The following is a 144179-nucleotide window of genomic DNA, read 5'->3' as shown; positions in this document are numbered from 1 at the left end:
AGAAACTAAAGAGGATACAAATAAATGGAAAAAGGTCCATAATCATGGATTCGAAGACAATAGTGTTATAAGGGCAATACTCCCCAAATTAATCTACCAACTTTTAACACAATCCACATAATAATCCCAGCTGACATTTTTGTAGAAATTGACAAACGAATTTTTAAAATTCATATGGAATTGCATAGCATCCAGAATCGACAAAGGAATCTTGAAAGAGAACAAAGTAGGAGCTCTCACATGACCCAGTTTCAAAACTTGCTATCAAACAATGTTAATCAACACGATGTGACACTGGCAAAAGGACAGACATACACATGAATGGAATAGAACTGAGAGTTCAGAAATAAAATCATGCATCTATGGTCAACTGATTTTCAACAAGGATGTCAAGACCATTTAATGTGAGTATTTTCAAAAGAGTGCTGGATTTACTAGACAGCTACACACAAAAGAATGAGCCCGGACCCTTTCCTCACACCATATGCAAAAACTAACTCAAAATAAAGACCTAAGTATAAGAGCTAAAACTATGAAGCCATTAGAAGAAACCAAAGAGTAAATTTCATGACCTTGGATTTGGCAAAAGATTCTTGGAATATGACATCAAAAGCATAAACAACAAAAGGAAAAATAAAGTGGACTTTATTAAAATTAGAAACATTTGTGCTTCAAAGGATACCATTGAGAAAATGAAAAGACAAACCACAGGATGTGAAAAATTATTTGCAAATCATATACCCGATAAGGGACTTGTATACCAGATATACAATGGACTTTTACAACTCAATAGTAAAATGACAAATAGCTTAATTTAAAAATTGGCAAAAGATTTGAATAGGCATTTCTCCAAGGAAGATGTACAAATGGCCAGAAAGCACTTGAAAAGCTGCTCAACAACATTACTCATCAGGAAAATGCAAATGGAAACCACAATGAGATACCATTTTGCATCCACTAGGAAGTTAGAATCAAGTGCCAAATATAACAAGCATTGGCAAGGATGTGGAAGAATCAGAACCTTCATACACTACTGGTAAGAATGTAAAATTGTGCAGACACTTTAGAAAAGAGCCTAACATTTTCTCAAACATTTAAACATAGTTATCATATTATACAGCAAGTCCACTCCTTGTATATGCTCCAAATAATTGAAAACAGGTATTCAAATAGCTGAATACAGATGTTCATGCAGCACTGTTCACAACAGCCAAAAGGCAGAAACAACTCAAATGTCCATCAACTGATGAATGGACAAATAAAATATGATATATCCATACAATGGAACATCACTCAACCATGACAAATAATGAACTATTGATACATGCTATAACATGTATGAATCATGAACACATTATGCTAAGTAAGAGAAGTCAGTCAAAAATATCACATATTATATTATTTCATTCATATGAAATATCCAGAATTGGAAAGTCCATAGAGACAGAAGGTAGATTAGTGGTTACCTAGGGCTGGAGAGCTAGTGGAGGGTGAAAGCAATAATAGCTAAAGCACAGGGGGTTTCTTTCTGAGGTGATTAAAATGTCCTAAAATTGACTGTTATGATGATCTCATATATCTGTGAATGTACTAAAAACCATTGAATTGCAATTCACCACTTTAAATGGGTGAATTGTGTGGTATGTGAATGACATCTCAATAAAGCTGCTTTCTAAAAAGCAGTGCTCTATTTTTTTTAAGTTATTGGTTTAAAACACAAACCAAAATATATATCTACAAAAGGAATGCTATGTTTCTTTCATTAATCATTAAATTTAATATTATTAACAATTTTATCACCCTGGAGAGAAATCTGCAGGTCAAATTACCTCATTTGAAAATAATTCCCCAGTAAGCATGATAATTCTTTAGAAATTGGAACTAACTATAAATTAAACAATTTCAAAAACAAAACTATAAAAAGCATTTACATTCTGTTCACTGCACAGATATTGCATTTAATGTGGCATGTGGGCACATTTAAGTGAGTTTGATATAATGCGAGGCAGGATTTCCAAAAGTAAGTGTTAGGAACTAACAAAGTCTTAAAATGTCTCTACTTTTACCATGCTGTTCCCTACAGGCACATGCCCAGACCCTGTTTGCCAGTAAAAGAGGCTTACTGATTTCAATGCCATTCCTCTTAACTCACGTTTTGGTTTCCAGGGACTTTTAGCTCTTGCTTTCTCTTCCAGGTTCTGATCAGTAATTCTTTATTTGGTATCCTTCATACACTGACGTTTGTACTTTCATATTAGGAATAAGGAAAATGTGAGCAGATAAGCCACTAAGAAATTAGCTCATTTTCATGCAAATATCTTTGTGTCAAGAAAAAATTAATTAAAGGACCATTCTATGGATTACTGAAGTGAAATTGGGTATGGTATAGAAAATTATTCTTCCTTGAGGTAAAATTTTAGCTGTTTTAGTATTTTTAATTTGGCCAATCACAAACATAGAAAGGTAAGAGGGATAAGGGATCTAAACCCCTTATCTTTCATTTATTTGGTTGTGTGATCTTGAACAAGTTGCCTAACTCTTTGAACGTGAGTTCCCTTATCTGTAAAAACATGGAATAATAAATTTACCTGTCTCTTAATAAGGAAAACCAAGAATCTGCCTAAAAATAGTGAGTAAACAAAAAACTTTTCTACCTTGAAATTCTGAAATTCAATGTAAAATGACAATGTCAGTGATGGCACTATTGAACCATTCAAGAAAAGTTGCTTGCTCCCTAGCAACTAGGCAGATTTATTTTCTGCTCTAAATACCAGAGATAGATCACCAACTACTGGAAGTCTACATGTGTACCATCTCTACTCCCTCTCACTCTCCAACCCTGTGTGATACCTAATAGAATAGTTCCAATAGAGCTCCCTGTGCAAATTGAGAAGAAGAAACTCTAGAGCAGGACAATCACTGGAGTACATCTGACAATAAATAAGCAATAGTTCCTCAATTTTGCTCATAGTAAAAGAATATGTCTGGTCATTCCTTGCTTTTTGGTGTACTATTTAACCTTCAATCTGCATTATGTGACACAAATACTTTGAAAAATTAAAATCTGCTAGAAACTAATTACTTGATTATAGGCACGCCATCCCTACTGAATTAATTAATACATAAACAAAACAGAAAAAAAGCTAAAAGAAGGAGAAAATGAAAGACCAAGTTATCCTCAGGTGACAACTAAAGAAAAAGCAACTTAATCGAGGTCAGAAAAACATGTTAATGGAATTGTTGAGCGATGTCTTCTAAATGTTTAATTTGCCAAATGTGGTTTTGGTTCTCTCTCAATTTACATTTATTTTTATTCCTCACTTTCTTTCACACATCAGCTTTATGAAACTGCACTGTACCTATAATGGAATGGTGACAAAAATTTTCTAATGGAGCATGGTAAAGAAAATAGGTTTTGATTCTTAATGCACCTACCATGTGCCCTTGAAAAGTTAAGTTTTAAAGAGCTAGCATCAGAGAGAGCTGGGGCTTAATTTATTCAAGTCACTTTCTAATGCAGTCTGGAAATAAACCATGTGCGTGTTTGCTTTTTTGTTTTTATTTTCCCTTCTGCAACTAAAGACTGTATACTTCCTACTAGAGGAGAAAGAAATCAGTTAAAGATTTGAACTCGTCTTTATGGTCAAAATGAGTTGTGAAATGATCTGTAGCATATCTTCAACCAATACATCAGAATCTATAAATAGCTCTTAAACCTAAAATGTATTACTAAGTGTACAGTTCAGTAGTATTAAGTATGTTCTTATTGTTGCAAAAAAATTGCCAGAACTTTTTCATCTTGCAAATCTGAAAAGTCTATACTTATTAAATAACGTGGCTTTTCCTCTTCCATTTAGCCTCTGGTAACTAACACTGTACTATTTACATGAATGTAACTGCTTTAAATATCTCACATAAGTGGAATCTTATTGTGACTTGGTTACTTCACTTAACATGATGTTTCCAAAATTCATCGATGATGTAGCATATGATAAGGTTCTTTCTTTGTAAGGCAAAATATTCTATTGCATGCATATGCTACATTTCGGTTACGCCTTCATCTGTTGATGGACATTTGGGTTACTTCACCTCTATGCTATTATGAATGATGCTGCTATTAACATGGGTTTGCAAGTATTTCTTTAAGACCCTGCCTTCAATTCTTTCAGATATATGCTGAGAAGTAGGATTCCTAGATCACATAGCAGTTCAATTTTTGAGGAACCTCCGTAGTGTTTCCTGTAGGGTTTGCACCATTTTATAATCCTACCAATAGTGCACCAGGGTTCAAATATATCCACATGCTTTCCAACATGCGTAATTTTCTGGGGTCTTTTTTATAGTAGCCATCCTAACGGGTATGAAGTATTATTTCATCGTGGTTTTGATTTATATCTCTCAGATGATTAGTGACATTGAGCATCTTTTCATATGAATGTAGACCACTTGTACTTCTTCGTTGAAGAAATGTCTGCTCAAGTTCTTTGCCCAATTTTTAATCAGGTTATTTGATTTTTGTTGTTGTTGTTGAGTTGTAGGAGTTCTTTATATATTCTGGATATTAACCTCTTAACAGTCATAGAACTTGCAAACATTTTCTTCCATTTTGCCAGTTGCCTTTTTACTCAGTTGATTGTGTGCTTTGACGCACAAAAGTTTTTGATATAGTACTATTTGCCTAGTTTTGCTTTTGTTGTCTGTGCTTTGTGGGGGACATATCCAAGAAATAATTGCCAAGTCCAGTGTTATGTTATAAAGCTTTTTCTCTACATTTTCTTATAAGAGTTTTATAGTTTGGGATTTTACATTTAGGTCTTTAGTCCGTTTTTCATTAACTTTTGTATGTAGTGTAAAAGAGGGGTCCAACTTCATTATTTTGCATGTAGAGACCCAGTTTTCCCAACACTGTTTGTTGAAGAAACCGTCCTTTTCCCACTGAGTCGTCTAGGCACTCTTGTTGAAGATCATCAACTATATAACCAGGGTTTATTTCTGGGTTCTCTATTCTATTCCATTGATTTATTTGCCAATGCCACACTCGGTTTTTGTTTGCTTGTTTGTGTGTTTGTTAGAGACAAGGTCTCCGTCACCCAGGCTGGAATGTAGTGGCATGATTATGGCTCACTACAGCCTTGAATTCCTGGTCTCCACTGATCCTGGCGCCTCAGCCTCCCAAAATGCTATGATTACAGATGTGAGCCACTGAGCCCAGCCCAAAAATAGTTCAAAATTTAAATCTAAACCTAAAAAGTTAAAAAGTATCTCTTAATGGGGGGACATGCTATTGACATTTTTTCTGAAGTAATTCTTTATTATTCCTAATTATTCTTTACATCACAAAATGTTTACCATCCCTGGCCTTAGGAATTAAATGCTGCTGACAGCAGCCCCCTACACAACCAATGTTTCTTCCCATGGTGAATAGTACAAAGCTTGGTTTAGAGCTGCTGCTAGACAGTTCAGCAGCACGCTACAGGTCAAGGTTAATCTCCACATTCAGAAGGCTAACAGTGTTTCTGCTCTCTTCAGTTTGTTCAGCTGTTCCTCCTTCAATGGCCTTTGTTCTCAGGTTGACCCCAGAATAACAATGGCTGCAGAAATTCTAGACTTCACATTTATGCCATATTGTCCACAAGAAAATAGCATCTCTGCCCCAAGGTTTCTATCCAAATCCCAAGATTTGTTGTGATTGGACTCGTTTGATCACATCCCATGAGCAAAACAAGTATCCAGAGGGACGCAATGCTTTTATTGATCTAGTCTTGATTATAGGCTCCTCTGGTAGAGTGATGGATTAAGTTAGTGTCCCCAGATAAAGGTGCAATCCCCAAATAAAAATTAAAGACTATTGTGAAGGGGACAAGTTGGTAAATAGACATTGAAAATATAACTAACAAATGTATATTGTAAAAGTTCTACTCAAAAATGCCAGTTCATGATTTTTTTTTTTTTTTTTACCAATCAACAATAAGATTTAAAAAAACTTGCACCAGAGTAAGTCAACTATGTGAATGAGCAGACTCCTTAATTTAGTTAGTATTTATTTTATAATAAAACTACCTCCAATGAAATTGGCCTCTCGTGCCTCCTGATATGATCCACTGGGAAAATAGTTCATCACTTTTGTGGTATTCCTAAAAAAATGCATACATAACATGAATCTAATCATGACACAACACCAGACACATTTAAGTTAAAAAGCATTCTACAGAATAACCAGTGTGTATTCTCCAAAAATAGACACCGTATTCTCCATGTTATAAAAGACAAAAAGGAAAAGAAACTGAGGAACTGCTTTAAATTAAACGAGGCTTGAGCAAAGCAAGATGGCAGAGTAGAAGCTTACACTGTTCACCACCCCACCCCCCACATGCTGGAACACCAAATTTTAACAACTATCTGCACACAGAAAAGCACCATTACAATAACCATAAATCAGGTGAGCAATCACAGTACCTGGTTTTAACTTCATACCATGGAGCAACCACAGTATCTGGTTTTAACTTCATATCATGCCCTTATTGAGGTGGGCAGAAGAGAGAGTCTTGAATCACAGATGCCACCCCTCCCCCTTCCCCTGATAGCAGCTGTGTGGGGTGGAGAGAGAATCTGTGTACACTGGGGAGGGAAAATGCAGCAGCTGAAGGAATTTACATTGAACTTACGGCTGCCCTGTCACAGCAGAGAATAAAGCTGTGCTGGGTCAGCCAGTGCCCCCACATGAAAGGAGAATTTGGACCAGCCCTAGCCAGAGGGAAACTGCCCATCGCAGCAGTCATAAGTTGAATTTCTTGGCAAGCTTTGCCATTATTCCACCATGGGCTAAAGTGCTGTGGAGTTCTAGATAAACTTGAAGAACATTCTAGGACACAATGTCTGCAATTCTTAGGCAACTCCTACTGTTAGGCTGGGCTTAGAGCCAGTGAATGAGAGTGGCACATGACCAAGGGAGGTATCAGGTGGCATGGCTAATGGAGGGCTTATGCTAACCCTCCCCCAATCCCAGGCCATACAGCTCATAGCAATAAAAGTGACTCCTTCTTTCTGCTTAAGGAGAGGAGAGTGAAGAATAAAGAGGATTTTTTCTCACATCTTGGACACTAGTTAGGAAAGGGGACCAGGCAGAGTTTTGAGGCCTCCATTCCAGCATTGAGCTCCCAGAAAATATTTCTAGACACACCCTGGGCCAACCAGGAACTTGCTGCCTTGAAAGGAAGGAACGAGTTGTGGCAGGATTTGTCACCTACTGACTAAAGAGCCCTTGAGCCCTGAATAACCACCTGCGATACCCAGGGAGTGCACTGTGGGCCATGGGCTCTGAGATGTGCTAACTCAGGGGAGACCCCATATATTCCCAGCTGTGGTGGCTATGGTGAAAAACTCCTTTTTGAGAAAAGCAGAGGGAAAAGTAAAGGGGACTTTGTCTTGCACCCTAAGTACCAGGTCAACCATAGTAAAATAGAGCAACAATCTGGCTCTTGGGGTTGCCAAGTCCAGGTCTTGGCTCTTAGACAGCATTTCTGGACCTGCCCTGGGCCAGAGGGGAGCCCACTTCCTGAAGGGTGAGTCTAAGGCCTCACAGCATTCACCACAAGCTGACAGAAGAGCCCTTGAGCTTTAAGCAAATGTCAGCATTGGCCTGGCAGAATCCCCCACAGACCAGTGGTGGTGGTGGCCACAGGGAGACAGGAGCTCCTCTGCCTGTGGAAAGGGGAGTAAAAATGGGAAGAATTTTGTGTTGTGGTTTGAGTGCCAGCTTAGCCACAGTAGAATAGAACATTACATAAATTGCTAAGGTTTTTTATTCCAATCCAAGACCACATCTCTGGACATGCCAAGCATTTGGTGGAAGTTGCCACACTGAAGTGAAAGGTTTGGAGTAAGGCCCAGTGCTATGATGGTTTCATGTTCGACCCAGTCCCAGTGGTGGTGACCATAAAGGTGCTTCCATCACTACATTCCCAGTTCAGGTGGTTCAGCACAGAGAGCAAGAATCTGTATATTTTGGGATTAAAAAAAAGGAAAAAGAACAAGTGTCTCTGCCTGGTAATCCAGAGAATCCTTCCATATCTTATCCAAGGCCACCAAGGCAGAAACTCTATGAGTCTGTAAAACTCACAGCATTACTTACCGGGCTTGGGGCCCAGGTGCCTTCAAATCCCTGGAAAGCCTTCCCAAAAAGAACAGGCACAAACAAGCCCAAACTGTGAAGACTACAATAAATACATAACTCCTCAATGCCCAGACACCAAAGAGCATCTGTAAGTATCAACACCATCCAGGAAAGCATGACCTCACCAAATTAACTACATAAGGTACCAGGGGCCAATCCTGGAGAAACAGAGATATATGACCTTTCAGACAGATTTAAAAATAGCCTTTTTACTTGAGTCCAGGAGTTCAAGACCAGCTTGGACAACATGGCAAGACCCTACCTCTACATAAAAATAATATAAAAATACTCAAAGAAATTCAAGATAACACAGAGAAGGAATTCAGAATTCTATCAAATAAATTTAATAAAGAGAATGAAATAATTAAAAAGAGTCAAGAGGTAATGCTAGAGTTGAAAAATGCAATTGACATGCTGAAGAATGCATCAGAATCTCTAAATACTAGAACTGAGCAAGTGTAAGAAAGAATTAGTACTCTGCAAGACAGGCTATTTGAAAATATATAGTCAGGAGACAAAAGAATAAGGAAAAAAGAAGCATGCCTACAAGATCCGGAAAATAGCCTCAAAAGGACAAATCTAAACGTGTTTGGATATAAAGAGAAAGTAGAGAAAAAGGTAGGTAAAAAGTTTATTCAAAGTAATAATAACTGAGAGCATCTCAAACCTAGAGAAAGACATCAACATTCAAGTACAAGAAGGTTATAGAACACTAAGCATATTTAACCCAAAAAGACTACCTCAAGGTATTTAATAATCAAACTCCCAAAGCGGGATGGGGGGATAAAGGAAGGATTCTAAAAGCAGTAAGAGAAAAGAGACAAATAATATACATTGGAGCTCCAATATGTCTGGCAACAAATTTTCAGTGGAAATCTTACAGGCCAAGAGAGAGTGGCATGACATACTCAAAGCGCTGAAAGAGAAGAACTTTTACCCTAGAATAGTATATCCAGTGAAAATATCCTTTAAGCATGAAAGAGAAATAAAGCCTTCCCAGACTAAAAGAAAAAAAAAAAAAAGCTGAAGGATTTCATCAGCACTAGACCCGTTCTACAAGAAAAGCTAAAGGGAGTTCTTCAATCTGAAAGAAAGGGATGTTAATTAGCAACAAGAAATTGTCTGAAGGCACAGAACTCACTGGTAATAGTAAGCACACAAAATAATATGAGTAGCACAACACTGTAAATGTGGTGTAAAACTTTTCTTGACTTAAAAGACTAAAAGATGAACCAACCAAAAATAATAACTACAAAAACTTTTCAAGACATAGTGCAATAAGACATAAGGAGAAACAATAATGAAAAAAGAGGGGGGAACAAAGTTTAACTGTAGAGTTTTTATTAGTTTTCTTTTTGCAAGATTGTTTCTTGTTTATGCTACCAGTGCTGTCATAAGTTTAAAACAATGGATTATAAGATAGTATTTGCAAGCCTCATGGTAATCTCAAGCCAAAAAACATACAACAGATCCACACAAAATTAAAAGCAAGAAATTAAAGTATACTACCAGATTAAATAAACTTCACTAAAAGGAAGACAGAAAGGAAGGAAAGAAGGAAGAGGAAGAGAGAAGACCACAAAATAACCAAAAAATAAAGTAGCAGTAGTAAGTCCCCACTTGTCAATTAAAATTGAATGTAAATGGTCTAAACTCTCCAAACAAAAGACAGAGAGGGGCTGAATGGATGAATAAACAAGACCCAATGATCTGTTTCCTAAAAGAAACATACTTCACATATAAAAATACATGTAGGCTGAAAATAAAGAAATGGAAAAATATATTCCATACAAATGGAAAGCAAAAATGAACAGATTCACTATACTTATATTAGCCAAAACAGATTTCAAGACAAAAACTGTAAGAAGAGACAAAGAAGGCCATTATATAATGATAAAGGTATCAATTCAGCAAGAATATATAAAAATTGTAAATATATATGAACCCTAAACTGAGCCACCCAGATATATAAAACTAATATTATTAGAGCTAAAGAGAGAGATGGACCCCAATATGATAACTGGAAACTTCAACATCCCACTTTCTTCATTGGGAAGATCTCCCAGACAGAAAATCAACAAATAAACATCAGCCTTAATCTGCACTCTAGAACAAATGGACCTAATAGATAGTTAGAGAACATTACATCCAATGGCTACAGAACACATTTTTTTTCCTCAGCACCTGAATCATTCCCAAGGATAGACCATATGATAGGCCACAAAACAATGCTTAAAACATTCAAAAAATTTGAAATAATGTCAAGCATATTCTGTAACCACAATACAATAAAGCTGCAAATCAACAACAATAAGAATTTTGGAAACTATACAAACACATGGAAATTAAACAATATATTCCAGAATGACCAATAGATTAATAAAAAAATTAGAAGAAAACTGAAAAACTTCTTGAAATCATGATAATGAAAATATCACATATCAAAACCTATGAGATACAGTGAAAACAATACTAAGAGAGAAATTTATGGCTATAATTGCCAACAGTAAAAACATGAAGAAAAATTTCTACTAAATAAAGATCAATATTAAAGAATGAGAAAACCAAGAGCAAACCAAACCCAAAATTAGTAGAAGAAAAGAAATACTAAAGATTAGAGCAAGAATAAATAAATTTAAAATGAAGAAAAAATAAAAAATATCGATGAAACAAAAATTGATTTTTTGAAAAGATAAACAAAATTGACAAATACTTAACCAGAATAACAAAGAAGAAATAACCGAAATAACCAGAGTAACCAGAATAACTAAGAAAGAAAACCCAAATAAATAAAGTCAGAGATGAAAAAGGAAACATTATGACTGATACTGCAAAAATTTAAAGGATCATTAGTGGCTACTATGAGAAACTATATGCAAATAAATGGAAAAATCTAGAAGAAATTGAAAAGTTCTTAGACACATACAACCTACCAAGATTGAACCATGAAGAAATCTAAAACATAGGCATACAAGCAATGAAATTAAAGCCATAATAAAAAGTATCCCAGTAAAGAAGAGCCCGGGACCCTATGGCTTCACTGCTGAAGTCTACCAAACATTTAAAAAATAACTAACACCAATCCTACTCAAACCGTTTTAAAAAATGGAGGAGGAAGGAATATTTCCAGATTCACTCTATGAGGCCAGTATTACCCTGATAACTAAACCAGACAAAGACACATAAAAAAAAGAAGGAAGGAAGGAAGGAAGGAAGGAAGGAAGGAAGGAAGGAAGGAAGGAAGGAAGGAAGGAAGGAAGGAAGGAAAGAAGGAAGGAAGGAAGGAAGGAAACCACAGGCCAATATCTCTGATGAATATTGATGCAAAAATTTTCAACAAAATACTAGCAAACTAGCAAACCAAATTCAACAATACATTAAAAATATTTATCATGACCAAGTGGGATTTATTTCAGGAATGCAAGGATAGTTCAGCATACCCAAATAAATCAATATAATACGTTATCTCAACAGAATTAAAGACAAAAACCATATGATCATTTCAATTGATACTTAAAAAAAAAAAAGCATTTGATAACGTTCAACATCCCTTCATAATAAAAATCCTCGAAAAAGTTTGGTATAGAAAAAACATACCTCAACTTAATAAAAGCCATATATGACACACCCATAGCTAGTATCGTACTGAGTGGTGAAAAACTCAAAGCTCTTCCTCCTAGATCTGGAGCATGACAAGGATGCCCACTTCAACCACTGTTATTCTATGAAGTACTGGAAATCTTAGCTAGAGCAATCAGACAACAGAAAGAAATAAAGGGTATCCAAATTGGAAAATGAGAAGCCAAATTATCCTTGTGTGTAGTTGATAAGATCAGATACAAAAGCAACAACAAAAAAGTAGCATTTCTATATGATACCAACATGAACAATATGACAAAAATCTGAAAAGTAATCCCATTTACAGTAGCCACAAATAAAATTAAGTACCTAGAATTCAACTTAACTGAAGAAGTGAAAGGTCTCTGCAATGAAACCTATAAAACATTGATCAAAGAACTTGGAGAGGATACAAAAAAATGGAAATACATTCCATATTCCTAGATGGGAAGAATTAATATTGTTAAAATGTCCATACTACCCAAAACAATCTACAGATTCAATGCAATCCCTGTCAAAATACCAATGACATTCTTTAGATAAAAAGAAAAACCAATCCTAAAATTTATACAGAGTCACAAAAGACCCAGAATAGCCAAAGCTATCCTAAGGAAAAAGAACAAAACTGAAGGAATCACATTACCTGACTTCAAATTATACTACAAAGGTATAGTAACTAAAACAGTGTGGTACAGGCATAAAAATGGACACGCGGAGCAATGGAATAGCACAGAGAACCAGGAAACAAATCCACACACCTACAGTAAACTCATTTTTAATAAAGGTGCTAAGAACATACATTAGAAAAAAAGATAGTGTCATCAACAATGATGCTGGGAAAACTGGATATCCATATGCAGAAGAATGAAACATGATCCCTATCTCTCGCCTTATACAAAAATCAAATCAAAATGGATTAAAGACTTAAATCAAAGACTTCAAACTATGAAACTACCACACAAAAACATTGGGGAAACTCTCCAGGACATTGATCTGTGTAAAAATTTTCTGAGAAATGTCCCATAAGTATAGGCAACCAAAGCCGAAATGGACAAATGGGATCACATCCAGTTAAAAAGCCTCTGCACCACAAAGGAAACAATTACCGAATTAAGAGACAACCCAGAGAACGGGAGAAAATATTTGTAAACTACACATTTGACAAGGGATTAATAACCAGAATATATAAGGAGCTCAAACAACTCTATAGGAAAAACTCTGAAAATCCTATTTTAAAATGGATGAAAAATCTGAATAGACATTTCTCAAAAGAAGACATACAACTGGCAAACAGGCATATGAAAAAGTCCTCATCATTGATCATCAGAGAAATGCAAATCAAAACTACAAAGAGATATTACTTCATTCCAGTTAAAATGGCTTTTATCCAGAAGTCAGGTGATAACAAATGCTGGCGAGGATGTGGAGAAAAGGGAATCCTCATGTGCTGTTGGTGGAAATGTAAATTAGTACAGCCACTATGGAGAAGAGTTTGAAGGTTCCTTGAAAAACTAAAAATAGAACTATCATGTGATTCAACAATCCCACTGCTAGGTATATAACCAAAAGAAAGAAAATCAGCATAGAGAAGAGTGATCTGTACTCTCATGTTTATTGCTGCACTGTTCATAAATAGTCAACATCTGGAAGAAACCTAAGTGTCCATGAACAGATGAATGAATAAAGAAAATGTACTTACACACAATGGAGTACTATTCTGCCATTAAAAAAAAAGAGAATGAAATTCTGTCATTTGCAACAACATGGATGGAACTAGAGGTCATTATGTTAAGTAAAATAAGCCAGGTAGACAGAAAGACAAACACCACAGGTACTCACTTATTTGTGGGATATGCAAATCAAAACAATTGAACTCATGAAGATACAGAATACAAGGCTGGTAAGGGTAGTGAAGGGGGTGATGATGGGGATGGTTAATGGGTACAAAAAAAGACAGAAAGAATGAATAAGTTGTAGTATTTAACAGAACAAGAGAATTATTATTGACTATAATCAATTATATATTAAATTATTATTATATATTAAATACATTAAATTATTGACTATAATCAATAATAATCATTTCCCCTCAAATGATTCAGATATGTGTGTCCATGCATGCACACACAAGTGCGCATAGAGGCACACAGAGAGAGAAAAGAAGCAAATGTGATAGAACAATCTTCTCTAAAAGCATGTGAGAATTTGTATTAGTCTTATAATTCTTCTGTAAACCTGAAAATGTTTATTTAAAATTAGAATAAAACATAATTTCAGAATCCATAAAAAGCAGCAATAATGGATAAGTTCCTACTAAAATAGCAGATCAATTTGTTTAAAATTCATGTTATTACTTATAGTCAATAGTAATTATTGACTATAGTCAATAATTGAATTGCTCATTTTAAAATAAGTAAAAAAGTATAATAGGATAGTTCGTAACACAAAGGATAAATGCTTGAGGGGATGCATACACAATTTTTCATTATGTGATTATTACATATTGCATGCTTATACCAAAACATCTCGTATACCCCAGAAACATGTACACCTACTGTGTACCCACAAAAAGAATATTTTAAAGGAGGCTAAGGAGATGTGACAACTAATGCAACCTGTGATCTAAGATTTTTTTTTTGCTACAAAGGATGTTACTGAGAAATGTAAAAATTTGCAGGTCTGTAGATTAGATTGTGGTGTTTGGTCAATGTTAGCTTCCTGATTTTGTTAACTGTCCTATGGTTTTATAAGAGAAGGTATTTGTTTTAAAGTATTTGATATGGCTTGGATTTGTGGCCCCACCCAAATCTCAGGTCAAATTTATAATCTCTAATGTTGGAGGAGGGGCCTGGGGGAGGTGATTGGATCATAGGAGCAGATTTACCCCTTGATGTTCTCATGATAGCGAGAGTCAGTTATCACAATATCTGGTTGTTTAAAAGTGTATAGCACCTCCCCCTTCACTCTGTTTCTCCTTCTAGGCCACATGTGATGTGCCTGCTTCCCCTTTGCCTTCCACCATGACTGTATGGTTCCTGAGGTCTCCCCAGCCATGCTGCCTGTACAACCTGCAGAACCATGAGTCAATTAAACCTTTCTTCTTTATGAATTACCCAGTCTCAGGTAGTTCTTTATGGCAATACCAGAATAGACTGAAACAGTATTTAAGTATAAGTAGGCATCATTTTTAGAGCTTCCTCTCAAATGATTCAGATATGTGTGTGTTCATGCATGCACACACAAGTGCACATAGAAACACAAAGAGAGAGAGAAGAGAAAGCAAATGTGGTAAAATGTTAATTTTGAAAAATCTTCTTTAAAAGCTTGTGAGAATTTGTTGTATTAGTCTTATAACTTTTCTGTAAACCTGAAAATGTTTGTTTAAAATTAAAATGTAATTTCAGAATCCATAAAAAGCAGCAATAATGGATAAGTTCCTATTAAAATAGTCAATCAATTTGTTTAAAATGCATCTTATTACTTTAGCTATTCCCTCAAAGTCTTATTTTTGGAATAAATAATTTGATATATGTTATAATTGTGCACATGTATGAAGAAAATCAACCATTTGGAATATATGTGCTCTTTTTTTAATTGGAAGCCAGAAAAACAGACATATAAGTGCAATCCTAGAATGTGGATACTGAAAACTTTGCACTCATTTCATGAAATCTGGGTCTGTAAATGTCTTTTATAATTTTCATTCAATAATACAACTTGAACAGATACATATTTGGGGCATCATAACATTTCTTCACAAAAGTCTTATGATCTGCCTTCACTACCTTCTGTTATTTAGCCTTGTAGAGAAGAGGCAACTTTGATTCTTGTTGTTTGTAGGTAACCTGGTATTTCTATTCTGTACTTGTAGGATTTTTCCCTTTATCCTATTGTGGTATCCTAGGAAGATATTTGTTCTTTGTCCCCAATTTTTGGACCCTTTGGAGTGAAGAGTGTGTCTTTTGTATGCTAAGGACATGACTTGAAGGGAAGGCACCAGATGGCTTCAAGATTTGGCTGGTCTCCAAGAAAACCAAGCCTGGATTAGAAATTGAATTTTCAGTTCCATCTGAAACCTGCAAGGAGAGCACACAGACTGGAGATTGGGTTAATCACCAATGGCTAATGATTTAATTAATTATGCCTATGTAATGAAGCCTCTATAAAAAACAAAACAAAACAAAAAAAACCCTAAATGATGGGGTTCAGAGAGTTTCCAAGCTGGTGAGACACACTGAGATGCTAAGAGGGTGGTGCACCAAGAAAGGGGATGGAAACTTTACACCAGCCACCCTGACCCCTATACCTTATCTTAATGCAAGTTTTTCATTTGGCTGTTTCAGAATTGTATGTACACTTTGTAATAAACTGATAACATGAGAACACTTTCCTAAGTTCTGTGAGTCCTTCTAGAGAATTATCAAACTTAGAGTTGGGGAGTGGTCACAAGCCCTGGTGGAAAAGAACAACAGACAGAAGTACCCGAAATCCTGCATGACCTCCTGGATGGAGCACAGACACCCCACCAGCCTGGACCAGTCAAGCTTTAATGTAAAAGAGAAGTAAACCACTGTGCTTTTTAGATCTCTTTGTTACAATTTCTTAGCCTATGTCCTACCTAATACAAAAAGGAAACTTATTATAAGGAAACATGGAAGGACATATAAAATTAAATCTAGAAAATCGTAAAGAACTAAACCTTTGTCTGACTGTCTCTGGTTCTCACATCCCCCCTGGCAGCATGTAATATTTTGTCTCTATTTCTTTTTGCATGCCTATGTTATCCTGCTGCCTCTACAGATTGGCTTTTTATGTTGTCTATATAACCTGTAAAGAATGACCATCTCACTGTCCCCAAGTTTGCATGTTCCTCCAAGTCTATCTAGTTTTCTTTTCAGCCCAATTCCAAGTTAACAGAAGAATGCAGTTGTATCAACTTGGGACTAGCACCTACCTCTGTCTTAAACTACAGTCCCAACCGCTGTGTCACACAGATCAAACATAGTTGTCAGAGGGCATGAAGAATATAGTAATTATAGAAATCAGGTCATTGCAAACTTAATCACTTAAAAAGTATAAAATCTGTCTTTCTGCACTCTCCCTCTTTCATCATTTGCATACAGAGGTACTATACTCAAACTATCCGCTTCCTCGACCTCACCATCCCCATGCTGTAGGTAAATAAGGACCGAGGTATTGAAATTGATGTAACTGTTCCCCTCATATCCTTCAGCTTCTAGCCACATGGAAGGTATCCTCTCTAAGAACCCTTAAATTATTATGAGTAAATCTAGTTTTGGGGTAGATTTCCAGGTTTTCACTGGAAATTAAATACAGAATGCCCAGTTAAATCGGGATTTCAGATAATTTTTTTTAGTATAAACATATTCTAAATGTTGTGTGAGACATACTAAACATTTTTGTTGTTTACCCCAAATTAAAATGTGAGTGTCCTATACTTTTATTTGTTAAATGTGACAACGTTAACCCGTAAAAATTGTTCTTTTTCCTCAGCTTCAGAAGCTTCTTCCTGTAACGTCCTTGCTCTACAGTGATACTATTTTTCTCATCTTTTTCTAGGATGCCTGGATTCCACAGGCTCAAATGCTGCTTTCTCAGAACAAAAGTTATAGAACTCCTAGAGTTCAGTAGTCATGCCCTTCCAAAGAGGTTCCCTAGCAGGCCATCCCTGTTCTTTCTTTCACTTTGCTGCCATGATCCAGGGCTTGCTTTATTTTCCCTCAGGGGCCGGGTCCCCAGCCCAACCCCAAACCAGCCAATATCATCATAATTTCTACAGAGATAACACTTGTTCATAAAGAAAACAGAACAGATTTCTTTCTCTTTGTCTGAAGCATTTCCATACCCAGTTTCTCCTTTGCTTTGCAAAGGAGAAAGGAGGCTGCTTCCCTCTTAGGCTGAGATGGGATAGGATCCAGGGATTCCATCCCATCAGACTGAAGAGGTTAGTTCAAATGTCATTTCATCTCTGCAGGGCCACTTTCACTTCCCCAGTGCCATTCCACCAACAGCCTTTGCTGCAATGCTGGAAGGCCTTTGGTTTACTACGTTGGTATTATATGACTCTAACAGCTGATTCTGCACCACAAATCAATCATCCTGAAAGGAAGCTCCCAAATGTAACCCCAGCATCATGCTTCTTTTTCTGGAATGGGAGTACCATTCCTAACAAAATAAATTGAGAATCCAGGAAAATGTTCAAGTAATGCTTTACTTCCAGCAAAACAATAAATTCCAACTCACCAAGAGCTCATGGGCTGGTAGAATTAAGGAGTGGTTTTCCTCGTTTATTCAACGTGTTAGAGAAAGTGAAGGTGTTTACTCAGGAGAACAGGCTATTATGAAAAGACATGGTAACTGATACTTGTCTTCAGAGATCAGGTATGAATTGTCTCCTTATAAAAGGAGACTTGGGCGCAGAATAAAAGTTATTGGGATATGGATTTGATTCATTATCTTCCTCACCTTTTTCTACCCTGAAATACTGATCCAGGAATTGTGATACAGGCTATAATGAGGGTTTCTTGGATGAAGTTCGGAATAGGTGAAATCAGATTGAAATTTGTGTTTCTTGTTCTACGTGTGGCAGGATATTTATATTTGAGGAAAGACAGCTCTTTAGTAAAAATGCATTTTCTTGGGCTTTCAGGTTATGCAAAGCAAAAGAGAAACTGGGTATGGAAATGCTTGAGACAAGGAGAAAGAAATCTGTTCTGTTTTCTTTATGAACAAGTGTTATCTCTGTAGAAATTATGATGCTATTGGCTGGTTTGGGGTTGGGGTGGGGACCCGGCCCCTGAGGGAAAATAAAACAAGCCCTGGATCATGGCAGCAAAATGAATGAAAGAACAGGGATGGCCTGCTAGGGAACCTCTTTGGAAGGGCATGACTACTGAACTCTAGGAGAAACGGTGCTTCTTTGTTTTAGGATTTCCTTTTTTGAATTATAGTCTCATATATGCTTATCTATGCATATATCATCTCATAATAAGCTTGAGTAAAGTTTTTATAAAATGCTACAGTTTTGCTATAGGCAATTAAAGGTTAGGAGTCATGCCAATCTTTGAGGCATACCTAAAGTAGGAAGCAAACAGTAACCAGATGAAGTGTTTACAAGAATATAATAGGTGATGACTAGAGAAGTCAGAAACAGTCTTTTTGTGGAGAAAAGTGAGCAACAACCAGCTAAAAATAGTATGCTCATGTTTATTGAGCCAGACATTTTCGAACTCACATGTTCTAAACATTTTCACAGGTTATCTCATATAATCTAGGGAATATTATTATTCCTGCTTTCTAGGTAGGAAAACAGGCAAAAAGATGCTAAATAACTCGATCAAGTTCAAACAGGGCAGTAAGTGGCAGAGCCAAGGTACATATTCTGGCCGCCTTACCTCAGAGTCAGTAACCTCAACCAATATAATATCCTGTGTACATGCCCTCCCACCCCCTGCGATGTGGGTGTGATATTACCCTCTCCCACCGGATTTTATGAACCACCTCGCGTGGCGGGGCGGGGGAGTGTGTACATCCCTTCCCTGTGATGTGGGGAGTGATATCACCCTCTCCCCCTACCCGGATATTATGGACCACCACCCTCCACGAGGTTGTCCATAATATCCAGGGTGAGACAGGGTGATATCACTCACCACATCGCTGGGGGGTAGGGTGTTGTACACCGATCCCGCGAGGTGGTTTGTAATATCCAGGGGGGAAAGTGTGATATTACTCCCCATATCGTGGGGAAGTAGGGTGTACACCCTCGACCACGATATGGTTTGTAATATCCAGGGGGGAGAGGGTAATATTACCCCCCATATTGTGAGGGGGGTGTACAATCCTTTGCAATACCTACCTTGGAATTAGGAGTAAACTTTTCCTAGAATATTTTGAATAATTTCATGGGGTGTACACCTACTGTGACATTAGGAGTAACATCTCCCTAAAATATCACAATTAATATCACAAGGTGTAAACCCACTATGACATTAGGTGTAATATCTCAGTAGGATATTACTAATATAACTGGGGGTGTACCCCGTGTGATATTAGAAGTAATAACATCTCCTTTGGATAATACAAATAATAACAATAATTACAATAATAATATTTAATATGATATTCATAATACACTAGGGGAATCTTATTCCTAAAGTCACACTGTGTATACACCATGCGTGTACACCCTGTGGTATTATTCATAGTATCCTAAAAAAATGTTACTCCTAATGTCACAGTGGGTGTACACTGTGTGTACACTCTGTGATATTATTTGTAATATCCTAGAGGGTGTTATATGGGTGTACACTCTGTGATATTATCTGTAATAACTTAGATGATGTTACATTTAAGGTCACAATGGGTATACACAATGTTTGTACATCCTGTGTTATTATTCATAGTATCATAGGAGGATGTTACTCCTAATGTCACGGTGAATGTACACAGTGTATGGGTACTCCCAGTGATACTAAAAGTAATATTCTAGAGCGGTATTACTCCTAATGTCACAGTGAGTGTACACCATGTTTATACACACCCTGTGATATTATTTGTAATATTCTGATGAGATGTTACATTTAATGTCACAGTGGGTATACACCCTGTGATATTATTTGTAATATCCTAGGTGGATGTTACCCCTAATGTCACAGTGGGTGTACACTATGTGTATACAGTCTGTGATATTTTTTGTAATATCCTAGGGGGATGTTACTCCTAATGTCGCATTTGGTGTACACCATGCGTGTTCACCCTGTGGTATTATTTGTAAAATCCTACGGGGGATGTTATGCCTAATTTCACAGTAAGTGTACACCATGTGTGTGCACCCTGCAATATTATTTGTATAATTATAAGGGGTGTTATTCTAATGTCACTGTGGGTGTACACCATATTTGTACACCCTGTGATAATATTCATAATATTTTAGGGAGATTTAACTACTAATATCACAGTGGTTGTACAACCTGTGTGTACAACCTGTGATATTATTCATAATATCTGGGATATATTACTTCTGATATCCCAGTGAGTGTACACCCTGTGATATTATTCATAATATCCTAGAGAGATATTACTCCTAATATCACAGTGTGTGTACACCCTGTGATATTTTTCATAATAGCATTGGGGAATAGTACTCCTAATGTCACAAGTGATGTATAATCTGTGATATTATTCATTATATTCTAGGGTGATGTTACTCCTAATGTCACAGGGGGAATACAACCTGTGATATTGATCATAATTTCCTAGGGAGATGCTACTTTTAATTTCACAGGGAGTGTACACGCTGTGATATTATTCATAATATCCTAGTGGTTTGTTACTCCTAATGTCATGGGGGTGTACACTCTGTAATATTATTCATAATATTTTAGAGGAATGTTACTCCTAGGGTATGTATACCCTGTGATACTATTCGTAATATCCTAGGGGGATGTTACTTCCAATGTCACAGGGAGTGTACATTCTGTGATATTATTCTTTATATCCTAGGTGGATGTTACTCCTAATGTCACAGAAGGTGTACACCCTGTGATATTACTGGTAATATCCTAGGAGGATGTTGTTCCTAATGTCACAATGGGTGTACATCCTGTGATATTATTCATAATATCCTAGGGAAATGTTACTTCTAATTTAAAGGGGGTTACATGATATGTGTGCAAACTGTGATATTATTCATAACATTTTAGAAGAAATGTTACACCTAATGTACACAGGGTGATGTGATATTATTCATAATATCTTAGGAGGATGTTACTTCTAATGTTACTGTGAGTTTTCACCCTGTGATATAATTTGTAATATCCTGGGGAGATAATACTGCTAATATCACAGTGGGTGTACACCCAAATATATTATTCATAATATCCTGGGAGATATTACTGCTAATACCACAGTGGGTGTACACCCGGGATATTGTTCACAATATCCTAGGGAAATATCACTCCTTATATCACATGGTGTACCCCTGGGACATTATTCATAATATCCTGAAGAGATATTACTCCTAATATCACAGTGGCTGTACACCATGTGTGTACACCCTGAGACATTTTTCATAGTATCCTGAGAAGATACTACTCCTAATATCACCATGGCTGTACACCATGTGGGCACACCCTGGAATGTTATTTGTAATATCCTGGAGGGCTATTAGTCTCCTAATATCACAGTAAGTGTGCACCATGTGTGTACACCATAGGATATCATTCATACTATCCAGGGGAGATATTACCCTCATAATATTACATTGGGTGTACACCATGTGTGTACACTCTGGATATTATTCATAATACCCTGGGGAGATATTACTTTCCTAATACCACAGTGGGTGTACAATGTTTGTGCACAATGTGGGATATTATTTATAATATCCTGCAGAGATATTACCCTCCTAGTATCACAGAGGGTGTACACCATGTGTGTAACCCTGGGATATTATTTGTAATATTTTAAGGAGATATTCATCTCTCCTAATATCACAGTGCTTTTACACCTTGTTTGTACATCCTGGGATATTATTCATAATATCTTGGGAAAATATTACCCTCCTAATATCAAAGTGAGCATACACTATGTGTGTACAACCTGGAATATTATTCAAAATATTCTGGGAAAATATTACTCTCCTAATATCACAGTGGGTTTACACAATGTGTGTACATCCTGAGAAATATTCGTAATATTCTGGGGAGATATTACCCTCCTAATATCACATTACACCCAATATCGCAGAGGGTGTACATTCTTTCTTTGATATTATTCCTAATATACACGGGGGAAGAAAATGATATTGCTCCTAATATCGCAGGGGTTGTACACCCCGCTTGTAATATTGTTTCTAATATGTAGGGGGAGAGAGAATTGTATTACTCAAGATATCTCAGGGGGTGTACCTTCCCCAATGATATTGTAATTAATATCCAATGAGGAGAGAATGACATTACTTTCAATATTGCAGGTGGTGTACACCCCTTCTGTGATATTGTTCCTAATATCTAGGAGGGGAGTGGATGATGTTACTCCCTATATCACGGGAGATATACACCCCCCTTGTGATATTGTTCCAAATATCCAGAGGGTGAGAGGATAATATTACTCCCAATATCGCAGGGGGTGTACACCTCCTTTATGATATTGTTTCTAATATCCACAAAGGGAGAGGATGATATTACTCCCAATATTGCAGTTGGTGTACACCTTTTCTGTGATATTGTTCCTAATGTCTTCAAGAGGAGAGGATAATAGTACTTCTGGTATCCTAGTGCGTGTACACCTTCCTTGTAATATTGTTCTTAATACCCAGGGGAAGAGATGATGATATTACTGTCAATATCGCAGAAGATGTACACTCCTCCGTGATATTGTTCCTAATATTTAGAGGGAGAGGGAATAATATTACTCCCAAGATCACAGGAGGTGTACAACCCCTGTGACATTGTATCTAATATCCAGGTGGGGAGAGGATGGTATTACTCAAAATATCACAGTGTGTGTACACCCTGTGACATTATTCATAATATCTTAGGGGAATGTTACTTTTAATGTCACAGGTGATGTATAACCTGTGATGTTATTCTTTATATTCTAAGGTGATGTTACACCTAATGTCACAGGGTGTGTACACCCTGTGATATTAATTGTAATTTTCTAGGGGGATGTACACCCTGTAATATCATTTGTAATATCCTAGGGGGATGTTAGTCCTAATGTCACAGTTGGTGTACACCCTCTGATATTATTTGTAATATATTAGAGGAATGTTACTCCTAATTTCAAAGAGGGTGAACACCTTGTAATATTATTTGATATTCTACGTGGATGTTACTCCTAATGTCACAGAGGGTGTATACCCTGTGATATTACTGGTAATATCCTAGGGGGATGTTACTCCTAACATCACAATGGGGTTACACCCTGTGATATTATTCATAATATCCTAGGGTGATGTTACAACTAATGTCACAGGGGTTGTACTTCAAATGGGTGTACACAAATGGTATACAGCCACTGTGATATTAGAAGTTACATCTTCCTAAAATATTATGAATAATATTGGTGTACACACACTGTGATATTTGAAGTAATATCTCCTTAGAATATTACAAATAATATCACAGAATGTACACCCCCTTTGACATTACAAGTTATAAACCTTTAGAGAATCACAAGGTGTACGCCCCCTGTGACATTATAAGTGATATCACCCAAAGATATCACAAATTATATCACAGGAAGTACAACCCCTGTGACATTAGTTGTAACATCACCCTAGGATATTATGAATAATATCACAGGGTGTAACCCCATTGTGATGTTAGGAGTAACATCCCCCTAGGATATTACCAGTAATATCACAGGGTATACACCCTCTGTGACATTAGGAGTAACATCCACGTAGAATATCAAATAATATTACAAGGTGTTCACCCTCTTTGAAATTAGGAGTAACATTCCTCTAATATATTACAAATAATATCAGAGGGTGTACACCAACTGTGACATTAGGACTAACATCCCCCTAGGATATTACAAATGATATTACAGGGTGTACATCCCCCTAGAAAATTACAATTAATATCACAGGGTGTACACACCCTGTGACATTAGGTGTAACATCACCTTAGAATATAAAGAATAACATCACAGGTTATACATCACCTGTGACTTTAAAAGTAACATTCCCCTAAGATATTATGAATAATGTCACAGGGTGTACACACACTGTGATATTTTGAGTAATATCATCCTCTCCCCACCTGGATATTAGATACAATGTCACAGGGGTTGTACACCTCCTGTGATCTTGGGAGTAATATTATTCCCTCTCCCTCTAAATATTAGGAACAATATCACGGGGGAGTGTACATCTTCTGCGATGTTGACAGTAATATCATACCATTTGTGTATACAGCCACTGTGATATTATTCCTAATATTCTAAGTAGTAATTACTTCTAATATCCTAGCGGGTGTACACCCTGTGATTTTTTTATGATACTTTTGGGAGATATTATGACTAACATCATAGTGGGTGTAGACAATAATATCCAAGGGAGATATTACTCCTAATATCACAGTTGGTGTACAACCTATGATATTATTTGTAATAGTTTAGGAGGATATCACTCCTAATATCACCATGGGTGCACACCCTGTGATATTATTCATAATATCCTAGGGGGATGTTACTCCTAATGTCACAGTGGATGTATATCTTGTGATATTTATGGTAATATCTTAAGGGGATGTTACTCCTAATGTCACCAGGGGTATATACCCTGTGATATTATTTGTAATATCTTAGGGGAATGTTACTACTAATGTCACAATGGGTGTAAACCCTGTTATATTATTCCATTATTCATAGCATCATACTGGGATGTTACTCCTAATGTCACGGGGTTGAACTCACTGTAGTATTATCCATAATATCTTATGGGGATATTGCTCCTAATGTCACAGGGTGTGTACAACTTGTGATAGTATTCATAATATCCTAAAAAGATATTACTCCTCATGTCACAAAGGTAGACACGATGTGATATTATTCATAATACCTTAGGGGGATGTTACTCTGAATGTCACAGAGGGTGTACACTCTGAGATGTTATTCATAATAAATAGGTGAATGTTACTTTTAATGTCACGGGGGTGTACACACTGTGATATTTTTCATAATATACCAGGGGAATGTCACTCATAATGTCACAGGTGCTGTACACCCTGTAATAACATTCATAATATTGTAGGGTGATGTTACTACTAATGTCACAGGGAGTGGACACCATGTGATATTACTCCTAATATCCTAGAGGGATGTTACTCCTAATGTCAGAGGGGATGCACACCCTGTGATATTATTCGTAATATCTTAGGGGAATGTTACTTCTAACGTCACAGAGGGAGTACACAATGTAAGTATACCCCCTGTGATATTATTTGTAATATCCTAGTGGGATGTTTTTTTTTTTTTTTTTTTTGAGACGGAGTCTCACTCTGTTGCCCAGGCTGGAGTGCAGTGGCCGGATCTCCATTCACTGCAAGCTCCGCCTCCCGGGTTTACGCCATTCTCCTGCCTCAGCCTCCCGAGTAGCGGGGACTACAGGGACCCGCCACCTTGCCTGGCTAGTTTTTTGTATTTTTTAGTAGAGACGGGGTTTCATCGTGTTAGCCAGGATGGTCTCGATCTCCTGACCTCGTGATCTGCCCGTCTCGGCCTCCCAAAGTGCTGGGATGTTACTTTTAATTTCACAGGGAGTATACATCATGTATGTACACCTCCTGTGATAATATTGAAAATATCTTAAGGAGATGTTTCTCCTAATGTCATGGGGGTGTACACCATGTGATACTATTCATAATATCCTAGGGAGGTGTTACTCTTAATGTCACAGGGGGAGTACACCGTGTGTGTACACCCCCTGGGATATTATTTGTAATATCCTAGTGGGATATTACTTTTAATGTCACAGGGAATGGCACCATATGTGTACACCTCTTTTGATAATATTTGTAATATCCTAAGGGGATGTTACACCTAATGTCACAGTGGGCATACACCGTGTGTGTACACACCTTGTAATATTATTTATAACATCCTAGGGGAATGTTTTTCCTGACGTAATGTGTTATATTATTTGTAATAACCTCTGGGGATTTTACCTTTAATGTCACAGGGGTTGTATACCATGTGTGTACAACCCCTGTGATATTATTCATAATATGCTAGGGTGGTATTATCCCTAATATATTGATGGATGTTACTCTTATGAAACAGGGGTTGTACACAATGTGTGTGTACACCACAGGGGGTGATATTAAACCTAATATCCTAGGGGAATTGTCACAGGGCTTGCATACAAATGGTGATATTATTCATAATATCCTAAAAAGATGTTACTCCTCATGTCACAGAAGGTGTACACGATGTGATATTATTTGTAATACAAATGGTGTACAAGCCCTGTTATATTATTTGTAATGTCCTATGGGGATGTTAATCTTAATGTAACTTTGGGTGTACAACATGTGTGTACCCCACCTGTGATATCATTCCTAATGTTTTAAAGGGATGTTACTCCTTGTGTGTACAAGCCCTGTGATATTATTTGTAATATCCTATAGGGATGCTAATCTTAATGTAACTTTGGATATACAACATGTGTGTACACCACCTATAACATTATTCCTAATATTTTAAAGGGATGTTACTCGTAATGTCACAGTGGTTGTTACCATGTGTGTACACACCCTGCAATATTATTTGTAACATGCTTGGGAGATGTTCCTCCTGAAGTCACAGGGGTGTACACATATGGTGTGCAATACACTGTGATATTATTTGTAATATTTTAGGTGGATGTTACTTCTAATGTCACAGGGTGTGAACACCGTCTGTGTACACCACCCATCATATTATTCGACATATTCTAGTGAGATGTTACTCTGAATATCACAGGAGCCGTACACCATATGTGTACATGCCCTATGATATTATTCATAATATTCTTGAGGGATGTTACTCCTAACGTACACACAAGGTGTACACCCCCTGTGATATTATTCGTACTATCCTAGGGGGATGTTATTCTTAATGTCACAGGGGATGTCCACCATGTGTGAACACCCCCTGCAATAGTCTTCATAATATCCTAGGGAGACGTTACTTCTAATGTCACAGGGTGTGTACCCTATGTGTGTAAACCACCAGTGCTATTATTTGTAATATTCTATGGGGTTGTTACTCCTAATATCACAGAGGGTGTACACCATGTGTGTATACCCTCTGTCATATTATTCATAACATCCTAGGGGGATGTTATTTCTAATGTCACAGGGGGTGCGTGATATGATTTGTAATATCCTTAAGTGATGTTACTTCTAATGTCACAGGGGGTGTACCCGATGTGTGTAAACCACCAATGATATTATTTGTAATATCATATGGAAGTGTTACCGCTAATTTCACAATGGATTGCATGATGTGTGTACCACCTGTGATATTATTCATAATATTTTAAGGGGATGTTACACCTAACGTCACAGTGATGTTATTCATAGTATTTTAGGAGGATGTTACTCCTAATATCACAATAAGTGTATGCTATGTGTGTACACCCTGTGATATTAATCGTAATATTCTAGGGGGATGTTAGTTCTAATGTGACAGTGGGTGTACACCATGTGTGTACATTCTGTCATATTATTAGTATTATTATAGGGGGATGTTACTTCTAATGTCGCAATGGGTTTACACCATGTGATATTATTTGTAATATCTTGGGGAGATATTACTCCTAATATCACAGTGCGTGTACACCCAAATTTATTATTCATAATATTCTCGGAGGATATTACTCCTAATACCACAGCTGGTGTACACCCTGGTATATTATTCTTAATAATATCTTGGGGATATATTATTGCTAATATTACAGTGGGTATACACCATATGGATACACCCTGGGTTATTATTAGTAATATCCAGAGTAGATATTAGTCTCCTAATATCACAGTACGTGTACACCATGTGTGTGAACCCTGGGATATCATTTGTAATATCAGGGGAAGATATTATTCTCCTAATATTACATTGGGTGTATATCATGTGCATACACCCTGGATATTATTTGTAATATCCTAGGGAGATATTACTTTCCTAATACCACAGTGGGTGTACAACATTTGTGTACAACCTGGGATATTATTCATAATATCCTGCAGAGATATTACTCTCTCACAGAGGGTGTACACCATGTGTGTACACTCTGGGATATTATTCATAATATTTTGGGGAGATATTACTCTCCTAATGTGACAGTGCGATTACATCTTTTTTGTACACCCTGGGATGTTAGTCGTAATATCCTGGGGAGATATTACTCTCCTAATATCACAGTAGGTGTTCACCATGTTTGCACAACCTGGAATATTATTTGTAATATCCTGAGGAGATATTAGTCTACTAATATCCCAGTGTGTTTGTACACCATTATTCGTAATATTCTGGGGAGATATTACCCTCCTAATATCACAGTGTGTGATATTACACCCAATATCACAGAGGGTGTACACTCTCTCTTTGATATTGTTCCTAATATCTTGGGGGGGGGACAATATTACTCCTAATATAGCAGGGGTTGTACACCCCCCTTGTAATATTGTTCCAAATATTTAGGGTGGGAGAGAATTATATTACTCAAAGTATCGCAGGGGGTGTACATTCCCCAGTGATATGGTTCCTAATATCCATGGGGGAGAGGATGACATCACTCCCAATATTGCAGGTGGTGTACACCTCTTCTGTTATATTGTTCCTAATATCCAGTGGGGGAGTGGATGATGTTACTCCCTATATTGCAGGGATATATACCCCTCCTTGTGATATTGTTCCAAATATCCAGGGGGTGAGAGGATAACGTTACTCATATCGCAGGAAGCATATACCCCCTTGTGATATTGTTCCTAATATCCACAAGAGGAGAGGATATTACTCCCAATATCATAGCTGGTGTACACCCCTTCTGTGATATTGTACTAATGTTTTTGAGAGGAGATAATAATATTACTTTCAGTATCCCAGTGGGTGTACACCTTCCTCCTGATATTGTTCCCAATATCCAGGGGAAGAGACGATGATATTACTGTCAATATCGCAGAAAGTGTACACTCCCACTGTGGTATTGTTTCTAATATTTAAGGGGAGAGAGAATAATATTAATTCCAAGATCACAGGGAGTGTACACTGTTTCTGTGATTTTGTTCCTAATATCCAGGGAGGGAGAGAATGATATTACTTCCAATGTCCCCTCGGTGCACACTTCCCCTGTGGTATTGTTTCTAATATCCAGGGAGAGAGGGGATGATATTACTTCCTATGTCGCAGAGTGCATACACTCCCCTCGTGATATTTTTCAAAATATCCAGGGAAGAAGAGTGTGATATTACTTCCAATATCTCAGGGTGTGTACACCCCTCCACTGTTATATTGTTTCTAATATTTAAGGGGAAAGAAAATGATATTACTCCCAATGTTGTAATAGGTGTACAACCCCCTGTGGTACTGTTCCTAATATCCAGGTGGAAAGAGAATAATATTACTCGCTATATAGCGTGGGTGTATACCCTCCCTGTGATGATTTTACTCATATCAAGATAAAAAGAGGATCACATTAATCTTAATATCGCAAGGGGTGTACACCCTCCGTGATATTGTTCCTAATATCAAAGTGGAGAGAGAATGACATTGCTCGCTCTATCGCAGAAAGTGTACAACCCTGCTGTGATATTGTTCCTGATATCCAAAAGGGTAGAAGATGATACTACTCCCACAATGGCAGGGTGTGTACAACTATCCTGTGATACTGTCCTTATCATGGGGTGGGGCTTAAATAATATTACTTCCAAAATCGCAAGGTGCGTACACCCCCTCTGTGATATTGTTCCTAAAATTCAGGGGGTGAGAGGATGTCATTACTCCCAATATTGCAGTAAATGTACACCTTTTTGCGACATTGTTCCTAATATCCAGGGGGCAGAGAATGATATTACTCCCAATATTGAAGGGGTTTTACATTTTCCCTGGGATATTGTTCCTAATATCCAGTGGGGAAGAGGATGATGTTACGTTCAACATCGCAGGCGATGTACACTGCCCACACCCCCCACCCCAATGATACAGCTTCTAATATCTATGGGAAGAGAGGATGATATTACTCCCAATATGCCTGTCCTGTACACCCTCCCTGTGATGTTATTCCTAATATCCAGGAAGAAGATGATGATATAACTCCCAATATCGCAGGAGGTGTACACCTTCTGGCGATATTGTTCCTAATATCCATGGGGGAAGACAATTATATTACTCAAAATATCACAGGGGCTGTACAGCCCCCCTTTGATATTGTTCCTAACATCCAGGAGTGGAGAGAATTATATTACTCCCAATATCGCAGGGGTTGTACACCCACCATGTGATATTGTTCCTAATATATCGGGGTGGAGAGGATGATATTACTCCCAATATCACAGGGATTGTACATCCGTCTTGTGATATTGTTCCTAATATCAATGGGGGAAGAGAATATTACTCCCAATATCGCATGAAGTGTACACCCACACTGTGATGTGGTTCCTAATATCTACAGGGGAAGGGTATAATATTACATCCAATATCGCCGGGGGTATACACCCGCCCCCTGTGATATTGTTACTAGTAACCAGGGGAGGGGAGGGTGATATTACTCCCAATACGCAGGGGGTGTACACCCCCACTGTGATATTGTTTCTAATGTCCAAGGAGGAGAGAATAATATTACTCCCAATATTGCAGAGGATGTAAACTCCCCAGTGATGTAGTTCCTAATATCCAGGGAATCAGAGAATGATATTACTCCCAATATCACAGGAGGTGTACACCTCCTTCTGTGACATTGTTTGTAATATCCAAGGTGGATAAAATGATATCACTCCCAACATCACAGGCAGTGTACACCTTTCTGAGATGTTGTTCCTAATATATAGGGGGGGAAATAATTTTGTTACATCCAATATCACAGGGGATGGACACTACCACTGTGATACTGTTCCTAATATCCAGGGGGAGACACGATGACATTACTCCCAATATCACGGGGATGGTTCACCCAACCTGTGATATTGTTCCTAAATCCAGGAAGGGAGAGAATAATATTACTTCCAATATCTCAGGGGGTGTACGCCCCTCCTGTAATATTGTTCTGAATATCCATGAGGGAGAGGATGATAGGATGATATTACTCCCAATATCACAGGGGGTTTAGACCTTTTCTGTGATACTGTTTCCAATGTCCAGGTGGGAAGAGGATATTACTTCCAAACTCACAGGAGGTGTACATGCCCCCGCCCACCCGTGATATTTTTCCTAATATCCAAACGAGTCAGGCTGATATTACTCCCAATATCGCAGAAGGCATACACCAATCCTGTGATATTGTTCCTAATATCCGGAGGGTGGAGAGGATGATATTACTGCCAATATCGCAGATATGTACATCTACCCTGTGATATTGTTCCTAATATTCAAACCAAGAGAGGCTGATATAATTCTTCCTTTTTCTTTTTTATTATACTTTAAGTTCTAGGGTACATGTGCACAACGTGCAGGTTTGTTACATATGTATACATGTGCCATGTTGGTGCGCTGCACCCATTAACTCGTCATTTACATTAGGTATATCTCCTAATGCTATCCCTCTCCCCTCCCCCCTCCGCATATTAGGCCCTGGTGTGTGATGTTCCGCTTCCTGTGTCCAAGTTTTCTCATTGTTCAATTCCCACCCATGAGTGAGGACATGCGGTGTTCAGTTTTCTGTTCTTGCGATAATTTGCTGAGAATAATAGTTTCCGGCTTCATCCATGTCCCTACAAAGGACATGAACTCATCCTTTTTTATGGCTGCATGGTATTCCATGGTGTATATGTGCCACATTTTCTTAATCCAATCTGTCATTGATGGACATTTGGGTTGGTTCCAAGTCTTTGGTATTGTGAATAGTGCGGCAATAAACATACGTGTGCATGTGTCTTTATAGCAGCATGATTTATAATCCTTTGGGTATATACCCAGTAATGGGATGGCTGGGTCAAATGGTATTTGGCTGATATAATTCTTTTTTTTTTTTTTTTTTTTTGAGATGGAGTCTCGCTCTGTCGCCCAGGCTGGAGTGCAGTGGCGAGATCACCAGTCACTGCAAGCTCCGCCTCCCAGGTTCCCGCCATTCTCCTGCCTCAGCCTCCCATGTAGCTGGGACTACAGGCACCGCGCCCGCCACCGCGCCCAGCTAATTTTTGTATTTTTTTTTGTTTTTTGGTAGAGACGGGGTTTCACCATGTTAGCCAGGATGGTCTCGATCTCCTGACCTCGTGATTCGCCCGTCTCGGCCTCCCAAAGTGCTGGGATTACTGGCGTGAGCCACCGCGCGCCCAGCCTGGCTGATATAATTCTTAATATCGCACTGCCTTGTACTACCTTGTACACCACCTTGTGATATTGTTCCTAATATTTAAGGGAAAGAGGATGATATTACTCCCAATATTGCAGGGGGTGTTCACCCGCCCAGTGGTATTGTTTCTAACATCAAGGGAGGGAGAGGATGATATTACTCCCAATATCGCAGGGGTTTACACCCCCCATGTTATGCTTTTCCTAATATTCAGGGAGAAAGAGGACGATATTACTTTCAATATTGCAGGGAGTGTGCACACCTTCGTTATATTGTTCCTAATAACCAGGAAAGCAGAGAATGATATTACTCCCAATATTGCAGAGGATGTACACCCCCGCTGTGATATCGTTCCCAATATTCAGGGGTGAGAGGATGATATTACTCCCCATATCGCAGGGGGTGTACACCCCGCCTGTGATATAGTCCCTAATGTCCAGGGTGGAAGAGGATGATATTACTCCGAATATCACAGAGGGTGTACACCCCCTCACATTGTTTTTTAATATTTAGAAAAAGGATGATATGACTCCCAATATTTCAAGGGGTGTATATCCCTTCCATGATATTGTTCTTAACTTCCAGTAGGGGATAGAGTGACATTACTCCCAACATCACAGGGGGTATACACCGTTCTCTAATATTTTTCTTAATATTCAAAGGTGGAGAGAGTGATATTACTCCCAATATGGCAGAGGGTGCAAAACCCCCTGTGATTTTTTTTTTAATATTCAGGGTCGGAGAGGATGATATTACTCTCAATATTGCAGGGGGTGTACAACCACTGTGATATTGTTTCTGATATTCAGGTGCGGAGAGAATATTACTCCAAATATCACAGGGGGTTTATACCCCTCCTGTAATATTGTTCCTAATATCCAGGTTGAGAGAAGATATTACTCCCAATATGTCACTGGGTAGACACCCCCATTGTGATATTGTTCCTGATATCCCAGGAAAGAGAAGATAATATTACTCCTAAGAAGATGTACACTCCTGTACACCCCACCTGTGATAATTTTTCTATTACCAAAGGGGGAAGAGGATGATGTTACTCCTAATATTGCAGGGAGTGTACACCGCCCTTGCGATATTGTTTCTACTATTCAGGTTGGGAGAGGATGATATTACTCCAAATATGTTAGGGGTGTACACGCCCTTCATGATATTGTTTCTAATATCCAGAGTAGAGAGGATGATATTACTCCCCATAGTGAAGATGGTGTATGCCCACTTGATAACATTGTTTTTAATATATAGGGGTGGAAAGGATGATATTACTTCCAATGTCGCAGGAGGTCTACAGCTCCCCTGTGATACTGGTCCTAATATACATCTGGGGAGAGGATAATATCGATCCCAATATCGCAAGGGGTGTACACCTTCCCTTTGATATTTTTCCTAATATCCAAGAGCAGGAGAGAGTAATATTACTTCCAATATCACAAGGATGTACAACTCCCCTGTGATATTGTTCCTAATATCCAGGTGGGGTAAAGGATAATATTACTCCATAATTCACAGGGGGTGTACACTTTCCCTGTGATACTGTTTTTAATATCCTGGTAGGTAGAGAATGATATTACCCCAAATATCTCAGGGGGTGTACACCACCACCTGTGATATTTTTCCTAATGTACAACAGAAAGAGGAAGACATTACTCCCAATATCACAGGCTGTTTAAACACCACCTGTAATGTTGTTTCTTATATCCAGGCGGGGAGAAGATGATATTACTGCCAATATCACAGAGGAGGTACCATCCACCCCTGTGATACTATTTCAATAGCATGCAGGCAGGGAGAGAAAGACATTACTCCCAATATTCGAGAGGGTGTACACATTCCCTGTGATATTGTTCCTAACATCCAAAAGAAAGATATTAAGAGTAATATCACAGAAGGTGTATACTCCCCTCTGTGATATTGTTTCTAATATTTAAGGGAGGAGAAGATGGTATAACTCCCAATGTCACAAAGGGTGTACCCCCTCCCCCTTGTGATATTGTTCTTAATATCAAGGCGGGGGGGGAGGAGAGAAAGACCTTACTCCCTTACTCCCAATATTCCAGGAGGTAATGTCTACACCTCCCCTGTGATATTGTCCTAATATCCAAAAGGGAGAGGATGATATTACTCCCTATATCGCTGGGGTGTACACCTCCCCTGTGACATTGACTCTAATTTCCAGGGAAGGAGACGATAATATTACTCCCAATATCCGAGGGGGTGTACGCCCCCCCTTTAATATTGTTTTTAACATCCAGGAGAAGAGAGGATATTACTCCAGATATCTCAGGGGGTGTACACACTCCCCGTATATTGTTCCTAATATCCAGGAGGGAGAGGATGATATTACTTCCAATATTGCAGGGAGTGTACACCCCCTCTGTGATATCGTTCCTAATATTCAGGAAAGGAGAGTATGATATTACTTGCAATATCACAGAGGGTATAAATCCCCCTATGATATTGCTCTTAATATTCAGTGGGGAAGAGGATATCACTCCCAATATCACAGGGATGTACACCTTTGCTGTTACATTATTTCTAATATGCAGTGGGGGAGTAGGTGATATTACTTTTCATATCGCGGAAAGTGTACACCCCACTGTTACCTGGTTCATAATATGCAGAAGGAGTGGGGGTGACATTACTCCCCATACCGCTCATATTGCGGAGTGTGTACACCTTTCTGTGATCTGATTCGTAATATCCAAGGGAGGGGAGGATGATATTACACCCAATATCGCATGGGGTGCACACCCCTTTTGTGATACTGTTCGTAATATCCTGGAAGGGAGAGGATGATATTATTCCCAATACTGCAGGAAGTGTACACCTGCCCTGTGATATTGTTCCTAATATCAGGTGGGGGTGGGGAGTATTATATTATTCCCAATATCTCAGGGGGTGTCCAACCCCCTGATATATTACTTCTAATACCCACGTGGGTAGAGGATATTACATTCAATATCACAGTGGGTGTATGCCTCCCATGTGATACTGTTTCTAATATCCAGGGGAAAAGAGGATGATATTACTCCCAATATCTCAGGTGCTGTACACTACCTATGTGATATTTTACCTAACATCCATGGGAAAGAGGATGATATTACTCTCAATATTGCAGGAAGTGTACAGCATTTCTGTGATATTATTCATAATATTTAGGGGGTGAGAGAACAATATAATTCCCGTTATCACAGGGGGTATTCACCTTTCATGTGACATTGTTCCTAACAACCAGCGGGGTGGATAATATTACTTCCAAAATCTCAGGGGGTGGACACATTCCCTGTGATATTGTTTCTAACATCCAGAGAGAAGAGGATGATACTACTCTCAATATCACAGGGGGTCTACACCCCTTCTGTGATATTGTTTTCCATATCGAGGGGGGAGATTAGGATACTACACCCAAAATCGCAGGGGGTGAACACCTCCCCTGTGATATTGTTCCTAATATCAAAGAGGGGAGACGATATTATTCCCAATATCGCAGTAAGTGTCCACCCTTTTTATGATATTGTTCCTAATATCCAGGGAGAGAGAGGATAACATCACTCCCAATATCACGGCGGGTGTACACCTCCCCTATAATACTGTTTTCAATATCTACGTGGGGAAAGATAATATTACCTTTAATATTGCATGGGGTACACACCCCCCTTATAATATTTTCCCTAATATCCAATGGGGGAGAGGATGACATCACCCCCAATACCGCAGCGGGTGTACACTCATTCTGTGATATTGTTTCAAAAATCCAACGAGGGGGAAGCTGATATTACTCCCAATATAGCAAGGGGTGTACAACATCCCTGGGATATTATTCCTAATATCCAGGGTGGGAGAGGATGATATTACTCCTAATATCGCGGGGGGTGTTCACCCCCACTGTGATATTGTTCCTAATTTCATGGGGGGAGAGAGGATGATATTACTTCCAATACCACAACAGGTGTACACCCCCTACGTAATATTGTTCCAAATATTAAGGAGGCAAAAGGATGATATTACTCCCAATATCGCAGGAAATGTACACCTCTCATGTGATATTGTTTCTAATATCCAGTGCGGGAGAGGATGATATTGCTCACAGTATCACAGGGGTGTACACCCCCCATGTGATATTGTTCCTAATCTCCAGGCGGAAAGAGCATGTTACTCCCAAAATCGCAGGGATTGTACAAACCCTGTGCGACATTGTTCCTAATAGCCAATGGGGGAGAGGATGTTATTACTCCCAATATCAGAGAGGATGTACACACCCACTGTGATATTGTTTTTATTATACAGGGAGGGAGAGGATGATATTACTTTCAATATCGCAGAAGGTGTATATCCCCTTGTGATATTGTTTGTAATATCCATGAAGGGAGATAATATTACTCCCCAAAGAGTAAATATCCTGTGTGTCCACCCCCCCTGTGATATGATTTGTAATATCTGGTGGGGAAGAGGGTGATATTACTCATCATATTGCGGGGGGGTGTACACTCCCCGTTATATGGTTCATAATATCCTGGGTGGAAGAGGGTGATATTACTCCATATATCACGGGGGGGTGTACACCCCCCTGTGATATGGTTCGGAATATACAGCGGGGTGGAGGGTGATATTACTCCCCATATCATGGGGTGTGTAGACCCTCCTGTGATATGGTTTGTAATATCCAGTGAGGGGAGAAGGTGATATTCCTCCCCATATCGCGGGGGGGGTACACTTCCCTGTGATATGGTTTATAATATCAAGGGGGGGAGAGGGTGATATTACTCCCCATATCTCAGGGGGCATACACCCCGCCGTGATATGGTTCATAGTATCCAGGGGGTGAGAGGGTGGCCTCAAGGGATCCACTTGCCTTGGCCTCCCACAGTGCTGGGATTATAGGCATGAGTCATTATGCCCACCTGCATTATTTTTTATTGTTGCATTGTTATTTTGTTTTAAGAATATTTTTTATCTGCAGTTGGTTGAATCCACAGATACAGAACCAGTAACTATAGAAGGGTGACTATATTCACGCCCTTGGGTCATTCCCTACCCCTGAACATTGGCTGACCCTGCTGACTTGATTCTAACAAATGTAATATGGTAAAAATAATGGGATGTCACTTTCAAGATTAGGCTATGCCCTTTCTCACTTGTTCACCCTGATGGAAGTCAGCTGCTACGTTGTGAGCAGCTGGCATGGAGCCAATGTCCCTGGGCAACAGCTGGCAAGAGCCTGAGCCCTGCCAACAACCACATGAGTGAACTTGAAAGTGATCTTAGTTTGGGCTGATAAAAAAAGTTCATAAACTGGGTGGTTTATAAGCAATAACATGTGCTTTGCACAGTCCTGGAAGCTGGGGAGTATAAAATCAAGGCACCAGCTGATTTGGTGGCTTGTGAGTGTCTGTTCCTCATAGAGGGCACCTTCTTGCTGCATCCTCACATGGTGGAAGAGGCAAACAAGCTGCCTTGGGCTTCTTTTATAGGGGCACTAATTCCATTCTCAAGGGCTTGGCCCTCAAGACCTAATCACCTCTCAAAAGACCCCACCTCCTAATACCATCGCCTTTGAGGTTAAGACACCATCATGTGAATTTTGTGATGACACAAACATACAGACCACAGCAGATGCAATCCCCTCCCAGTTGAACATTGAGGTGACTAAAGCCCTGGCCCACACCTTAACTGCAGACTTGTGAGAGACCAAGGGCAGGCCAGAGGACCCAGCTAAGCTATACCTGGATTTCTGCCCTACAGGAGCTGTGAGATAATAAATGTTGTTTTAATGTGTTGTGCAGCAACCAATAACTAAAACAGTTGACAAATTTAAACTTAGATAACCTGGCTTTGAACACCATGTTATAGCCACCATGTTCTACTAGGGATTGGTACCCTTGGCTTCCCTCACAGAGACCAACATTTACAGCCAGGCCTAGTGTGTTGCCTTTGCTTCCCAGGGGCCCAGGTGGTCTAGCACGGGAGTCTAGAACACAGTATACACCACAATCAACTCTAAGGTACTAAACAAAGATTCCTGTCTTCTTGCTTGCACCACAAGATCATACTGATCATTCCTGTTGGATTGTGACTCAGAAATTCAATTCTTCTTACCATTTCATTTGTTTTCGTTCTCCACTTTCTTTTTTCCATTGCTTTCATGCTCTATTTTGCTCTTATCTACCCTTAAATCTATTTTCGTCTTCATTTCTACCTTCTCTCTCCTGTAAACTGTTTTCTCCTGTTTCTGCTTTCCCTTACAGAAGAAGGCACTATTTACTTTCTGGAGATATTAACATTGGTCTGAGAAGGACTGTTTTTCTGGAAATAGCATCAGGAAGGAAAACACAGGTGGGGGGTGGCCTAGGGGAGGGGCAAGAGAACCCTCTTTAGTGGTTTTCTTGTTGTTGTTTTTGTTCCCACCCACCTCTCATATCAAAACATCCCCTACGGCAGTTAAAAGCTGTTGGCCACCCCAATTAAAGTGTTTTTGTAGAAACTGTCAGAAATAGTTCCAAGTGCACTTTTAAGTTATTACATGTGGGTTGCCTAAGCACTGGGGACTCATTAAAGCATTCAACATATGATATGAATTAAGTGACAAATCAGTGAGTCAAAGCTTTGGCTTTTCAGTGTGACTAATGTCATCCTCTGAAATCTAGGTGCCCTGCAAAAAAAACATATCTTAAAAAAAAAACCAATTAAAGAGTATGTTTTGTTCCCTCTAGGAATCCATACTCCCAGCTTTAAAAAAATATGGATATAATTATTTTGCATTTGGATTAATCCTGCTTTTAAATATATCTGTAACTAACAGAACCAGTCACATTACAAATTGAATCTGGGACACAAAAGTAATTGTTTATTTTGTTGAAACAAATCTTATCTTCGTTCAGAGCTCCACCCACTGGGTTGTGCAAAGCGGAGGAAAAGAAATCTGTTAAGCCATTTCCCTAAACCCAATGGACTGTAAGATTTAATAGCACCTTTCCATATTCCTTATGATAACCCAAGGGGCATATTGGGTGGGACATTTCTTCCTGGAGCTGCAGAGACATTTAGCACCCCTACTTTCCCCCTTACCCCACATCCTTCCCCTACAAAATGCCAGCAGCTGCCTCTCCTGGCATGAGGGCAACCTTAACACTTCCAAACACTCCCTTGAGGGTAACCTTATATATTTCCAAACACTCCCTTGAGGGTAAGTACTGCCCTCCCCGCTGAACAACAACAACAAAAACCCTAACTGATGCTCAGGTCAGTACACTAGCGTGTCCAGTCCATCCTTTCCCACCTTCTCTCCAAAGTAGCATCTGAACTTTACAGGAAAAGGGATTAGTGAGAGTTCTTTGATGAATTCAATGTCCCTGGGTGCCCCAGTCGCCAAACAAATGGTCATTATTCAGCTTATTGACCTTACCAGTAATGACAACAGCTAGTGTCATTTATGAGCTGGTCTCCACATATAAAGTCAACTCTTGTTCACATATACTTAAATGAGAATTATTTTCAAATATAACACTTTAAATATAGTCTTACTGCAAAATTGATTTGTCTAATTATACCCTGGTAAAAATGAAGACATATTCTTATTTATCCTACACAAAAATTATATTCCTATGAAAAAGTAGAGACTTGTAAAAATAGTTTTCTCAATTCCTATATGTCAGTGAAAATCAAACCCCAAAGGAAGAGTCTACTAAATTGAGAATTTAAGATAGCTTCAGAAGAAAAAGAACCTGTTATGTATCTATTAAAAAATAGAACATAAAATTAATACAAAAAATATTCTGAATAAACCACATTAAAATTTCCCTCATTAGTGTAAGTATGCTGTAATTAATTCTTGTTCCACTGGGCCTTGGATCAAGCAGTTGGATTTGATAAAGCATAACTGTTTCTGAACAGAAAGGGGTTCTGGAAATCCTGACTTTGTCCACTAGTACAGCCTGAAAGTTTTCTAAGCAATCTTATCTTGGAAGATTATACTCAAGACTATTCTTTGAAATACCCATAGTTCAGAGTACCTAGCACAGTCTTTTCTGCAGGGCTCTGAGATTATATTCTTTGGAGAAACAAAGTCTAACCTGTTGCCTAAACTAGGGTTTTTTTAGGCAAGCTTCAGAGGGAAACAGAAATTTACTTGAGAATGAGGCTGAATAGCTGTGATCAATTTATTATAATACCAATACTATCAGAATGAGAGGGAATAAAATGTTCCATTAGCTATTTCCTAAGTGTTTAATCAATGCTTCCTATAAACTGAGAACTTAATAAGAACAGTGAGGGCAGTGATAACTCTCTGGAGTCTTTCCTTAAAATCTAAAATCTCTGAAATGTTTATATTAACTGAACTAAGGGAAGCTGAGTATCTCTTCCGATTTGACAGTTCTTCCCATGCAACTCTTATATTAGTGTTGAGCTAGTTTAAAAACATGGAGTATACCAAACAAATCGAATTACTTCTAGCATCTCCCTATGCTAATACCTATTGTGGCAGACATGGAAATGCACCCTTCCGATGTTCAGACTTGGGGCCTCCAGCTGTTAACTCCTTCAGATCTGCCTCAGTGCCCAGGTCATACTCTTCTTGGGGTCACCCCAGCCAAGGACCAAGCAAGAATGTGGTATAATGATGTGTTAGTCTGTTTTGTATCACTATGAAGGAATACCTGAAACTGGATAATTTATAAAGAAAAGAAATTTATTTGGTTCACAGTTCTGCAGGCTGTATACGCAGGGGACCAGCATCTTCTTGACTTCTTGTGAGGCCTCAGGAAGCTTTTCCTCATGGCAGAAAGCAAAGGGAGAGTAGGTGGGTTACATGGCAAGAGACAGAGCAAAAGAGAGCAGAAGGGGCACTTTTTTTTTTTTTTTTTTAAACAGCCAGCTGTCACATGAACTAATAGAGCAAGAACTCACTCATTTCTGTGCGGAGGGCACTAAGGCATTCATTTGGGATCTGCTGCCATAACCCAAACACCTCCCATCAGGCCCCCCTCCAACATTGGTGGGGGAAGTCGGGCCACATTTAAACCTGACATTTGGAGGGGACAAACATCCAAACTATATTAAATGGCCTAAAATTTCACCTAATGTAAGACTCTTCTAACAGGCAATCCTTGCTCTGGAGCTCTCTGTTGGGCTTTCAAAGCCCTGTCAGATTTTCATCATGATCTGCTAAGTTTTTCTGCTCAATTTTGCTTCCTGTCTTTTCCTTTCACAGGTATTACTCTTTAATACACCTTTTACACTCCTGTTTCTATCTCACTGTCTGCTTCTTAGAGGATCTAATTGATACAGTGATTCCAGGAATGATTCAAAAAAACAAGTGGTAAGTTGAGACTTTGACACTGGACCCCTCATTGTCTGAATGACAAACAAGAGCCCACTGCAGGTGGCATATGGGGCATAATTAGTCCCTGGGACAATACAGTAGCCCAACTGCTAAAATACTTCACTGGTAGACAGTACTGGAACATAATACCAGATCAATAAGAATTTATTGACATTGGGGCATTCTCTTGGGATATACGATTAAACTCCCCAGAAAAGATCTGAGGAGGTAGAGCAAATTTGCTGCTAGGGTACCTCTAGACACCTGGAGAAAGTGATGGTCCATGCTGAGGAAAACTGAAATGCCTAAATTGTCATAGCAGACAATGGAGGAAGGCAGTAAGAGGCCTAGGAAAGCGGACATGCTGGAATGGATGTGAGATCAGAAAGCCTACCAGAAAAAATTATTTTCCACAGGAGGCCATGAGGACACATCATTCCCCAAGGTCATCAGGAATTTGCTAGTAAGTGGGGCACCAACATCACCAAGACATCCAGTTCTGGCTCTTCTCTACAGGTCAGTGCTGACTGTAGGAGAGGCTGTCATAGGAGAGGCTGTCATAGAACTTGACTCCTTAGTAACAATGAGGATCATGGGGCCCAAGAGCAAGAGAGGTTGAAGTAAAACTTAATCCTCAATGCTGGGGGTGGGGTGGGTCACAATTATCATTGTGACCAACAATGTCAGAGCAGCAGCTAAGAGAGAATTGTGAAGATGGTTAATAAAACACAGTGTCACTAGGAGCAAAATACATGGGCTTCCAATGAGGATGCTGCTTGATACATGCAATTAAAGAAAAGAATGCATGGACAGGAGGCTGAGGGTGGTCACACCAATAAAAAGTCACATTCTCTTGCCCACTTCCTGGATCTGTGCCAGTTGTCAAGCTATCGAGACTTGTCTGGGTCTCAGGAAGAAATATCTTATGATACTATGTCAAGTATGACATGTAATGATTCCCCTAGTCCTTCCCCAAAGAGATCCATTTGCACTTACTTGAATGACTGTACACTGGGAAAGGGAGTACCCATACTTCCTGGGAACTATTGCACACAGGATCAGAATTCACACTGATACCTAAAGATCTGAAGCAATATCATGACTCTCCTTTTGGAATGGAATCATACGGAGACCATGAGTCATGTCCATGAGTCTATTCAGAGTCTGCTCACAATGAGTCCACTGGGTTCACAAACCAATCCCGTGGACATTTACCCCACCTTAAAGTGTATAATTGAGATTGACATATTTCACAGTTGGAACAACTTCCATGTATTTTTCTTGGCCTATGGAGTAAGAACTATCACAGTGAGGAAGGCTAAAAAGAAGCCTTTAAAACTGCCTCTCTTGTCCAAGAGACATCTAAAGCAATATAATGTGCCTAGAAAATGGTGCAGATTAATGATACTCATAAAAATAAAAAAGATGCAGGGTTGATAGTTTCCATCATATCTCCATTTAATTCAACAGTCTGGCCTTTGTGAAAACTAGATGAACTATAACAGAAGACTGATTGTAGACTACCAAAAGTCTAACAAAGTAGCAGCCACAGTTGCAATTGACATGCCAAGCACAGTATCATTGATAAAGCAGGATAATATGCCTCCAGGTATATGGTATGCAGCTATTGGTTTGGAAAATTCATTCTTTTCTATCCTGATCAAGCAAGACAATTTAAAATAGCTCATGTCCTATGAAATAAATAGTTCATATCCAGAAGAAATAAAATATCAATATACATTGAAACTTTTCCCCTGGACTATATTAACTATCCTACTCACACTTGCAGTCCAGAGATAGGAATTGTTTGGAAATCCTGTAGAATATTACATTGATTCATTATATCAATGACATCATGCTGATAAAACAGGTTTAGCAAGAGGTTATTAGCATGTTTAAGGTTTGTGCTCCAGAGAGTGAGAAATGAAACCTTGGAAGAATCACGGAGGGACCTGGTTCTTTATTAAAGACATTAAGGGCCCATTGTTCGGAGGAGTGCTACGATATCCCTTCTAAAATAAAAGACAAACTGCAGCATCTTACATCCCACATGAAGAAGGAAAAAGCACAATGCCTAGGAGACTGCTTTGGGTTCTGTAAGGCACATACTCTACACCTAGAAATATTTTTCTCAGCCATAAACCAGGTGACATAAAAAGCTGCCAATTTTGCAACCTGGCACAGGAAAGAGTTCTACAGCAGGACTGAGCTGTAGTGAAAATAGCTTTGACACTGGACTATACGATCTGGCAGAACCTATGAGGTCAGAGGTGTCAGTGGTGGAAAAAGATGCAGTATGGAGTTTATAGAAATCTCAGTGGGAAAATTACAGTCCGGGTGTCTGAGGATCTAGATGAAGGCTGCAAGTCTTTTGAAAAATGGCCCTTATAATGCTACTGGTAAAGAGGAAATGCTTATTGTGGGACACTAAGTGACACAAAACAAAATGTACCTTGACTCCAGTCTGGGCAACAGAGCAAGACTCCATCTCAAAAAAAAAAAAAAAAAAAATGTGACTTGTTGGACACACCATGTTATAAGTTCTGGGAAGCTCAACTGTAATCCATCATAAGATAAAAGAATTACATTTGGGATGAAGCACAAAGAAGACCACAATCAATCTATAGGAGCAGATAGCATACACTCTGACATCACCGTTAGAGTTGCATCAATACTTCTCCCTCAGCTCATACTGGTGACCATATGGAGCAGAGCTGTGGTCTTGATCAATAAGCTGAAGAAAGAAAAAAAATGGCTGAGCTTACTTTATGAATGTGTTGCCCACGTATGTGGATGAAAGCTGAAATTGGGCAGCAGCTTATATTACAATCTCATTAAAGAATAGCCTTGAAGACAGTGGAGAGAAACAGTCTTCCTAGTGGGCAAAGCTTTGAATGGTGCACCTTGTCATCTACTTTCTTTAGAAGGAGAAGTAGCCTGGGGTTAGAATATAAATATACTTACAGAAAATGACAAACATCCTGGCTGGCTGGTCAGAGGCCTGAAAAGAATGAGTTTAGAAGATCGCAAATAATGAGTCCTGAGGATCTTAAAGGAACGTGGATATACATATTGGTGTGGGCAAAAAGTGTGAAGATATTTTTATCACACATCAATGTCCACAAGAAAGTATAATCTAAGGAGTAAGCACTAAAAACAAGTAGAAAAATTACTCAGTTAGTTGACGTCAGCCTGTCTTTATTAGTGGCCACCTCGGTGCTGGTACAATCGGCACATGAACAAAATGGCCAGGGTGGCAAAAATGGAATATATGCACAGGTCCATCAGCATATATCCCCACTTACCACAGCTGATCTACCTACTTACTGCCTTATCTGAAAGCTTAACCTGTGAAACTGATCCTTGATTTGACACTGAATCTTTAGGAGATCAAGAAAACACTTGGTGGTAAGTAGACTGCATTGAGATCTTTCCATTCTAGCAGTTCAATTTTATGGGAATATTTATTTTGGGAATGCATTCACATTATATACTCACCAAGACTCATCCAGCACCAGTATCTGTGGACTTCCACCATGCTTGATCCACAGGTATGGAATATAATACAATATAGCATCCAAGCAGTACTTACTTCATAGCAAAGGTGGTGCAAGTCTGTGACCATGGGTTCCACTGGATGTATCACATGCTGCATGCCCAGAAGCTGGTGGCCTAACAGAGCACTGGAATGGCCTGCTGAAGGTTCAGTTGAAGTACCAGCTAGAAGACAATATTCTGCAAGAATGAGGTACTGTCTCTCAGGATGCAGAGTCCCTAGTAAGAACAATACTTGGGTCCAGGAAACAAGGGATGAAAACAGGAATATAATCCAACTTACCATTTTTCCCAATGACCTGCTGTGGGACATAGTATTTCTCATTCCTACAACTCTGAGCTCTGTGGAATTGGTGGTCCTAATCCCCAAATGTGGTATATTCTTGCTAGGGACACAGTGTCCCACTGAATTGAACTAAGCTCAGCAAGTGCCTGGGAACATGAGATTTCTAGAGTTCAGGGGCTAGTAGGCAAGAAAGGAATCAATGCTTTGTCAGAGGTAGCTAAATCCAAACAGCAGGAGGAGATAGGCTTGCTGTTACACAATGGGAGCAGGTAAGAATATATGTGGTACTTACGTGATCCACTTGAGCATCTCTTGGTAATCCCTTACCTTATAGTAATCATCAGTGAAAAAATGCAGCAGCACCTGCCTGAAAAGAAGATCACTACCAGGCGCTCAGACTTCCCAGGAATTAGGATGTTTACACCACCAGTATGACCACTGAGAGCAGTAGAGTAGTAGCTGACAGCAAGGGAAATTTAGAATGAATAGTGGAGAAGAGAGGCAATGGATTCAGTGTGGCCTCAGGACCCAAAGATGGGGAGTGTAGTTTGTCTCACTAACTTCCCACCTCTAAGATTTTTTTTTTTTTTTTTTAAGGAAGGAATGTGCGCTAGAACCCTGGAAAAGATGTTCCTGAAATGTGTATAGAGACTGGGTCCACATAGTGTAACAGGTGGACGGTGACAGGCATAGAGATATGCTGCTCAGATACCTCTTCAGGAAAGGACTTGTTTGTAGCCTAGCTGCAAGCAGTGTGGTTAGGTGGCAGCCTTCAACTGTTGACATCTTCATGTCCACCTCGGATTTTTAGTTGAGGCCACGCTCTTCTTGGGGTGGCTCTAGCCAGTGACTGAACAAAACTGTGGTACAAGGGCCTAGTTGTTTCATCCCATTGTAGGCCTCTTCATCTTTGTTCTGGAGCTACCCCTGCCCCATACTATTTCCTCCCTTTTCCTTTCACCTTGTTTATTCATAACTGTTTCTCAGTGTCTGCTTCCTGAAGGACCCAACTGACAAGTCCACTCTTTTCCAGCCCCATCTAGTTCTCCTCTGCTCAACCCTAACTTTCCTATTTCTGTCAATAATTGTAGAGGTCATATATTCATCAGGGCTCCCTAGAGGGACAGAACAGGATATATATAAACATATATATGTGTATATATATCCTATTACATATATATCCTAATATAAATATATATCCATACACACACACACACACACACACATAAAGGGGAGTTTATTAAGTATTAACTTACACAATCACAAGGTCCCACAATAGGCTGTCTGCAAGCCTGAGGAGCAAGGAGAGCCAGTCTGAGTCTCACAACTGAGTAATTTAGAGTCCAATGTTTGAGGGAAGGAAGCATCCAGCACGGGAGAAAGATATAGGCTGGGAGGCTAGGCCAGTCTCGCCTTTTCACGTTTTTCTGCCCGCTGGTACCTGATTAGATTGTTCCCACCAGATTGAGGGTGGGTCTGTCTTCCCCAGTCCACTGACTCAACTGTTTGACAACAAACAGTTGTCAACAGTTTGGCAACACCCTCACAGACACACCCAGGATCAATACTTTGCATCCTTCAATCCAATCAAGTTGACATTCAGAATTAACCATCACAGATAGTATTGTGGGTTTTTAAATATATAAATACAAATGTTCATCTCCAGATCCATCTCCTGTGCCCTGTATTGGTACACCAAAGTGCACCATCAACAATGGCCAAATATCTTAAATATGAAATAAAATAGATAACACTATTGTATACTAGCAATTATCTTAAACGTATCTTGTGAATCAACTAATTCAATTCTTACAACTACTGCATGAATGGGTACTACTAGTATTTCCATTTAACAGATCATGGAACGGCCACAGAATGTGAAGTTACTTGCCCCAAATCATCCATAAATAATCAAAGGATTCAAGATTCAAACGTAAGTAGTCCAACTGCAGTGTTTTTATTCTTAATTCTCACACTTTGCCTCCAGAAAGGAGTGGAAGCACAGCACCCTAAAACTGTAATAGAGAAGTGTGTGGAGAAATCAGGAACGGTTTATGAAAGATTTGATAACATAAAGATATTCTTGTTTTAGAAACAGAGTTTCCAAAATAGCAAGTAGTTGAACTTTTACGTTTTGTTACTAGTGAAAAGTGAAGTTTAAAGAAACAATTTGTTTGATGCCCTAGTTCTGCATGCTGTGCAAACTGCTACTTCCTACTCAGCCAGGCAATCCCCTTATTCTCAGGTCATACCAGTTGGTACCTTAACTTAAAAGACAGGCAACATAGTCTCTACAGAATTATTTTTTCCTCATTATTTCACTCTATTTATGATCTAATATTCTCCCATTCTCTTGGCTTGGATGTCTTGGAATTTATTAGGCACTTGACTCTTGGTCAAACTCTTATTAAAAAAAGTCTCAAGAAAATCTCTCACTTAAGATTTTCAAGGAAAGTGACAACTGACTACTAAAAAAAAAAAATTTCCCAAAATGCAGTGAAATAGTTTTAGATTAAAGTAAATTTGCCTAGACCCTAAACACTGCTGGCTGCCAGTCAGCAGCGTGGATGTTAACTCGCTGGCGCGCATCTGTATGAACTACAATTCCCATCGTACACCGCGCCATTTCACCGCTAAACTACAATTATGCTTTCGTCATTTCCGTCAGCACAGGTGCTGGATTTCGGACTTTGTAGTTCATGCCAACTTCTTTTTAGTCGCCATTTCGATAAGAAGACAGTGTGCCTGGATCGACTGCTTTGACTCTGGCATTATGATATGGTATCTGAAATAAATTAAAAGGATAACGCGTCAAGCCAATTGAGCGTCAAGTTTTTATGTATTTCAGTATCTGCCTTGTTCCTACTGTCGGTGCTCGGGAAGAGGAAGTGACGTACATCCGGTGTAATGGCGGCGCGGTGCAGCTTTAGGTAATTATCGAACTCCGCGGAGTCCCCGTAGGCACCGAAGTGGAGCGGGGGTGGCGGGTTGCCGGGTCGGGTGGGAAGTGAAAGACCCTGAGGAGTGGGTGCGGGCTCACTGATACGGCTGTGAGCGGCATTGGAGTGTGTGTGGGTCTCCCCGCCACGCTTAGGCCCGGGAGAGGGGTGTGAGAGTGGCTGGGTCCGAGGAGTCCAAGCGGATGGGGAGCGAATGGGCTGCGGTGAACTGACTGCCTGCCTGAGCGGACCGGCTGACCTTCCTTGTGAGGTTCCTGCAGCTGTCTGAAGTCTTGCACCAACGCTGGTGCTCTGTTGTTTCGTGTGCAGTGTGTTTTATACTTAGAGCCTCTGGAGTCCATTGGGCTTGCCCAAAGCCCCTTTCCCAGTGCCTGGGGAGTGGGATTAATGAGCTCTAGTTGATTAAAAGTTAGTTGAAGTACTTGCACTCTTATGCCTCTTTCCGGCGTTATATCCCTTTGGCTATTTGTTTTAAATTTCATTAGCGGTTTCTTTTTCATTTATTTGCCCTGTAAATACTGATAGTTTCTAGAGTTTAGTTTTGAAGACGCTTCGCTTCTCTTGTGTCCTCTTCACCTGTCATTCTTGATCCTTCCATAACTTGAACTATCTCCAATGAGGTAATAACTGCTAAACTTGGGTGTCCAGACTCCACCTCTCTAAGGAGCTTTGGGTTCTATAACACAGCATTATAGAACGGAAATATAATCGTTAATTTCACTGAGTTTAACTGCAAAAACTACCATACCTATTTCCACTTAATCCTAACAATTCTTTTGAGGTAATTGGAGAAGGCAGGATTTGGAGAAAGGCTATTCTAGATGCAAGAATTAGGTAAGAGTTTCCTTTGCATTTTTGGATGTGCAGAGACCCGAAATAGCAGATAAACAAACAAATTTGGTCCTCAGCAGATCAGTTAACCTACCTCATCCGTATTTAGACTTATCTTGTTGTAGGATTGCTTGTGAATTCAGGAGTTAACACAGATTATCCTACTATGCAAGGGCAGATTTAAAATTGACATTAAAAGTGTGGTTTTGACCAGGAGAGGAGAAGCCTTGTTACAGGCCTTATCAGTAGGTTGAGGAAAGCTACTTTTGTTGGTCCTGGGTGATGGACTAGTAGACCAAAGACTTCAGTTTTATTTAGCTATTACTAGGTCTGTCACTTGGAGCAAATTACTTAAAGTCTCTATTGTCAGCTTCATCATCTGAAAACATGTAGGTAATAATACAATACCTGCCTCACTGTGTTGTCTTTTTTTGAGTATAAAGAAAATAATGCAGATGAGGCACTGAGCACAGTGCCTGATATACAGTGTTAGCTTTGTATTATTGTAAATTGCTACTATGATACAGTTGATGAGTTCTGTCTGTACCTCAGTTCTTGCCTTCTGGGTCTGAGTGTTGCCTTTCCACCTTTAAGTGTCCTTCCAGGTTTTTTTTTTTTTTTTTGAGACGGAGTCTCACTCTGTCGCCCAGGCTGGAGTGCAGTGGCGGATCTTGGCTCGCTGCAAACTCCGCCTTTCGAGTTCACGCCATTCTCCTGCCTCAGCCTCCCGAGTAGCTGGGACTACAGGCGCCAGCCACCACGCCCTGCTAATTTTTTTTATTTTTAGTAGAGACGGGGTTTCACCATGTTAGCCAGGATGGTGTCTATCTCCTGACCTCGTGATCCACCCACCTCGGCCTCCCAAAGTGCTGGGATTACAGGGTGAGCCGCTGCGCTCGGCCAGTGCCCTTCTAGTTTTAAGTGTCCATGCCACTTTTATGGAGTCTTACCCAACTCAATTGACTGGGGCTCTGAGACTGTCTTGGTTATAAGTTAAAGGCCAAGAACTTTGATCTAATACCCTGGTCTAGTGGTTCCAAAAATGTGGTCTCCTGAATCAGCAACATCTCTTTGAAGCTTATTAGCAATGTAAATTACTGGGCTTCACCCAGTTCTGTTGAATCAGAAACGTGGAAATGCAGGCCCAACAGTGTTTTTTTTTTTTTTTTTTTGCGCCAAAGCATTCGAATAATTCTCATGCCAGTTAGTTTGAAAACTTCTGCTCTAGCCCATCTTTTAAGGGCATGCTATGGTTCATCCTCCCCCTGTCCTCAGAATCAGGTTTGTTGCCCTCCTTGCTCCAAAGTACTTGATCCATGGCCAGCCAGTATTTATTATTATGCCACCACATCCTTCCCTGCTTTGGATAGATTACCTCCAATCACTTTTTGGAGTTCTGACACTTCCTAGACTACCTGATTTTTCTAAGCGAGCTTTCTTAGCTCTATTAGCTTTCCCAGCTGTTGAATTTTTAGAAGTTAATTCTTCTGGTGGGGCGCGATGGCTCATGCCTGCATTCCCAGCACTTTGGGAGGCCACGGCAGGCGGATCACTTGAGATCAGCAGTTCGAGACCAGCCTGGCCAACATGGTGAAACCCTGTCTCTACTAAAAATACAAAAAAATGTAGCAGGGTGTGGTGCTGTGCATTTGTAGCCCCAGCTACTCGGGTGGCTGAGACAGGAGAATCACTTGAACCTGGAGGCGGAGGTTGCGGTGAGCCGAGATCACTCCACTGCACTCCAGCTTGGGTGATAAAGTGAGCCTCTGTCTCAAGAAAAAGAAGAAGAAAAAGAAAAGAAGTTAACTCTCCTTCCCCATGATTGAACATTGTTGAATGACCTACAGTGGCTTGTACCTGAGACCACCCAGAAGACAGCACGGTGACACATTTTGTATTTCAAATGCCCATGCCTTAACTTGAATAATAATTTCAGTTTATTGTCCACGTGTATTTAGATGGAATTTTGTACTACCTATCATATCCCTAACTTGGTCATGGTTTGTTCATGGTGCCTGGAGCTAGTCCAAGAAAGAAGTGGCTATTAGTAATACATCTGATCCGACTTATAACTTTGAAGGCTCCCTTGTTGAATTTCCCCACTTTTCTGTTTATCTGAGCATGGGAGGGTGGTGGAACTGTAAAGCCAGAGAGCATACTAGTTTTGGCAAACTCCCAGACTTATGCTTTTTCTCAGTATATACATTTCCCAAGTGCACATTGGAAGAGACATTTGAATGCCTATAACAAAGTGCAAACTTTAAGCATGGATTAAAGCAAGCCTTTACTATATATAGTCCACTTAATAAGTCTTTCCTAGTGTGAACAGATACCAAAAACCGGGTATGCTGCCTTGGCCTTGGGACATATAAACTCCTGTAGAATGGATTAGCTAGTGGGAAGGATGAACTCAGTGGCGACTCATGTTTAACCTGTCTTTCAGCCTAACTTATAAATGGTTGGAGCTAGACAGAGTTCAGCACTTCCACCTGAAAAGTTACCCTGTGAATCCCTGAAATAGTTTGTCAGTGTAGCTTTATTTTAGACCTGGCTACAGGAGCCTTTGTAGTAGAATGCAGTGCTTACATGTCTAGGGGCTCAGTTTCTCTATGGAGGCCAACGCCTCCAAGTTTTCTTTAAACCAGAATGTGGTTTACTAAGTGGCTCTCTAATTAAATAATCAGGTGACTTTCAAAGCTGTGCCATGAAAATTGGCAGAATGTATTCACCCATGTACTTAATTAGGCAAGCTGAGGAACAGATTTGGGGCAGGAGAGAGTGGTTTGAATGTATGATGAAGGCATATGGCATATTCAGTAATTAGGGTTGATTTTGTAAGTTGAGAGAACTGCACCTTCAGGGATAGATTTCCTTTTGCAGTTCCTGCAAAGGAACTAGTATTTTTTTCATCTCACTCAGCGAGGAAGTGTTTTCAAGCTGCTTACTCCACAGGTTAACATGGAGTGAAGACTAATAGGGAGTGGCATCTGATAGTGCTGTCTTGATGCACTAAGACTTGGAAATCTTAGTATTTCCAAGAAGTAGGAGTTAATAGGTGAGACAAGGCTGCTGTTGTATTCCTTGATGAGCAAGTTGACAAAATGGCATTGTAGGGAGTTCTGTGTGGGAAGAAATAGGAGTAATCGCAGAAATCTACACTCCCCATTTTTTTATTTAATTTTAGAGTTGGAACTTATTAAGTAGCAGACACTGTCCTAGGTTCTGGATATGTAGCAGTGACCAAAAACCTTGAGGATCCAGCGTCCTCATACAGAGGCTTTCATAGTTTAGCTTAATGAGTCTCTCATGTTCCCTCTTATTCATGTTCAGTTTTTCATATACACCCTGGAATCCCCAAATTCTCTGTCTCTGAGTCTTTACACATGCTTATCTTATTTCCTGAATGACCTTTTTCCCCTTTCTATATGGATAATTCCTACTTGTTCTTCAAGACTCAGCTTCAAGACCTGCTTCTTTCTGTATGTCCCAAACCCTCTTTTCCAGTAAAACTTAGTTTATAACATTGTTGTAGCACTTAGACATTTCTTCTTTACCCGAGGACAGAGTCCTCAATGCCTTGTCTGATGTGTAATGTATATATCTCCCCACCATACGTAGGCACTGCCTTTAGTAAAGACCATGACTGTACTTTATTTCTCTTGGCTTCATAATTCCTCATTTTCTCTGTAAGCACTTTTCTTTTTTCTTCTTCTTTTACTATTTTTTTGAGATGGGATCTCACTATGTTGCCCAGGCTGGGACTCTAGGCACATGCCACTGCACCCAGCTTTTCTCAGCCACTGAATGTAAATATCAATTATGGCCCTAGCCTAAATGGAACCTTCCCCCAGCCTCCTATATACAGTGACAGAATGAGGGGAAAACATGGGCAGATTTGATAGAATCAATAGGATTTGGTGACTTACGGGGAGTAAGGAAAAGGAAATTGCCCCCTGGGAAGCTTTGTAAGTCATATCTTAGAAGAATTGCTGATTTGAGATGGGGAGAAGGAAATAATGAGTTCCAGTGTGGATTTCCTTAGTTCAAATGGCCTTTGACACATCCACATAGAGGTTTCCTGTAGCCAATTGGACATAATGATTTGGAACTTCAGAGAAGATTGGCTGGAGTAAAAAGTTGTTTTCACATGTTAATTGAAGCTATGAGGATGGAGATGATCTTCTACAGAGAAAATGGAGAAAGAAAAGATAAGGACTATTCATTCATTTAACAAATATGTATTGAAAGCCTCTAGTGTTGGGTTGTCCCTACTGTAGCAATGAACAATGAACAAAACATAAATTCACAAGCAAAGATTAAACTCTCAGGCATAATAAATAATAAAGGGGTGGACAAATGAAGGTGGTGTCCCTGTAAGTTGACAAGTGAGAACTTCAAGAAGGGGATTAGGTGCCAAATGCTAGAGCATTGTTCCATAAAAGAAGGAAGCCGCCCCTGGATTTAGCAACAAGAAGTTATTGTGTAACATTGGTAAGTGTTGTGAAGTAGTGGGAAGGGAAAGCCAAATTACAGTGGGTAGGAGAGGTTAAGAATTAGAGAGATCAGACTGGACATGGTGGCTCACTCCAGTAGTCCCAGCACTTTGGGATGCCCAAGTGGGCGGATCACTTGAGGTCAGGAGTTCGAGACCAGTCTGGCCAACATGGGGAAATCCCGTCTCTACTAAAAATACAAAAAATTAGCTGGGCATGGTGGTGCACGCCTGTAATCCTAGCTATTCAGGAAGCTGAGGCATGAGAATCACTTGAACCTGGGCGGTGGAGGCTGCAGTGAGCTGAGATCATGCCACTGCACTCCAGCATGGGTGACAGTCAGGCTCTGTCTCAAAAAAAAAAAAAAAAGATTAGCGGCATCAAGTGTGAACTTACACATCAACATATCAAAAAATAGCTGTGTAGGGATGAAACAGTAGAAATAGAGAGGGGACAGGATGAAGGGAATTTGCCCCATAAATATCATAATTTATTTTTAAATGAATCATTAAAAAGTTCAACATGTAGAATTTTTCTTTAAAACCAACTTAAATAGAAATCAGTACTGTACTGTAAATCAAGAGACAGCTGATTGGAATGTTGAAACTAACAAAAATAGATAAATTCCTGTTCTCATAGATCCTGCATTCTGTTGAAAAGGAGCACATTGGGGAATCTTCCTATGCATTAAAAAAATTTAAAAAATTAATAGTATTTCCAAATGATTGTATTACTTAACTCTTTGGTTATTTAAACAGCCTAAGATGGAACTAGCTTCATGATACGGGAAATGAATGGGGGGTAATACTACCTCCCAATTTATAATGTGAAGATTTCAGTATAAATAATGGTATCATTGGGTTCATTAAAATGTCTTTTTTTTTTTTTTTTTCACTCATCTGTGTCTTACTGTTTTAAAGTGTCTCAAAATTTGGGCTGTCTACTCTCCACACAGAGTTGCAGACCAGTCAAATGCTTTTATATTACTTATTTCTTACAGAAAACAATGTCCAGAACTATCTGCACAGCTTCCAGCCCTGTACTAGAACCCGGCAGTCTAGTCATTCAAATGGTTATGAGTCAGAGAGCACACCTGGTGTATGCAATGACCAGGAAGCAAAACGGAGTACAGCTCTGCAACTCTTTATTTGTAATTCTTGGAGCCAGAAGTGTTTTGACTTCAGTATCTTGTAGTTTTTAGAAAACTGCAGTACCTATACTACATATTAAGTAATCCCCCTTTTGGGGTCTGGAGCAGCATCCTCTAATCAAGCATATTAATATTTCTGCACTGTATCAAGTGACATTAAGTATCAAGTCAGTATATGCTAAGTTTTGCTGTCAAGTGAGTTGCCACATGCTTAAGGATAATCTTTGTATTTTCAGAGCTTTACGGAGTTTAGAACTGCCGATAAGGGATTGCCAACCTGTACCTGGTGACTTTTCTAGAAAGAGACAGGAGTATTTTGACTCTTTTATTTTCTTGAAATTGTGATTCTATGCTGACATCAAATTATAACTTTTTGGCCTTATGTGGTATATCATGAGGCAAATTTTTCACTAATATGTAAGTATTTTTAAGAAGGGAAAAAAATAGCAAGAAACGGTTTTTCTAAACAAATAAGTTTTCCTTCAGTACAGATATGGAAAGTATATAGCAATCTTGTTTTATATTGTTCAAGAGCAAAACCAATCTGTTATTCCTGTTTGTTCCCTAAGAAGGAAAATCTGTTCCTTGGGGGCTTGGCTCTTGTTGAGGTATTTTCTGAGAATTCCATTATCTCCCCTCCCGTTATATTTTGGCATTTAGAATAATTTTAGGACAGTTTTTATTTTGTATTGTGTAATATTACCACTTTCCTCATTGGGCAACTAAGGTGTTTTTATTATTTGATTTTGTTTTAAATATGAACTCTGTTAAAATGTTTGAAATTCACCAAACCTGTTGTTACTATTTAGAAGCCGGAGGAGCCAACTAAAGGTAATTCACTGTTGATTCCCCCTTCCTTTAGCAATTTTATGATAGTATGTTTCAGCAAGTTCCTCTAACTTGAACTGAGGACACCAAAGTGACAATGGTAGAAGTGTTTTGCTACTGAAATCATCTGGAAAGCAGTGCATTTCAGCCATTAGTTGAACATTTTCTCATTTTCTTAATTTTTGAGATAATTGTAGAATTCACCATTTTCTGGTTAACAGTCTGAAGTACTTATAAATGCTATTAAATATTTTGCTTTCTAATGCTTGATGAAACTGAGAGAAAAACTGTCATTTTTTTAATAGTGCTCTCATGAGTACTGTATCTCCTATTGGAAAATATCCTCTTTCTTCAGGAGAGCAGGTGTGGTTTTGTTGAGTTGCTTTCTTGTGAGAAGGGGACAGAAATTTAATAATTCATCATAAAATTCACATAGTGATGCTTAGAAGAGCAGAGAGTGCTGTAAACTGTAGATAAATTGCTCTCATTTCAGGAATTTCCAATTAGTGTAAGTATTAGCATGCATATGTTGAACTCAGAATTTCCGAACAGGCATATTCTGTATAAATCTGTACAATGACAATACTGTATTCATTTTTTGTTAGAACTATGATAGCAGTCTACTTTACCATATTGTCATTTTCACACTTACATTTTGAGACATGGAAATGTAACAGATTGTACTTTATTGCCATCAATTATTTGCTGATGAAGATTGAAAGGGGAAAGATGATATCGATCAGAAAGAAAACTCATTAAATTTAAATATGTACGGTAACCTGAAATAAAATGCACAGAAATTGCTTGTTTTGAAATGTATAAGTAGGTTGGGAAGAGGAACTGGGTTTAATACCCCAGGAGAATAGCAAAGGAAAATGCTAAATCTTGTGCAATAGGGTCAAATGATTTTTTATTTTTATTTTTTGCTCATAGTATACCTAGTCACAGTGAATTCTAGGTATGCTAAATTAAATAAAGGAATGCTTAAAATTACTATGAATGTTTGAAAAGAAGTAGTGCTTCGTTATATTAAATCACAGTCTTTGGTATCTGGAACTTTGAATGAATGGATCAATTAAGGCTGGGATAATGTTCTGGATAGTAGTCTGTACTTATTTACATTTTATAATTTACCATTTTGGCTTCAATTCATTAGTGTTGGCGTTTTCATTGGGACACGATATATGGCTTTGGCATCAGATAAACCTGGCTTTGAATTTTAGCTTCTGCCATTTACTAGGTGTAATTTGCTTGGACAAATTGCTTGAATTTGCTGTGCTTCATTTGTTTCACTGAAAAACATGGCTTAAAAAAAAAATCACCAGAGCAGGGTAATTATGAGGATTGAGTAAGATTGTATAAATAATTATAAATTGTGGCCATAATTTCTCAGGTTTAAAAAACACTTCTTACCTGTGAATTGTTAAGAATTAATTCATTTGGAATTTCTGTGTCCCTTTTCAATTGATCTGCGACTAAGTTCTTCACTATAAAGTAGGTAGGATGTGGGGTCTCTCTATTCTGCCTAAGTGGCTTATGGTTTGAGAACAAATTGAGAACCTGTTTCTTATGTAGAATTGAAAAACTGAGGAGACTTGGGGAAAAGTTGAATTTTGGAATTACCTTGGGAATACTTTCATAAATCAAGTATGCATGGGTTTCTCCTGTACTTGCCCATTTTCTGATTTAGTAAGTCAGCGGTGGGCCCCAGTATATGTACAAGTAATTCTCCTCTCATGCATTTTTTCTTGATTTGGGTTGTTTTTAATATAGTGATATCAAACTAGTTTTACACTGTTAAGTAGTGATTTAAAACTGATGTGTAGGCAAAAAACCCAGCCTGTCACCTTGCTTGAGTGGCTTAGTGTTTTGCTTATCGTTATAGATTTGTTTCTTATACCTAGAATGTAAACTTCATGTGAACAGGAGATTTTGTTGGAGTAGTTCATTGCTGCCTGTCCAATGCCTAGAAAGATGCTGGGCAAATAACAGAAGTGCTGCAAGTATTATTTGTTGGGGAACAAGTGTATGTATAAATAACACTGGGTTTAAAGGTAGTGAAGGATATGTTAGAAATGTTAAATGGTTGTGCTAGTAGAGGTAGGGAAAAAAATACCAATATCTTTGAGCAGATGTAAGTCGAGTAAAGTTTTGAGTTTTATGGCTCTCTAAACCTTTATAGCCATTAAAAACAGGACCTTTGGAAAGAATCATGCAATTTGGTTTCAACAGAGTCATCTTGTTGAGGCAAATGGTCCTAAAATCCAGCTGAGATAAGGGTTATCCCTACAGGGATCTCATCTTCAGGTGAGGGAGGGGGTAGCCTCTGTTTTAAATATTTTTAAAATTCTATTTTAATTTGTAGGCTTTCAAGCTATATTTTGTTTTTAGTCATTACTCTAGGAAACAGTATATATATATCCTTAACTTTTCATGTGCTACTTAGAGTCGATATTGTATCACCTCACAAAAGATATAGAAACATTGCATAGTGTAGATCCATTTTGGTCGCTAATTCTATATACTATACATATATATACGCTGGCTACATATATTATAACCCCTTAAGACATAATTTTTGCTGTAAAGAGTCCTAGGTATTTTAGATAAATTAAAATAAAACAGTATTTTGTATTTCCTGAGAAAGGTATCATTTACAGTGTTCTTCATTTCTTTCTGAAAAACAGTTTCTATCTAGTATCATTTCCCTTTAGCTTGAAGAACTTATTTTAGCATTTTTTGTAGTGCAGGTTTGCTGGTAATAAATTCTCTTAGTTTCTCTTAGTTGTTTTTTGTTTAATCAGTAAATGTGTTCATTTTGTCTTCCTTTAAAGAGTGCTTTTTCTGGAATTCTAGGTTAACTGTTTTTTATCTTTTAACACTTTTAAAAATTGTTTCACTATTTTCAAGTCTCTCTCATTTCTTTTTCAAATTTTTTAATATAAAAATATAGAGAGATGTAATTTACCATCTTTACCATGTTTAAGTGTACAGTTCAGTGGTAATAAAAACATTTATACTCCTTTTATTTCCTTCATCCTCCACACCCCACTCCCCTTTCCGGCCTCTGATAACCACCAGTCTGCTTTATCTTCATGAGATCCAGTAAGTTTTTAGCTTCATATAAGTGAGAACATGGTCTATTTAGTTTCTGATGAGAAGTCAGCAGTAATTTGAATTGTTATTTCCTTGTATATGATAAGTTGTTTTTTTCTTTTCTGCTCTCAAGATTTTTCTCTTTATCTTTGGCTTTAACTATTAACCATTCTGTTAAGCGTATTCAGTGAATTTTTTATTTCATATATTTTTCAGTTTTAGAATTTGTTTGGTTCTATTTTATCGTTTCTCTTGGCTGAAATTTCCCAGGCATATTTTTCTTTGCATCGTTCCATATGTTTTAAAAACCATGCTTTAAAAACCTTGTATACTAATTCCAGGATCTGGGTCATCTCAGCATTGATCTGTTTTGATTGTCTTTCCCCTTAAGATTGGGCCACATTTTTAAAATGTTATTTTTAATTGTCTCCTGAATATTGTTATTTTTATGTTACAGAGATTCTGGTTTCCTTACATTCCTCTAAGGAGTGGTAACTTTTTAGGGAGTTAACTTGGTTGGACTTAAATTGCAAACTCTAGTCTCTTTAGCAACAGTTCAAATCTTAGTTCAGTTCTTGGCAGGAATCTGTATTGTACATGTGTTGGTTCAGAGATAGAGATGTGGGAACAATTTATACCCAGCATATGGGGTTCCCCTCCACTGACTCTCTTCCCTCCTGGAGTCCCCCCTCAGTTTCCAGCAGCTGTGGTTGTCTCAGACTCTGCTTTTCATCAGTTTTAGCCACCCTTGCGTGGTACAGACTGCAGCTTGCCCTCAGACTAAAGCTATATTAAATGGGATAACTCACTCATATTACTCCTTTCTCAGGGCATCTACTCTCCTCTAGACTGAGCCTGCTTTTGTTCATTCTCCAGTGCCTTCAGGTGGATGTTGTATGTTTTGTCAGGAGTTTATGGTTGTTATCAGTGAAAGGATTGGGTTCAGTAGGAACTTCCTAGCCATTTCAGAAATGGAAGTTCAGTTATGGTTTTAAAAAACTTGTTCAGAAGTGCCACATAAACTACCCAGTGTGGCCGTGGGAATCAAAACACCCTTATTATTTAAGTTCTTAGGGTAAAATAGTGTAATTTTTCTAGATATGAAACTTTCTAGTCTCGAACCTCTCTTTCCCCTTTGAAGCACGTTTTTTATTTGACTTTTCATAACATAGGCTTATTAAGATAGTAACTCTTGCATGGTATCAGAATAGACAGTTTAAGTTAGAAGTACATGCCCTCTCTGCTGCTGTCACAGAGTCTGATTTTATGAAGTGTTTTACATAACTTATTCTGGATTTTCTCAATTATTTATCTAAGGTATAGCATCCAGTAGGAAAAGTTACTCTGAAACTAAGTTCAAACAATAATGTCACAGTTGTGGGCATAATAAGGTCCTAGATAGGCTAGTCTGTGGGCATTAGGATTTAGGACCCAGAGTAATCTTTTGTTGTTGTTGTTGTTGTTGTTGTTTTTTTTTTTTTTTTTTTTGAGATGGAGTCTTGCTCTGTCACCCAGGCTGGAGTGCAGTGGCGCAATCTTGGCTTAATGTAAGCTCCGCCTCCCTGGTTCGTGCCATTCTCCTGCCTCAACTTCCTGAGAAGCTGGGACTACAGGCGCCCGCCACTAATCCTGGCTAATTTTTTGTATTTTTTTTTAGTAGAGATGGGGTTTCACCATGTTACCCAGGATGATGTCGATCTCCTGGCCTCGTGATCCACCCGCCTTGACCTCCCAAATTGCTGATACGCTTTAAAAAGATACATAAAGAAAAGATTTGGGTACAACTTGCCAGCCAAAAACAAGGTTGAGCTTTCTTTTTTTTTTTTTTTTTTTGAGACGGAGTCTCACTGTGTCTCCCAGGCTGGAGTGCAGTGGCGTGATCTCGGCTCACTGCAAGCTCCGCCTCCCGGGTTCACGCCATTCTCCCGCCTCAGCCTCCCAAGTAGCTGAAACTACAGGCGCCCGCCACCACGCCCGGCTAGTTTTTTGTATTTTTAGTAGAGACGGGGTTTCACCATGTTAGCCAGGATAGTCTCGATCTCCTGACCTCGTGATCCACCCGCCTCGGCCTCCCAAAGTGCTGGGCTTTCTAAACAACTGCAACTAATTGAAGAAAGAGCCTATTAATAAGCATATTATGTGAAGTTACTCACATTTGTCTATTTAACTATAGGCCTCGTACATAAGCAGTGATGTGCTTTAGATTGCAGTTATATTTTATAGATTGATAAGTTTGCCTTTACTAACCGTGACACCATGCCAACCATGGTAATAGAAACGTTTCTTGACTTAGTAATTTGTATACATCCCCATCTGCATTAAATGATAGCAGCTCTGTCTCACTTTATAATATCAAGACTATTTGTATATGTGTGCTGGTGAAAAGGAATACTTAACAGGGTGTCCTTATTGTAGGTTTCTAGTTGTACATCTAACTGGTATTATAATTTAGAGTTATAATTATATTTGAAATGGCTTATCTGACTTTCATTGTTCTCTTTTAAAAGAAAGAATTGGACCAGATAATCTGTTATACCCCTTCTGACACTCAAATTAATTTTTTTCCAGTTGTATTCAGTTATTTTGGTACTAAGCACATTGCTTTCTCTGCATTCTCTGTATCTTTTAATCCTTTTATTTTGTTTTCTATTTTATTTTTGGGATTTCATTGCCTTATACTATAAACCATTTAGAGATGTACTTCCAATAAAATATTTGAATGCAAGTTCTTTGTGAACATAAGTATCAATTTAGCATCTTGCACAAAATTACTAAAATTTACTTAGAATATTAAAAGACATCTGAAAATTTTAGATTTAATGCTGATGACTAGGTTTATTCTGAGCCAAGTACTTAGTTATCCTATGTGCATATATCTGAAGCTTTGTGCCATTAATGGATCACATTGAGACATAATTATTGTAGTTTAGCACCTTAAATTTCTATGTGGATTATATTTATTTCTTAATGATCATTATTGCAAGGACATTGGGTATTTCATTCTTAGTCTATATAGAAACATTGGATTTTTATACTCAGTTTTTATAGAGTTTCTCTTCTGTCATTGTTTCCTCAGTTTTTTTAAAAATAATACCACACTGCTATTTTATGATGTAAGTATATATCTCCCTCACTGTGAGAACATTTTTAATAAAATTATAGGACATCTCTTTTTCAATTAACTTTTGTTCCCCCTTGGTCCTTAGAATAAAACCTATTTGCTCTCTTGTTCATGGATTTTTTTTCTACTTATATGTGTTAGGTATACATTATTATGTGTAACTACTTAAGGATTTTTAAATTATTTAGTTATTATATTTGTTTTATAGATTTAGAAAAATAAGGTGGTCAAATGTACATTGTGTAGAAAAAAAATCATCATTTTACACACTTTATTAGTGTTAACAAAGCTTTCCTTGGTATATTTTGTAGGTGATGTTTGCAGACAGAAAAAGCAAACTGTCAAGGAATTCAGAGCATTGAGTACTTGTTCTTTGGACCAGTTCGAGGAGTCTTTGATTTATTGGACCAACTGGCAACAGAAAATGAAAAGTAGTGTCGCACAGATAAAAGTAAGTGTTTGAAACTTAAAACAGAGGATGTAAACTTACAGTCAATTACCTATTATTTAAATATAAATGCATTTATGTAATTAGGACATTAGAGCCAGACAGTAGAGTGGCACTTAGATTGATGCAAAAGCAATTGCAGTTTTTGCAGTTTTAAAAACCACAATTACTTCTTGCACCAACCTAATAAATCCATCTAACTTAAACAATTTTCAATGCAGATACTTAGCTCTGTGTAAGTATTAGTGCGCATGAGGGCAGTTGAGAGAACATACGAGAGTGTACGTGTGTGTGTGCATGTGTGTGTGTACACATGGATGCATGCATCAGGGCCTGCATATATGTTGTGAGTGATCACATGTAAAAGAAAAACAAGTGACAAACAGTGCAGGGAAATTTCTGCGTATCTGTTTACAATGTGAGCCTCTTTTTGTGTATTTCTTATGAATAGATGGTCTCTTTATTCTGTGCTGTACTTTAGACAGTGTGCGTTCATTTATCTAACAAATGCAAATTGAGTTTTAGTGATTGTTCTAAGAACTTTGAACAAAATAGTGTTATATGTGTTATATGTTATATTGATCGTTATATGTTATAGTGATTGTTCTAAGAACTTTGAACAAAATAGTGAATAAAACAAATACTTGTTTTCGTGGAGTTTACATTATAGTTGTTGTAGGGAGGAGACAAATTATAAACTTGGTAAGTTATATAGTATGTTAGAATGTTAAGTAATAGAATTGTCCTGTGGAGAAAAGAAGTAGAATAGGGTAGGGGGATTCAGTGTTGAGGGGCTGCAGTTTTAATAGAGGAGTGAGTAGAGCCCATTGAAAAGATAGCCATTTGAGCAGAGACTTGAAAATGTGAGAGTTAACTATGCCGCTATCTGGGGGAAAGAGTGTGCCTGGCAAAAGGAACAGCAAAGACAAAGAATCTAGAGTGGAGCAGGTATCAGAAGGGGAGAATTGTAGCAGGTGAGGTCAGGGCAGTAATAGGGACCAGTAATTCCATCTGCTTTCAAAACTGTTCTGCCTGTGAGTGGACTTGGCAGGAGAGCAAACTACTCAACTTCCTTCTCTTTCCAGTTGCATAGATTTAAAACCAGGACATCACTTTTTGGGCCGTGGAATCAGTAAAGGGGGAACTGTATTTTTATTTGGTTTTAAATGTAGGCACTCCTCCCTTCCTCTCCTCTTACAGCTGTGCACACCTAAAGTTCCTTCTTTAATGAGAAGCAATAGATTGCAAGCTCCTTGACAGTAGGCTCTGTAGTAGGTGCTTATTAAGCTGAACTGATACACTTGTAGAGTACGGCAGCCTCTGCTGCAATCTTTTCCAACCTCTGTCAAGTGTGAGAAGACACCCACCTCCCTGCTACGTAGACATCCAGCCTTTGCTTGCGTATCTCTTTTGGCACAGGGCTCACAGTTTCCTAAGGTAGTTCCATCTGTCAGTAACCCTTGTATATTGTTCTGAAATCAGCCTTTGGGGGCTTGTACTCATTGGTCCATTGTTACTTAAACAGTTAATTTATTGAGGACCTAGTAGGTGGCAGGTTCTGTGTTAGGAGCTGGGGACATAAAGAAAGGAGACCTTGTGCAGAACTGGCTCTTGACAGAGCCGTGTTAGACAAGAGCACTCAGATCTTTACACTAATGCCTTTTACTCAAAGGGAGAAATGTTTACCCTTTCTCAGACTCCTCTTTTGGTTCCTCTTAGCCTCTGCTTCTCCACGCTTCCCTCTTGTGGCCCAGATGGGTCTCCTGTGGCATTTTCTCCCCCAGCCTGTGAGTGGGTGACTTCATTTAGCATGCCCTTGACACTTAGTGTCTTGGTTCTCCCTGCCAGCTCTCTTTGGTCTGCTTCCATTTCTCTCCTTTGTGTTAGCCACAATGTGTCCACTAGCTGGGTTGATGCTCATTCTTTCTTTAGGTGAAGCTCAGCTCTTCCTTTGATGTTCTGAGGACTCACCTGTTAGGTTCATAAGGCTTCAACTGAGAATCCCCTGTTTTTGCCTTGAACCTTACTGGAGCTTCCTTAGCAAGCTCCCTACCTCTTCCAGCCCCTCCTCCCTCTTTCTCTTAAAGTCTAATGGATCCTGAAAGCCACTGGACTCAGGCTTCTTGTTCCCCTTGTCTCCTTATACTGCTCTCTCTGCGTTGTTGGAGACTATGAGTTATTGTATGATGTCATCATATTTGTTTTGCTTCATGAACAATTTATAAAAATTTTAAAGGTAATTCTGACTGTATAGTATTTTCAACTACTGCACTGACTTACAATCTAAACTCTGTGATAAAAGAAATGGGAAATTCAGGTTCTTAATATTTGATTCATACCCAAAAGTGATTTTTAACTTGGTGAAATCCTATTCATCTACCAAAGCCAAATTCAAGTCCTGGTTTTCCCACTTTCATCCCTTAGCACTCTATGCTACAGTGATTGTTTCCTACTCAAGATCTCCTTTTAGCACTTAGTATGTGTGCCAGTCATTTGTTACTTGATCATATTTATGAAATCCTTCTTCTTCACAACTTCAATATTTTTGGTCTCTTCCTCTTGCTCACAACAGATGTTGCGGAGATGTGTTAAAAATCATTAGCACAGAATTGGGGCCTTCTCCTTAATGTAATCAAAATAATTTTTTTGACTTGTAAAAGAAAAAGAAGGTAATGCAGTTTTATTGTTCTCTGTCTTCTCCCCTCTCCTCTCCCCCGCCACCCCCCGCCACCTTCTTCTTCTGCCTCTCTCTCTCTCTCTCTCTGTCTCTCTGTCTTACTCACTCTCATTTTGGGGAACATATAATCTGATGTGTTTAATTATGGAAATTTTTATAAGCCTGTCTCCTACAAGACCATAAGCTCCTTGGCCTTTCTTATCTATTGTAACCTTCAGAATGTCTACACAGGAAGGACTATGTTTTGTAATAAATGATCAGTATGAATACTGTATTTTATGTTACTGTTGAATTTAATGAATCTCATGCTGTTTATTTGACCTAAGAGCTTTATGTGAAGTTTTATGGAAACCTATGTCATATATATTTAACAATTCTATTTCACGGTGTTGCTAAGTGAAATAAGTTTTAAAACTTTCTTATATTAGACACAGAATTTTAAAATGGTTGAATTTAGTGCAGAGTAACAGCTAAACTATGGTTACTTTAAATCATCAATTTGATTACATGCTTATTCATCTATATAGATTAGGTAGTGGATACTATTCAAAAAATTCAATAGTTAATGAGACTATTTTGCATTGTACTTGTGATTATGTTAGACTCAAACTGCTATTAATTAGATAGTCATAAAATCAGAGGAAGTTGGATCTTATATTTCTATTTCTACTCAGAATAATTTTCTATTTTAAAATATATCCTTTCTGCATTAAGGAGGCAAGCACGTAAGTTTGCAGAATAGTTACTCATTGTTTGATTTAGTTTATCTTAGATTTCAAGATTAAGGTATGTTAAATGCTATTCTTCTTTACCATATGGTTAATTAAAATTATTTTAATTCTTAAAAAAAGGCTTGTCAGTATTTGAATGTTGACCAGTTATATAAAAAATTTTACCTACATACAGAGGTAAACATTTTGGTTCCTTAATGTATTTGGATTTTTTAATTAGGATATAGTCTCAAACTGGATGGTTCACATCTCTGTCTCATGTCAATCTCATGTTACATGAAGTTACTTATTTGTATATTGATAGGAGATAGGAGGTACAAATCTTTTTTCAAAAGATTTGGAATAGTGCTTATACCCTAAAGTAATGTTCGATTCCCTAGAACCTACCACAGTATAATACATATCAGACACTCAATTGATGTTTGTTGAAAACAAAAACGAATTTTTTTAAATTTTTTATTTTATTTTTATTTTTTTGAGAGACAGAGTCTCGCTGTCTCACTCTGTTGCCCAGACTGGAGTGCAGTGGCGCGATCTCGGCTCACTATAAGCTCTGCCTCCTGGATTCATGCCAGTTTCCTGCCTCAACCTTCTGAGTAGCTGGGACTACAGGTGCCCGCCACCACGTCTGGCTAATTTTTTTGTATTTTTTAGTAGAGATGGTATTTCACCGTGTTAGCCAGGATGGTCTCGATCTCTTGACCTCATGATCCGCCCACCTCGGCCTCCCAAAATGCTGGGATTGCAGGCATGAGCCACTGCGCCCGGCCAAAAATGAACTTTTATAAACATGTTAGAGTCAGTTTCTTCCCGCTATTTTACCCGGTACTGAAGTTGTGGTTTTCATAAGCCAACGGAGATAGGAGGTAAGTACAATATCGTGGCTGAGGCAAGAAGATCACTTGAGCCTGGGTGATTGAGTCTGCAGTGAGCCGTGATTGTGCCACTACACTCCAGCCTGGGCAACAGAGCGAGACTCTGTCTCAAAAAATAATAATAATAATAAAAATTACAACTTACTACATAGAAGTAAAATATAAACTAGGTGTCATCGAAAATTTGAGAATTATCTTTTTCTACTTTGAATTGTTTTGGCTAGAAAGAAGTATTTGGTCCAGCAAAGGCGTAAGAATGATACAATTAATTTTAGGGACTCCGTGGAAAGGATCGGGGAGGGTAGCGGTGGCAGTTAGGGATAAAAGGTTACACATTGGGGTACAGTGTACATTATTCATGTGATGGGTGCAGCACAGTCTCAGAAATCACCACTAAAGAACTTAACCGTGTAACCAGACGCCACCTGTTCCCCATAAAACTATTGAAATAAAAAATAAAATAAAAAGAAATAAAAAATAAAAAGAAATAGAAAAAAAAAAAAGAAGTATTTGGTCCATAATGAAAACAGGTGCCTGCCACAGACAGGCCCATCTGGGATGGTCTGAAAATTTCGTTTTATCTTACAGATTGTTTAGGTTACATGAATTATTTTTAATGATTTAAAAAATGTTTTGATATAATTTCTAAAGTACTTCCAACTTTCTAAGCCATGTGTTTCAGTCTATGTTTTTTAACATAAATAATTTTTGGAATGTTTTCTCCTTTTTTTCCTCTTTTAAAGCCTTCTTCTGGTCATGACAGAAGGGAAAACCTTAATTCATATCAGAAGAACTCCTCTCCAGAAGACAGGTAAATAGTTTAATGTGCTCTGAATGCAATGTAAATTTTTTTTTTTTTTGAGATGGAGTCTCGCTGTGCTGCACAGGCTGGAGTGCAGTGGTGCACGGTCTCTGCTCACTGCAAGCTCCGCCTCCTGGGTTCACGCCATTCTCCTGCCTCAGCCTCCCAAGTAGCTGGGACTACAGGTGCCCGCCTCCACGCCCAGCTAATTTTTTGTACTTTTTTTAGTAGAGACGGGGTTTCACCATGTTAGCCAGGATGGTCTCGATCTCCTGACCTCGTGATCCGCCCGCCTCGGCCGCAATGTAAATTTTTATAGTAAGGTTTATGTAATAATTTAGCTCTTAGATTTCTGATTTTAGGGTGGATAACTTCTTTTTAATGGTTTTATAGTCAATATTACTTGAATGGGCTGTAGGAGAAATCATCCTTAAGTGACTCTTCTAGGAGTTTCTAGTAAATAATTACAGATATTATGTAATTTTTATATGAAAGGGAGTAATTTTTAATGTTTCAAATACTAATGGAATGAAAGTGTAAAATGGAAATCTGAGTTGAAATTACACTATTTAGAAGTGCTGCTTTTGCTACTGTCAGTATTATCCCTTACGTGTACATAGCTCTGTATTGTCTTTAAAATGTTTTTATATAGATTATATCAGGGGTCCCCAACTCCCAGAGCCATGGACCAGGCCACACAGCAAGAGGTGAGCAGCAGGCCTGCCAGCATTCCTGCCTGAGCTCCACCTCCTGTCAGATCACCTGTGGCATTCCATTCTCATAAGAGCACAAACCCTATTGTGAACTGCACATGCGAGGGATCTAGGTTGTGTGTTCCTTATTAGAATCTAATGCCTGATGATCTGAGGTGGAGCAGTTTCATCCTGAAACCATCCCCTCACCCGCCACCATCTGTGGAAAAATTGTCTTCCACAAAACTGGTCCCCGGTGCCAAAAAGGTTTGGGACTGCTGGATTATATCATATTATAATTATGTTAAGATCAGCGATCCAAAAATGTTACCATTAATGTGCATTATGAATTCATATTAGCATTATAATTATCTCATTTGTGATCATTGAGAGACCATTAAGCATATGGTCTATTAAAAATAATGACTGCAAAAGTATTTTTTTATGCCCATTAAAAATAATTTATGAAGGAAGAAGCACCCTTCAGACTTTCTTTCAGTTGTCTAAGCTTTCTTACTCCATATGTACTTTGTTATTCTACTCTGCTAAATATCTCTAAAAACTTTGCTTTGTGAACATCAAGTTAATTGTCCTGATTCATGATTACTTACTACCTTTCACCAACTGCCTACTCCCTATATATTAAAAAAATAATAATAATAACTCTTTACACACAGACACATACACACACAGGCATATGGGTATATAACTTAATTGTAGATGTGTATATAAAATATGGATTATGTTACTATATATCTATTATGTATATGTTTAACTTCTCTTAAGGTTTTCTGATTTTATTGACTTTTAAGATTCAAATAATAGATCTGATGCTATCCATCCTTGTTTGCTAATAATTTCAATCCATTCTCATTGCTATCCAATAATGCATTTTAAAATTAACAGCTGATGAATATGATCTTTTGGTATGGAATTAAACTGATCCTTATGGAGGCCAACCAGTGACATTGGTCTCATACATTCAGTATTTTGATAAACAAGCCAACTAAGCAAAAGCAGTCATTTTTGGATAGTCTTTTTCATGCTAACTATATATGATATCCAGATATATGTCTCCTACTAAGAACAAAGTGAATCAGGATAATTCACTAAACAAATAAGTTTGGTTAAGTGAATCCTAGGAGTTGTTTTGCTCTGTACAAACTGAAAGCTTTTGTAATTCTGATGGAATGAATGGGTGTTAGCAAAATGAGCTGTTAAGAACAGTTTGACAAGATGTTGTTCAGTCAGAGAGTTGCTTTGCCCTTACCAATATATGACTTTCCTAAATATTTATAACATAGTTGTTTTTAATTTGCAACTTGGTTTTCTTATTTTATGTTAGATATGCAGAACAAGAAAGATCCCCCCGGGATAGAGATTACTTTGATTACAGCAGATCAGACTATGAGCATTCAAGAAGAGGACATTCTTATGATAGTAGCATGGAGTCACGGTTAGTGTTGGGAATGTCTAACTTGTAGAAAATTATATTTGTTTAAACTTTCTTTATGCTATATTTATAATAAAACCAAAAAAAATAGTAGCCAATATTAATTGGATGTTCTTAGGTGCCAGGCTTTCTAATAAGGCTTCATGTGAATTAACTTGTTATTGCAGCAAATATGTGAAGTAGATACTGTTATGTCTGCTTTACAACTGAAGAAACTGAGGCCTAGAGAAGTTTAGTAATTCGTTCATGTTGTGAAACATAATAGTGGCAAGCCCAAGTCTGTCTGACTCTAAAGCCCAAGCTCAGTCATTATATTGTACTGCAAGAGGGGTTAGCTTATGTGATTTTTTGAGGTTTTTTACTAAATGAAAGAAATTGATATTGTATGATATAGAGTGGTCTAAAGTTCCTTTCCTGCATAATGGCAGAGGGACATTGAGACTAAAGTTTCCAATTTGTAGTTTTTTTCTACATGTAAAGGATTCTTACTTGAGCTTTAGAGAACTTGGTTACCCACCTTTCCTCTGGCTAACAAGACTTACAAAATTTACTTGGTTGAGAAATGGGCAGGGGAACTGAATGGAAGGCAGATAGCAAGAAACATTGGAATGAGAGTGTTTGGAAACTCTTAGGGGTAATATTTAAGAAGAGTCAGACATTAAGTGCCATTCACATTTCATTGAAAACTTGGCAGAGTATTATAACCCCTTGTTATTGATTTGTATTTATTTTCAATTCTTTTTCTCTCTTGTAGAAATTAGTAATAGTTTTTACAATGAGAATACATTGGTCCCCTCTTATCCATGGGGAATGTGTTCCAGGACGCCAGTGGATGCCTGAAACTGCGGATAATACCTGAACCATATATATACTATGTTTTTTCCAATACATACATACTTATGATAAAGTTTAATTTATAAATTAGGCATAGTGAAAGATTAACAACAGTAATACTAAAATAGAACAATTATAAGAATATACTCTAATAAAAATTATGTGAATGTGGTCTCCCTCTCTCAAAATATCTCATTGTACTGTAGTCACTAATTTTTGGACTGTTGGTTAACCACTGGTAGCGGAAGCCTTGGAAAGTGAAACCACAGGTAAGGGGTGACTACTGTGTTAGAAAGATGTCGGCGTTTTAAACATTCCCTTTAAAACTTCACTAAAGGGCCTCTGTGTTTGCTCAGAAGAAAGTATAATGGAATTAAAAGTTACTTAGTACCTGTGGGGAGAGACTCTCCAGGTAGAAGTAATGGTAGTCTCAAAGAAAGTAGTGAGACAGATACTTGAGATGCTCAATATAGGGAAGAGATGTTAACTAGAATTCTGCAGATGGACATACTCTCAAGTACTTAAAACAGAAGTCACTATATGGGTAGTATTCCCTTAACTTGCATGTATCTTAGCTTAGGAGAGAAGTAGTGATGCAGACAATTTCTAGGTCATTTGAAATTGACTTTAGAATGTCTATATTTTAGACTTTTTAATGAGGCAGTGTTGCATAGTAGAAAGAGAATAGTCTCCATGTACATGCAGATTAGAGTTCAAGTTTTAGTTACTAGTTATGGAAATTTGGTGACATTTCTTAGCAGATTTCTTCTGAGCCTCAGTTTTCTCATCTATAAGATGATGATAATGTGCATCTTGTCTGGTTGTTTAGGTTTAAAAATAGTATCTATCCTACTACCATGTCTGAACATAGTAGATACTAAAAAAATTACAACTTATTTAAAATATTAGTTTCTTGAGCATATCAGTTTGAGTAGTGATGAGCGGCGAACCGGTGGGACTTTATATAGAAAACAGTGGAAGAGTTCAGGTGAACTATTGTTGAACGTGGTCGATTCTGAATGTATTTCTAATTAATCTTGCAAAATTAACATTATTTTAGTATTTTATAAAGGAATTATGATTTGTCTCTCTAACAACCATTTTCATTATCCCTTCAAAGACAACTTTCTGCCTTTGTCGTTGTTTTCATAAAACCAGCTTTCTCCTGATTTTCCTGTATTCCCTTATTAGTCATCTAGTTTCCAAAACTTGACTCTCATGTTTTATTGTTCACTAAGATCTATATCTTTTTTGATGTTTCTCAGATATTATTCACCCCTTTACCACCAATATTATATCCCCCACAGGAATTTTGACCAAATTCCTCTGCAGTTTGAAGTTTGGAGCTAAGCACATTCTTTGATATCTACAGCCAAAAATTTCCTTCTCATCACTTTCTAGTATATACCTAATCCTATAATGTCAGATTATATTAACCTTCAAAATCCAGGCTTGTCTACTGCCACCTTAGTGAAAACAACTACTATAACCATAATTGGTAAGCTAAGCTTTTTGCATATTTTCCCAAATACTGTTAAAACTCTTAGAAACTAGATACTATTTTTTCCAATTTACAAATAAGGAAATGGCTTTGAGTTTATTAAATAGCTTACCTGAGGTTGCGTTTAAACATCTGGTAGATGTTGAAACTGGAATTTGAACTCAGTTCTGGCTCCAAAGCCCATGTCTTTTTCACAATCCCTGACTGTACTACTTCAGTATAACTCTATGTTAAGTCTAGTATACGAAAATGAAGTCTCATGTTATCCACACAGTCACACTGTGAAGTCAGCAGGCTAGGTATTATGCAGAACATAAAGGCTAACAGTCCAAAAATGTTTCTGTTTAGACTCTTAGAATATTTTGTTACTTCTGCACTTTACAAACACAATAATGTTAGGATCTGATTTTCTCAGCCAGCTATCTCTCTTACCTGATATTTCTCAGAAGAATCATAACCAATCTCAGGAAATCCCTGCTGTATCTACTCTCTTGGAACATGTATATATTCACAAGAAGAAGCAACTCAGTTGCAAATTAGTGCAGAGAATTTAGAGCATCTGCCTTTGTGACTAATTGAGGTTTATATTTGAAATCACTCTTTCCCCTGTCTGTTCACTCTTGGTATATACAGATTGTGTGTCCTCCCTAGGAGTCATTTATGTCTCTTATACTTCAGTTTCAAAACTGTTCACTTGACCCAGCAATCTCATTACTGGGTATATACCCAAAAGAATATAAATAATTATATTATAAAGACACATGCATGTGTATATTCATCACAGTGCTGTTCACAATAGCAAAGCCATAGAATCTACCTAAGTGCCCATCAGTGATAGACTGGATAAAGGAATTATGGTACTTATACAGGAATACTATGCAGCCATAAAAAAGAATGAGATTATGTTCTTTGCAGGGACATGGATGGAGCTAGAGGCCATTATCCTTAACTAACACAGGAACTGAAAACCAAATGCCACACGTTCTCATTTATAAGTGGGAGCTAAATTATGAGAACACATTAACACATGGAGAACAGCACACACTGGGGCCTTATGGAAGGTGAAGGGAGGGTGGAGGGTGGGAAGAAGAAGAGGCTCACAAAAAACAACTAATGAGTACTAGGCTTAATACTTGGGTGACAAAATAATCTATACAACAAACCCCCATGACACAAGACACAAGTTTACCTATGTAATAAACCTGCACTTATACCCCTGAACTTAAAATAAAAGTAAACAAACAGAAAATACCTGTTCCTCCACAGCTACCTGGGAAGATGACTGCTTTTCAATCTCCATGTAGGTTCTATTACTATGTATTTAAAAAGACCATCTCAAACATACCCCTTAAATTTAGCTAAAATCTATCCCATAGTTTTCTGGTAATGCAGTGATAATATGAAATTTACTTCTATTTACTGTGTCATATAACTCATGGTTACCCAAAATATGAATAGAATGATCTGAGTTTCCAAGGCAATGTATGTAAAAAACAGCTCAGTGGATAAACTTTGCTGTGGGGAAAGATCGCAAAAAGCAAGGATTCGTTCTTTCCTATTAGTTCTTGATGGTTTCAGAGAACTATACCTTGATTGTTTTAAAAGCCTTAGCTTAAGAAAGGATAATCAGGTACTTTGGTAGGGGAGATTTATTGTGGCTAGAAAAATTTTTCCCCCCACATTGTCTCAAATAAGCAGAAGCTTCCGATATTCTGAGATTTCTAATAAAAATATTAGTTCTATCAAGAAACAATTTCAAATACTATATTCTATAGCAGTCTTACAACTAAAGTAACCACTATTGAAGATTAACTCTGGTTTCTTCTCCTTTATACAATTTGTCATAAACACCACAGGCTAATTTGTCTTCTTAAAACACTCCTTTCATAAAAGCCACTCTCCTACTCAGAAACTTTTAATGATTCCCCATCACCTCCAGTAAAAAACCTTCAAGTCTTTTGCATATGTTTTAAGATTTTAGTCTAACTTTAACTCATCTTTCCAACTACCATCACACATAATTCTTTGTTTCCTGATTATGCTACTCATTCTGACCTTAGCACCCCTGCTCAGTCTTTCAATAGTTATTCCCTCTTCCACTCGTTGCAGAATGCCATCCTTCCTCTCCCCTTCCTCCTCCCGACTTGCCCCCAGTGTAAATCCTGTCAAGCTTTCAGGACCTAGTTTGTTGAATTTTCTCTGTGAAGCACTTTCTCACCATTCTAAACCACTTTTCCTAGTCTAAATTTGTGGGACCCACTTATGGTCTCACTCATTTGTGTGCAGTTAATTGTTAAGAGTGTATTTTATATTGTCTCTTCTGCTCTTAAAAAAAATTGTATTACAGAAGCAGGGACCGAGAAAAACGCAGAGAAAGAGAAAGAGATATGGATCGGAAAAGGTCCCGGAAATCCCCATCTCCTGGGAGGAGAAACCCAGAAACATCAGTAACTCAGAGTTCCTCTGCTCAGGATGAACCTACTACAAAGAAAAAGAAGGATGAGCTGGATCCTCTTCTTACTCGCACTGGTGGAGCATATATTCCCCCTGCAAAGCTCAGAATGATGCAGGAACAGATTACAGATAAAAACAGGCATGTTGATATCAATCAGTATATAAAGCCATTATATTGTCATTGAAAAATAAGTCAGCTATGGTTTAATGAACCCTGGCTCTTGAGAATTTACATTAGTCTTCAATGATAGAGACCTAAAATTAGAGACCTCTTTACTTCATAGCTCCATTGGAGAGCCACACACCACTTGCCCTTATATTAGCTCATTACTTTTTGGTTTTTTGCATGAATGAATTAAAAAGTTTGAGGAAAAGATTGCTTACCCTTTTTATAGTATTTTCAAACTATTGTTCCTTTCATAGTTTCATGGATGCATTCCTATTGATAATGTTTATTTTTTGTAGAAAAGATTAATATTGACATTTTAGTTCTAAAATTGACTTTTCCTGTTGTAAACCAGGAGTCAGCAAACTTTTTCTGTAAAAGCCCAGCTAAAGCAGGTGGGCAGCTGCATTTGGCTTATGGGTGTGGTTTGCCGACCTCTGTACTCATCTATAAAACTGAAGCTGGCAGTTATCTCTTTTGTACATTTTCTTTAGCCCACAATATCTTAGACTATACATTTTTGCTACTCTAAGGCAGACAGACAAAATTTATATATGAACAGTCACACTTAAAACACTCCTCCTTCCCTTTTCAGAGTAATTGAGATGGTGAGGAGCTATTTAGGAAAGTACAGCTAAGTTTTTAAGGTATTTTCTCTAATAGGATGAGTTGATAACTAGGGAAAGTATGGTCCCAGATTGAGATGATTATTCAGTTGCCAGATAACTAGTTAAAAGATTGGGAAAGAAGGTATTAATAGTTATAATTTAAGAAAAACAGATGCAAGGTGAGCCAGACAGGAGTATTTCCACATCCTTTCATGAGTGTTTTAATGGCAATTTGAAAAGTGCTTGAGAACCTTATTTAAGTTAAATCTAAGTTTGTTTCAAGGGTTAGCTTGAAGTAGAAATGTCATGATCTGCCCACCTCGGCCTCCCAAAGTTCGAGACCAGCCTGGCCAATGTAGTGAAACCCTCTCTCTACTAAAAATACAAAGGTTAGCTGGGCGTGGTGGTGGGTGCCTGTAGTCTCAGCTACTCAGGAGGCTGAGGCAGGAGAATGGCGTGAACCTGGGAGGCGGTGCTTGCATTGAGCCGAGATTGCCCCACGGCACTCCAGCCTGGGTGACAGAGGGAGACTGTGTCTCAAAAAAAAGAAAAAGAAAATAAAAGAAATGTCTTTATCTAAAAGAAGCCATGAAGATTTGAAATAAAACCAAATTTAAGAGCCAGAAAGGGGTATTTGATGACATTAAATTAAAAACTAATACATTTTTCGTTATATGTCATGTTTTAGCACTTGCCAGTGATATTTGAAGTGTTAGGTTGAAAAGGAATTTGGAGATGGCTTCTGTGGTTAATAGGACTTTCATTATCATGTAAGCGTTTTGCTCATGCACAAGGCAGTAGTGGCGGCATTACTGAAAAGTAATCACTTTCTCCAGTCCAGTCCAAAGCAATCCTGATCATAAAAGACTAGAAAATGTCAGTCTAAGTCTTGCTTCCTTTTAAATAAAGCAGACAGGAGAGTCAGCAATACATGCAATTTAAAGCAGATTCCTTTAAGATAATTGTGTATACAGTTGAAGTCTGTTAGTAGGCTACTGTAAAGGGTTCAAAACATCTGGAAAAGAAGGCCATAGTCTTTGCTTTCAGTAGATACATGAATTGTGGGCTTCCTAATTAGGATGTATAATTGTAGTTGATGTAGCTGTTTGATTAGTTTAGTAAGATAGGTTGTGATTGTATATAAGCAACATCTTATTAATCAGGCCACTTGTTAAGCCATACATCTTGTTTCTAGAGATAGTGGGATACCAAAAGGTTGGAGTTATGAAACAGTGGAATAGTCCACCTTGGGTACAGGCAGTAAGGGGGTATATAATTTCTAGAGAATTTAGAAATAAAATAAGATTAACTGCAAAGTGGGTCTGTTTTTTATCCTCACCATGCTGGCAATACTAAACAATGTCAGTGATAACAATACTTGTTCCCACCAGGAACTGCTCTCACCAACCTTCCTTGTTGTACCACTCCAGAACAGGGATTCTTAACCTACGAGCCCCTCAAGAGGTCCATGGATAGAATTCAAGCAATCAGTCCATTAATGTGTTTGGGAAAAAAATTGAATCCTTATTTTTGCTATTCTCTAAAGTTTAGCTTTTTTTTTTTTTTCCTTTTGAGAATGTAGGCAATAGATTGCCTATTGTATTGACAGTCTGTTACAGATATTTCGTGATATGGATTATGGCCATGCTACTTAGAAATTTAAGTAGTTATTAAGCATACTGCTAGTTCTTGTTTAATGTGTTATGAAGCACATAGAATATTATATCAAACTTTTGTTCTTTTCATGTTTCAAAAACTGAATTTCAGTATGATTAGTATCCTTTGTAATCCTATTCGTTGTATATATCATTCCAAAAAGTCTACTGGTTTCACCAGGCTTCCAGAGAGAGACGGGTATAGAAGAAAAAAGGTTAAGACTTCCTGCAGCTGAAATCAGATTCCACAGAAAAGCAGTTACAAAATCCATAGAATTGTAGAGCATTGAAAGATCTTAGACATTGTCCAGTTCAACCTAAAGAAACTCAATGAGGCCAAGTAATTTCCAAAATCTAGGGTAAAAAGCAGTACAGCTATCTAACATTCAACTGGTATAGCTGTAGGACTATTACATCAGCATAGAGATTGTCTTTAAAATACTCTGAACAATATTTCAGCCCCATGACTTCACGTGACTCCCTTTTTCTGTAGTTACCATTTATTTGTGGTTTAAAACATTTAATTTTGTTATCTCTGTATCTTTTTATGAGATGGGACATACAGATTTTTTTTGTGGCTTATATTCGGGTATTTCATGTTACCATTTACATTTTTTTTAATTGCATTTATTTTAAAGGTCTTCATTAAAGACAAGTTTAAATCAAGCATTATATATAAAAAAAGCATGTATTGAATTAGACTAATTAAATGTATTAGGCCTAAGAACAAAACATTATCCTTGTATGTCCTTACATAATCTTATTGTATTATTAAAGGAAAATGGTGTGTACTTAAGCGTATGTACAGAAAATCAAATATGGTTTAGGATATAATCTGTTTATCCTGATAGGCATCATATATTTTACTGTACTTGGGGGTCATTTCATGAAAATAATGTTAAAAATTAGGGAACACTATGTAGTTTTTATGTTCTTATAACTTATTCTTATTGTAATTATTGAAAGAGTTTTAATCTTTATTAAAATCACTTCTTTTTAGCTTAGCATACCAGAGAATGAGTTGGGAGGCCCTAAAGAAGTCAATTAATGGTCTTATCAACAAAGTCAACATTTCCAACATAAGTATTATTATTCAAGAGCTTCTTCAAGAAAATATTGTTAGAGGAAGGTAAGTTTTTTTTTATTTCTAGTATTTTATTTGTAGTATTTCTAAGTAATTTTTTCAAAAGTGTATAATATCTACATGAACAGTAATCATTGATTTATTGTGCTACTTCATTTCAAAGGTCATTGAGAATATTTATTTAAAATGCAGTACTTATAAAAATATAGACTGCTAAGAAATAACTTGTGCCTTGCTGTTAGAGGTTGTATGGAATTTTTGCTTTTTGAGAAGCTTCAATTTCACATAATGGTTTTTGCAGACATTCACTTAATGCTTCCATTAATTTAAACTCGTGAAGAATAATGAATATCACAATATACTCCTTCTAACTAATTTAATTTTTTATTTCTTTCTAAAATTGATGAGTAAAAATTGTATATATTTGTGGTATGCATCATGATGTTTTGATATATGTGTACTTTGTAGAATGGCTATATCAAGCTGTTTAACATGCATTCACATACCTGTCATTTTTTTGTGGTGAGAACACTTAAAATGTACTCTATTTTCAGCTTTCAAGTATATAATATATGGTTATTAATTATGGTCAAAATATTATAGAATGGATCTCTGGAACTTATTCCTCCTGTCTAACTGAAATTTTGTGTCCATTGACGAACATCTAAATTCCCCCAACCCCCAGCCTCTGGTAACCATCATTTTATACTCTGATTCTATGAGTTCAGTTTTTTTTAGATTCCTCATATTAGTGAGATCATGCATTATTTGTCTTTCTGTGCCTGGCTTGTTCACTTAGCATAATGTTCTCCAAGTTCATCTGTGTTTTTGCAAATGACAGGATTTCCTTTATGGTTGAATAGTATTCCATTATACATATATACATTTTCTTTATCCATTTATTCACAACAGAGACTTTTGTTGTTTCCATATTTTGACCATTGTGAATGATGCTGCAATAAATGTGGGAGTTCAGATACCTCTTCAACACACTGATTTCATTTTCTTTGTGTATATATCCAGTAGTGGGATTGCTGGATTAAATGGTAGTTATAATCGAAAAAAATGTTTTTAGTGTTGATTTATTTTAGAGATGTGGGTCTTGCTTTGTTGTCAGGCCAGAGTACCATGCATGGTCATAGTTCACTGACCCCTTGAATTGCTGGGCTCAAGGAATTCTCCCACCTCAGCATCCTGAGTAGCTGGGACTGCAAGCACTCATCACCATGCTGGGCTAATTTTTTAATATTTTGTAGAGAACGAGGTCTTGCCATCTTGCCCAGGCTAGTCTCGTACTCTTGAGCTCAAGCAGTCCTCCCCACTTGGCTTCCCAAAGTGTTGGTATGACAGACGTGAGCCAGCGCACCTAGCTGGTAGTTCTGTTTTTAATATTTTAAGGAACCTCTAGACTATTTCCATAATGGCTATACTAATTTATATTTCTACCATCAGTGTACAAAGGTTCTCTTTTCTCCATGTCCTTGGCAACACTTGTTATTTTTCATCTTTTTTGTTACAGCCATTGTAACAGTTGTGAGGAGATGTCTCATTGTGATTTTAATTTACATTTCTTTGATAATTGGTGATGTCAAGCATTATATATATATATATAATGCTATTTGTACATCTTTTGAAAAATATCTGTTCTTGTCATTTGCTCATTTTATAAATTGGGTTGTTTTCTTACTGTTGAGTTGAATGCCTAATGTATTTTGGATATTAACCCCTTATCAGGTGTATGGTTTGCAAATGTTTTCTCCCATTCTGTAGGCTGTCTCTTCACTCTGTTGATATTTTCCTGTGCTGTGCAGAAGCATTCTAGTTTTTATGTAATCCCGTTTGTCTCTTTTTGCTTTTGTTGCCTGTGCTTTCGGGGTCATATCCAAAAAATCATTAACCATAATACAGTAGTTTCACAGTTTCAGGTCTTATGTTTAAGTGTTTAATCTATTTTGCGTTGATGTTTGTATATGTTGTGGGACTAAGGTCTATTTTCATTCTTCTGCATCTGGATGTTCAGTTTTCTTGGCACCATTTATTGAAGACACTGTCTTTTCCCTATTGTGTCTTCTTAGCATCTTTGTTGAAAATCAGTTGACTGCAAATGTCTGGATTTATCTCTGGTTTCTTTGTTTTCTATAGCTCTCTGTGTCTGTTTTTATACTAGTGTCACACTGTTTTGATTACTATAACTTTGTAGCAGATTCTAGGTCAGGGAGTGTGAGGTCTCCAGCTTTGTTCTTTTTGTTCAAGATTGCTGTGGCTGTTTGGAGTTTTTTGTGGTTCCATGTGAGTTTTAAGATTGTTTTTTCTGTTTCTGCGAAAAATGTAACTGGAATTTTGATAGGGATTGAGTCGAGTCTTTATGTTGCTTGGGTACTATGGACATTTTAATATATTATTTCAGTCCATGGACAAGGGATGTCATGCATGTTCTTCCATTTTTTCATCAGCAGTTTGTAGCTTTTAGTGTACAGACCTTTCATCTCCATGGTTAGATTTATTCCTAAGGTTTTTTGTTTTTGTTTTTTTTATAGTTATTGTAAATGGGATGTTTTCTTGGTTTCTTTTTCAGAAAGATAGTTCATTGTAAGCATATGGAAGCACTACTGATTTTTGTATGTTGATTTTATGTCTGCAGCTTTACTAAATTAGTTTATTAGTTCTAACAATTTTTTGGTTAAGTCTTTAGGGTTTTCTATATTAAGATCCTGTTTACAGCAAACAGACTTCTCTATTTTTGATTTGGACGCCTTTTATTTCTTTCTCTTGCCTCATGGCTCTGGCTAGGACTTCTAGTACTATGTTGAATAGAATTGGAAAGAGTAGGCACCCTTTTCTTATTCCTGATCTTAGAGGAAAAGCTTTCAGCTTGTCACTGTTGAGTATATTAGCTATGGGTTCATCATATATGGCCTTTATTCCAATTTAATTTCTAGTGAGAGTGAAGTGGGAATGTGAGAGAAATGGGAAAGATAAGCAATAAATTTGAGAAAAGTGGAAAGGAATCACCATGTTCTATAATATGGGGTTTTAAGCAATTGGTGATATTTAAAAGGGTCAGAAAATAGAAGTACTCCATGTTCTACTTATTATTTTAAAATCTGAGGGCTGTTTTCTCTTGTCATTTTACATGACTATGATTCATCTTTTAAAAAATATGGAATTTAGTGGCCAGGCATGGTAGCTCGATGCCTGTAATCCTAGCACTTTGGGAGCCTGGGGCAAGAGGATCACTTGAGTCCAGGAGTTTGAGACCAGCCTGGGCAACATTGTGAAAACCCATCTCTGTGAAAAATACAAAAATTAGCTGGGTGTGGTGGCACGCAGTACTCCCAGCTACTCTGGAGGCTGAGGTGGGAGGACTGCTTGAGCCCAGAAGGCAGAGTTTCCAGTGAGCCAAGATCAAGCCACTGCACTCCTGCCTGGGTGACAGAGTGAGACCCCGTCTCTCCCCAACCTCACCAAAAAAGGTGGTGGTATAAAGTAGGTGCAGCGAGTTGTAGAGGTACAGAAAGTTGATCAAGAGACAGCCATTATCCATAAAAGTGGGCAGAGATCTCTCCATTTTACTTACAAAAAAAGTAGACTCAGAAGACTTAATGGATTGCTAAAGATATTATAATTTATAAGCTGCATCCTTTTTCTCATTTTCTACTCTAGTGATTCTGTTGTTGTATCTAAAACTACCATTAAGACTTTTTTTTCCTGACTTTTGGCAATCCAATAATTACTTGTCATTACATTGCTAAAAATAACTTCAGTTTGCCCAATTTGCCTTTCCCCTTCCTCATCAAATGCATATAGAAACATGACCATTTTCAAAATGAGTTACAAGTAGGTACCTTTTAATTTCCTGTTATTGTTTTAGCATTAATCTTGCATTGCTTTTAATTCATGTCTTTATTTCTCACAGGAATATTCCAAATCTTCATTTTATTCAACTAAAATTAGACTTAAAGATTTAAACCCAAATTTGTCTTTAATCACAAAATTAATTTTATAAGAATGACGGATTCGTAGTAGAAACTTTATGTTGTCTAGCTTTCGTACTTTTGAAGCAGGTCTGCTTTTGTTTACTTTTTTGAAAATGTTAAAGAATTTATTTATATGAACCTTAAAAACCTCAAATTCATGATTTGATATAACAGACTGGGAAAAGAGGAATTATATGTAGAGAGAAAAATTTTGGCGATAAATTGCAGTAAAATCTTCATTCTATTTTACAAAATAACAAATTCACATTTCATTTTCTGAAAAACAATTTTTATTTATTAGTAAGATGAACTCTTTCCATTTAGTTCTGATTTAGATTTTATGATTATTTATAGAGAAATATTACTGAATTTTAATAGTTTTTGTTTCATTTAATTCATTTGGTTATTGTTGACTCCTTTTTTTATTCTTTTTTAAACAGAGGACTGCTGTCCAGGTCTGTTTTGCAAGCACAGAGTGCTTCTCCAATCTTCACCCATGTTTATGCAGCATTAGTGGCAATTATCAACTCAAAATTTCCACAAATTGGAGAATTAATCCTCAAGAGGTTAATTCTTAATTTTCGAAAAGGCTATCGAAGAAATGATAAGGTATATATAAATGGCTTGTATGTAGAATGATACATAGGAACAGACTAATAAACCAGTATCAACAAAAGTAAGCAAGGTTGATTTTGACACAGGTACATAACATAATGCTTTTTAAAAACTGTCTTTCATGAGAACTTCTTTATTCTCTTAAATATCCCCGGCCACTATTGATGAGCCACAAAAATGATGGCTCTAACTGTAGAATTTTAACTGTTTAACCAGAAGTGATACTCTTTCATGTGTTTTATCTTATAACTGTCTGGTAATATAAAAATTATACTTTGTGTGGTACATGTTTTAAATAGATTGTTAGTAGGCCATAGATTAATGTAAATAAATGAAAATTGGGTTTAGTTTATGGATTAACTCTCCACCTTCATTTTTCAGCAACTTTGCCTGACTGCTTCAAAATTTGTGGCGCATCTTATTAACCAAAATGTGGTGAGTAATTATCTTCAATACTTGTTCGCATTCAGTGGCATTAGACCACAGGGTTGATGCCACCTCACTGATACCTCTCTATTTTTGCTTTGCTTTATAGTCCTTGGGATAAATATGTTGAATGATATTTTCATTTGAAAACTATAATAAACGTATTTAATATTCTTTTTTTTTTCTTTTTCTTTCTTTGAGACAGAGTCTCGCTCTGTCACCCAGGCTGGAGTGCAGTGGCACAGTCTTGGTTCACTGCAAGTTCCGCCTCCCGGGTTCACGCCATTCTCCTGCCTCAGCCTCCTGAGTAGCTAGGACCACAGTTGCCCGCCACCACACCGGGCTAGTTTTTTTTTGTATTTTTAATAGAGATGGGGTTTCACCGTGTTAGCCAGAATGGTCTGGATTTCCTGACTTCATGATCCGCCCACCTTGGCCTCCCAAAGTGCTGGGATTACAGGCGTGAGCCACCGCGCCTGGTCGTATTTAATATTCTGTAACATAACACTTTGATGCTAATCAAAACACTTTTAGATATTTTATCAGATTAATCTGACTTAATACTATACATGGTTACTTGACTGCAAACCATTCCTTTGAAGAACCATTCTGTTCACTTTTATAAAACAATAAAGTTGGTGTCTCCTCCACTTCATTCCCTGGTGTTCATGAGAATCTAATAAATACCTGCTATTTTACAAAAACCTCTATTCCTTGCCACCACATAGGTATAGTCATATATGTTTAGAATCACTTTGTAGAATAGAGTTGATCAATTTTAATCTGTTTCAAATGCAAGTAATTTTATCATGCTATTATTCAGTTTGTGTTTATTTTATATTCATTATTTGATGGTTTTGATTTAGCTTCTGTTTAACCATGAAAGTGGTAAAATTGTTCTTGCTCATACTCAAAAGTTTCCTTCAGATATATATTATCATTTCCAGTTTAATATCATGTACAACAGGAAGAATTTTAAAATCCTACCTAGTCTTATTTCACTAATACTAAATGTTTTGACTCTTATTTATATGAAGATTCTTTCACTCTTAGAAATCTTTTAGATTTTGACCTAATTAGTCATATTATTACAGTGATAACTTGCTACTTAAGACCAAGGAAACTTAATTTCATATCTGTAACCACAGAGATATATTTCCGTTTTTAAATGTGTATTACACTTAGGCTAGAGATTTTTGGTATTGCCATAAAACACTTGATATGATAAATGTTTTGCATCTTCTCGACTGTGGTAAAGGGCAGTATTTTCTTGTCACTGATAGAAGACTGTTTGACACCCCTCCTCCCCTAGTAAAAAGAAGTAGCGGGTGTCTTTGATGTTGTGCACAACTGGAAGAAGGTATCTCCTGAGTTGAGATTTAGACTTATTTCCTCACCATCTCAAATCACTGTCTGACTTTAGAAAGGCATATGTGTGGTGGTTTAAACATTCTTTGTAGTTCGTTTTCTTCTCATAGCAAAGCTTCTCAGTAGAATTTTGTTCCCTCTCTTCCTGGCGTTGTTTATAAATGTCAGTTTTTGAACATGTCCAGTAGAAATAGTTTGATATAATTTTTTTTAAAAAGATGGAATATTCAAAACTGTTTTGTTCCAGAAGTTATTAAGATATTTTGTGATGAAATTAGTATTCGTGTAACTTAAGGACTATTTGCGTCTAATAGAGTTGCCGATAGAATGAATTGGGAAATGTATATAAAGAATTATGGTCATGAAGAAGGGTACTATAAATCATTATTACTATTTCTCATGTAGTAATTATGAAAACAGTTATCTTATTAGAAAGTAGTATATGATTTTTAACATATTTTATCTATGACACTTTCCGTACATAATGGCTAAGAATATTTCTTCTAAAGATAATTCAGATAGTTGTATTCAGCATAGAAAATTAAAATTTTTGGAACAGTCATCTGAAAATTCTTAGTAGATAGATAATAAAAGTGATAGAAAAATTGTATCCCGTATTTGGAATATTTCCATGTACTTCATAAAACTTTGCCCATCATATGTGCAATATATTTATTGTAACAGATTTACTAATTTTTAGAAATCATAAAAATATTTTAATGTATGTAAAAGCATTTTCTTTCTTCCATGTATATGTATTCTATTTAAGGCACATGAAGTTTTATGCTTAGAGATGCTCACTTTACTCCTGGAAAGACCAACAGATGATAGTGTTGAAGTAGCTATTGGTTTTCTTAAGGAATGTGGCCTCAAATTAACACAAGTGTCACCAAGAGGAATCAATGGTAAGTGTACATTTTTAATTTGATGTTAAGTTTTTGTTTATTATAATATTTATTGCTTATTTTATTGTCTTTTCTTTCTGTTAACCTTTAGCTATATTTGAACGCCTTCGAAACATTCTTCATGAGTCTGAAATTGACAAAAGAGTTCAATATATGATTGAAGTGATGTTTGCTGTACGGAAAGATGGATTCAAGGACCACCCCATTATCCTAGAAGGTCTTGATTTGGTGGAAGAAGATGATCAGTTCACTCATATGCTCCCTCTGGAGGATGACTATAACCCAGAAGATGTTCTTAGTAAGTCTGGGGCATGTTAGGTGGAAAGAGGTATACCAACAAATGTAAATATAGAAAATAAACATTAACTTTAAAATTTTTTTTAGATGTTTTCAAGATGGATCCTAATTTTATGGAGAATGAAGAGAAGTACAAAGCTATTAAGAAAGGTATGTAAAATTTTATAAAATTAATTTGGATAAGTAGAAGCAATTTAAGTAGTTTTGTAATACTGATAGGAAATATTTAGAGATCGTTGATACTCACCTAATGAAATCTCTGCTCTTATAAAGTTATTCTCTTAGCTGTTTCCTTGGGCATTATTTTTTTCCTGGTACTTGCCCATGATTTTTTACTTCATTCTGAATTACTGACCCCATTGTTCCTTTCCTCTTTCCCTTTAAACTATGCAACCCTTACGTCTCACCCATCTTAAGAAATATTCATAGATTAGTAGTAGCCTTTATTTAGCTTCTCTACCACTTACAGTCTGTGCCCCCAGTTTAATATTCAATTAAGTGGTATACTTTATTGTAAAGTGCTATACTTTATTGTTTCTTGAGGTCAGGTCGATATCCTTCTGGGAGGATGAATTATAGTATTGGTGCCTCTCTGATAAAATAAATTGATCATTTTCATTTGTATATCATTGGTATACTGTAAGCACTAACTTTGGACAGGTTTTGATTTGTAATTTGTCTTTGACATTACTAGCTGAGTGACCTGTAGCAAGTTACTTGTTTGATGGAAGACTAAATGTTACCTTTCTATGGAAGGATATATAAAATACAGTGTTGTGTATTATCACAGACAATGATAGCTATTATTACTGTTACTATTTTCACATTTGTATTATTTTTCTCCTAAAGCTAACACTCAGGCCTACTTACATAATAATTTCATGGGCTTATTTCTCTTGAGTTGTAATTTTACTGGAGAAGTATTTATTGCTGTGGAAGCAATAAATATTTACCTTTGTATTAAACCCCAAAAGTTTGTATTAAAACCTCTCTGATTATAATAGAAATGTAGAGTCGGTTAGGTTTGTAAAATCTTTTATCAGGCTAACAGAGCACCATTGGGCAAAATATAATTTTAGTTTTTGTCATTTGTTTGCTTTTAACATAAAGACCAGCCTTGTGTAGTCTCATATACAGAGAAAGCAGAGACCTAGAACTCTGTCTCTGTCTGCATTCCATTGGTCAGTAGTGCTTAGAAGCAGAAGGTTGAAAGTAAAAGTAAAAATGGGAGAAATCTTCCATTCCTATGCATTATCCTAAAAATCTGTTATAATAATAATAATGGGTTTCTCTTCTTAGATCCTGATTTCCTAGGAGCTTTTCACTGTAATCTGTCAGATTCTTTTTTTCTGTTATAATTTCATTTCCAAACAGAGAACTCCATAGATCCATTTTGCCTTCTTTTCTTATGAACCTCTTTTCCTGCTGTCTCCCTGAAAGATGCCAAATGTTTTTTTGTGAAATACTTGTATACACCTGATTTGATTTCTTTCTTTTTTAAACTAGAGAATTCTCTATCCATTTCTTTAGCGTCTAGGCAATTGGGCAATGCCTGGAAAGTAGTACATTATTTTATTATAGCAGTTCTCAAATTCTTTGGTCTCAGAATCCCTTTACACTCTTGAAAATTTTTGACAACTCCAAAGAGCTTCTTTTTATGTGGGTTATATCTATTGCTATTTACTATATAAAAGGTTAAAACAGTATAAAATAATATTTATTAAATTATTTCAAAATAATAGCAAACCTAGTATATGTTAACATAAATTACATATTTTTATGAAAATCGTTGTTTTACGGGCTGGGCGTGGTGACTCACGCCTGTAATTCCAGCACTTTGGGAGGCTGAGGTGGGCGGATCATGAGGTCAGGAGTTTGGGAGTAGTCTGACCAACATGGTGAAACCCTGTCTCTACTGAAAATATAAAAATTAGCCGGGTGTGGTGGTGCATGTCTACAATTGCAACTAGTCAGGAGGCTGAGGCAGGAGAATGGCTTGAGCCCGGGAGGTGGAGGTTGCAGTGAGCCAAGATCACGCCACTGCACTCCAGCCTGGGCGACAGAGTGAGACTCTGTCTAAAAAAAAAAAAAAAAAAAAAAATTGTTATTTTACAAAACAAATTAGTGAGAATGATGTTTTATATATTTTGTATTATATATATATTTTATAAAATTTTTTATTTGTAAAGTTTACTGTCTGGCCTAATGGGAAGCAGCTAGACTCTCATATCTGTTTCTACATTGAATCTATTGCAGTAGGTTGTTTTAATTGAAGTACATGAAGAAAATCTAGCCCCAGATAAATACGTAATTAGAAAAAGGGAGCAGTATTTTAACAGCCTTTTCAGATAAGTGCCAATATTTAACAACTAGTAGTTTTAAGATTAATTGCGGTGTAAATTCTGAAACAATATCAATGAACTTTGATAGTGTTGCGTTAGAATCCATTTATCTGTCACTTTAAATAAATCTTTTACTCATGCATGATTTTGTAATGTTGCATTAGTCATTTAGAAAATACTAATTCACTGAGTTATGCACATCTTTTAAATGTTAACATTGATGTTATCAAAATCAAATTAACATGTTGATATAATATCTACATAACACATTTAATAATATTACCACTGCTCTCGTCCAAAAAATCTAAATATTGGGGAGCTCTCAAGCTCACAGAGATGGATATAGGTTTTTCAAAATTCTTGAAAACCCTAATGTTATCATCGTCGTAGATATCATTAGTTGTTTTCCCCAAAGTAACAGTCTCAGTTTGTTTGCATTTGAGAAATTGTTGGCCAAATATCTAACAACTGTAGTTAGTTGGCCATTTTTTTCAAGTAAAAATGAAAAAAAATAGCTAATTCATCTTGCAAAGCAAACAATCACACAAGTGGTTTTCCTTGACATAACTGTCACCATTGTATATCTGTCTAACAGAAGGGCTATATATATGAACTTTATATTTCATCACTCAGATTAGGAGAAAGGCCTATATTCAGGGCTGAGATTTAATAAAATTCATCAAGGACATTCTCAGATGAAACTGGCTTTCTACTTCAAGAGGGTGGCAGTAAAGAATACACTGATTACTAGTGAAGTTTGATGCCTTGGGTTACAGAAGTTTTAACCTCCCTTGCTTTTGGATCATCATCACAGATGTCAGCACAGTGAAAGGGCAGATACTGTCTTGGTATTATTATGAAAATAGTTTTGACCTCACAGACCACATGACAGGTCTCAGTGATCCCCCATAGACTCCTAGACCATGCTTTGAAACCACTACTTTATTCAGTTAATGAAATCCAGTTGTCCTTGCCTAAGTGATTCTAATAAGTAGAATCTAAAGTGGAGAGATGAGAAAAGGATGATGTAAATGATTAGACAATTCGTTTGACCTTCATTGTTTTATAAAGCATTCTTCTAGAGCTGGCATAAAAAAAGGGCCCCAGCAGGAAGTGGGCACAGCTTTAGTAATTAGCACCTTTGATTGACCCAGGTGTACTTGTGTTTTAGATCTTAATAGCATTTGGCAAAACAGCAGGAGTGCCTATCTTCCTACTATTGAATACTAAATAGTTTCTTCTTTTAAAAGTCTGTTGAAGCCATGTTACATAGTAATAAACTAGATACTTTAGATTATCTCTTGAATTCACATTTGTTCGAAATATTCTTGAGGTTTATATTTCAGATAAGGGCTGAATGACTACTCTTCATTTTTGTAAAATGATTTGTTTCTCATAATGTGAAGTTCTCTGCTAACTTTCGTTATGTGTCTCCTGATTTTTACTGCTTAGTTAAATATAAAGAAATTAGAATTTTTCTTAAAGTGAATTGATCCCAGAACTTTGTATTAAAAGCCCTCTGATTATAATAGAAATGCAAAAGTAAAGAGTTGGTCCTGTTTGCAAAATCTTATCAGGCTAACAGAGCACCATTGGGCAAAATATAATTTTAGTTTTTGTCATTTGTTTGCTTTTAACATAATGACTGGCCTTATGTAGTCTCATATACATCACTATTTTCATCCAGTTCTGAATATATCATTTGTATTTTTAAAAGTGATAATCTAATACGGTGCTTGTCTTACCAGTTGTCTTAAAGGCTTTTAAACTTCTGTTTCTGTTTTATATATGAAAAGTCTTTGAATTTCTTGTAATATTCAATTTAGTAGGTATATATTTTAATAAAAATCTCATTACTATTTATTTCAAGTGGACACTAAGTTATGCAATTATTTTCTCTCCCTTCTTTGTCTTTCCAAGTACATTCTTGCCTAAATTCTTGTTTTCTGTATCTAGCCTTAACTTTTTATAATGGACTGTCTTCTTTCTGATGATGAAACAGTATTTTGACTCGCATATGCTAGCTTCTATTCCTAATATTTTTCCAGTGCTCTTGTTCTTTTCAAAAACCTTCATCCACTTTTTGTTTTTCTCATCTCCTTGTTTCATGGGCACTTTTTATGTGGCAGAAAAGTGATACATACAGCTCTCTCTAGTCAAATCAGTTATAATGCTTTTTGACCACCTAGGCAATAACACGAGGCTTGGTGGTTATGTTTGTTGGCTAATAAACTGTTACACCACAGTGGATTTCAACGAACTGAGAATTATCTTCTTAGAATAAAATACATGTATATTACTTGCACATTGTTTTTTTCCCAAACTTACTTTGTACTTTACAGAAATTCTTGATGAGGGAGACACTGACTCAAACACAGACCAAGATGCTGGGAGTAGTGAAGAGGATGAGGAAGAAGAAGAGGAAGAGGGAGAAGAAGATGAAGAAGGTAAACATGTAGTGTATTCAAATAATATTATGAGACACTCTAAAATTAATTCTAATGTAATCTTCTAAAACAATAGTTCTCAATCTTTGGGGAGAGCAAGGAGGGCTGCTGATGGCATCTAGTGGGTGAGGACTAGAGCTGCTGTTCAATAGCCCACAAACCACAAGACTGCCCCCTGCAACAAGGTGTAATCTAGCCCAAAATGCCAGTGTTGCCAAGATTGAGAAACTGCTCAAAAAGTATTAAATTCTTTTTTTAACGTCAGCACAATTTTAATTTAGTATATTATGCCTTTGATTGTATTCTAGACAGTGAAAAACATGTTTTCATATTGAGTTCATGTGATTTATATAGCCATGGCAGGAATGTGACAAATGAGAGTGACTGCATATTTGCTGTTCATTTTGGCAAAATAGAGTGAAGAGGCCAAAAGCTATATTTACACAGAAGTAGTATGTTCTTCCTCTTCAGCTGTGATTACATTATTTCACAGAAATAAGCTCAGAACTTTACTGTGGTTAAAGCACAGTTAGTACATCAGAACATACATAAACTGGTCATTATTTACATGTATTGCATGTGTGAAGATATTAAAAGTATACTTTTGCCTTTTAGGATATAATAAATACTTCTGTCTTATAGTACAATTGTTCTTCTATAACATATTTTGTAAAAATAGGTTTAATTTTTTCTAACATTTTTAATTAAAATTCTATCCATGTACTACATTTTACTTTAGAATTTCCTTGTTTTATTTGAAAATACTGTTCAAATAAAAACTATTAAATATTTATGAGGAAAGTTTTCGTGCATTAAATAAGAGAAAATTTTAACAAATACATCTATTTATATTGGACTCATCCAGCCTGTTGTGATGATCCAGTGTTCTCTGAAACTGAATTTTTACCCATGATTTATATAGTGCGTCTGAATTATCAAGATATTGTTTATAACTCTAGAAATAATATTCTACCAAACAACAGCAAGAGTACAGCCTTTTATAGTGTCTAAATGAGCAGATAACAGAGAAACAAAAATAGTTTTCTTGGCTCGGTTCTGGACTTCTTTGAGCTAACATGATATAGCAAAAAACTTGAAATAGTTACTTTGAATTCTATAAATACTTACACAGTAAAAAATAATTATTAAATTTATATTGATTCTAAATAGGTTTTTGAAGAGAATGCTATACAGAGATACATTTTAAATTCTTCACATTTATTTTTGCAGTTTTGTAATTTTGTTATGTTTCTTTCAGGACAAAAAGTGACTATTCATGACAAAACAGAAATTAACCTGGTCTCATTTCGTCGTACAATTTATCTTGCTATTCAGTCAAGGTAAGGCATCATGTCTCAGTTCATCCTTTTTTTGTTTTTGATAAGGGATGGGTAAAGAGATCAGGGATTCATTTTAGGGTCTCATAACAGAAAACCGAACGCCATTTCAGCATTCATAGACTACCTACCTCTCTCCCCCATCCCATGCCCAAGCTCATGGTACCCTTCTGTTGGGTCTTTGCTTTATAGGAAAATTGTCTTTACTTAATTGGAAGGTCTAATTGTGTTACCTAATTAAATGGGTTTTTAGCTATATCATTTCTTATAGTTAAGTGCCACTAATAAAAACCTGAAAATAATTCTGTTTTACAAGATAGCAGAGTACCTAATTGTATAATGAAAATTTAATATTTAACATTTTTAAAATTTGGTTTCTAGTTCTGATTCTAGGCAAAGAAGCACTGTTGCAAAGACTGTTGGACAGTGATTTGCTCTGCAGATGTAAATGAGTATGAACAGAAATAGGAATTAGACTTAGGAAGATTTTGAGGACTCTTTGAAGTAATGCTAAGTAAGAAGTAGTGTGATGTGATGTCATGAAAACAAAACCTATTCCCTTTGAAGGCTGTGAATTTGGTTTTGAAGAGAAATAAACGAGGATGTTAAATCTTAGTACATCTGGTACTTTGTATGTGAATCAACCTATTGATGTAATGGGCACAGTGTTTACATTTTACACTGGAGGAGAAATGTTTCCTCAGTTTTGTTTCATTACTAGGTTTAGTATATTTCCATTTAGTATGATGTAATAGCAATAATGATTCATAAGTAGGAGTCATCTGTTTTCAGTCTGAACATTTTTTGGCTTTAGGTTTATCTTCAAATAGAGGAATGTTAAACAGCAAAACATTGGTTGAGAATTTTTTTGCTTTATCCTTTACCTATTTTCACTTAAAAAGTATTAACTATTTTTTCATATACACTTGAAGTGAAAGGTGAGAAATACTTTGTCAGAGGTAAATATTCTTGGGCTTTGACCTTTCATTCGTTTGTCCTTTTTAAGAAATCCAACAGTCATCAGTTGTGAGCAGCAGATTTACTGTGTTAAGTGTTACAGTTAACATTAACTTTGAAGAGTTACAGTGGAACTCTTTGAATAATTATTTAAAAGAAGCATAACCTTGATAATCTCTGAATCACACAGAAGACTTGAAAAATTAAAGCATTAAAAAACAAGTAATAGCCACTATTACATAGTGGTATCCGTGCTAGTAGCAGTAATTCCTGTCCTATATGTTGATTTTCTCTGGGGATTTTTTGTTATTTTTTTTTAAACATTATTCATTTTAATTAGTTAATTTATATTTATAATTGGCATTTAATAATTGTACATATTTATACCCTATGGATGATTATACATTGTGTAATCAAATCAGGGTAATTACCGTATCTGTTTCTTTAAACATTCATCGTTTCTTTATGGTAACAACCTTCAAAATCTGGCTACATTGTTATTTGCTATAGCCACCCTGCTATGTAATATGAATCAAGGGCTATTGTTCATGCTGTTTGACCCTTGTTTTTCATTACTGTATTTCCTAAAGATGTAAATATGGACACATAATTATATACAGAATTGTTTGGTGCAAAAAAAAAAAAAAAGAAAATGGAGACAGTCTTATTTTCTACCACAAATAGTCAAAATGTCCAGTCTGCCACCACTGAAAATTACGTTAATAGAGAGTTGTTTTAAATGTGAACAAACAGTCTGATGTAATATTAAGTGGGATAAAAACTATATAACTATATAGAATTGTGCTTGTAGTATTTTCTTAGCTGTCAAAATAGGCAGATTCTAGAAATAATATGTTAATATATCAACACTGATTATCTTAAGGAGAGGTTTATGTTTATTATATACCAGGCTAAAAATCAGAAATAGGATGTAATCATCAAGCCAGGTGGCTGTGAGGGTATCTTAAACGGTCCAATGTTGAAAATCTTGTGAACAAAAACTAAGTTCTGGCAACTAAACTGTGTGGAAATTTTATTTTTTAAATTTGTTTGTGTTGACTAATCTCACTAGTAGTCTTATCTTCTTTCTGTTATGGCTCCTTAAATACCCTTTTTTATATGCATAAAACATTAAACTACACAATTGCCTTTGCTATTAAAAATAAAGCATTCCTGTTTGTTCTTGCTTTTAAACGATATTCTAGTCTGATTTTATTTTATTGAAGTTGTAACATCAGAGGGAGATGGACTACCACGTCCCTACCTGTTTAAAGTTTCTGATATTGGACACATCAACAAAACTGTGTAAACACAGCTTGAAATCTGGCATCATGTAAAGAAGACAGTAATTCAGTAAATGTCTTCTTTTTTCTTTACCCCCTCCTCAATTGCTATTAATTTGTGTTAAACCTGAAACTCATTTGGTTTAGTAACCTAAGATGAGAACTAAAATATCAAGAAAATTTAATTCATTTAATATTTATAATTAGTACAACCTAAAAACCATGTTGGTGTAGGAGGTCATTAAATACTTTCAAAATAAAACGAGAACAAGAAAACAGACTGTCATTTAGCTAACTTTCTCCCTGATACTTCACTTAGTAGATAAAAGGGAAGTAGTAATATTTCTTCATCAACTACTTGATTGTTTTTCAGAAATTTCAGGATTTTGTTGCAGTGCTAATTTCTTTTTCTTAAAAAGCTGGAAAAAAAAAAGACACGTCTGTTTTAAATGTTTTTGGTTTTACTGTATTATTAAAATGTATCAATTACTGTTTAGTATTTTAATCTTAATGTTATATACTGTTTAATATTATCTGTTATATAATCTCTTTCCTGGTAGATTTCTTTTTCATTTCATTGCCTTGTACCATCCTGGATTATTACCCTGTTGTGCTTAGGAAACCCTCTAAGTAATAGAAGCTGAGGAATACGGATGAACTGCAAAACTAAGTCCATAATCATTAATTAGTGATGATTTTATGGTATGTTATCAAAAGTAAGGGTGTGGGCATTCCACAGAAATGCAAATATAGTTGCATTATTTCTGAATCAATAAACAATTAACAAATTGAGTTTGCTAATTCTCTTTGAACTATACTGATATTTTAAATTCTGTTCATATGAATAGTGGGTAAAAGCATATTTTTTCTTGCAAGTTGTTTTATATTTATTATTTTCACATGTGGTATTTATAAAATGTGGATGCCCTGTGTTTTAAGATGAACCAAGCTAACTTGTAAAAGTAGAGATTAAGCGCTAACGTCATGCTGAGCTCCTGGAACGTCTTTCGTCTCTTGGAATCAGTATAGAAAAATATAAGAAATTGACAATATCTAGTAAAAGTAGATAGAGTTATGATAGAATAATATATCATTTACTCTTCCACACTGAGATTTTAATGTAAGCAGGGAAACTTGACCTGTGCTTGCTCCTGCCTTAATTAGGACTTTTCCTGGCTTCTCTAAACATGTAATATACATTTCAAGAAATGACTTTTCAAATTAAGTATTAATTATAGCCTTATGAAATATTGGGTGAGAAAGTATAAATATTCTTGTGTTCAAGTTCTACTTCTGGGACTATATGGCCAGGAGCAAGTTTCAAATACAAATACCTAAGTCTCATTTTTCTCATCTGTAAAAATGAGTCAAATTAGATTGTCTCTAAATCTTTCTAAAATCCTATGTATAAACCTAAATCAGTATAGTATCCTATAGGTGTTTTTACCTCCAGTTGTTTCTAATTTAGGTATATATTTGTGAATAAGAATGTATTTCTTAAAAATTTTAGGTAGTTACAATTATTTTTTAAAGTATTTACTTTTAAAAGCTTTTATTTCTTTGTCCTCATTGTTAACCATTCTACTTGTTGTTTTATCTAAGCTTTTGAATAGAGTTATTGATCATTTTCTTTCTTAGATTTATTTAACAACTAAATGTAGAACAGAACAGCCAGATCTCTTGAAAACCTTGAGCACTGGGAAGCACTCTTTGAAATCTGGACCTGGTTACCCAGATTTAGAGTACTTAAATTTGTCCTGTAATATGGGATTATCAAGTCAGAATATTTAATAAATTCTTTATGTACAGTTATTATCCTCCAATGCTTTAAGGAAAAGGTATTGCTGACACTTAAGAATTTACTACCGTCATACTTGAGTGACCAGTTTGTAGTGGGAAAACATTTGATAAGCATTATATGCTTGCAGAAATGAGAGAAACTTACACATTATGTGTTTTGTTTCTTAAAATGAAGAAAATCACATAGAATAGAAACCGTTTTATCTGATTAGTTATGGCTTGAAGTTGGTTGGTTTGAGAGAGTAATACAATTCACTGCATATGCCTCTTTTTTATTTTTGCCTTTTTAAGATTGAGATTTTATTCACATGCTATGATACCCTTTTAAAGTGCACATTTACAGTCATGCGCCATGTAACGACTTTTCAGTCAACAATAGACCACATAGGCAATGGTGGTCCCATAAGATTATAATACCATATTTTTACTAAACCTTTTCTATGTTTAGGTGTGTTTAGATACATAAATACTTACCATTGTGTTAACAGTTGCCTACAGTATTCAGAAGTACAGTAACATGCTGAACAGGATGTAGCTTAGGGGCAACAGCCATAGTATATAGCCTAGATATATTAGGTTGTACTATCTAGATTTGTGTAAATACACTCTATGATGTTTGCACATGAAAAAATTTCCTAAGTATGCATTTGTCAGTAGATAACCGTGTCATTAAGTGATGCATGACTGCAAGTGGTTTTATTATATTCACAAAGTTATACAACCATCATCGTTGTCTAATTCCAGAACATTTTTATTACTCTAAACTACACCCTGAGCCTTTTAGCAGTCACGTTCTACTCATTTAATCTACTTTCTGTGTCCATGGATTTGTCACTTCTGAACATTTTGTATAAATGGAATCATACTATATGTAGTCTTTTGTGTTGGGATTCTTTCACTTAGCATAATTCAAGGATTCATCCATGTTGTATGTATTCTCTGTAGAGTCAAGAGCTATGTTTTCTTTATATGTGCAGTACAACAATATGAAACAATATGAAATTGCAGTAAAAAAAGATGATTTAAAACTGTTATTAAAGTAAGATTCTTGTGTGTAAGAGTGTACAGTCTATGTTGCAAGCTTTTAACCTATTGTGATCATTTCCACAGTTTAGATTTTGAAGAATGTGCTCACAAATTGCTGAAAATGGAGTTTCCTGAAAGCCAAACAGTATGTTAATACTTTTTCTATTAGGAAATGCATATATTGGTTTTAAAAATGTTTAAGGCTGTTAATGGGTAAGTTTTGTGGATTGAAGCAATACCTCAGTACTAAATATTTATTTTTTAGTGTAGGTTTTATATCACTTTAAGATAACACAAAGCTTAGGGTGTTTCAGATATATTGCTCACTCTAGGGAATTAAATTTTCTGCTCAAATGGGATATGGTAAAAAGAGAGTCTCTGAAACACTGCACTTTACGTAGAATTTCTGAGTTGCCTATAAATCAAATTTTGACTTAAATATAGTAGGAAATTTGTTCTTTAATGGATTATGTGGTCCATCTTCTGGATGCACTGCAGGGGTATCCAATCTTTTGGTTTCTCTGTGCTACATTGGAAGAAAAATTGTCTTGGGCCACACATAAAATACACTAACACTAAAAATAGCTGATAAGCTAAAAAAAATTGCAAAATAATAGCATAATGTTTTAAGAAAGTTTATGAATTTGTGTTGGACCTCATTCAAATCTGTCCTGGACTGCATGCAGCCTGTTGGCCACAGGTTGGACAAGCTTGCGACTAATGCATTCTTTGCGGTAGAAAAGATAAAGATCACAGCACATATTACATTGCTCTAGTTGGATGTAGAAGAATTTATATAATTTTTTCTTTTTTTTTTTGAGCCAGAGTCTCCCTCTGTCGCCCAGGCTAGAGTGCAGTGGCATGATCCCAGCCCACTACAACCTCTGCCTTCCAGGTTCAAGCAATTCTCCTGCCTCGACCTCCCTAGTAGCTGGGATTATAGGCACCCTCTACCACACCTGGCTAGTTTTTGTATTTTTAATAGAGATGGTATGGTGTTTCACCATGTTGGCCAGGCTGGTCTCAAACTCCTGACCTCAGGTGATCCGCCCACCTCGGCCTCCCAAGCAGTGGGATTACAGGTGTGAGCCACCACTCCCAGCCTTCATTCATTATTCCTTTTAATGAAAATTTATTCAGCAGATACTATATGTCAAGTCACAGCACAAGATAGCTCCATCTTGGCCCCATGGGACTCACTGTCTTACAGCTTGGTATACTTCACTTTTCAAAGTATCAGAACCCTAATGCCAAGGATAATGAAGATCAGATTAAGTAGATAAAGTTGCTCTTTCTTCTGTTTTTTTTTTCTCTAATGTGTATTATATATATTACTTCCTTCCCATCTAGATATTACATCCTTAGAAACTGAGCCAAAGCTTTTGTGATTGTATTTTTCTCACTTTGCTTTACATGCGGTAAACCGGGCACAGATGCCAGAGTGAATGTATCAGCTCTGATGGGCTGTTCAGTTTCTAGTTCTTCTAGGTCTTCTTGATTATCTGAGCTAAGTTACTGTTAGATATAAATTCTTTGTCTTAAGCCTTTAAAAATGTTTATGTGTTACAGAGGTTGGCAGCCTGCGGCGGAGGCCTGCTGCCTGTTTTTATGAATAAAGTGTTACTGGAAAATAGAAAGACTCATTCATTGATATATTGTCAATGGCTGTTTTCACACCACAGCCACAGAATAAGTAGTTTTGACAAGAGATCATATGGACTCTAAAGCCTAAAATATTTATTATCTGGCCTTTTATGGAAAAAGCTTGCCAGTCTTTATTCTAGAATATACATTAATTATTGAAATATAGTGATATGGAATTTTTAGAAAAAATTATCTGTTTAAATGTAAAAGATTCCTTTTTTTTGCTTTCAAAGTTTTGTTATTGGTATATTAGTAATAGTGTGCTTGTTTGTATGCTGGCCACACTTGATATGCCATCGCTGGAAGGAAATAAATTAATACATTAAAACCTTTACAATTATAATTGTCACTGAAATTACTGTATGATCTTGTCATGTTATTTGAGGAAGATAATTAAGCCATTATAAATTGTATTAATATTAATCGAGAAGATAGTTATTCCAGAAATAACCTCAGTGTATTTTGATAATATTTGGAAAAGTATCTTAGTGCATTTATTTTCAAAAGACTCCCAAAATTGCTGTAACACTTAATTAAAATGTTAAAATATTTAATTATTATAAGCTAGAGGGAATAACTCTTATAATTGCATTTAGTCTAGGGAAGAAGGTAATTTGTTTTGCAAGTAGTGCATAGCAGTGCTATCAGCATATTACCATGCTCTGTTGCTTAAAACCTGATTAACTGTTATATTACAAAATATGATGTTGGTAAAAACAAGTTGAAAGTGAATTTTCATATATGAAGTTAACATAATTTGGTAGAATTTAGAAAAACCTTATTTTTTTAGTTTTTAGTACTGTATGAAATTTTGATAATGTACAGCTTTTCAGAACTTACACATTTATAAACATTTAGTTGAGATAACTTGAGACTTATCTTTATTTTTATATATATTTTATATTTTCATATAATATATAATACATGATATATATCATATAATTTTATATATAGTATAATACATATTATATTTTTAATATTTTTTACTTATATATATGTAGCACAATATAATGGCATCTGAAAGTAGGCAGCTCTATGTTGTAAAGTGAGGCCTTTCAGCTTTGAGTAGATTGTTCCCTAAGTATCAGTATCTAAAGCGGTGCTGTCCAATACAACTTCCTGTACTGATGGAAGTATTTATATTCTGCACTTTCTAGTAAAGTAGCCACTAGTTACATGTGGCTTTTAAGTACTTGAAATATGACTAGTAACGTGGCTGAAGAACTAAAATTTTAATTTTATGTATAATTTAACATAATTTGAGTTTAAATAGCCATTAGCTGTAATGGCTAGTGGCTACCATGTTGGACAGCACAATTCTAAAGTATCTGTTCTGTGCTTCTCCAAGGTTCCCTTCCTACTTCTTGCCCTAAGTCCTCCTCTGGAGTCTCTGACATGTCCTGTTAACATAGATATATGCAGTAAATACTTAATGATATAATTTTTAAAAATATTTACTATTTTTACTTAGGTTGTATCCTGTGTTAGTAAATAAGACAAAATGTCAAAATTGTTAATTGAAAATATAAAGGTCAAAATTAAAAAGCAACACATTTTTATAGGCTTGCTTTCTGTTTGTACAATGCAAGTATATTACAGTTACTCTATTTGGAAAATTGTTTTAAGTTTCTGATAAATCTTTATAGAAAGAGATTACACTAATCAGATGAATTAATAACTTTTTTCATTTTGTCTCTTCACCTTATGTTGCTGAGTTTTTTCATCTATGACATTGCTATAATCAATACATATTTCATTTGAATTATTTCAGGAATTAATATATTAATTTAAAAACTAATTTGTTAATTAGAAATTATCTGTGGTGATAGTATTTCTTTACTGGGGATTTATCCATTAGTTTAACAGAATTTTCAGAGAGGTTTACATGGCACCTGAATAGCTAATTGGAACAATATACTAGTAGGTATGGAATGATTCCATTTATTCATATAGATCCATATAGATAAGTCTATGTGAATAACATTTATTTTGAGGTGAGAAAATTCATCCACAGAGTGTTTTTTGATGTTTCTTTATCAACCAAAGGGTGGTTTATGTTAACGTTGAAGTTGTACCCATTTATGCCTCTGTAAAGACTAATAATGGTCTGCCTTTTCCGTACTAAATATATTCCTTAGCAATTGAGTTTATATCCTTGGGACATATGTAACTGAATTGTTAGATGTTGTGTTGGTGAGTCTGTATTTAAAAGAATTCTGCATAGAATCCTTAAAGAATGCAGTGTATTAAATCTCTCCCTTATATGTCTGTTTCCTATACTAGGTTTCTTGATATTGTTCATACTTATCATGAATTTAGAATTTTATAATTAATATAATTAGTATAATGACTGTGGAAGCATAAATGACTGTCAGCCGGACCCAAGGATTTAAAAAATTATGAGTTTAACATAGATTGAGGTTTTTATTTTATTTACAAAGTTTTTGAAGTGTTTTAAACCCTTATTTAAAAATGCAGGCAGTCACTATCATACTAGTAAATTATATAATATTTAGTCTCTTTGTGTTTTGAATCATTAATGTATTTTTTTTCCCCAAATAGAAAGAACTCTGCAACATGATACTTGATTGCTGTGCCCAACAGAGGACATATGAAAAATTTTTTGGCTTATTAGCTGGGGTGAGTTCCAGCATCTACTAAGGGAATTCTTAAAACAAATATTGTAAATTAATTATTTCTGCTTTATGGTCTGGCCTCATATAACAACATATTACCATTTTTGCTAAAAGCAAATTATTCTCTCCTTCCTCAGGTTTCCCGCTGTCTTCACCTTCCTCTTTTTCTGCTTCATTTTTGCAGTCCTTTAACTTTGCATATCACTTTTCCAGAACTTTTTGGAATTTTCCATGCTTTGTAACAATTTCCCAATAGAGAACAATTAAATACTGTCTTTTCAAAATCTCAAAGCAGTTTCTAAAGTCAAGTACATGTTCAGGCAGCTCAATTAAAGCATGATCTACAATATTTCTTTAAGCTCTACCCACATGTGATCAGCTATATGTATGATTTTGTTTTAACTTGTAAATCTCAGATAATTAGAAACCATGTATATTAACTTCTTTTTTGAGCATCAAATGGCACAAAAGGATTTAGTGATATATGCTCTTTGAAAATATAAAACATGTTAAGTTTTGATTCAGTAAATTTAGGATTTAATATGCTCATAATTGTATTAACATTCAATTTTTAATGGTACTGATTTTTTATTTATTAGCGATTTTGCATGCTGAAGAAAGAGTACATGGAATCCTTTGAAAGTATATTCAAAGAACAGTATGATACTATCCATCGCCTGGAAACAAACAAATTGAGAAATGTTGCTAAGATGTTTGCTCACCTTTTATACACCGATTCACTTCCATGGAGTGTAAGTACATGGGTCAATATTTATACTTCCTTCCTAATTCCCTATTATTCTCAAATAGATTTTGGTATAAGCTAGCTATATTTATCCTATTATGAAATGTGCTTTAAAATATGTGTAGAACTGCTGTCTTTGAGATTATCTTCATGTAATAAGGAATCAGAAAGCTAGGTAAGTAATACACGAGAAATACTGTCTTTGTATTATATTAACTGTCCAAACATGCCAGTGTTTCAATATGATGGCTAGGAGTGTCTTCAGGAAAAATACTGCAGATTTTCGTGTTCTCTGTGTACACACACATGCACGCACACTCACATCCACATATGCCACTATTTTGATGGTAAATGTGTCTCTGAATTACTCTCCCTTGATTCCTAAGGGAATAACTCTCCAACAAGGATCCTCTTGTTGGGTTTAAGAAAAATGATTGTCTTAGAAAGATATGTTCTTTTTAGCAGACATTGAAGTTGGGTAAGCTATAGAGAGGATATCCTATAGTCATAGAAGAAAAAGATACATTCTTGATGGGGAAATGTGCACTGGATTGAAATTTAGAATGCTTTCATTAAGTTGGCATTTATTTTACAGCTGTTATTCAACCACTGTTAGTTAGCCACCACTTATATACTGAGTCATTGAGAGAGGTGCTGGGTATTCAAAGTGAATTATACATGGCCCCTTCTTTCAGGAGGGTTACTGTGTAAGATCAGAAGTAAGATATGCCCATAGCAATGATACAAAATAAAAAGTCTTAGATTCTAAGAAAAGCAAAATTGCTAAAGGAATAGAAAGAAAGAAAGAGAAGAGAAGAGGAGAGGAGAAATTACATCCAGGAGGCAGGAGGAAAGAACAGGATTGTCTTGTAGAATGCCATCCTACTAATGGTAGAATGCCATCGTACTAATGGTAGAATGAAGCAATATCTCAAACTTACAAACATTGGTTAGATTTTTATAGTACTTTTAAGTACCAAGTATGTCCAGCTGCATTAATAGGCATTTGTAATCTAACCTAGGAGACTAATTGTAATAATTTTTGACTTCTTTTTTCCCCTCTTTGAGAAAATGAAATGAGAATTTTAAACAATTAACTAATGGGCCCCCTGAACACATAACCCATAAAAACTGGAGGTTACTTTTATTTTTATTTGCCCTAAAAATATTTATTTAGGCATTTCAGTTTTTAAGCCACAGTCTTAATATTCAGAATAAACCATCATACTTTGTCTTTTTTTAAAATCATATGTGTGGTAAACAAAATTGTAGTCTAATGTGCTAAGTGGCATTTTGCCCCAAACCCTCATATACACCACATTTTGATGAGTAAGGTATAGGAGCTAGTAATCTTTACCATTATATGCTCAAGAGAGGATATCTTCCCTGCTATAAAAAGCACATTACTCAAAACAGAGAATGAAATCTATTTCTGTAGCATCTTAACATTTTGAAAGTTAGTATAGAGAAGTTTTAAACTTTGTATCAGCATAAGGGGAGATATTCAGAGATAACTCTGGTTGAAGAAGGGAATAAATAGTAATTTTGAGAAACAAACCTACAAATGTTGGTCACTCTGTCCTGTCTTTTATAAATTTAAATATACTTGTATTTTTAAACTTTAATTTTCAGGTTCTTGAATGTATCAAACTGAGTGAAGAAACCACTACATCATCCAGTAGAATTTTTGTCAAAATATTTTTCCAGGAACTGTGTGAATACATGGGTCTTCCTAAACTTAATGCAAGATTAAAGGATGAGTAAGTTTGCCATTAAGCACTTTTTATTCTTGCTGACCTCTGGTTTTCTCCCATTGTAGCAGACATAAACCCATCCAAGATTGTAAAAACAAGTACTAAGCCCCCTAGGACTTTATTCATCCATTAATCACTATGAATCTCATGTTATGTCTCACAGGACAACGTGCAACTTTTAATGGTGGTTTTTAGTTTAAATGGAGTTCAAATTAATGCCTTTTAAAATTTTCTTAGAAAATACAGAATTATTTTTGTATGCTCACTTGAATTCTCCGGTGATATTTATAATTTTATTTTCTTTTTACCCTAATTTTAAGCCTTAGAATGATAACTAATATTATCAGTGGACAATTTTGAATATATATTTCATCTATTAATAATTTTTCAAGTCTATTGCATGGAACTAGAGCCTTATTTCAGGACTATTATGTAATCCTCTCTCACCTTTCTTATTTCCTATTTGTTCAGACTGCCACTTAGATTAACTTCTACTCCATTGACACTACTGAAATCATCTTTTCAGATTTCTCAGTGACCACCTGCCATATTCAGTTGTCTTTCTCAGGCTGCATGCCTCTTTACTTCTCTGCCTCACTTACGCAGTTGACCACCTGCTTACTGTGGCTCCACACTTTCTTCTCACTTCCTCTCTCAGTCTCCTCTTCAGCCTGCCTCTTCAGTGTTCCTGAGTTCCACACACTGTCTCTGGACTATTTCATCCACTTCTCTTGGCTTCATATACTTACTTATTTGGTCCCTGTCTACTTGACCAGGTTCATCTTCTCTCTCTCCAGCAAGCTGTACTCCAGCCACACCAACATTGCCAAGTTTGTGAAACACATCTGGCTCTTTCATGCTTGCTTACCTCGGTTTCTACTGTTGGCATTTCCGTGTCTTCTTGATCTATCTGGCAAGCTCTTAATCATTCTTTTTATATTTTACCTTTTTCTATGAGAAAGTTTTTTCTGACTCCACTGAGTAGTTATTCAGTGCATTGCTGAAAACCAAATGTCCAAAACCACCTTGTTTTGTTAGTAGACACTGTTGTCTAACAAATATCTGTTGTCTCAGTCCATAGATATTGTAATTACATGGTCTTCATCCTTGATTTCTCCCTTTTGTTGACTACTTTCACCTCTCCCCCAGTACTTTGCACAGTTCTACATATGTGTATGTATGTGTACATACAACAGAGGAGGTTTTTAACATTTTTTGTACATATACTTTATATACATATGTGTGTATATGTATACTATATATTCATACGTGTATATATTTTTCTTTGTGTGTGTAAAAAAGGTTTTTTTAAAAACCTCCTACATTGTATAATGATAGAAATCAAGTTTGGTACATTATTACTTGACCCTACTCATTTCATTTAGATAACACGTAGCCTAACCTAATAGGTGACATCAACTAGTTACTTGGTTGTATTTCATTTAGTAATTTAATATGTCAAAAATCTGAAAAATGACTAAGGATTTTGCCTTTTTATCTTTAAGCAATCTGTTCTCTTTTATTTTTTTCCTTTTTAGAACTCTACAGCCATTCTTTGAAGGATTATTACCCCGAGATAATCCAAGAAACACTCGGTTTGCCATCAACTTCTTTACTTCTATAGGTCTTGGAGGTTTAACGTAAGGATTGTTCTCAGAATTTTATTTTCAGATTATAAAATCATCTCATAATTGTCTTTGAAATAGAATCTAACAGATTATATTTTAAATTAGGGATGAACTGCGTGAACATCTCAAAAATACACCAAAAGTCATCGTGGCACAGAAACCAGATGTTGAGCAAAATAAATCCTCCCCATCCTCTTCCTCTTCAGCATCCGCCTCTTCAGAGTCTGACTCATCCAACTCTGATTCTGACAGCAGTGATAGCAGTTCAGAGTCTTCCAGTGAAGAGAGCGACTCTTCATCTATCAGTAGTCATAGCTCTGCCTCAGGTATTGAAGCTCATTTGTAATTCGGCTTGCTCTTTTCTAATAAATACGTTGCTGATACTTATAAAGGAAGAAAATAATTTGATTGCTTATTTGTTTTAGAGATCAGTTGTTTAAAAGCCACAATTAATATAAATGGTCCCATCTATCATTGTTGCAGTCTGTAGTACAACATTTATAATGCTGGGATTACCTTTTGCAATCCTCATAATAGAAATGAAAGTATTTCATTGGCAAATACTTATCTGAGTGATGACTGATATGAAACATCCATTCATAATGTTTGTAATCTAGTTTATAGGAGCTATCCTGATGTTTTTATTTTAAATAAATGTTAGTGTTTTAATATTAAAGTTTTCTGTTTGTAATTGACATGTACATTCAGTGTGGATCTCAGATGCTATATGACTTTTTATAGAGGGAACACATCTGCAGAGCTAGCACACAAATCAAGATATACCAGTGCCCTAGAAGTTCTCTGCATTTCCTCTCCCAGTTACTACTCCTTCCATCCTCATGGCAGCTACTATTCTGATTTATAATTTCATAAATTAATTTTGCCTGTTGTTACCTTTAGCATTATGTATTATAGACTCCTTTTTTATGTGTGGCTTTTTTTTTTTTTTTACCATTATGTTTGTGAGATTTAGGTGCATTACTGCATTTAGTTATAGTTAATTCATTCATATTGCTGTGTATTTTTCTACTATATGAATATACCACAATATATATTTATCATTTTTACTCAACAGACTTTAGATTTACAAGTGATATTTCCATGTGTATTCTTGTACATATTTTTTGATGACCTTATTTATTTATTCACATTCCTACTGAGTATGTACTTATAGGTGGAGTCACTGTGTCATAAAATGTGCATATATTTAGCATTAGTGAATACTGTCAGTTTTCCAAGTGGCTATTCCAATTTACACTCCCACCGGCCATGTATGAGAGTTTCAGTAGCTCCTATCCTCATTAGTACTTCAAATTGACCATCTTTTTCATTTCAGCCATTCTGGTGGATGTGTGATGGTACTGCATTGTGGTTTTAGTTTTAATTTGCATTTCAACTAATGAAATGTTTAACTTCATTAGTTTTTATACATTATTGGCCATTTGGATTTTTGTTGTCAAGTGACTGCTCAAGTATTTTACCAATTTTTTTTAATTAAGTTGTTTTTTCTGTTGATTTATAGGTTTTCTTTGTGTATTCTAGATATGATATCTTTTGCACATATATGTATTGCAAATAACCAGTCCCATTCTTGTCTGCCTAGCCCTGCAGGGCTACCAGAGCTCTGGTGTCTTTCTGTCCCTCAGTTGCACCCCTGAATCAGCAGATGCTCCCAGGGAGAAAGTGGCTGTAGAACATCGCTTACTTCTCAATGTTTCGGCCTCCTCCTGCATCTTGGCCCCTCTAGTCCTTGTTTTTCCACTAGCTCTCTAATGCCTTTATGTTTTTTACTTTGTAACTGTAACCTTTTATTTTGAACTAATTTTGGACTTAGAAAAGTTGCAAAAACAGTACAGAGAATTTCCATATTCATCCAACTTCCCCTAATGGTAGCATCTTACATAACCCTGGTTCATTTATCAAACTAGGAAATTAACATTGGAACAGCATTATTGACTAGACTACAGATATGATTTGAAAACCAGTTTTTCCACTAATGTCCTTTTCCTTATTTCAGGATTCTGCTTGCATTTAATTGTATTCTCAGTTTTCTGTATTCTATGATAGTTCCTCTTGGACTTTCCTTGTTCTTAATAGCCTTAACACTTTTGAAATCCTCTGGTCACTTATTTTGTAATCTGTCCCTCAGTATGGAGTTTCTTCTGATGTCTTCTCATTATTAGAATGAGATTAGACATTTTTGGCAAGAATACACTAGAAACAATATATTGTTCTTAGTGCATCTTATCAACAGGTTCATAATTTTATTTTGGGTGGCAACCTTGATCACTTGAATAAGGTGGTGTTCACTGGATGTCATCAGGGAAACTATTTTTCTCTGTGAAAATATCTTGTAGGGAGATAACTTGATACTATGCAAATCTCTTTTTCCTCCAGCTTTTACTCACCAATTTTAACATCCATCTTTGGATCTTGTCTGCAACACTTATTTTTACTATGGTGTTTTCCTAATGGTGATTTTTTATTTGTCTGTTTTCTTCTACATCTAGTAATTGAATTTCTTCTGTAAGAAAGCATTGTCCCTCTTCCCTCATTTATTTATTTAGTCAACTGTGTATATCAATATAGACTCATGGCTATTTATCTTACCCTGTGGGTTAAAGTCCAATACTGTCATTTATTTTGTTCAAATCATCTTAGCTTTGGCAATTAGGAGTTCCTTCAACTTGATTTCTGGGTGCTTTTCAACGTTTTTCAATGGAACATTTTAAAATTGTATCTGGCATTTCTAGTTATTTTCAGCAGGTCCACAGGTTTGCCACAGTCTTCTCTATCCTACCTGGAAGTGGTAATGCTGTAGTAAAAGATGTTTTCAAAGTTTGATCTGGTTCACAGTTTCTGAAAAGATCTGTGTTGTTTTACCCAAGGTCAGCTCTACTTTCTTTCATTGCAGTATCTTGGTCCAAATAAGGGATTGTCTGCTTATCCTACGTGCATGTCATTTCTCATTTTGTTTTGTTTGGCTGCAGTATTTCATCAAATGTGGCATCAATACTTTCTTCTGTAGCCTGAAGTTGAAAGGCTAGTCTTTACACCTTTGTTCCAAGGCTCGTTATGTTTCACAGTGTTTTACATACTGTGTAACATCCAGAATTGTGGGGCTGTTTTTTATATTATCAGAGAAAGATTGTTTGCTTACAGGAACTTTTATTCTTGAGTTGAAGTATACAAACATTGTTCATTTAACATTCACCATTTTATATTCTACAGAATTTGTTATTTCATGGTATCCATTTTGAGAACAGATGATAACACAGCATGAATTGCGGCAATAAGGAAGCTTGCTGATTCAAAATTAATTTGCCCTCTCATACAATTTCAGTAGAGAACTTTGTTTTATTAATAAAATATTAAATAGCATAAAAGCTGTATGAACTGCCCCAAAATTAGGAAACCGTAATGCAAACGTAGCAAAGGGAGAAGAGATTGCCTGTTGTTATATGACTGGTTTTAATATCAGTAAAGCCTGACAGTGGTGTACAGTAGCATCAGGGGGACGTTGGTTTAGCACAGAGCCAGATGGTTTCTGCTTGGGTAGCTGCAGCTCAGCTGAGCTGTTTGATAGGAACCAGAGAAATAGGTCCTTAGTGGCAAACCAACTGACCGTACCATGTGCCAAAGATAGGCATTTAGTGGAAGAAATAGAGGCTGGTACAGTGAGATTTAGGTAGAGTTAGGGTGACAAGAGGCACTTTTCTATCATATTTTCTCTTTCTTGCATATGTATGAATTTGACAGAAATTTTTGTTAGCATCTTTGATTTATGCACCCAAATTAAATAACAGATAAACTGATTAAATTTGTTGTATTGCTTAAAGTGGTAAATTATTTCAGTATAACCATTTTGTATTTATAGTTGTGATTATATCAGCAAAATCAAATTGTTCGAGGTCTTTTCAGAAGAGTTTCTTCAGAAATTAAGCCTTTGTGGCTCTAATAAAGCCTGTGACTGTAAATCTTAACTTGTCTGCTCTTGTTGGTACTTCTCTGATAACCAGAGGGGAGAACTGTTGTTTTTACAGGAAGAGGACTTTCATTGAGAAATACATATTCATGCTGTTGAGCAAACCCAGTTGTTCTACTCCTCCTGTGTTTAGGAAGTGAATGCTAGTTTGGGTGATCATTTTATTTTGATCTGACATAATATTCCTATGAATAACACACTATGGGCTGGAATTTCAGTTTTTGAATTAAATTTGATAAGTAGAAATGTACCATTTGAGTCACTTTCTAAAATTTTTACATTTGCTATAAAATTTCTGTTTACTGTCTTAAATCTAAAAATCAAAACACTACTTTAGTAACTCATGTTGAGATACTATATATTCCCCTTCCTCCCTCCCCTCCGCTTCCCTTTTTTTTTTTTTTTTGACAGAGTCCCACTTTGTTACCCAGGCTGGAGTGCAGTGGTGCATTCTTGGCTTACTGCAACCTTTGCCTCCCAGGCTCAGTTGATCCTCCCACCTCAGGCTTCTGAGTAGCTGAGACTACAGGCTCATGCCACCACAGCTGGCTAATTTTTGAATTTTTTGTAGAGAAGGAGTTTCACTATGTTACCCAAGCTGGTCTCCAACTTCTGGGCTCAAGCAATCTGTCCCCCACCCACTCTGTTTCCCAATGTGCTGGGATTACAGGCATGAGCCACTGGACCTGGCTTGAAATGTTGTATATTCTTAAAAGGCGGAGGCGGGCAGATCACCTGAGGTCGGGAGTTCGAGACCAGCCTGACCAACGTGGAGAAACCCTGTCTCTACTAAAAATACAAAAATTAGCCAGACATGGTGGCAGACACCTATAATCCTAGCTATTCGGGAGGCTGAGGCAAGAGAATCGCTTGAACCCAGGAGGCGGAGGTTGTGGTGAGCCGAGATTGTGCCATTGCACTCCAGCCTGGGCAACAAGAGCAAAACTGTCTCAAAAAAAAAAAGGCCGGGCGCGGTGGCTCAAGCCTGTAATCCCAGCACTTTGGGAGGCTGAGACGGGCGGATCACGAGGTCAGGAGATCGAGACCATCCTGGCTAACACGGTGAAACCCCGTCTCTACTAAAAAATACAAAAAACTAGCTGGGCGAGGTGGCGGGCGCATGTAGTCCCAGCTAATGTAGTCCCAGCTACTCAGGAGGCTGAGGCAGGAGAATGGCGCAAACCCGGGAGGCGGAGCTTGCAGTGAGCTGAGATCCGGCCACTGCACTCCAGCCTGGGCGACAGAGCGAGACTCCGTCCCCCCCCCCCCCAAAAAAAATTAAGCATTTGGTAAGACCCTGTGTCATCAGACTTTCTATTCAATCAATTTGGCTTTGCATCCAGTTTATCTGAGTTAATAAACCTACAGTGTATCGGTAAATGTGATTGTTATAATTATGAAATTAAGATTGAAATAAAAGCTAACTGTCTTTTATTTTACACATGCAGCTAATGATGTAAGAAAGAAGGGACATGGAAAGACCAGAAGTAAAGAAGTAGATAAATTGATCAGAAACCAGCAAACAAATGATAGGAAACAAAAAGAAAGAAGACAGGAACACAGGCACCAGGAAACAAGGACTGAGAGAGAAAGGTCAGAAAAACACAGAGATCAAAATTCAAGAGATTTAAATTGGAGAGATCCTATAACAAAGTACACATCAGACAAAGATGTTCCTTCTGAACGAAATAACTACAATAGAGTTGTGAATGACAGAGACCAAGAAATGCATATAGATTTAGAAAATAAGCATGGTGATCCCAAAAAGAAGAGAGGAGAGAGAAGAAATTCTTTTTCTGAAAATGAGAAGCATAGATACCGAAATAAAGACAGTGAAAATTTCAGAAGAAAAGATAGATCAAAGTCAAGGGAAATGAATAGAAAGCACTCAGACTCAAGAAGTGATGAAGATAGATACCAAAATGGTGCCGAGAGACGATGGGAAAAATCTAGCAGATACTCTGAACAATCCAGAGAGTCAAAGAAAAATCAGGACCGGCGAAGAGAAAAGTCTCCAACAAAACAAAAATAATTCTACAAAATGACATAAACTGGACATGCCTTATATTCAGTTGAAACAAATTATTTTTTACTTTGATTGACAAACTTTATAGAGAATTCTTGTATAAAGTACTGGTTTGTATTTGTAAATTTAAAAAATGTTTTCATTTTAACATGTTTTATAATTGATACATCTCAAGGCCCTATACATAAAAGTATTTGAAAAGATTCACTAGAAAGGGATGTAAGTCTTGCTTATATTTTGTGAATAAAATGATCAAATGCTCATTGATTCAGTGATGTTTTTTCAATTGACAAAATATTTTTTTGAATTGTTTAAGAAGCTGTTATAGTGAATTATCAGTGCTTTTTTGTTTGTAACTGAAGACCAAAACAGGTGAACCTTTTCAGTTTAACATTTTTGCTTTGTTAATGAGATGTTATGAATATTTTTCAGGTGGTCACTTTTTTTTTCAAGTAGAGGATTTATTACAATTTTCATATTAGGCTTTGAACAAAGTATGTAATGTGTAATTTTTTTCACAAGTGTTGGTAAAGCTAGGTGTATGTTAGTTTTTAAACCAATACACAGTTTATAATTAGAACTTCTCCCGCAGGAAATTTCTTCTCTCTGGACTCCTTGATATCATTTAATTGAAATTCTTTGTGATTAGTGCATTTTTCTCAGCCTTGAAGTTATATCACTGTTGATGAATTAATGTGTATTTAATTTTTAGTTTAGGTTAATAGATCACTGGCAAACATATAGTTGTGAAATATGCAAGCAGCCTAACTGTAATTTCTGGTTTTTATACGAATTTTAAGGGTTTCCATCATTGTAACTGTTAACCGATTAATTAATATGACATTAGTTATTATTTTTGAAATAAATATTTCCTCTAAGATCTTAGACTTGCTGACAAACATTTGACCTTCCTTGCTAAATATAGACTTCTTGTGTTTGCTCACCTTAAAGGTGCATATAGTTCATTTTAGCCAATGTTTGGTTTCAGGAATAGTGGGACCACCATTTTAATGTTTAGTTTTTGGGCATATGCTTATTCAAAATGTTTCCTATTTTTGTTGTTTAACTTGAATATAAATGACAATAAAATTGATGTAAATAAATATTCTCTCCTCCCCACCAACTCACAAAAAGCATTCATTTGAATGAGACAGCTTGGATACATTCCTTTTAGTGTTTTCTCCCTTTGTGGTGGTTAAAATTTGGTCTCATTGGAAGGGACTATCATGGACAGTGCATTCCACAGAACTACAAGCTGAGCAAATTGGATTGTGGGCCATGAGCCCTAAGGGAAATAGTTTATTTTTTTTACCTGAATCCTCATCTTCAGGGTTGGTAAAAAGGAAAAAACAGTAGACTAGAAATTTTAGTTTGTTTTCGCCACTTTAACCTTAGTTTATGACTTTTACATGTAAAAATGGGAACCCATTCGTTTTATTAAGTGCTTAAGACCTTAGAGTTATTAGATTATTGTTAAAATGTTATTAATATGTATTAAGCTTCTACTGTTTGCTCAGGTTTGTTTTAGGTACTAGAGATAAAACAGTGAACAGAGTCTCTGCTCTTTGGGACTTACAGTTCAGGGGTGGGAGATGGTAAACAGACAAAAATAAATAAATAAATATGTGATATATCCAGTAGTGATAAGTGCTATGAAGAAAAGTAAAGCAGAGAAAGGCAAGACTGGTGAGAACAGTCAGAGCAGTTCTCTGATGAGGTGATGCTTGCCCAGATATCTGAACAGAGTGAGGGCTTGAGACATGTGAATTACTTGGGAAGAACTATGTAGGCAGAAGGAACAGCTGAAATACAGATGTTTTTTGGAACAGCTGAAATACAGATGTTTTTTGATAGCAAATATTGCCTGGAAATTTTTGTTTACATTTCCTATTCTACTTAATTTGTGTTTTGTCTTATGTGTGTGTTCTCCTCACTATTTTGTATACTCTTATACAAGCAATTAATACCTAACTACCTCTAGCAGAAATATTTTTAGTATAAGTGAGTTATATCGGAAGCGGAGACTAGAAGCTGGATTGAGGAACTATGCTGTTCTGCCTTCAAAATGCATTTCTACAGCGTCAACTATGATGTATTCATATGTACTGTCTGCCACTCAGGAAGATTTTTCACCTTCATCCTTTTAAGGTGTAAACAAGTAACATGTTGCCTGTGTTTGCTATTTCTGTATTTTTGCACTATTTTTAGGGTTAGCATTTTAAGGATCAACTGAATTCTAGATACTTTGCATGCTCATTCCTTTTCCGCTTCTCAGTTTCCTTGCTTCCAAAGTTCTAATTCTACATCCCTAGCTACCTACTCCCACTTTCATCCCCTTTAGGTTGGCTTTCAAATCATACCACCTCTGATATCCCTCCTTGAAGCATCATACTTTGGCCACTTCCCAAGCAGTTCACCTGCTTTAGTACCACTATTCTAGAAATCCTTTCACCTCAGCAAACCTTCTGATCCATTGACTTTGTTATAATCAGTTACCAATCCCTGCCCCAGCATTTTTCCCCATTCCATGATCTGTCATTTGAATGGATAAATGAACAAATCAACAAATTTAATTCTTTCAAAACAACCCCAGGGGAATTGGTATTGTCTTCCCACATCACAGAAGAGGAGACTGGAGTCCAGAGAAATTAATTAGGCTCAGGCCACAAAGTTGGTAAGTAGTAGGATTTAACTCAGATCATCTTCATTCCAAAGCACAACTGGAGGATGAATAAAAGCCAGAGAGAAGGATTTGAGAATCACCTCTGTCTCTTAGCAGCTGTGTGAACTTAGGCAAATTATTTCACTTTTCTGACCTTCTGATTCATCTTTAAAATACTTCTGTCTACCTTACACAGTTGTAGTGATAATTATATGAAATAATGAAGTCAAAGGCCCTAGAGTAGCTTGTAACACAGTGGGCATTCAGCAGTTTTCTTTTTTCACAGCATACAGCAAAGATTTGGAAGAAAATTCAGGCTCCAACTGGTTCATTCTGATTGCTTCTTTCCGTCTGTAATGCCGTTTATAGTTTAAAAAAAAAATGTGTTAAAGTAGTAGCACAGCAAAATGAATTGATTGTTTTGGAGTCAAGGTGTGACAGAGTAATTTTCCATCACTTCTATTATAGTACCTGTTTCCCAGATGTACATATCCTGTTAGCTAAAGCAACCTACTTCCTGTGTCTTATACCACTACTTCACATTTCTCAAATGTATTATCAGAAACAAAGGTTTTGGCTACCCATGATAGTTATGAGTGAAGTTTTTATTCTTGACTTGCTTTGTTTACACCATTTTCATTTTGACTTAACTGATATGTAATCCCCCACCCTCACCTCCCCCCCGGCAAAAAAACCTCATAGATTAGCAGATTAAAATCTTCCCCATAGATTTTTTTTAGAATCCTGATGCCTTTGTTTTCCAAACCAATTCTCACTTTTTCCAGTGTAGTCAAATGTCCTTTCTGTCTGATCTTTCAAGTTCTTTCATTCTGTTCTGTGTATGTTCCATGGAATGTTTCCTCAGCCAAGCAAACTTTAATACCCACTGATACTTTAGGAGAGAGCACAGCGTGCCCAGTGTGACGTCTTGGAAACCTGTTCCCTTAACATGGACATTTTCACATTACACACTTTGAAACACTCATGGAAACATCTCCAAATGGTATTCCTGGCTCTCATTGTGATCTCGTGTACCCTCAGCCCTGATCATGCTCTGCAACTTCCATTTGTACTCACCTACATATTATTAAACCTCGTTAAAAACCTCTGAGTCTATTGCATATCTCCAATTAAAACTTCAGCTTCTTGAAGTTGGTTAATTGTATCTATACATTTTATGTTTACTAGACATAAAAATGAAGACAAGTCTCTACCATTCCCACCTTCCCCTCCCGCCACCCAAAGTTCATGATTTATGGTGAGAAACTAAGCTATTGAGTTCATTTCAGATCATCTTAGGCACAGGTAAAAGAGGCAATGAGATAACAACCCAAAGTCACACAGAGGTTTCCATGTCTGTGTATATACTGCAGAAAAGAGCGCAAGTTCCTGTGGCTGAAATGGAGGTATCTGCTTTTAGGAAAGGACTCAGGTTTCATATAGAGTAACTTAGTACCATTTAATTTGAATACTATTTGGCAACTGCAAATTAAGTCTGACTGGAATTTTAATCTCACCATTACCACTTTCCGGCTGTTGACATTTAGGCAGGTCTTTGAACCTCTTAGTTTTTTTACCTGTACAATGGTACAATTATAGCACCTCCCTCAAATGGTGGGTGATCTCTGTGGTATACTTAGAACAGTGCCTGCAACTAAATGCTCAGTGTGCTATTATTGCTGTTACTGGTTTTATTCTTACCATTTTCATTAAAGCTGACATAATACCATTAGACCAGGAATTGCAAACTCTAATAGCTACAGGGTCCAGGTGAATATCACAAATGAGACAAATTGGGTAGTGAATTGGAGTCATTTAAAGGCAGCAGCATTTACTCAGCTTCATCCCATTCCGCCTGTTAAAATGAAGACAAGGTTGACCATCTGCCTGGTATTTGAAAGAATTAAAGAATCAGAATTTTTATGTAGCTTCTGATTTTTAAGTGTTGACAGTTGTTAAACAGGCTAGAATTAACCTGTCCAAACAAAATTATCTACAGGCAAACTAACTTTACAGCAGCTAATTTGTGACTCCACTCTAGACCCTCAAAAACTATTACTTAATTTCGGAATGGCACTGTTACACAAAGAAGGTCATTTTTCAGTTTCTGCTCCTCATAGAGTGGGAAGATAAGGTCCTTCATCTTTCTTGAAAAACCTTTTACTTTGCTAACCTCAGCAATCTAAAATCTAAAACTTTTGTCAAGTTTTAGTTCTGCACTTCATTGGCCTACTCCCTCCCTGTAATCCAGGGATGTAAAATACGTTTTTCCTAAAATCTGCATATTTTCTAACCTCCTGCAATTGGTTCTACCAATCTCCCATCACCTGAGTTTGCATTGCTAGTCTATATCCAAATCACCAAATTGCTTTGGAAAAACATTGGCATGGACCCCTATCTTCCCACACAAACTGCTGTCACCATAGTTCTGGCCCTTTTCACTTGTTCTTTTCTGTTTGAACTGTTAGACAATAGTTTATTGGTCATCTCTGCTGTGTGTCATGTACTGAGTTGCTGAGGATATAGCCATGAGCAACAGAGACCTCAGTTGAGCCTAAATTATTGCAGGAGGAAGCAGAAAATAATCAAGTTTTTTTGTTTGTTTTTTGTTTTGTTTTTTGTTTTTTGGTTTTTTTTGAGACAGAGTCTCCCTCTGTTGCCCAGGCTGGAGTGCAGTGGCGTGATCTCGGCTCACTGCAACTCTGCCTCCCAGGTTCACGCCATTCTCCTGCCTCAGCCTCCCCAGCAACTGGGACTACAGGCACCCGCCACCACGCCTGGCTAATTTTTTTGTATTTTTAGTAGAGATGGGGGTTTCACTGTGTTAGCCAGGATGGTCTCGATCTCCTGACCTCGTGATCTGCCTGCCTCGGCCTCCCAAAGTGCTGGGATTACAGGCGTGAGCCACCACGCCCGGCCAATAATCAGGTTTTTTTAAAAATAAAAACTTATACTTTGGAAAATGTTAGCCATTCAGAAAAGCTGAGAGAATAATGCAGTGACCACTTACGTATCATCCACCTAGATTCAGATTAATCGAAAGCATTATTTTCATCCTGTCACTGCCTTGTACGTTGAAGCAATGACTCTTTCAGCCCATAGGATACATGTAAATTTCCACCCTGTTACTTTAGTTTCTTTAAACTTCAAGTTCAACCTGTCTTTCCTTAATGTTTGCTCTAGGAGCTGCCATCCTTTAAGGAAGACGATGTGACAGACATGTCAGTGTCTAATTTTTACAGGAACAACTGTAAGGTAAGAGATATCCCAATTTTACGGCTTGCACGCTGGTGTTTACCCAGCTAAGACATGGCAGAACCAGGACTGCATCAGCCACATGCTCCCACTTGACAAGTGAAAACGTTTTTTGCTGATTGCCTTGCTGCACAAACACTGCTGGACAGGGCTGGTTATTTACTGTCCTGAAAAGACATTGTTCTTTCTAATCTCTGGATGTCTGCCTCCAGTGTACGTTTCCACTTGACATATCCTTTTCTGTTCGCCTATCCAAAGCTTTCAAAATTCAGCACATCTACCTTGCTACTCTCATAAAAGTATGCAATTCATTAAGCCCCATGTGTTAAAAGACCCTGTGATCAGTACTTAATGCATTGTGCATTGAGATCATTTTTATCATTTATCCTTTTTTTTAAATTTCAGCTTTTATTTTTTATTTTTATTTTTTTTGAGACACAGTCTCACTCTGTTGCCTAAGCTGGAGTGCAGTGGTGTGATCTTGGCTCACTGCAACCTCCGCCTCCCAGATTCAAGTGGTTCTCCTGCCTCAGTCTCCTGAGTAGCTGAGATTACAGGTGTCTGATACCATGTCTGGCTAATTTTTGTATTTTTAGTAGAGATGGGGTTTCACCATGTTGGCGAGGCTGGTTTCAAACTCCTGACCTCATGATCTGCCCGCCTCAGCCTCCCAAAGTGCTGGGATTACAAAGTGAGCCACCCTGACTGGCCTCAGCTTTTATTTTAGATACAGGGATACTATGTAGGACTGTTATATGGGTATGTCAGACCCAGGTAATGAGCTAGTACCCAACAGGTAGTTTTTCGACTCATGCCCCCATCCCCATCCCCTCCCTCTCCTCTCTAGTAGTCTGTGGTATCTCTTGTTCCAATGTTTATGTCCATATTAGCTCCCACTTATATTTGAGAAATGTGGTATTTGGTTTCTATTCATGTTATCTGCTTGGGATAATGGCCACTGGTTGCATCCATGTTGTGACAAACGACATAATTTCATTTTTTCTGGCTGTGTAATATTCCGTGGTGTGTGGGTGCCATGTTTGTTTTCTCCAATCCACCATTGATGGACACCTAGGTTGATTCCACATCTTTGCTGTTGTGAATAGCACGGTGATGATGATAGGAGTGTGTGTGTCTTTTTGGTATAATGATCTACATTATTTTGGGCATATATATCCAGTCATGGGATTGCTGGGTCAAATGATAGCTCTGTTTTATATTCTCTGAGAAATCTTCAAACTGCTTTCCACAATGGCTGAAGTAATTTACATTCCCACACTGTTCTGTGTGTAAGTGTTCTGTTTTCTCCTCAGCCTCGTCAGCACCTGTTGATTTTTTACTTTTAATAATAGCCTGTCTAACTGGTATGATATGGTATCTCATTGTGGTTTCGATTTGCATTTCTCTGATGATTAGTGATATTGAGCATTTTTTCATGTTTGTTGGTCACTTGAATGCCTTCTTTTGAGGAGTGCCTGTCTATGCCATTTGCCCATTTTTTTAATGGGGTTATTTATTTTTTGCTTGTTGATTTGTTTAAATTCCTTATAGATTCTGGATATTAGACCTCTGTCAGAGGCATAATTTGTGAATATTTTCTCCCATTCTATAAGTTATCTGTTTACTTGTTGATTATTTCTTTTGTTCAATAAATGGTGCTGGGATAACTGGCAAGCCATATTCAGAAGAATGAAACTAGACCCTTACCTTTTACTGTATACAAAAATTAACTCAAGATGGATTAAAGATTTAAGTGTAAGACCTCAATTTATGAACATCCTAGCAGAAAATATAGGAAATACCCTTATCATTTATCTTACCCCCTCAAGCAGATTATACATTAATTGGGGGCAGGGGTTTTGTCTTAAACATTGCCTTTCCCTCTGCATCTTGCTATAGGCCAGAGTTTCTTAACCTCAGCACAGTTGACATTTTGCACCAGTTAATTATTTTGTTGTGTAGGGCTATCCTGTGCAACACGGGATATTCAGCAGTGTTCCTGGCATTACCTACTAGATGCCAAGAGTACAAACCTCCCAGTCCTGTAGTACATCTCCAGACGCTACCAATTATGCCCTGGGGGGAAAGATTGTCCCAGTTCATTACCATTGTCATAGACTTAACATTTAGGAGTTACTCCAGTGGATGGCAATGATGGCACTTCTCCTACACAGCATCACTATTGTCTACTCAAATAAAGCTCTGTAGACTTCTATTGCCCTCTTGTTTTTGTGAGGACAAAATTTGTTTTAAATGAGAAACTCATTTAATAGAGTGGTATACAACAATGTTCCAACTGTTTTTATTTGTCAAAATACTTTGATAATCTAGGGAAATATGTAGGTTTTCTACAAATATAAGCATCATTATTAGCCTGTTAATATGATTGTCCCATACAGGTTCTGTTTTCTTACTGTAGTGGTAACCAACTTTTATCTGAGGGACAACTAGCTGTGACTATTGAATTATTTTAATACTATGTTAGAGAATTAGATAATTAGATGATCTAATACCCGAATACCTTCATTTTGTTATGTCTGTATTTTTTAAATGTTTTAATAGACTTTATTTTTTAAAGCAATTTTAGGTTCACAGCAATATTGAGCAAAAGGTACAGAGATTTCCCAGGTACCCTTTGCCCTTACATGTGCATAACTCCCCCATTATCAACAACCCCCACCAGCGGGGTGCGTTTGCTACAATTGACAAACCTACATTGACACATCATCCCCAAAGTCCATAGGTTACCTTGGAGGGTTCACTCTTGCAAGAACCTTAATTTTTTTTAACCATCTTTTTATTTGTAGAGACAGGGTTTTGCTGTGTTGCCCAGGCTGGTCTCAAACTCCTGGGCTCAAGTGGTCCCCCCGCCTCAGCTTCCCACGTAGCTAGAACTGCAGGCACACACCACCTCACACAGCTAATACCTTAATTTTTGATCAGACACTTCAGTGACAGTCAAGTGGTTGTTAAAGTGAATTACTTAGTTGTTTAATCAGTAATTTCGTGCATTACGATACCTAAAAGATTCGGCAAATGAGATTGAATCTGCTGCAAGTCAGCTTCTCTCCTGGTAACAGGAAATCCTGGAATGAGTATCTTTGGTATGAATTAGGAGTCATTGTGAGTTCCATTCTTCATATAGCACCCTGTTTGTTTAATCATAGATCTTCCCTGCCCTAAAACTATTTTTGTGACTAATATATGTGAAGCCCCTGTGAGAGCTGTACTGAACGTATGCTGCTTTTTGTCTGAGGATTGTTCCTCTCGCTGATGAAATGATTCTAGTGAACCAGCCAACAAAATAACTTCCTGGCCTGGCCACACCTAGTACTGCATTCCCCTGGGCACTGTAATTGGTTCAGGAGGGAGCATATGACCTAAGCTGGGTCACAAGGAGTTCTTCTCTTGTAGTTTTTCAATGTGGCCGTGAAACACATGGCCATGTCTAAGGGCACAGCAGAGCAGGAAGGGTATTTGTTGCAGCTGGACCATTCACAGATCCATGGAAAAAGGTAGTCTGCAGTAGGAGAGGATCAGTGTAGCTCAAAAGGAAGCAGGGCCCAGAGAGAGGAGCAGAATCTGAACAATTTTGTTTGAGTCCCTGAATTGAGTTGTGGCTGAAGTTAGCCTCCCAGTTACGTGAGCAAATGAATCCTCTTTTACTTAAGCTACTTTGATTTGGATTGGTACCACTTGCACTAAAAGTATCTGTATTAATTCAAGGATTTTCCTGTTGATGGATAGTTTGAATCATTTGGTACAATCAGCTATTCCTACCATACTATACTTTTGCTTGCATACTTTTGCTTGCAGCTCTTTAACTATAGATGGAAATAAGTACAGACTCAATAAAGATGCCTATGGAAAAAATACAATAAAGGACCTTTTGGTGTCTCCTAATACTTTATGGAAATATCTAAATGAGAGATTTTTAGATGAGGTTAATTGTTTTACTAGAAATCACTGCTCCATTTTTATAAATTACGGAGAATCTGGCCTTTAACAGCACCCTTCCTGGGCTTTGAAATGCACTGCACAAGTGCAACAATTCAATTCACAAACAAAAATTGGTTTTATATTACCAGTGAGAAGGACTAACCGTAGCTATTTTGGGAGTTGTAATACCTCCTTTAAGCCACAAAGATACTTGAGCACATTACCTTAACAACCAATGTATTCTGGAGATCATTTTACAATATGAAATACTGAATAGCAAGAACATTGTGAACATTTTCAATCTTCTTACACAATACAAATGTAGTCTGAAAATCCCATTACACACAAATACATACAGGCTCTTAAAATACAGGAAATAATGTGAAAAAGTATTACCCCCATTCCTCAAGTCTCTAGAACAATTTTACTCTTCTTAATATAATTTTTTGTCCAGAAAAGGAAAAGACTAAATTCATGGATAGTTATCCAAAGAGGTAAAGGAGAGAAGAGGAAATTGTTTGTGGTGTATGAAAGATGCTGCCTACAGTAGCACAAATAATCCCATTCACAGCTGCCAGCCTGCTAAGCATTGCTTACTTATGCTGCGGGCAACTATTGTGGAAATGACAGGAGGACAGGAAGGCACGAGAAAGGGGCAGACAGCTACTGATGAAAGAGTCATCAACTACTGTAGATACTTCTTGGAGATTGGAAGTTGAATTTTACATTTCTTTATATCCCCAGGTTTAATTTTTAAAAAATCGCTTGTAGGTGTTCAATAAACATTTGATAAATGAATGGGGAACAGTTAAGTTATTTTCCTTGAATCCTAGGCAGGATGATTTGATACACTTTGGATTATTGAGGTTTTATGAAATTTTAAATGCAGGGAGAACTACTATTTACCCAATTGAAGTCCAAATTTAAGCATTTTATGGTAAACCAGGAGAAAGTAGAAGGCAAAAATGCATTAGCTTAAAACCTAGAACACCAAATGAAGATAAAATGTATGCATGAAAGTGTGTTAAAGAAAATCATTGCACTGCCCTGCAGATGCTCTCCTGGACTTGCCAGCCCCATAAACGCAGTTGCTCTGCTGTGCCTATACTATTGGAGCAAAGAAAAAGTGGCTATCTCTATGCTCAGTGTTCACAAACCAGTGAGCACTAAGAATGGTTTATAGCCTGACATTTCTTAGAAAAGAAGAAGAAGAAAACTGTTGCATAGTATCAACTAAATTTGAACATACATGTTTCCTATGATTCAATAATTCTTTTTTTCCTTTTTTTTTTTTCTTTTTTTGTTTTTTTGAGACAGAGTCTCACTCTGTCGCCGAGGAAGGTGTGCAGTGGCGCGATCTCGGCTCACTGCAACCTCCACCTCCTGGATTCAAGCACTTCTCCTTCCTCAGCCTCCTGAGTAGCTGAGATTACAGGCATCGGCCATCACACCTGGCTAATTTTTGTCTTTCTTGTAGATACGGGGTTTTACCATGTTGGCCCAGCTGGTCTCAAACTCCTGATCTCGTGATGCACCCGCCTCGGCCTCCCAAAGTGCTGGGATTACAGGCGTGAGCCACTGTGCTCGACCTGATTCAGCAATTCTACTCTTAGGTATTTATTCAATAAAAATGTGCACACAGGTGCAACAAAAGACATGCACAACAGCCAAAATTGAAAATAACCCAAACATTCAAATTTGTGTTATATTCATGCAATGAATAAAATGCACATAATGAAAGTGATAAAACCACAGCCACATTCAATAACATGAATGTGTCTAACAAGCATATATGCTGAATACAGAAGCCAGACAAAGGAATGCACAGTATATGATCCCATTTACATGAAGTTGTAAAACAGGCAAAACTAATCGAGTCAGAATAGTGGTTACCTTTGAGGAGGAGAATGGGGTAATGTTGAAGAAGGGATAAGTGTTGGGAAAAAACTACTGGGGTGTTAGTAATATTCTTTTCTCAGACATGAGTGTTAGTTACGCAAGTGTATTCATTTTACATTGAATTGTAAATCCTTAGGATTTGTACACTTTCTGTTCAGTAGAAATAGCAAAAGAAGCTATGTAAAAGTCTCCTAGAATAACCTTTGCTTTTGACCTTCTTTTCAACTCAAATACAGCTGAAATTATTGCCTTATCTTAACTGTAGACAAAGATGCGTGAAGTGGGAGATTATAACATGGCCATAAATTTCTCGAATCCCTCTATGTATACTCCTTATTATCATGAGATATACTCCTTCACTTCACCCTTGGGACCAAAACAGATATCCAATACCAAATCTGAGTTTTTGTCTGAACCATAATTAGAACTTCAACTTTTTTACCCTAGGTATATTTTTTCACACCTCTGTGAGAGGTTTAAATCCAGCATATGACTTACTTTGGCCAATGGAACATTAGCAACTATGATGCATGCAGAAGCTCGAATAGTTCTTGTGCTTAGATTGGCCTGTCCTGATGCTGGAAATCCTTTCATCACCAAGAGAATGAGCCCCAGTTACGTTGCTGGATAATGAGAGATCATGACCATTTCTCTAACCAATATTGGGCCAACTGCCACACATAGTAGTAAGCCCACTTCAGACCAGTCAGCCTGCCAAGTGCCAGAAATGTGAGTGAGCCTTGAGCTGTCTGGCACTGACCAGAAGGACAGAACTTTGAGAACTAATAACTATTTGCTCTTTTAAGTCACTAGTTTTGGAGTATTAATAGTTTGCTACACAACAAAAGCTGTCTAATACAAAAAAGAATCCCTGAACTTTTTGCACAGCAACTAGTATAACACTGCATACTGTTAAACACTTAATAAATTTATTTAATCATGAGAGAGATTTCTTCTTCTGGTCTTTTCTCCTAAGTAGTCAGTTTTGCAACCTAAAACCTCAATATTTAGCTTCACGAATGTTAAATGTTCAAAATGCCTGTTTCATTGTTCTTGTCATTGTCAGTTTTGTTTTGTTTTATATACTAGCCTCTTGGAAGGCCTCAGGAATGACCTTCAGATATGTTAAGGTTTTCCCTGAAAGCCATAGTGATTACTGTTTCTATCACCATGGTTTAGAAAATAACAGTCGAAACTTGTTCAGCAGCTGCATGATTTCTTTTTAATGGATACATTTTGTCAGAGAAATGTTGAACAAATTTACTATGGAGGGTTGTGGAATCTCCTTTAAGCCTTTGAAGAAAAGAATTCCCTCCTATTTGAGCATATAAGGCATCTCCTGTTTGATCTCTTGGTCCCTACTGACCCTGTGGTTTTAGCATATGCCAAGATGGAACATAAAGAAGAAAGCCCAGGCCGGGCGCAATGACTCACGTCTGTAATCCCAGCACTTTGGGAGGCTGAGGCGGGCAGATCACCTGAGGTCAGGAGTTCGAGACCAGCCTGGCTATCATGGTGAAACCCCATCTCTACTAAAAATACCAAAAATTAGCCAGGCATAGTGGCGGGCACCTGTAATCCCAGCTACTCAGAAGGCTGAGACAGGAGAATCGCTTGAACCCATGATGCAGAGGTAGCAGTGAGCCGAGATCACACCAGCCTGGGCAACAAGAGCAGAACTCCGTTTCAAAAAAAAAAAAAAAAAACCAAAAAGAAGAAGAGCGTCTCTGCAGTGTGGTAGGACTACTGTCCTACCAATTAAGAACATTAATTTTTATAATGTTCTTAACTCTAAGAGACTTGTGGTTCATAATCTGGGTTTTTAGGAAAATCCTATGTATAATCAATTAGCTCTGTTGGCTATGCCATTGTAGGCGATGCCCCTCTCTTTTTGTTACTGTTCATCTGGTGTATATTACTGATCAGAAGTGTAGGGTGGAGGAGATTGTGGTGAATGGTTAACACACTATATGGACACAGTAAAAAACCCAACCCAAGTATATGCTCCACTGATAGAGGCCCAATAGTATCACCTTTAAAAAACAGCTAGCAGTAGTGTAGGGAATGCTGCTATCTTGCTTTTCTACTGGTCTCAACTACTTTAATTTGAAAAGGGTAAAAACAAGTGTATGTGGTAGGTGTTTTGAAACGTTAAGTGATACATTTTTCTTTCTCCTTCCATCTCCCCATTATTTTCTATTACCCAGTACTCCCTTTCTGCTTTTAAGTCATTAGACAGGGGGCCACATTGTGCTCATTGGGAGATGTTCCTGTAGAATCAGAGAACAAAGATGTCAAGCCTTGGCTTTTGAGTTTCAAAAGTTGTAGTACAAGAGTAAGTCAGAGCTACCTGGAGAAGAGTGTGATGAGGCAGAATTTGTTTTTATAACTCCAATTTAAGATAAGGTTTTTCTAAACTTCAAGAGAGAATATATGACCCCATATAAATTTGAAATTGTGAAAGTTAATGCTATGGTTTGGCTGAGTCCCTACCCAAATCTCAACTTGCATTGTATCTCCCCAAATAGCCACATGTTATGGGAGGGACCCAGGAGGAGGTAATTGAATCATGGGGGCCAGTCTTTCCCCTGCTATTCTTGTGATAGTGAATATGTCTCACCAAGATCTGATGGGTTTATTAGGGGTTTCTGCTTTTGCCTCTTCCTTACTTTTCTCTTGCCACCATGTATGAAGTGCCTTTCACCTCCTGCCATGATTCTGAGGCCTCCCCAGCCATGTGGAACTGTAAGTCCAATTAAACGTCTTTTTATTCCCAATTTTGGGTATGTCTTTATCAGCATCTTGAAAACAAACTAATACAGTAAATTGATACCAGCAGAATGGGGCATTGCTGAAAAGATACCTGAAAATGTGGAAGTGACTTTGGAACTGGGTAGCAGGCAGAAGTTGGAACAGTTTGGAGGGCTCAGAAGAAGTTAAGAAAATGTAAGAAAGTTTGAAACTCCCTAGAGACTTGTTGAATGGCTTTGACCAAAAGCCTGATAATAATATAGACAGTAAGGTCCAGGCTGAGGTGGTCTCAGATGAAGATAAGGAACTTGTAGGTACTGGAGCAGTGGTGACCTTGACTCCTGTTATGTTTTAGCAAAGAGACTGGCAGCATTTTGCCCCTGCCCTAGATATTTGTGGAACTTTGAACTTGAGAGGGATGATTTAGGGTATCTGGAGGAAGAACTTTCTAAGCAGCAAAGCATTCAAAAAGTGCCTGGGGTGCTGCTAAATCATTCCATTTTAAAAGGGAAACAGAGCATAAAAGTTCAGAAAATTTGTAGCCTGATGACGCAGTAGAAAAGAAAAACTTATTTTTTGAGAAGAAATTCAAGCCAGCTCTAGACATTTGCATAAGTAGCAAGGAGCCTTATGTTAATCCCCAAGACCATGGGGAAAATGTCTCCAGGCCATATCAGACAACTTCCCAGAAGCCCCTCCCATCACAGGCCTGGAGGCTCAGGAGGAAAAAGTGGTTTTGTGGGCCGGGCCCGGGATCCCCATGCTATGTGCAGCCTAGGGACCTGGTGCCCTGTGTTCCAGCCACTTCAGCCATGGCTGAAAGGGGCTAACATAGAGCTCAGGCTGTGGCTTCAGAGGGTTGAAGCCCCAACCCTTGGCAGCTTCCATGTGATGTTGAGCCTGTGGGTGCATGGAAGTCAAGAATTGAAGTTTGAGAACCTCCACCTAGATTTCAGAAGATGTATGGAAAAGCCTGGATGCCCAGGCAAAAGTTTGCTACAGGGGCAGGGCACTCATGAAGAACCTCTGCTAGGGCAGTGAGGAAGAGAAAAGTGGGGTTGGAGCCCCTACACAGAGTCCATACTGGGGCACTGCCTAGTGGAGCTATGAGAAGAGGGCCACCATCCTCCAGACCCCAAAATGGTAGATCCACTGGCAGCTTGCACCATGCACCTGGAAAAGTCACAATCAGTGCCAGCCCATGAAAGCAGCCAGGAAGGAGGCTGTATCCTGAAAAGCCACAGGGGTGGAGCCGCCCAAGACCATAGGAACCCACCTCTTACATCAGGGTGACCCAGATGCAAGAGATGGCATCAAAGGAGATCATTTTGGAGCTTTAAGGTTTGACTGCCCTGCTGGAATTCAGACTTACATTGGCCCTCTAACCCCTTTGTTTTGGCCAATTTATTCCATTTGGAATGGCTGTATTTACCCAATACCTGTACCCCCATTGTGTCTAGGAAGTAACTTGTTTGGTTTTGACTTTACAGGCTCACAGGTGGAAGGGACTTGCCTTGTCTTGGATGAGACTTTGGACTGTGGACTTTTGGGTTAATGCTGAAGTGAGTTAAGATTTTGGGGGACTATTGGGAAGGCATGATTGGTTTTGAAATGTGAGGACATGAGATCTGGCAGGGTCAAAGGTGGAATGATATGGTTTGCCTGTGTCCCCACCCAAATCTCACCTTAAATTGTATCTCCCAGAATTCCTACATGTTGTGGGAGGGACCCAGGGGGAGGTAATTGAATCATGGAGGCTGCTCTTTTCTGTGCTATTCTCATGATAGTGAATAAGTCTCAGGAGATCTGATGAGTTTATCAGGGTTTCCACTTTTGCTTCTACCTAATTTTTCTCTTGTCGCCACTGTGTAAGAAGTGCCTTTTGGCAGGGCGCAGTGGCTTACGCCTATAATCCCAGCATTTTGGGGGCCAAGGTGGGAAGATCATGAGGTCAGGAGATCAAGACCATCCTAGCCAACATAATGAAACCTCATCTCTACTAAAAATACAAAAATTAGCTGGGCATGGTGGCAGATGCCTGTAATCCCAACTACTCGGGAGGCTGAGACAGGAGAATCACTTGAACTTGGGAGGTGGAGGTTGCAGTTAGCCAAGATCGTACCACTGCACTCTAGCCTGGTGACAGAGCTAGACTCCATCTCAAAAAAAAAAAAAGAAAAAAAAAGTGGCTTTTGCTTCCTGCCATGATTCTGAGGCTTCCCCAGTATGTGGAACTGTAAGTCCAATTAAACCCCTTTTTGTTCCCAGTTTTGGGTATGTCTTTATCCGCTGCATGAAAACAAACTAATACCATTAAGGAGGCTTGTATTCTGCTGCCTTTCTGGGTTACCTGGAAAATGACAAGCCCCACAGAATTCTTTATATCACCATAGCACTAGAGAATAGATTAGAAATTTCTGAATATAATGAATAGACAGAAGAATCATAGGAAGTCTTACAGAGTCCTTGCAAGACTCAACCAGGAGAGGGAAGTAGCCAAAAGACTTTTCTGTGAAGATGACACTGAGAACCTGTGGATTTGTGATGTTGGGCTTCATAACAAGGAGGAAAAAAGCACAGCAACAGCTATAATGTGGAACCCATGACTAGAGGACAAATGAAAACTCAGACATTGCTGGATTTTCCAGTGTAGAAGAGTGATGATAACTGAAATATTTCAAGATAGGCCCATGACAATCAGGAATGAGACACTCAACCTAGGGGAGAAAATGAGGAGCAAGAAAATAATGAATTCGCTGGATTTACCCAAAATTGACTAGATTAATTTTTCTACTACTAAATAGAATAGAGTTCAAAATAGGTGTTGAATGCAAGTAAAATTGTATACCTTATGATGTAGAGCAGAGGGGTTGTGACAATAATGCAGGGCCAGATCATGAAGAGCATCATTAACTGTGCTATGGGGAGTCATTGAAGGGCTTCAAAGACAGGATCAGCTCTGTGATTTAGGGGTTCTCTCTAAGCAATGTGCAGGCTGTATTAAAGAACACGCATATTAGAGGAAGGTGCCTAAGTGATAGACTAGGTGGTGGGGAGTCACTGGGAGAGAGAAGATTCATTGTTGAGGGATTTGCTTAGGATAAGGTTTAATTACACTAGATCTAATTTCTATGATAGGACACAGAAATTCTATTATATTGAAAGTAACTTTATCAAGAAAAGATTGAGAATCCTTAGGATCAAATCCAAGTTAACGTAATCATAATCCTGCCTGGATATAGGAGAAATAACATAAACTTATCTGAGGAACTTAATTTTGTATAGGAAGATTTAAGAGATAGTCTTATGTTATTTGAATATGTATGCTAGCTCCTTTGCATCCACTTAGGGTGTAGAATAATAGAAAGTCACAAGGAAACATTGCTCCTACCCTAACAAGAATGAAAGGCGATAACAAATGCATAGGTTTGGTTCAACAAAAGAGAGCTGAGGATGCAAAAAAGACTAATGAATTAAATCAAAGTGAGAGAAGAAATCCTCAGCTACTCCACCCTTGTAGAAAAGCTGGAGGAGGAGGAAGCTGCCACAAAAGCAAATAAGAAGAAAATGGCTGAGCTTTTTAACATATTTTTAAAGGCCAAATAAAGCCTGGTGTGATGATTCAGAAACCCTAAGTGGCCCATACACAAAGACAGTTTGCTCTTTTCAAATCTTTTCCAAAGGCCTCCACTGAGTCATTGCTGGCAAGATTGGGGAAGGACAGAGAAATGGAGAGATTTATCCTCCAGAAGCACAGGCTAAAGTATGAAGGAAGACAGGAGAATGGAGGGAATTCCACAAAGCACTATAGGCCTGAGAATGGGGAGCTTTCTATGGTTGGGTGAGGGGTAGGAGACTTGTGAGAGATGTCACTGCTCTTCTTAGATACAGGTGTGCTGGGCCTGCTGAAACCTGAGGGTAAAGCAGGACAACTGCAAGGAAACTTCCAGGCATTTCAGGCCTCAAAAGTTTAAAGCAGCAGCCCACTGGAGCTGAGAGAGAAATTAAAGAGCTGACAGATAATCCCCTGAAAAACAGGTGCACCAGGCATACCAAAGGCTAAAGTCAGGGAAAGAGAACTTAGGCAAACTCTCCAATTACTCAGATCTCAAGCTGTGCTAAAGGGAATATTCTAATCCTACCCTCAAACCTTTGAAGTCTGTGCTGAACTAAATCTAAAGCATGAGAAAGTCTATACTCATCTCAATTACAGATAGTTTGACCTCCTCTCATTAACAGCCTGACTGAAAAGAAGATACCCTTTTCTGAGTAAAAGTTTTATTTGCTTTCATCTCTATTCCTTTATACACAATGTTAGCATTTAATAAAAATTATGAGATACACAAAGAAGCAAGCAAATATGACTCATACTCAAGAAAGAAAATAGCCACTTGAATAAGACCCAAAGATGACAGAAATGTTGAACATATCAAAGTATTTAAAATAATCATGATAAACTAGCTAATGGTACTAGTAGAAAAAGTGAACAGTATTTGTGAAAAGATAGAGAATATCAGAAAAGCTGTAAAAACTATTTTAAAATGAGCCTAGATGTGAAAAAATATGATGACAAAGATGAAGAATTCTTTTGTGGGCTTACAAGGCCAGAGTACATACCACAAGAATGAATTCGTGTACTTGAAGATAGGTCAATAGGAATTATATAAACTGATACAAAAGTGAAACATGAGAGAGAAAAAATATGTCTGAGATAAGTGAAACAATATAAAATGATCAATCATACATGTAATTTGAGTTATGGAAAGAGAACAAAAAGAATAAGGTCAAAAATCCTAAATTGATGAAAATCTTCCATGTACATATTCAAGAAACTCAGCAAACTCTAATCTGAATAAATACAAATTAAATTACACATAGGCACATCATAGTCAAACTGCTAACAGAATCCAAGATAAAAGGAACATCTTAAAAGCAGCCAGAGAATAGAAAACACATTGCATACAGATGAATGACAATAAGAATGTTGACAGACTACTCATTAGCAACAACTGAAGGCTAGAAGACAATGGAACAATAGCTTCTAAGTGCTGAAAGAGTAAAACTACAATCTAGTATTCTATACCCAGCAAAATAATCTTCAAGCATGAAGGTAAAATAAACACATTTGCACATGTAGAGAATCTGGAACAATATTCCTCTTTATCAGACCTGCAATTAAATTAATCCTAAGAGAATTTCTTAAGACTGAAGAAAAAATATTCCAGAGAGGAAAGGTACCAGACAAAAATTATCAAATAGAAATATACGTATATTCAAATTCCATTTAAAAACTATTGGTTGTTTAAATAAAAATTAATAGCAGTATATTATGGGATTTATAGCATAAATAAAAGTTGAATGTATGAAAAGAATAGCACAAAGTGAAGGAGGGCAGTAATTAGAAGTTCTTTGTTGCAAGATGCTTATGCTATTGATGAAGTCATAAATTAATTGTGGAAGATATACTATGAAAGATAAAGATGCAGTCAGTCTTAGTTGACTCAGGTTGCCATAACAAAACATAGTAGACTGGATGACTTAAACAACTGACATCTATTTCTTATAGTTCTGGGGGTTGAGAAGTTCAAAATCAAGGTGCCAGCCAAGTTTGTTCCTGGTGAGGGCTCTCTTCCTGGCTACTTTCTCACTATGTCACCATATAGTGGAGAGAGAAAGCAAGCAAGTTCTCTGGTCTCTTCTTATAATGATAGTAACTATATCACGAGGACCCCACACTCATGACCTCATTTAAACCTAATTACCTTTCAAAAGCCTCATCTCCAAATGCTAACACATTGGGGGTTAGAGTTTCAACATATGAATTTTGAGGGAACAAAATTCAGTCCATATCAGTTACGTATTGTAATCTCCACCAAGAGGCGCAACTAAAAAGTCAATTGAGAAGCTAAAATAGAATATATTTTAAAAGACTGGATTCACTCAAGAGATGACAGGGAGAAACATATAAAGAGAAAATGGGACAGATAGAAAAAAAATCACAAACGTGGTAGAATTAAACACAAACACATCAATAATTGCATGAAAGGTAAATGGAGTATCGAGCTTTTCAGTTAAAATAAGTGAAAGCCAGTCTAGATAAAAATTCAGACTCAATTATGCTATTTATCAGTAATACATTTTAACTGTAAAGACAAACAGAAAGTAAAAGAATGGAAAAGATATGTAATGCATACACTAAACATAAAGAAACTGGTATGACTCTCTAAATATCAGACTCTGTAAAACAGAGTATTCCTAGATAAAAGAGGGACATTTCATAGTCATACAAGAGAAAATAATGTCTATGCACCTAATATAAAGCTCCTAAATGCTTGAAGTAATAGTGTGAAATAGATGCAAAATTATAGTTGGAGATTTTGATACCTCAGTAACCCATAGAGCAATTAGATAAAAAAATTAATAAAGGTATAGAAGATTAGAGAAACTCTATGAACTAAATTCACCTAATTTAGTTATAAAATAACCAAACCAAAACAATACAATTATTCTAAATTGCACATGGAAAATATATCAAGATAGACCGTACTGGGCCGCAAAACAAGTTGTAATAAATTTTAGTGATTAAAATCATACAGAATGTATGTCTCTGACCAAAATAGTATTAAGCTAGATTAATATAGTAAAATATCTAGAGAATCTTCAAATATTTGGAAAATAAACAAATTTTTAAATAACTCATGGATCAAAGAAGAAACCACAAGATAAGTAAAAAAATATTTAGCAATGAAATGGCAATTAGATACAGCATTTGAAAATTTGTGGCATACATACTAAAGCTGAACTTAGAGATAAATCTATGGCTTTAAATGCTTATATTAGAAAAAGGAAATATATACATTAAATGATTTATGCTTTCAATTTAAGAAGCTAGAAAAATTGGAGCAAATTAACACAATATAAGTAAAAGAAGTAATTTGAAATTAGTAAAGTAGAAAATGGACACAAAAGATGAACAATATAAAAAAATTGGTTCTTTGAAAAGATTATAAAATTGGTAAACATCTAATAGGACTGATCAATAAAAGAAATAAAGCCAAAATTGTCAATATTAAAAATGATAGGATATTACAAATTATACAGATGTTAAAGGACAAAAAGGGACATTATAAACAATTTTACACAAATAATTTAAACAACCTCAGTAAACAGACAAATTTCAAACATCAAATTACAAAAATGAACATGACAATATATTGAAAACCTCCAAAGCCTTATACTTATCAAATAAATTAAAACCTTCATTTGAAATAGAATATAAAACTTGCCACAGTTTCAGAAAATACAGGAAGAAGAGATGCTTCCCAAATTGCTTTAGGAGGTCAGATTGCCCCTATATCAAGACCATACCAGAACATTCAAGGAGAGAAAATTTCAGCCCACTACATACCCAAGAATGGTTAAAATGAAAGACTAACCAACCATACCAAATGTTGGCAAAGAGTGAATCAGCCAAAACTATCATACAGTCATGGTGGAAATGTATAATGGTATAATATGATATAACCACTTTAATGAAATTTCTAGCAGTTATTTTAAAAGGTAAATATATATTTACTTTATGATCCTGTAATTCCACACCTATGTAATCCAAAAGGATTTAAAATATATTGTTCACCAAAGCCTCGTGCAAAAATGCCTATAGTAGCTTTATAATAGCTAAAACCTGGAATCACCCCCAAGTAGTCATCAACAGAAAAATAAATAAGCAAATAGTGGTGTCAAATAGAATATTTAAAAAATATTATGTTCAATGAAAGAAGCTAGACATAAGAATAAATATTCTTGATAAATATTCATGATTCTAGAAAAATCAAATCTAGTTAATGGTAATAGAAATCAGGACAGTAGTTGCATGTCATTAAGGGTTGAGGGGAAGGGTCACAAGGGAAATTTCTGAGGTGATGGAAATAATTTATAACTTTGTAAGTATTTGGATTTGTCAAAATAATAAATTTGTCAAAATCAAACTGCTTAGTAACTGAATTTTACTGTATATCAATTATAGCTCAATAAATATGGCTGGAAACAAAAAATACTTATGACAATTTATTATTATTATTACTATTATTATTATTTTGAGACATGGTCTAGCTCTGTCGCTCACGTTGGAGTGCAGCAGCTTGATCTCTGCTCACTGCAGCCTGGGCCTCCCAGGCTCAGTGATCCTCCCAACTCAGCTCCCTGCTTTTCTGCGACTAAAGGTGTGCACCACCACACCCGGCTAAATTTTGTATTTTTTGTGGAGATGGGGTTTTGCCATTTTGTCCAGGCTGGTCTCAAACTCCTGAGTTCAAGAGATCCACCTGCCTCAAGCTCCTAAAGTGCTGGGATTACAGGTGTGAACCACTGCACCCAGCCTGACAATTTATTTTCAATAAGTAAAATTTACTAATAAAATTACATTTTTCAAATAGAAAGTATTCAGCCTTAAATGTATTACAAAATAGCTTATTGTTTGTGTTAGAAAAATTGAAGCAACTTTCAATAAGATTATTTTAAAATTTTTACCTTTTTGTTTCTATTAAATGATTTTGCAAACTGTCACTTTGTAGCAGGTCAAGTTTGGGACTTTAAAAAGTCTTTTTTCTGTCTTTAAGATTTGATTAATTACCTAGTTATTTAAAATGCTTTGGGCCAGGCTTAGTGGCTCATGCCTGTAATCTCAGCACTTTGGGAGGCCAAGGCGGTCAGATTGCTTGAGCCCAGCAGTTCAAGACCAGCCTGGGCAACATGGAAAATCCCATCTCTACCCAAAATACAAACATTAGCTGGGTTTGGTGGTGCATGCCTGTAACTCCAGTTGCTCAGGAGGCTGAGGTGGGAGGATAACTTGAGTCAGTGGAGGTTGCAGTGAGACAAGATTGTGGTACTGCATTCTAGCCTAGGTGACCGAGCGAGACCCTGTCTCAAAAAATAAAATAAAATGCTTTGAAGCCTAAACAAATCCTTTAAAAACCTACCAGTGTCAGTGCCTCTTTTACCAATGGGCCTCATTCTAACCTTTCTATACACACAGTAAGTAAAAAATAAATCAGCCTTGTCTCTGTCACAGACACTGTGTGAAACAAGTTTAAGCCTCAGCAGTCTTATTATAATTTTACCAGTCCCAGACCTCTAATTAATTTGTCATTAAATACAATTAAGAAACTGAAGTAATTCAGTTTAAGAATCTGCATAGGTTTTAAAGAGTAATTAAAAGGCTTCCTTAATTCATTAGAAATCAGAGAAAAATTGGAACCCAAAGGAGCCTTCTCACTTTGGTATGTAATATTTTAAAAATACATCTATTTATCTGTAAATAAAAGGGAAGGTCCTAGATAATAGGATCATCTGAGTTTGCTATTTTATGCAAAGGTATTTGTCATGTTGGAAAAAGATATGCTTCTTTTTTTAAGTGTGTTTGTCATTATATTTTTATTATAAATTTAATAGTCTCATGAAGTAATATTTGAGTATGAGAAAAGATGGGAAAATAAAATAGCCGTAGTCTCATGAGTCAAATGCCATTATAGTTAACACTGTGGAGTATTTCCTTTCCAGTTACTTTAAAAATGGTTTTTATTCAATATTAACAACATAAAAAGGAGTATTTCTATTATACTTTAAGGCATAAGAACAATAAAAAGGAGCACCTGTACCCATCACCAATCTTAAGAGATAGCATGTTCTAGTATCTTTGAAGCCCTAAGTACCCTCAATTTATCCATGACTCAATTTATCTCATAGGTAACCATAATCCTAAATTTGATATTTATATTCTTGTGTTTTTATTTATGGATTTACCACACATCTATTCCCTTTATCTTTCTACTATACTTCTTAACATCACTTACATATTTATGACCTCTTTGTCGCATTTTTGCTGCATTCTAGAGACTTCTTTTAAATCTGCCTTCTGATATTTCTAATTCTCTCTTCAGTTGTGTCTAATATTCTGTTTAACCTGCCCACTGAATTTTAAATTTTTATTACTTTATTCTTATTTCTAGAATTTCCATTTGTTTTCCTTGAGTCTTTCTTTATTATTTTAATGTACTCTCATTTCCTTCTCAGATTTACAGTTCTCTTTTATTTCTTTAAATATTGAATATATTATTTATTGTTAATTTTGTGCCTAGACTATATTTAAAACTTTTACATGATTGATTTTGCTCTTTGTTTTTTCTTACACAAGCTGCCATATTTTCATGAGTGTTATTTTTATTTGTTAATGTGAGCTAATATTTATTTCTGCTAATTTTTGAGGCCAAATTGTAGATATGTTTCCACAGAAAGAATGTATGTTTGACAGAATTACCATTTGACCCGGCAATCTCATTATTGGGTATATACCCAAGGGAACATAAACCATTCTACCATAAAGACAAATGCACACGTATGTTTATTGCAGCACTATTCACAATAGCAAAGAAATGGAATCAACCTAAATGCCCATCAACAGTAGACTGGATAAAGAAAATGTGGTACATACACACCATGGAATATTATGCAGCCATAAAAAAAGAATGAGATCATGTCCTTTGCAGCAACATGGATGGAGCTGGATGCCATTATCCTAAGCAAATTAACAAAGGAATAGAAAGCCAAATACCACATGTTCTCACTTATAAATGGGAGTTGAACAATGAGAACACGTGAACACAGGGAGGGGAACAATACACACTGGAGCCTACTTGAGTGTGGAGGGTGGGAGGAGTGGGAGTACCTACTGGGTACTATGCTTATTACCCTGGTGATGAAATTATCTGTACACCAAACCCCTGTGACACACAGTTTACCTATATAACAAACCCGCATATGTACTCATATAAGAATCATGTACATGTAAATAAAAGTTTAAAATAAAACAAAAAATAAATTCATAGGAACTTTAAAAATGCATGTTTGAATCACCCAGATACCTGGGGATACTATCAACTTGGACACTTTCAAATTTTGGCTTATAATTTTGTGGACCACACTGGTAGTATGAATTTCAGGTCCTAAAACGTTTATGAGGGTGAGCTTGTGGTTTATTTTTCAAGAAGGCTGTTTTGCTCTCCACTCAGCATCAATTTGTTTCCTTGATGATTCCTTCTGTGGAGTAGGCTTATCTCTACTCCCCTCTTATACCAAGTACGCAGCTCTTTGGGGTCCAGCTTTATATGGGGTCTACAATTAGACTCTCTGTCTTCTACAGGATCCTATGATTTTTCTTCCCTAAACTTTGCTCAGTAATGTGTTGGTAAATGCTTAAGGGCTACCTGTCTGATAAAAACATCCCGATTTGTAGTATTTGCCAATTTCTGTGTTGTAAATACATGCCAATTTCAAGCTACCAAAGTGACGTCACTGAATGTGAAGATGGGAGAAGATGAGTACAATCAGTTCTTACAGCCAGTAATAGGCAGCTCCACCACACCACTGCTTACGCTTGGCATAGCTATGAAAAATGAAGCTAAATTCACCAGGGCTTGGCCTATCTCTCTGATATGGTTTGGCTATGTCCCCACCAAATCTCATCTTGAATTATAGCTCCCATAATTCCCCTGTGTCCTGGGAGGGACCCAGTGGGAGGTAATTGAATCATGGGGGTGGGTCTTTCCCATGCTTTTCTAGTGATAGTGAGTAAGTCTCACGAGATCTGATGGTTTTATAAATGGGAGCTCCCCTTCACAAACCCTTTTGCCTGATGCCCACGTAAGACTTATCTTTGCACCTCATTCACCTTCAGCCATGATTGTGATGCCTCCCCAGCCATATGGAACTGTGATTCAATTAAACCTCTTTCCTTTATAATATGTGTGTTCACTTAAATATCTCTATGTGTTTTTAGCTAATGTGCGTCATGGTATATCTACTATTTTGAAATTTGGTTGTTTTTCTTTTTTGAGACGGAGTCTCACTCTGTTGCCCAGGCTGGAGTGCAGTGGCATGATCTCTGGCTCACTGGAACCTCCACCTCCTGGGTTCAAGTGATTCTCCTGCCTCAGCCTCCCAAGTAGCTGAGATTACAGGCATGTACCAACACACTTGGCTAATTTTTGTATTATTTTATTTGTTTATTTTTTTGAGACGAAGTTTTGCTCTTGATACCCAAGGTGGAGTGCAGTGGCACGATCTCCAGCTCACTTCAACCTCCACCTTGTGGGTTCAAGCGATTCTCCTGCCTCAGCCTCCCGAGTAACTGGAACTACAGGCACACGCCACCGTGCCTGGCTAAGTTTTGTATTTTTAGTAGAGACAGGGTTTCACCATAGTGGCAAGGCTGGTCTCGAACTCCTGAGCCCAAGTGATTCGCCCATCTCCGCCTCCCAAAGTGCTGGGATTACAGGCATGAGCCACCACACCTGGCTGAAATCTGGTTATTTGTTTATACTATTTAACTGATTTTTCTCATTTTTAAATATTTCTCTACAACTCATTTTTATGGCACATTATGTTCTCTCCCATGCATGAGCCAGAATGGCTGAACATGTATATTGTTTCTGTATTTTCACCATAATAAATAATGCTGAACGGAACAAAAAAGATGTAATTCTGGTCATTTTTCTGGGGCAATACATTTTTTTCCCTCCCCTGGAATTGAGACAATCTTCCTATGTGGTGTTAGACTATTTTCTCCCTTTCTTATTTCTGCCTTACTCAGCTGTATCTCGTTCTGCAGCAATTCACTTTTTCCTATTGTATCTCCAGTTCCTCATCATTAATAATGCTATTTATAGAACTATATTTGGCTTTGTCAGCCAAATACATTAGCCATTTATGAAATGGTGTCATGAAAACGTATATAGTTAAATGTGAGTTTTAAAAGGCCAAAGAAAAAAAAGTCTCTTGTCTTTTTTTTCCAATTTGTTATTTACTAAAATGAATTTTGTCCCTGGATGTTGATGACTCTATTAGATATGGCCATCTTGTAAACTATCAAAAGTGTTTCTTCTCAGCAAATAAAGATATTGCCAATCCATTGTGGCCACTTTTGGCAAAGTGAGACAGCGGAACGTCTACCCTCAGTGAAGCCAGTGTTTGCAACAGGAGTGAGTCATCAGTTTATGAGAAAGTCCAATGGGGGGTCAGTTCTTTCCTCATGAGCACTCTTTGTCTCTCCTGCTGCCCTGTGACTTGTTTTGATTCAGTCTCTTTTGGGGCAAATCATCTATCAGGAAAGAAGAAAGCAAGAAGTGAAATAATGACTATAAGTTGACCCCGAGAAAGAATAAAATATATATTTTAATATACTACAAACTTGAGGTAGGAAGACTAGGTGAGGCTTTCCGAGAAATTGGTGGTCAAACGAGAACATTCAAGCTGTCATTTTTAATAATGTAATAGTAGTGGACTATGGAATATCTCTTATATTAAAACTAAGTCATCTCAACAAGTTAAGCTGTAGAAATAAAAGTAACTTCACTTCTCCAAAAGAAATGATAGTTAATGTCATATGAAATCATAGGCTATTTAAATGTCAAGCTTTAGTTGTAGAAGGATTACAGGTAATATTCTTGTTGAACTCAATTTTCTTTCTCCCAAGAAAGTGATGTAGCTAGAAAGACTCTCTTCAACCCATTTCCTTCTTCTGTACTCCAAAGTAAGTATCAAATTATCGGTCACATCCCTCATATTCAGTTCCATGTATTCAGACACACAGTACTCAGATTCTCGAACATATAACAATGATAAATGATGTTTCTGTTTAATTCTTGTTTAGTCTTTACTCAGCAGCAAAAATAATTTTGTTAATACCAATTGTCCTACAAAGTCCTAATGTAACAGGATTATAGATTATAAGAGCACAGATATTTTTAAGAAAATTTGGATTTGAATCCCAGACTTTCACTAGTTATCTGTGTGACCTTGGTGAGATTGTTTAACATTTATTCAGTTTCTTCATTTGTAAAATGGACATGATGAAGTCAACTTCACAGGCCACCTCCAAAATTAAATGAAGTAATATATGTAAAGTACTTGGCACATTATGAGGATAAGTGTGCTAAATATTAACTATCAACACCTGTTATACATAGTAACACCCAAATTCAATTCATCTAGTATTCACTGAGTATTTATGTTTGAGATCACTGGTTTGGTAAACTGGAAGAGCATATGCCACATATTAGACATGAAGCTACTTTCATAAAGTTTATAGTCTAGTTGAGGAACAAGTTTTACACATTTTAAACATATGTATAACAATATAAGGCTGTATATAATCAAAATACAATATGTGTGACAAAAACTTTGATTTAGAAAAGTGAGTGAGATCTGTGTGGAAATCTCACTGGATATCTGGAGAAGTGAGCAGATCTTTTTATTTAATTTCCAACTTTTATTTTAAGTTCAGGGGTATATATGCAGGATGTGCAGGTTTGTTACATAGGTAAATGTGTGCCATGGTGGTCTGCTGTGCAGATCATCCCATTACCCAGATATTAAGCCCATCCACTAGCTAGTCTCCCTGACCCTATCTTATCTTTCTGCTCCTCTTCATTCTCCCAACCCCCGCCCCCAACAGGCCCCAGTGTGTGTTGTTCCCCTCTGTGTGTCCATGTGCTCTCATCATTTAGCTCCCACTTATAACATTCAGTATTTGGTTTTCTATTCCTGCGTTAGTTCACTGAAGATAAGGGCAATTATCCTCCTGCACGTCCCTGCAAAGGACCTGATCTCATTCCTTGTACAGCTGTGAGCAGATCTTTTGAAGGAGATGGACTTCAGACTCTGAAAGACATATTAGAGTGAGTAAGAGCTCAGGTGCTAGAGTCAAATAGAACTGATTTGAATTCCAGCTCCTCCACCTCCAGCTGTGTGATCTAGGACACATTGTTTAATCTCCCTATTCCTCAGTTTTCCCAACAGCAGCATGGCAAGCCCCTAACCACAGATTACTTTGGAATGTTAAGTGAGATTATGCATAAGTTAGTAGAGTCCTTGACTTGTGGTGGGTGCTCTATAAATATTGTGGTGGTGGTGGTAGTAAATGCTGTAAATGAGAACAGGGAGGAAAATGAGCATAGAAGCAACACAAGGATCAATTTTTAATACACCCTTATGTTGCTATTTATGTACTTGATATAGTTTTAAAGGAAGCAGATAGGAACTTAATAAATACAACTCAAAGACTGTGATGTTTTATTTGCTATTTTTTAAATCAAACTGTAAAAATGGACTGAAAATTTTTCAAGCTATTTAAATTATTCAATTTAAGTAACTTTTAGAGCCAAAAGATATTCATGAATCATTTTAATTCTTTTTAGGGTATATAGTTTTTTGAAAACCTTCTGTACCATAATGTTAAAGTTTAAATCCATTTGTTTTCTAAAGTTACGTTTTTATTAATAATTTTTATTTTATTCCATTCCTCTTAAATATTGTTTCATTTTATGTAATTTTGTATTTTTCTTTTAAAAATTATATTTATTGTTCTCATAATAACAAACATACAGTTGAATACAAAACACAAAAGCCATCAACAGTGAAGTTATTAATATGCCTTCAAGATAAACATGATTAGATACCAGGCATTTACATCTCTGATGGATAAACTAGATGCAAATACGTTGAATAATAAAAATGTTTTGGTTCTCCATTAAATTATTGAAAATCCAAATGGTAAATGTTAGTATATTATAAGGCTTGAATATTCATTATATGCCTTCCATGTTTGTGTTCTTCTCTCACTTGACAAAAATATTGTTATCATTTCCAAAACCCTGAATATACCAAATATCATAAAGAAATATTTTTGAAGAATAATTTCATCATTAGAACTTGGCTGCTTTCTTTTAAAAAAAACCAGCCAATTCTTCTTTTAAAAGTTTGGCCCAGGTGCAGTGGCTCATGCCTGTAATTCCAGCATTTTGGGAGGCCAAGGCAGAAAGACCTCTTGAGTCCAGGAGTTTGAGACCAGCTTGGGCAACATAGTGAGACCTTGTCTCTACAAAACAAAAAAAAAATAGCCAGGCATGGTGGTTCATGTCTGTAATCCCAGCTACTTGGGAGGCTCATGAAGGAGGATCATTGGAGCCCAGGAGTTCAAGGTTACAGTGAGATATGACTGCACCACTGTGTTCCAGGCTGGGTCACAGAAAGAGGAACCATTTCTTAAAAAAAAAAAAAAAAAAGAAAAAGCTTCGATGACATCAGTATTTATTCAGCATTTATTCCCCAATTAATAAAACTCCAATTTTGGAAGTATTCAATCATAAGTTCATAAATTGTACTTGAGCAGATGAAAGGAAATTCATCTAGGAGACATAAGCAATGAGTCAAGGTTAGAACACAGCATGAACGAAAGAAAAAGAGAAATAACCAGTCACAGGCGGGGCTAGAGGTAAGGACTTTGTACACCAGAGTGTAAAAGGTAAAGAGGTGCACAGCATGCACAGGGGCAGCACCAAGAGCAAGATGCATGGAGCCTTCTTGGTGAGCAGAGTCAGTACCAAGCCATGAAGTCGACTGCCACTGGACCCAGTTCAAATGTTTCTTAGCCTCATCACTAATATTGACTTTTAGGCCTTGTCTGATCCCTGACCTTGGATGAAATATTCACCCTCCTAGAAGGAAATCTGATTTTGAGGTGAGTGTAGCACTTAGGAGTTTTTTATATCTCAGGAGTCTAGGTTTCTATGGATTGAGTGCAGGCTGATTTCTTCAGCTCTTTGTTCTCCCATGGGAATTTTCTTTTTCTGGGGCAAGCCCTTTCCGGTGATGGTTTTGTCCTTGAGTTTGACATTGATAGTTGTTTCTGAAATCCTGGCTCTAAAGATACTCCTTGGTAATCCATTAGACACACAAGGAGAAGCATTACTCTTTCAGGTCACTGAGACTACATTTATTGAATTTCTGTTTTAAAGTATTAAATGCTTAGTCAGTCAACATTTATTGAGCACACATGGAGTATCCAGCACTATATTAGCATCCATAGGCAGACAGAAAAGACACAATAGATGAGGTTCATGCCCTAGAGTAATTTTATACAGAAAAATAAATGTAAAAAACAAAAAAGCTCTTGAAATGAAACATATAAATGTGAAAATTAATGTAGCACATTCTTGTGTGTGTACCACAATCTACCATTTATCACTGGGTATTATATATTTAATATTTATCATACACACACAATGTCTAAGACCCTAGGCTGGCACCATGATGTTGTAAACTTTGAATATAACACAGCCTGCCCATAAATTGCTCATAATCCAAAAATCATGATGACAAATAGACAAGTAATTATGGTATTTGTGATGTGCCAAGTAACTGGTTCAGATCTCATATTGGTATATTGGAAGAACCAGCCCCCAATATTTCAACATAGATTCTTTTCTAATTTCCCTAAGTGTTGGGCAGTCTGAGAAATAATGAGAAAGAGTACAAAAGAGAGAAATTTTACAACTGGGCATCTGGGAGTGACAGCACCTATTGGTAGGTTTGTGATGCTCCCTGAGCCGCAAAACCAGCAAGTTTTTATTAGGGATTTCAAAAGGTGAGGGGGGTATGAACAGGGAGTATGTCACAAAGATCACATGCTTCAAAGGGCAATAAAAGATCACAGGGGCAGAAGGGCAGAGCAAGATCACAAGGTCAGGGTGAAATTAAAATTACTGACGAGGTTCCATGTCCTGCTGGGCATGTATTGTCTTGATAAACATCTTAACAGGAAACAGGGTTTGAGAGCAGACAACCAGTCTGACTAGAATTTGCCAGGCTGGAATTTCCTAATCCTAGCAAGCCTGAGGGCACTGCAGGAGACCAGGGTGTATTTCATCCCTTATCTTCAACCGCATAAGACAGACACTCCCAGAGCAGCCATCAATAGACCTACCCCTGGAATGCATTCCTTCCCCAGGGTTATTCCTTGCTGGGAAAAGAATTCAGTGCTATTTCTCCTATTAGCTTTCTGCAAGAAGAGAAATATGACTCTGTTCTGCCTGACCGTGCAGGCAGTCAGATCTTATGGTTATCTCCCTTGTTCCCTGAAAATCGCTGTTATGCTGTTCTTTTTTAGGATGCCCAGATTTCATATTGTTCAAACACA

The 144179-nt window shown here is 36.9% G+C and overlaps 1 protein-coding gene and 1 non-coding gene across 2 annotated transcripts; both read left to right on the top strand.

Annotated features, from left to right (window-relative positions):
* Positions 1–48624: 48624 nt before the first annotated feature.
* Positions 48625–111902, top strand: CWC22 (CWC22 spliceosome associated protein homolog). The gene is made up of 20 exons (XM_025405248.1): positions 48625–48912; positions 62773–62912; positions 67936–68003; positions 70032–70142; positions 74822–75067; positions 78358–78486; positions 82859–83027; positions 83415–83468; positions 85597–85732; positions 85824–86030; positions 86117–86179; positions 90714–90818; positions 92077–92158; positions 97306–97366; positions 101428–101505; positions 102101–102253; positions 103879–104006; positions 105539–105640; positions 105734–105954; positions 111062–111902. The coding sequence occupies exons 2-20, from the start codon at positions 62886–62888 to the stop codon at positions 111643–111645; spliced, it is 2724 nt and encodes a 907-aa protein (XP_025261033.1). The 5' UTR covers positions 48625–48912; positions 62773–62885; the 3' UTR covers positions 111646–111902.
* A 10648-nt stretch (positions 111903–122550) lies between these two features.
* LOC112636810 lies at positions 122551–122688 on the top strand. Its single transcript, XR_003122284.1, has one exon. It is a non-coding gene; the product is annotated as a small nucleolar RNA SNORA43 (small nucleolar RNA).
* The last annotated feature ends 21491 nt before the right edge of the window (positions 122689–144179 follow it).

Source organism: Theropithecus gelada, chromosome 12 (assembly GCF_003255815.1).
Source record: "Theropithecus gelada isolate Dixy chromosome 12, Tgel_1.0, whole genome shotgun sequence".
Lineage (NCBI taxonomy): Eukaryota > Metazoa > Chordata > Mammalia > Primates > Cercopithecidae > Theropithecus > Theropithecus gelada.
The sequence above is the reverse complement of the archived record's forward strand: the minus strand, read 5'-3'. Positions and strand labels throughout refer to the sequence as shown.

Bases quoted from the DNA above. Each gene is read 5' to 3' on its own strand.
- CWC22 (XM_025405248.1), top strand. From the start codon at position 62,886: ATGAAAAGTAGTGTCGCACAGATAAAA. The intron at 104,007-105,538 runs GTAAGTTTGCCA...TTTCCTTTTTAG, and splicing joins AATGCAAGATTAAAGGATGA to AACTCTACAGCCATTCTTTG. The intron at 105,955-111,061 runs GTATTGAAGCTC...TTACACATGCAG, and splicing joins TAGTCATAGCTCTGCCTCAG to CTAATGATGTAAGAAAGAAG.